Source organism: Vitis vinifera, chromosome 17 (assembly GCF_030704535.1).
Source record: "Vitis vinifera cultivar Pinot Noir 40024 chromosome 17, ASM3070453v1".
In the NCBI taxonomy this organism is placed as follows: Eukaryota; Viridiplantae; Streptophyta; class Magnoliopsida; order Vitales; family Vitaceae; genus Vitis; species Vitis vinifera.
The window spans coordinates 16,702,651-16,846,829 of NC_081821.1; the positions used below are offsets into that span (position 1 = coordinate 16,702,651).

The 144,179-nt window shown below is 35.9% G+C and overlaps 3 protein-coding genes and 1 long non-coding RNA gene across 8 annotated transcripts; 3 read left to right on the forward strand and 1 right to left on the reverse strand.

Moving 5' to 3' along the window:
- Positions 1 to 13,821: 13,821 nt before the first annotated feature.
- Positions 13,822 to 97,589, forward strand: LOC100245056 (putative 3,4-dihydroxy-2-butanone kinase). Of its 3 annotated transcripts, XM_059733937.1 has the most exons (21): positions 13,822 to 13,876; positions 13,987 to 14,153; positions 14,444 to 14,517; positions 14,624 to 14,687; positions 27,682 to 27,794; positions 27,906 to 27,953; positions 28,200 to 28,271; positions 28,373 to 28,462; positions 42,715 to 42,888; positions 43,283 to 43,366; positions 56,490 to 56,545; positions 61,506 to 61,636; positions 61,709 to 61,801; positions 70,320 to 70,384; positions 78,056 to 78,199; positions 78,295 to 78,338; positions 79,682 to 79,765; positions 79,847 to 79,920; positions 79,990 to 80,102; positions 80,186 to 80,281; positions 97,179 to 97,589. In XM_059733937.1, the coding sequence occupies exons 2-21, from the start codon at positions 14,114 to 14,116 to the stop codon at positions 97,302 to 97,304; spliced, it is 1,785 nt and encodes a 594-aa protein (XP_059589920.1). In that variant the 5' UTR covers positions 13,822 to 13,876; positions 13,987 to 14,113; the 3' UTR covers positions 97,305 to 97,589. The 3 variants fall into 3 exon arrangements, with proteins under 3 accessions (XP_059589920.1, XP_010663906.1, XP_059589921.1); XM_010665604.3 differs by lacking the exons at positions 13,822 to 13,876; positions 13,987 to 14,153 and adding an exon at positions 17,082 to 17,153 and having other exon boundaries at positions 14,467 to 14,517; XM_059733938.1 differs by lacking the exons at positions 13,822 to 13,876; positions 13,987 to 14,153; positions 14,444 to 14,517; positions 14,624 to 14,687 and adding exons at positions 15,634 to 16,764; positions 17,082 to 17,153.
- Positions 97,590 to 106,604: 9,015 nt separating this feature from the next.
- LOC104882422 (uncharacterized) lies at positions 106,605 to 108,322 on the reverse strand. 3 transcript variants are annotated; one of them, XR_788130.3, is made up of 3 exons: positions 107,744 to 108,321; positions 107,252 to 107,362; positions 106,605 to 107,180 (listed from the first exon to the last, which is right to left on the reverse strand). XR_788130.3 is itself a non-coding variant. In XM_010665607.3 (3 exons), exons 1-3 carry the CDS (start codon positions 108,112 to 108,114, stop codon positions 107,068 to 107,070), a joined length of 429 nt encoding a protein of 142 aa, XP_010663909.1. In that variant the 5' UTR covers positions 108,115 to 108,322; the 3' UTR covers positions 106,605 to 107,067. The 3 variants fall into 3 exon arrangements, 2 of the variants coding, with proteins under 2 accessions (XP_010663909.1, XP_010663908.1); XM_010665607.3 differs by having other exon boundaries at positions 106,605 to 107,168; positions 107,898 to 108,322; XM_010665606.3 differs by having other exon boundaries at positions 107,898 to 108,316.
- Positions 108,323 to 121,200: 12,878 nt separating this feature from the next.
- LOC104878645 (uncharacterized) lies at positions 121,201 to 122,093 on the forward strand. Its single transcript, XM_059733989.1, has 3 exons — positions 121,201 to 121,449; positions 121,554 to 121,807; positions 121,913 to 122,093. The coding sequence occupies exons 1-3, from the start codon at positions 121,201 to 121,203 to the stop codon at positions 122,091 to 122,093; spliced, it is 684 nt and encodes a 227-aa protein (XP_059589972.1).
- Positions 122,094 to 122,242: 149 nt separating this feature from the next.
- LOC132252757 (uncharacterized) lies at positions 122,243 to 123,893 on the forward strand. Its single transcript, XR_009464533.1, has 3 exons — positions 122,243 to 122,275; positions 122,343 to 122,412; positions 123,801 to 123,893. It is a non-coding gene; the product is annotated as an uncharacterized LOC132252757 (long non-coding RNA).
- The last annotated feature ends 20,286 nt before the right edge of the window (positions 123,894 to 144,179 follow it).

Sequence of the window (144,179 nt, forward strand, 5' to 3'; positions counted from 1 at the left end):
AGCGAACTTGGATTCATCCCCGGTCATGTGCCTTGAGCATCCACTATCCAAGAACCACTTATCCTTCATTGATACCTACAAAATAAAATTCAAGTTGATTTAGGTACCCATACTTTTTGGGTCCTTGAGGGTTAGTGACCTTGGATTTCTCAACCCAAACCTTTTTAGCTTTAGCATTAGAAATCTTTTGAGTACCATTTCTTAAGGGACATGTACTACTAATGTGCCCTCCTCTTCCACAAAAGTTGCAAGTGGTGGAAGGACTTGCACTTGCGGATTCTTTTACAAAGTAGTTTTTAAAATACTTTTGATTTTTTGATGATTTGAATCCTAGCCCTTGTTTGTCAAAGACACGTTTTTGGCTAGCTAAGATCATTTCAAAAGATTTTTGTCCACAAGAGAAAATTGAAAGAGAGGAGGTTAACCATTCATTTTTCTTTTTCAAAATCTCATTTTAACTCCTCAAAATCTCATTTTCCTTTTCAAGATGAGTTTTAGATAATTCATCAATTGAAAACTTTTCTTTCACTTCTTCAAGTTCCTTTTCAAGATCTTGAATTTTATTTTTAAGAGAATTATTTTTCAAACTAAGTTTTTCAAAATCCTCATATAATTCTTCAAAAACATCATGCATATCTTCATCACTAAAGTTAGAGTTTACCTCATCAAGATCATCTATTGCCATGAAGCACATGTTTGCCACTTCCTTCTCATTTTCTTCTTCGGAGGATTCTTCACTTTCACTCCAAGTGGCCATCATTGCCTTCTTCATTCTTCTCTTGGCTTCACTCTTGTAGAGAAGACAATCATATTTGATGTGTCCTGGTTTTTTGCACTTGAAGCATGTCAATTCTCTTTTCTCTTCCCATTTCTCCTTGTCACCATGGGATGAAGATTCCTTTTTAGAAGGATCCTTTTTAGAGGTGAATTTCCTTCCTCTAAACCTTTCACCTCTCATGAATTTATTGAGCTTTCTTGTGATGAGGGCTAGATCATCATCTTCATCACTTGGCTTTTCTTCTTCAACATCTTCTTCTTCCTTGGTTGTAGCTTTAAGGGCCATGCTCTTCTTCTTTTTGTCTTCACCCTCTTGTAGCTTCTTTGTCAAATTGATCTCATATGTCATTAATGACCCTATGAGCTCTTCCATAGGTAGCTTAGTCAAGTCTTTTGCTTCTTGAATTGCAGTGACCTTGGTATGCCACTTTGATGGGAGAGACCTCAATATCTTCATCACCTTCTCTGATCCTTGTAGGTTTTTCCCAAAGATTCAAGACCATTGAAAATGTCGGTGAACCTAGTAATCATCTCAACAATAGTCTCAGTTTCTTTCATTGAAAACAATTCATAATTATGAACAAGTAAATTGGTTTCTGACTCTTTCACTTGATTAGTTCCTTCATGAGTTATTTCAAGCAACCTTCAAATTTCTTTAGCCAATTTGCATTGACATATTCTATTATATTCATTTCTATCCATAGCACATTGCAAAGTAAAAACGACTTTAGCATTTAATTGAAAGTTTCTTCTATCAAGCTCATTCCATTCTTGTTTGGGTTTTGGAACCAAAACACCATCCACTAGTTTAGTGGGAAAAGTTGGGTCATCTTCAATGACATCCCATACATTTAAATTAGTAGATTGCAAATACCAAGTCATTCTAGTTTTCCAATAGGGATAGTCGGTTCCCATAAAGAATGGAGCTCTATGTTTTGAAAAATTTTCAGCTTGGGATGAGCTTGATGGAATAGCCATTTCCTCTTAGACGATTAAGTCTTAAAAGAAGAGGTCTAGCTCTGATACCAATTGAGAAAACAAAGGCTAAGTTTAGTTAAGGAAAACACCCAAAAGGGGGGGGGGGGGGGTGAATTGGGTTTTTAAAATGTTTTCAATCACAACAAAATTAAATAAAATATAAGCACAGTAAAGAGATAGAGTTTAGAGAATTCAAACTCGGGTTTATAGTGGTTCAGCACTTTCTTGCCTACGTCCACTCTCCTCAACCTCCTAACTGAGTAAGGGTTTCACTAATTTGAAGCTTCAACCAAGCTTCCAATCTTCTTACACTTGGATTCCGGCTCCAATGGGCTCTTATACAACCTCTTCAAGATTCAACCCTCTTGAAGGCTTTAACACTCGGATTGTTACAAGATATAATCACTCAACCTAGCTTAAAGATGGCTCAAATACAAGACAAGGCTAGGATGACAAACAAGAGTGCACTAAAGGATATACAAGTGGTGATTTAATGCACAATGAAATAAATGAGAGTTTTTTTTATCAAGAACAGGTAGGTAGGCTTTGAATGCAATTGTTCTCTTATCAATAAATGAAGTGAAGCTCTCAATTTATAGGTTTCTAAGCTCAGGAGTCAAAAACAGCAAAAGGCAACCTCGTTTGGTCAAGCTAGGGGTCGACCGGTTCACTAGTCGTTGGAGCATTTAATGCATGACAGGTTACCGTTGCCTCAACCGGACCTCGACCTGTAAAGGAATCACCTTGACCGGGAAGAGAAGGCTACTGGGAGAGAGAAAAGGTTTTTAACCTTCCTCAACCGGACGACCTTAACCGGTCGACCGGTTCCTCAACCGGTTGACCGATTGGCCATAGTCTCGACCGGTTGAGCCTTTTTGATCTCGAAAAACCTATTTTTTTATTCCTCTCTTTTCTAACACTTAGGCAAGGTCTTTAGGTAAATTATTAAGTCAATTTTGAAACATTTTGCCTAAGGTAAATTAGTTAAAAACTCGGGTTTTAATGAAGTCGACGTTTTAAAGAATAAACCGAGTTTTCTAAGATGTATGAAAACGTATGAAAATCCTAAGTGCACTCATGCATTCATCTTACATTAGTTTCCTATGATCTCAAGTCTTCCAAGCGTCTTGATCTTGTATCCATTTGGTCCTTTGATGAATTTTCGAGTTTATATCTGAGATTCTTACACATTAAACCAATTAGTTACTTAACCATGGTTTGTTATCATCAAAACCCGATTAGGAGAACCCTTGGGCTAACACAACCAAAAAACAAACACCACCTTAGTGGGCTCAAGTCACTTAAGCCTAGTAGAGGAACTTTAGAAATACCCACTTAGGGGTTAGGGTTTCCATCACTTTTTAAGAGATAAACATCTTTCACCTCTATAGAGTGAGAAAGAGAGAGCCAAGTTATTCACCCTTCCAAAGCCCACACTTTGGAGTGCCAAACTCATGGTTCAAGTCATCGAGTAGAAGATACTAGGCGTACGAGACCTTCGAACTATTCAAGCTTTATCTATATATATTTGCTTTTGTTGCATAGTGATTCGTCCCTAGCAGCGGCAGTGGCAATGGCACCATTTGATTCGAGGTTCGATCACCGGCAACGACGCCATTTGATTCGTGCCCAATTGGTGTCTCAGCTGATTCGTGTCCAGCTGGTGCTCCTTGATTGAGGGATTAATCAACAAAATTTATAACCTATTACACCATATACTAGGGTAGCAAAGACAAAGCTACTATAGCATAGTGGCTCTAGGATCGTTCACTGGGATGGGTTTTCACTTCACAAATGATGTTAATTCAAAGTTGAATTGGTGCCTTTTCATTTCAAGGTTAGCTTTAAAAGAAAACATAAAGATGTTTGAATGAAAAAGGATTGGTTTTAAGCTAACCAAAAATAGTAACTGATTTTACTTACAAAGAAAAATGTTTCTTGGAGTTTAGATCACTAGGCTCAGGTTCCTCATACAAAAAAGAGAGTTCCGGTCACTTGTTTCTTTTCCTCGCATTAGAGAATTAACATATAGTTCCTTCTCCAACCGGTATTGTACAGATGCTTCCCATTAATGGGTTCAAACACTAAATCCCTCTCACTGATGCACCTTGCAATGGCTCATACCTCTCACCTAGCACTTGCCATTCAAGGTGATCTTTAACCTTGGATTACCTGTCAAAAGCTCGCAAGAGATAACTAATGGATGTCTCCTTGGAGTCCAAAAGCTTACCAAGTGTTGGCTATTCTAGAAAATCCTACCTTCAAACCACCTCCCAAAGGCTCGCAAGGGGTAAACTAGTGCATCTCCATGGACGGAGATCACTTGCCTTACCAAGTGTTGGCCCAGGTGATTTAAAGGCGTTTTAAGTTAACAAAAAAGATAAAAACCATTAACGGGTCACACTTTCTCTTCATTAAAAACTAAAACAACAAAACTTCCAATTTATGCATGTGGAAACTTACCCGGCTTTCCATACTCCAAGAGACAAAAAGCTTAGCCTCTCATCCTCTGAGGAAAAATCCTCAGAGTTTGGTTGGCTAGAAAGAAAACTAACGAGAAAATAAGAATATATATGAAAAACAGAGCAAGTGCTCTGTTCGTTGATTCTATATATGATATATCTATATATTGATCGATTACATGATTCTATATTACATATCTATTACATATCTGATTACAGTGGATGCAAGGGAGTTTATATAGGAAGGTAATTTACCCTTCCTTGGATACTTCCTAGCTAAGGAATTACATGAGTGGTTGAATATAAGGAGAAAATGGAAATTTAGACACAAAAATCTGAAGAAAAATATCCCAAAGTGTCGGTCACAAATATCGGGAAGCACTAAGGACCATTTCGCAGGTGAAAACGAGGTTTGCGAGATTTCGCAGACATCCAAAAAGGGCTGCGAAATCACTTCGCAGCAAAAGGTTATTCTCGCACCGCTGCGAAGTTGGCTTTCATCTTGTGGTGTTTGGCTTCCATCGCGGCGTGAAACTTCAAGGGAAATCCAAAGCATTGTGCAAAAAGGCTGCGAAATCATTCCGCAACAAAAGGGTGATTTCGCAACACTTTGCTGAATCCTTCCTTCAGCTTGGAGCAGTCATCTTCCAAAGGCTGTAACTTCCTCATTTCAGCTTCAAATCGTACACGGTTTGAAGCATTAGATTCTTGACTTCCTGAGCTTTGAAATGGTATATAGAATGTACAAAATGGACTTCGGGAAGTGCTCCAAAAGTGCGAAAGACGACTGCAGCTGCTGTCCTCTATTTTCTTCACTCTGTTTTTCCTCTCTCCTTGCTTCTCTCCTTGCATACTTTGAACGACTTTGGCAAAGGGCTATGGAGCTCCAAAGCTTGGTTCTTCATGAATTTGAGCTCTTCATTGCTTTTCCATGGATTCCAAATAACTCTCCTCAATCTTGGATTGTTTTGGTGATCAAAAAGCTATCAAAACACCAAAACTTAACACAATTTGATTAGAATTGATTGCAAGGGCCCTTAACATGTTAATTGAGTTAAAAGGCAATAAATACTACTCAAAAGTGTTTAAAAAGATTAATTACAAGCTACAAAATAGCACTTTTTGAGTAGTAATCACATAGGATCTAAAGGCCTAGTGTCAGCACTCGTACCCTCACCCAAACATTAAGGCCATCAAGGGTCGCATGGGTGGGCGCCTTGCACCCATGAGGAAAGCCATAAGGAATGAAACAAGGTGACAAAGGGTTTGTGGCATCGATAAGCAAAAGGGTTACAACACTTAGGTAGGTGCAAGGGACTTCGCACACCGGTTGGGTGCATAACAACCACATACATGAGGTGCATGCATGTGCCACACACACAATAGGTTGGGTGCATGCATGTGGTGCACACATAGCAGGTTGGACACATGTACACGCACAGAAGCAAGATGTTTTTTCTGGAAATTAATGAATTCTTTGAATTTTAAAATAAATCCATTATTCATTCTTAAGAATAGGTGATGTCTCCTTTAAATACTTCTAAAATGACCCAAAATGCTCTTTAAAGGGGGTAGGTGACTCAAGGTGAAACATGGTGGTGGCTTAGATGTGACAACACCAAGGGGCCTTTATGTAAGGTCTCCAACATGAGTAAGAAACATGGAGTAAGCCTTGTTGGCACCCACACATGGGCTTCAAGACATGTGGTGGTGTGCAACCCATGGCCATAATGGCACAAGGCATGACGCAAACTCGTCTCCTGACAATGACACAAGGGCACAATGCCTTATGCAAGGAGGCTTAAAGAGTCATGGGCATAACGCCATGGCCTGTTGCTTAGATGCGACATGGAGATGCAACAACAACGAAGTCGACTAAGGACAAGACGTGGGATGTTACACGTGAGGGCGTAATGCCTCATGCACATATGAAGAGTCATGGGTGCAATGCCATGACTTGTTGTTGCAAGAAAAGAATGAAGGAACGTGGCATGGTGTCATAACAACAACATGAAGAGGTGTAGGCTTCATAAATGAGCAAGGGGTGAGAGTAACCTTTACTAAAGCATGCAGCCATGGGCAAAGAGTTAGGATGCAATGCAACTTATGGGCGCAATGACATAGGGCATGGGCATAGAGATAGATGGTTGCCTTAGCTTGGATAAGACTCAAATATGCTGCCTAAGAAGAAGGTTTGGTTTGCACAAGAGCTGCTCACATAGGTGCATGCAACAACAACACAATGAATGCAAGAGCATGTAGCCTTGACATGGATGTGACTCAGATGTAACTCAAATGTGTGGACCAAAAGAGAGCTTGGAAGGTACATGACCTATATATAGATGCATGTGGTAGCGACATGAAGAGTTGGACTTGAAATGGAATTATGAATTCAGCATGAGTAAGAGTCTTATTCCTATTGTAATTGTAGTCTGAATAGGACCTAGTTCCTAATGGGAATGGTTGGTGCCACAACCTATGAGGAAGAGTCTTAGTAAAACTAGGATGAATAGTCCTAGTCTTACAAGGAGTGGGTGGCAGCCACTCTATAAAAGGGGGATAGAGAAGCCACCTTGACATACACATTCAGAGGGATCTAAAGAGGGAGATTTAGAGAGAGCATGAACTTGTCAATGCCATTTGGGAGTCTTGTTAATCTATGTCTTGTATTCTTATTTAGTATAACAATAAAATATAATCTAGGGTTGGTGCCCCATAATTTGGTGTGTGCTTGTGTGGGTTCTTTAGTCTAATTTAGTGTAGGTTTTAGAAGGTTGGTTTAGAGAGGTGTCTAAGCACCATATAGATGCAAAAAAATTACATAGGGATTGTTGAGATGCACCTATACAATCTAAGGCTTTGGGGATGGAGAAATCCAAGGTTCTTAACACAATGACTGTAATGTTCTAACTTTTGAGTTTGGGTTGTCGCAATAACAATGGGAGACACCTCTTTCAGTCATGGTGACAACCTTTTTTATTTGTCTTGGTTTTTCCATCTTTGAGTTCTTTTGTTGCAATCAAAACTTTTTTATTTATAGAATTAAGTAATATAAAAAATTTTAAAAAATGAAGAAAATGAATGAGAATCATAAATTTATGATAAATGAAAACATTGATGTACTTTTAAATGGATCTCCCCTTTATTTCTCAAAATTAATCTAACTTGAGGAATGGGTCTAGTTAAATCAAAACATTGATATATTTTGTGGATATTATGGTTTTTTTTTAAATATCAATATTACCCTTTTTGGAAATGCTTTTTTCTTCTCTTTTGCCACTAAAGAGAAAAAATCTTATGGTTTTTTCGGTACATTAATCTCTGTGGGACAAATTCCTATAAATGAAAAAATTAATATGCACTTGATTGTTGTATTCTTGTTTTTTGATATATTGACTAGTTAAAAAAAAAAAAAAAAAAAGAATGAGAGGGAAGTGTTGAAATAGTGATAGGGTTGGATTGACTCTGAACAGGAATATTTTTTGAGGTTGATTTAGAAGCTTGAATGAAACTTTTTGAAGGTTGAAGAGGAGGAAAATCTGGACTCAGGACTTGAAAGGAATTTGACGTTTGTATTGGAAAAGTAGGACGAATATTTAGAAAATTTGAAATCATTTCATATGAAGCTTTGGTTTTCTTGGATGATGAAGAAATCTGGGGCCTAACGAGAGTACCCATTAGGATATAGGAGGATCCTTAACCTGCAAAAACTCTCAAGTAAGGAAGTCAGGAAGGGAATTTAACTCTCCTTCAATAAATTCAATTTCAAAATCAAAATTTGAAAGTAAAGCTTACTATTTTGCAAAAATTTGTTTTGAAACTAAATTTTTAACATCCTTTGTAAAATATCTTTTGCAGCTTTTTAATCAATTTTTAAAAGAAATTTTTTGTTTATCAAATCACTTTGAAATTTTGAAATACATAAAACTATAAATAAAACTTCTTTTTTAACAGTTTAATAATTAATTTGAGCGCCCAACCAAATCCCATAATGATATCTAACTATATGCATAAGATTGTGTTTTTTTATGTGACAATGAGTAATATTATAAGGAAATTAAGTAGATCTAGTTCTTCCAGATCTCTTAGGTCTGATGATAATTCTGCACACACTTCACTTACTCAAAACATTGTTAATAGTCAAGAAATAAATATATCACAAATAGAAAATCAATTACATAATTGTTCAATTCCACACATGAAAATTAATACAATATATCAATAAGGAAATTTCGAATTTAGTCAAAATTATTCAATTAAAACTGAAGAATTCTCCTAATCAAAGTTTAGAAAGTCTTCAATTATTAAGTCAAAACACTATTAATCATCATAGAAAGAAATTTAATTATATTCATATTGGATTAGTTCAATTTGCAATAAAACCTTTGTTTCGCTTAGGTTTAGATATTCTTATATATGTTTGTTTAAGAGACGCTAGATCAACAAAATTTACTAATTTTGTTCTTAGCATGATTGATTCAAACCTTGCAAATGGTCTTGTCTATTTTAATTATTTTCCAAACTTTTCCATGAACATAAATGATCAGTGTATTCTCTCAAGTTTAACTTTAAATATTAAAACCAAAAATATGAATTTTGTAGAAGAAGCCCAAACTATAGCAATAATTTATAGGATATATTATAAAGTCATGACTACTCAATTAAATCCTAGAGCTATGTGTCAATCTGTTAAAGATAAAACATTATTATTACAATATAATTCTAACAATACTCAAGCCTTTGTTCCTAAAAAACTAAAATGGAATGAAATTACTCAAGGAGGTCGATGGGAATTAAAAGATTCAACCCAGTTAAAACCAATTAAACCTTTAACAACTCCTTCAAAAATTATACAACATACATATGGTACTGTTCAAATAGAATTTAGTCCAACTTCAAGATATTCATTTAATCAAGATTTTATTTCTACAAGATCTTCCACTTCAAATACAATCTTAAATAGTGTCGATTTTACTCCAAAAATTCCTATTCTTGTATATCAACAACAATAATCTCCTTCTGGTCACTTACTCATTCTGACATGTAACCTAATCAAGTTAACATTATTCATAAGAAAAATTATAAAAAGACTCCTTTTACTCATAATGTAAAATGGATAAAATCAAACTCTTCCTGCTCAAGCTAGAAATGCATTAAGAAAACAATATGAAAAATACATGAATCAAAAGAAAACGACTATTCATTTTTTCTATTGGTTCAAACTTCGAAAACAAAGAAAACAACTCATAACTTTAAGAAATGAGGAAGGACATCAATTAGAAATAAAACACTAAGAAAATATTCAAAAAAGAATTTCAACAATAACTCAGAATTAGGTTCTCAACCACCCTTAAATAATCATCAATTTAATTTTGATAACAATTCAATTTCTGTCTCACCCTTCAAAATTTCAAGAACCAAAGATGAACATAGTCTCATAATTTACAAAAATATTAGACAAGTTCAACAACAATTAAATTATACAAATCATTCTCTTCAGAATTTAACTCAACAAATAACAAAAATTTCTCAATTTTTGTTTTCTTCTGCCCCGAGAAGGAAGATAGGAGAAACATCAAAATCAACTTTTTCTTCAAAATTATCTCAAACTTTATCATTATCATCATCATATTCTGCTAAGCCTCTAGATCAACCTTTTATTATTCTTATAAATGCTACAAAATCAAACATACAACTAGCTACTCCAATAGAGACAATGTTAAAATGAATACAACTTAGATTAGATAAACTTAATATTAATGGTATTAATCAAAATAAGAATCAAATTCAAACTATAACAAATGAAAATCATAAATCAATAAAATAGAATAACAATTCAAAATGTCTTCAGATTCAATAGTTAAAACCCCCTCATCAATTAATGCAATTTCTAATAACTTTGTAAGTAGAAAAAAATTATTATTTAAAACCCTCTTTTCCTAATGTTCAGTTGGAAGAAAGAAATTATCAATTAGTTGCTAGTTATGATGGTTGGTTTTTATGAATGGAATATAGATGGAATGAGTGAACATCAAATAATTAATTTACTTCATGAAATGATGATGGTTGCTAATGCTTATAGAATCAAGACTAGTAATTCTGATTTGTATACTATTGGTACCTTAGTCATAGGATTCACTGGTTTGCTTAAAGGTTGGTGGGATCATTATTTGAGTCAAAATGATAGAGAATATATATTAAATGCAAAAAGGACAATAATAAAAGAAAAAGGAACATCTATCCAAACTTATGAAAAAGACATTGTCAATACTTTAATATTTGCAATAACAAAACATTTTATAGGAGATTTATTTTCAAGAAAGAACTTCTAAAATCCTTAATAATCTTAGATGTCCAAAACTTCAAGATTTTAAGTGGTATAGGGATATGTTTTTAGTCGAAGTTATGTCAAGACCTGATTGTGGAAGTCATTATTGGAAAGAAAAATTTATATCTGGTTTACCAACTTTATTTTATGAAAAGGTTAGACAAAAAATAAGAAATATCCATAATGGAAAAATTCCTTATGAGTCATTAACATATGGAGAACTTATTACTTTCATCAACAATGAAGGTTTAGCTCTTTGTACAAATCTCAAGTTAAAAAGTCAAATGAAAAAAAAAAGATAGTGAGAAAAAATTAGGAAAATTTTGTTCATATTATGGTTATGATACAATAATAGCCCCTTCAAAAAGAAAAAATAAACAAAGTAATATAAAAAGGTAAAAAACCTTCAGTAGAGTCAAAATTCCAAAAGAAATTGGTAAATTTTAATCTTAATAAATCAAAATCCTCAAATAAATCAACTCTAAAAAGGAAAACACCAACATGTTATAAATGTGGAAAAGTAGGTCATTACTCAAAAGATTGCCAATTAGAAAATGAGATCAATTAATTAGAAATAAGTGATAAACTAAAAAAATTTAATGATAAGACTAATGATTGATAAAGAAAATGAAGATTCAAGTGAAGATTATCAATCAGAAGAAGATAATCAAATATTAATAACACAAGAAATATCAAGTGAAGAGTTTAGTCAGGATGAAGAAGAATCGGATAATCAAAAGGATTGTGATGGTATTTGTGCATGTTCTTATAAATCAATAAATTTGATTTCAAAAAATTCAAAAATTCAAAAATTCCTTTAAATATTCTTATTCACAATTATGTGCCCCTCATAAATTCAATATATTTTCAATTTTAGTATAATAAAGATAAGTTCATTAGATATCTTATTCATGCTTCAAAAGGTGTACTAAATTTTGAATTTTCTTTATAGATGGAGCAAGAACGGATTAAGTTTGGGAAATTCACTCTTCTAATGTTTCCTAAAAGTAATATGTCATTTTGGATTCATAAAGATATAGAAGGTTTCGACAGATCACAAAAATGTATCTTAGATAACCTCTGGAATGCAAAAAGTGATATTCAAAAGTTAGAAGCTTTAAATGTTGTCTTTTCATTTTAAACAGTTAAATGATAACTTAAATAATTTTCCTCACCCTTTAAGTTCTGATATGCATTACATCCCAATGGATACAGATCTTGAAAGTTTCAATTGTAAGAAAATTTTCAGAAGAATCTAAAGCTACATTTTCAAAATATTTTCAAAATGATTTTCCAACACTTTCTGATGAAAGCCTAGAATTTCAAAAATCAAGATTTTCATTTTTTAAGAAAAAAATTTTGAATCTTTCTCAAGACCTTAGACAAATAATAAGTCAAAAGGCTCAAGCTAAAGGAAAAGCTAAGCAAGAACATATAATGCAATTTCTTACTTACTGTAGTACTTTTGGAGTTACTATTCAAGGGATGAGTTTCATTTGACATACTCATTATGGCAACATCAATAATGAATGTCCAAAGCTTGATCCCTTGTGTAGGAAAATTCCACTAGAAAGGTATGACTGTAAGTATGCTCTTACTTACGGTATATGCAAAGCTAACATTGACTTAGATAGATATAGACCGGTAGTCATCAAGTTCAACAATGAGTCAATAGAACTAACCCTCGCTCTTCTTATAAACTATGGATTACTTTATCAACTGATTTCTCCTATCCTGACCAAACCGATGGATTTGGAAGAAAATTAGAAGTTTGTGCATTAAATGCCTTCATTCAGGATTTCAAATAAGTTAAACTCATTATCGAAAGTAAGCCTCCTGAATGGTCGAATGATAGAGGAGTTTATCTTGCTCAAGATTTAATCCTTCTCAAATCCAATCATAGAAAACATCAATTGTTTGGTACAGAGGACCCTTAGCCTTGTACTAAAATCAACCTCAAAAAGCAAATCAAACATTGGAGGTCAAAAATGATAGCAAGAGACCTTGATTCTAAGATTTATAGTTCTTTTAACTATAATCTTATCACTGAAGATAATATTCAAAAGATCATCTCTGCAAATGATTTTCCAGAAGTCCCTTTTCTGTTCCGAACTCAATTTTCTTATCTTATTCATAAGTACAAAAAGGATTACATCATTGAAAAAAAAAGCTCAACAAGTTTTTGAGAAATATCTTTTAGAAATGCTCAGTTAAGAGATATCAAAAAATCTTTTGTACATTTGTCTCCTTGTATTTATCCAGTAAAAAAAAAAAAAAAAACTATTCAAATAGTAGTGAATAATATCAAATAGTATAAATACTATTTCAATAGTAAATTTTGCCTACCACTGTAATTTTCAAAAAGGAACGTGGAGAAAGAGAAGAAAGATAGTTTATTATCTTTTGATTTCTTTTAACACCTCTCTAACATAAGAAAAGAAAACTCACATTTTTCGACAGACTTCAAGAATACAACCAGCTGTCCAAGATTTGAGTGCGGATTTCAAAACTTTGAAGCACGCGGATTTCATCAAGACTCAAAGTCCGACATTTTCTCTATAAATAGAGACGCAACCCTCATCACAAAGCAGAGCTCAAGAGCGGAAGAGCAACGAGTGTTTTAAAATTCTCTCTCTAGCTTTTATAATCTCCCTTTTCAAAATCTACTCCTTTGTAATCATCTCCTTGTAGTCATCCCTTTGCTGTCAACAAGTCTGTAATCAACAACTTTTTGTAATCAAGGTATATTTTCAATGCAAAAGTTATTTTCAGAATCAAATCTTTGTATTTTTATGTTTAATTTTCTACAATAAATTAGATAGAATTAGACATTAATTATTTCTGTTTTTATACTTGGAGTTCATAGACATAATTAATTTGTTATGTGCATGAACTAGGGTGTGAATGATTTTTTCGGTATGTTAATCACCGTGGGACAAATTCCTATATAAAAGAAATTAAGATGAAAGTAAAAGACAATCTTTGAATAAAGGAAAATAATTAACATCTTATACCTAGGGGTTTGAAGATGTCGAAGAAGCAAAGGAATGAAGATTTTAGATTAAAAAATTAAGAAAAAATTTGTTGATCTCCTTCCATGTTGTGTTTGGATCATAAATATTTTGATTTGCTATTAACTATGACCTCTCTTTGTTTGGTATCTTTTTTCACTTAATTTTTTCAAAATGTTTTTTCAAAATGCGGGAGGACATGAAATACAATCGTGGAAGAGGTAAGGGTATTTATGTAATTTAATAACATTTCACCTTCCAACAAGACAACCAACTCTCAAGTCCCCTTCCTCTTCAGCACGGCTGCACCCACGCCTCAGGCACCTTCTAATTATTATTATTATCATCTTTATAATTATCGTTATTGTTATAAATTGTTTATTAGTAAGTTTATTAATTTTGTTTTGTTTATATTTATTTATAGATACAGATAGTATAGAAAGCACTCCATTTGGTTTCTGCTTTCTTAAGAAACCACAGATAGGGCTCGCTTGGATTCGCGGAATTTCTGTGGAATTTGATCAAGGAAGAGAGGGTTCATAGGAAGATTCGCAGGCATGGCTTTCCAGGCGAAGAAACTCATCAATGATCCAAATGGTTTGAATTTTTCCTTCTTCTTAGCATTTTCCTTTTAGTTAGGGAAATTATGTTGCAATTCTGATTATTTGTCCTTGATTAGGTTTTGTTTATATTTTCTCGGCAGCCAGACACGTTTGATTTGTGTAAAGGGGTTCTAGTTCTGGTTTATTGTTAGAGTTATGATTCATACGTTGATACACACTTGCTCCATTGACTTCAATATTTTTACTCTTTCAAGGGAACAAACTCGTCGATTATGGGAATGATCCCAATTTAGAAGTAAAATGCTTTTGTTATTGTGGTTGCAGATGTGGTAACGGAGTTCATCGAGGGTCTTGTGGAAACTTATCCTGGATTGCAGTACCTGGATGGTTTTCCTCAGGTCATTGATTTTTTCAATTTTTGTCTCTTTACCGTTCAATATTTCAATTTTTTTTTTGTACATATGTTTTACCATTTAGTGGTGGCATATCCCATGTTGTACGCAGGTTAAAGTGGTCTTACGTGCTGATGTTTCGGGTGCAACGTACAACAAAGTTGCAGTTATATCAGGTTTGAGATGCTGCATAGTGTTTCAAATTTTCGAATTGCTACTTCAATTGGAAATGAAGCATCAGTTACCTAATTGAAATGCATGAATCGTTATATATTTAAATAGTTTCTGCCTTGGAAAAGCGCTATGGATATGGGTAGATTTATTGTAGTTTGCACTTTTATTTCCCATGTTTTGAACAAGAAATGATAAATGATATTTGGAGCTTTTTGTTTAGGTGGTGTTCATTTTATTATTGTTTTTATTATTTCTTAGGCAATTAATGATATATTAAAGTGCCCTAAAGGGGTGAACAAAGGCCAGGCAAAATTAGAGAAATGGAAAGCCCAAAAGAAGGCCTGGCTAGAAAACATGCCAATGCCATCCAATCAATATGATCAAGAAGTGATAAACTCCCTTCTTGAATGCCAGCACCAGGAATGCCATATGATTTGTGGATTCTTAGAACTTCAACCCTGAAAGCTCTGCCAAAAAAGGCCTTGTGCAGCTGTTTACTGGACCTTCCTCCTTTTACACCCAACCAAACTACCTTGCCATGACAAAAGGGTGCCCTTTAAAGCTTCACTTGACAATTGACTTTCCTCTTAAAAATTAGAAGTAACACTTGACCTTTGCTGCAAAAACTTCCAGAACCAGTTTAATAAATTATTAGAATAACTTTGTTAAGTAATGGGAATCTAATTGAATACCAATTTTTAGTTGATCAATTAACACACCGAAGAATGAAGGGCCATTGACTTTTGAGGAAATCCTGTATGATTTGGGAGGTGATTTGTAGGATATTGTGGTAGAAGATTGAGGCCCCAATTAGATCTGATATTTAAGCTAAATGTTTGGTTTGACTTTTATTTTTCCATATTTTGCTCTCTGTGTATATGTTAAATAGGGACCCGATTATGTAAAAAACATACTATTGAATATACAATTTTATTATTCTCAGTTTCTACATGGTATCAGAGCACAAATTGCTCTAAAACCCTAATCAATCCATGGCTGCCCAAAAAGGAGACAACCATGAGTCCAGTCAATTGGCAACCCAGGAAAGAGAGTCGAAGATAAACTCCTCCATGGGCTCGGTCGGTGCATTTGACAACTCCCCACTCCATCTTACCGTTGAAAAATTGAACGGTAAGAATTACAGAGAGTGGGCACAGGCAATCAAGCTTGTTATTGACGGAAAGGGAAAACTAGGGTTTCTTACCGGTGAGACTCGGCGACCACCTTCTACTGATGCAACAGCATCCCATAAATGGCGGTCCTAAAACTCCTTCATCACCTCATGCTTGATCAACTCCATGAAGCTAGCCATTGGCAAAACCTACATGTTCCTCCCGACGACAAAGGATGAGTGGGATGTGATACGGGAAACATACTTCGATGTCGAGAATGCTTCCTAAATCTTTGAACTCAAGACGCGGCTCTGGCAGATGAAGCAAGAAGATCGGGAAGTCACGGAACACTACACCGAGATGTTGGGTTTGTGACAAGAACTCGATGTCAGTTGCAAAGAGGAATGGGAGTGCACGGGTGACAATGTGCGATTCAAGAAGAAGATGAAGAACGAGAGAGTCTTCGAGTTTTTAGCGGGGTTGAATCGCGAGCTTGACGATGTTAGAAGTAGAGTTCTTAGTTGTTGGCTGTTGCCTTCCGTCCGAGAGGTCTTCTCTGAGGTGCAACGTGAGGAGAGTAGAAGGAAAGTGATGTTGCGGGAACATCTCACTTCTGTGCCCGAGGCTTTAGCACTTGTAATCCGTGGGCCTTACGCTGGATCTGACCTAAGATAGTCTAAGAGGACTTATTGTGAGCATTGTAAGAAAACGGGCCACACTAAAGACACTTGTTGGACTTGACATGGCAAGCCCGCAGATTGGAAGCCTAGACAACTCATTAAAGCCCATAGTCATCAAGCCTCCACCGAAACCCAGACAGACAAAACACCTACAGAAAATCATCAATTAGCTTCTAATGTGAGGTTTAATTTTGACCAGCTTGCGAAATTATATGAGCTTTTTTCTAATTTCCAAGCCTCTGGTCAATCTTCTACTACTCTGTCCTCTGGTTCTTTAGCCTATAAAGGTACCTTTCTGACAACACTTAGCACCACGTCTCATATTACTCCTTGGATTATTGACTCTAGTGCATCTGATCATATGATTGATGTTCATCATTTATTTTCTACATTCTCCCCTTGTGCTGGTAATTTAAAAGTAAAAATTGTAGATGATACTTTATCCCCAGTTGCTGGCAAAGGGAGTATTCGTATTTCTGAGTCTATTACTCTCAACCCTGTCCTACATGTTCCTAATTTATCTTGCAATTTGCTGTCTATTAGCCAATTAATCAAACAGTCTAATTGCTTAGCTAAATTCCTACCCTCTCATTGTGTTTTTCAGGACCTATCATCGGGGAAGACGATTAGCAGTGCTAAGGAATGTGAGGGGCTATATTACTTCGATGAAGCTAATGTGCGTGGATAGTGTCCTCTTACTGTTTGTAATTCTACATCTAGTCCTGGGGAAAGTGAACTTTTGTTATGGCACAAAAGGATGGGTCATCCTAGTTTTCAATACTTGCAACATTTATTTCCTTCACTATGTTCAAATAAAACTTCATGGGATTTTTAGTGTAAAGTGTGTGAACTTGCCAAACACCATCGTGCATCTTTTCCTAAATATAAGTATAAACCATCCATACCATTTACTCTAATTCATAGTGATCTATGGGGACGCTCACGTACCCCTAATAGGACTCATAAAAAATGGTTTATTACTTTTATTGATGATCATACTCGCCTGTTTTGGGTATATTTGTTGACTGATAAAACTGAGGTTTGATTAGTCTTCATGAATTTTCACTCTATGATACAAACTCAGTTTCATACCAAAATTCAAATTCTTCGTACTAATAATGGTACCGAGTATTTCAATCACTCCTTGAGCACTTATTTACAAGAAAATGGTATTATTCATCAAAGTTCTTGCGTTGACACCCCTCAGCAAAATGAGGTTGCAGAACAGAAAAATAGACATATTCTTGAAGTTGCTCGTGCCTTGCTGTTTACCTTTCACATGCCCTCACAATTTTGGGGTGACTCCATTTTGACAGCCACATACCTTATTAATCGAATGCCTAGTTGGGTCCTATCTTTTGTCACACCTCTCCAGAAATTCCAAGAGTTTTTTCCCCATTTTAAACTTGTTGCACATCTTCCACTTCATGTCTTTGGGTCCACTGTGTTTGTCCACGCTCACGCACCTAAGCGGAACAAATTGGATCCCAGAGCACTTAAATGTGTCTTTCTTGGCTACTCTTCCACACAAAAGGGCTACAAATGCTATGACCCAATTTCACAGAAGCTATATGTTAGCCTAGATGTCACATTCTTTGAGCATACTCCCTACTACTCGCTTAAGGGGGAGTCCGTGAGTGAAGCTAGACCAACCTTAACCTTAGACTACCTTGATGTTGCTGTGTTCAAATCCACTCTGTTCCTTATATCTACCCCTTCGCCTAATATAGAAGGACACTTGAACTCAAGGGGAGATACGGAAATATAGACAAATAGGGAAACACTCGTCTACTCAAGGAGGCCAAAATCGAAGTCTAATGAGACACTCACCTCTGAAGCACTAAAAGAGTCAGAACCGGTGATAGTTCCAACCCCTCAGGAGTCTGGCTCCAATCCTAATCAGGTAACAAATGACTTACCCATTGCTCTTAGGAAGCAACCTCGTTCATGTACTCTCCATCCTATCTCGAAATTTGTGTTTTATAATGCTCTTTCTGCAAAGTGTCGTGCTTTTACGACTAACCTTGATAGAATCCAGATTCCTAAAAACATTCAAGAATCCTTGGAGATTCCAGAATGGAGAGAGGCAGTGATGGAAGAATTAAGGACATTGGAAAAAAATGGGACTTGGGAAGTGATGACTTTGCCGAGAGGGAAGAAACCAATGGGTTGTAAATGGGTATTTACAGTGAAATATAAGGCGGATGACATAGTAGAACGATACAAAGCCTGCCTGGTTACAAAGGAGTTCACTTAGACCTACGACATCAACTATACTGAGACATTTGCACCAGTGGCAAAGCTGAGCACTATACGAGTTCTCTTATCCTTGGCAGCAAACCTAGACTGACCACTCCATCAGTTTGATACGAAGAATGCCTTTGTGAATGGTGAGCTGGAAGAAGAAGTGTTTATGACGCTACCACCAGGGTTTTGTAAGGAAGAAGAAGAAACCAGGGTATGCAAATTGAAGGAATCTCTGTATGGTCACAAGGAATCTCCGAGAGCATGGTTCAATAGATTTGCAAAGGTGATTAAGAACCAAGGATACCAACAGGGATAGTCGGATCATACTATGTTCTTCAAACAGTCCAACGATGGAAGGATGACCATCCTAATCGTGTATGTTGATGACATTATTCTCGCTGGAGATAATGACAAGAGAAGTGGAGAGGTTGAAGAAGGTCTTAGCCACAGAGTTTGAGGTAAAAGACCTGGGTCAAATGCGGTATTTCCTAGGAATGGAGGTCGCCAAATCAAGGAAGGGAATTAGTATCTCCCAGAGAAAGTATGTACTTGACTTGCTGACTGAGACTGGCATGCTTGGTTGCAAGCCAAGCGATACCCCTATCAAGGCAAGAAAAAGGACGGAAAGCGACGGAAAACCCGTGGATAGAGAGAGATATCAACGACTAGTAGGTAGACCGATCTACCTTTCTCACACTAGACCAGACATTGCTTTCGCCGTAAGCGTGGTTAGCCAATACATGCATTCACCAAAGGAAAGTCACCTGGAAGCGGTGTATAAGATCCTCAGATATTCAAAGGGTTCTCCAAGGAGAGGACTATTCTTTAAGAAGGGTGACAGTAAGAAGGTAGAGATTTATACAGATGCAGATTGGGCGGGATTAACAAAAATCAGAAGTTCTACTATCGGCTACTGTACCTATGTCTGGGGAAATCTAGTAACATGGAGAAGTAAGAAGTAGAGTGTAGTAGTCGGAAGTAGTGTTGAGGGTGAATTCAGAGCAGTTGCACAAGGTATGTGTGAAGGATTATGGTTGCAGAAACTATTGGAAGAATTACACATTACAGTAGAGCTCCCCATCAAACTTTATTGTGACAACAAAGCCGCCATTAGTATTTCTCATAATCCTGTTCAGCACGACAAGGCCAAACATGTAGTAGTGGATAGACACTTTATAAAGGAGAAAATTGAGAAGGGGACTATTTGCATGACTTATATCCCTACAAGGGAACAGTTGACAGATATATTCACTAAGGGGCTAAAGAAATCTAGCTTTGAAGATTTTATTTGCAAGTTGGATATGCTATCTATGATCCTACTTGAGGGGGAGTGTGGAAATCCCATATGATTTGGGGGGTGATTTGTAGGATATTGTGGTAGAAGATTGAGGCCCCAATTAGATCTGATATTTAGGCTAAATGTTTGGTTTGACTTTTATTTTTCCATATTTTGCTCTCTGTGTATATGTCAAATAAGGACCCGATTATGTAAAAAACATATGATTGAATATACAATTTTATTATTCTCAATTTCTACAACTTTATAACACCATTTGTGAGACACATCTCTCCTGGCCTATGAAAAAAAAGGCACATTTCTCTTGATCTTAACAATTTTCAAGAGTGGAGTATTTACCTATCTCTCAAGATGGTTCTAATCGGTGTTGACCTTTGCCTAGATATTTGCTTTATTTTCTTTTTCTCCTCTTTTTCTGTCAGGAAGCTGAAACAATTTGTTTGAATTGGCTTAGGCATTTGTTTAGAATTTGAACGTCCCTAGTGATCCAACTCTTAGTTTTAATCAAATATGTATTATTGTTTTTCTTTATTTATTTTTTGGTACTGTCGACAACAATAAGAACCTTGAAAGATGTTATCATTTTCGACAATCCTGCATTAATGTGTCTTCACTTATGATACAAATTATGAGATGCCATGAAAGAACAAAGCAAATTATTATTTGATCAAATATGTATTATTGTTTTTCTTTATTTATTTTTTGGTACTGTCAACAACAATAAGAACCTTGAAAGATGTTATCATTTTCGACAATCCTGCATTAATGTGTCTTCACTTATGATACAAATTATGAGATGCCATGAAAGAACAAAGCAAATTATTATTAGTGTTATTTTTATTTTGATCAGAAACAAACTATTTGTTTATTGAAGTGCACAAACATATGCAGCAGGAAGATGAGTTATCCTTCCCAGGAAAAAGAAAACATCTGACCAAAAAAAAGAGTGAACCATAGAAAGAAAAACATACAGGTTGAGGTGGAAGGATGCTAAAAAGGGCCTTTTTTTTTTTTTCAGTCAAATCTTTTTATTTGGTATTGAAACCTGGAAGGTTAATCCCCTTTCCAACAAGCATTATTTGGAATCTGTGAGTCCCTTTCAAGGTGAGCTTTTTTTTGTTTGGGAAGCCACTTAGGGAAAAGTTTTGATTTTAAATCAACTTAAAAAAAGAGGGGGATTGCTAGTGATAGACATTTCCATTGTAAACTAGAGGGAGAGGATCATGTTCTATTTCGTTGCACCAAAGTAAGGATTCTATGGCAGATGTTGTTTCCTTATTTAGTGTAGTTTGGGTGATCACTTCTTCGGTGAAAGATAATCTGTTAAGTTGACATGACTCTTTTGTAGGGAAGAAAAGGAAGAAGGTGTGGAGAGCCGCTTCTCTTTGCATTTTTTGGACAATTTGGTGGGAACTAAACCAAAAAGCTTTCAAAAACAAGGAAATTGTTAGATAGTGTACAGTTATTTCAGTTATTTACTTTTCCTTTTCTTTCCTTATTGTATTGTGGGTCCCACTAACATGTATATATATACCCAAGTCCAATGTGTATTATTAACAGTTTTTTAATAACAAAAATTAGGGATTCTCCCTTTTCTCTCTTTTCACATGGTATTAGAGCCTAGGGAGAAAAAAACCTAATTATTTCCGGTTTATCTGTGAATCAATATTGGGAAACCTTTCAGTGATCTTGTTTCATTCCGGTCACCTTTCCCATCTCCTAAAACTTTGTGGTCAACCGTATTGTCGTCAGAAAATCCTCACCGCCGGCGACTTTTCTGGCAACTTTTCTCGGTGAAGTCCTTTTTCGGCACCGACCATACCATCAAGGAGGAGATCTTCAAGTTTTGTCAAAGCACTAGAGGGAGAATCTCAGTCACGCTCCGGCCACGCGCTTTTCTTCTCTGGTGGCCTGAACCTCACGTGCCGGCGCGTGAGGGCGTGTGGAGCACTTTTCGGCCACGTGCTTCCACCTCCAGCCTCGCCTGACGCCGTCTAGCCACTCTCCATCTGTGCTTGTGCCATCCGAGCCCTACAAGTGCATTTTTTTAGGGTTTTTTGTCTCCGTCGGCCCTCTAAACAGCCTTTTCGATGACCTCCGATGACCTCCGGTGACTTCCTCTCCACCCCGAGCCTTGCACGTGTCTTAGGAAGTGTTCTTCTACCCTTCCAGTAGTGCCACATTTATTTTTCTTTACTATTTGGTCTCTCACAGTCGCGGAATCCGGTTTTTCTTCTTTCAGTCGCGATCTGAAGCCGTATTAGGGCTCTCTTCAATCCAAACATATTTTGTTCTCTAGATAAGTAGATATGACTACTAAAAGTTCCATTTTTTCCTCTATTATATTTGGATCTCCTATGATTACTTCAGAGAAATTGGTTGGCAGTGAAAATTATTTGTCCTGGTCTGCCTTTGTGGAGCTTTGGTTTATGGGTCAAGGTTATGAGGATCACCTTGTTACGCAAGAGGCGGATATCCTTGAGGTTGACATAGTACAATGGAGGAAGATAGATGCATAGTTATGTAGTGTGTTATGGCAATCAGTTGATCCTAAGATTCTGCTTCATCTTCGGGCCTACAAAACATGCTTTCAATTTTGGAATCAGGCGAAAGGGTTATACACGAATGATATCCAACGTCTTTATAAGGTGGCTTCTTCTATTGTCAATGTCAGACAACAAGACATGAATTTATCTACTTATATTGGCTAGATTGCCTCTCTTAAGGAGGAATTCTTGACCGTGATGCCTCTTACTACTGATGTTGGGGATCAACGAACACAGATTGACAAGTTCTTCATGGTTCTTACGCTTATTGGCCTCCGTCTAGATCTTGAGACCGTCCGCAATCAGATTTTTGGCAGTTCCTCTGTTCCATCCTTGGATGATGTGTTTGCTCGCCTCCTCCGTATCTCCTCCACTCAGACTTTGCCATCTGATAACACTTCAGATTCTTTTGTGTTAGTTTCTCAAACTAACTCTCGAGGAGGACGTAGTGGTAACCGAGGTAGAGGTCAACATCCTCATTGCACCTATTGCAATAAGCTTGGCCACACTCGTGATTGGTGTTATCAGTTATATGGGCTGCCTCCCCGCACTACCCACGTGGCCCAGTCATCTGATCCTCAGCCGCCTCAGCTTTTGAGTTCCTCCACATCTCAGGGTATTTCCCTCACTGACAGTGAGTATGATGACTATCTCCGCTCTCAGGTCACCAAGTCAGTTTCTATTGATTTTGTTGCCCAGATTGGTAATGCTTCTGCTTGTCTTACCCACACATCTTCTCTTGGACCTTGGATTCTAGATTCTGGTGCTTCTGATCACATATCTGGTCATAAATATCTTTTCTCTTCTATTACTACTACCTTTGCCTTACCTACAGTTATCTTAGCTAATGGTTCTCAAACTATGGCTAAAGGCATTGGTTTGGCACATCCTCTCCCTTCTCTGCCTCTCACTTTTGTCCTTTATACTCCTGAGTGTTCCTTTAATCTTATCTCCATCAGCAAAATAACTCATACTCTTAACCGCTCTATTACTTTTTCTGATAAATTTGTGACCTTGCAGAACCGGAGTACGGGGAAGACGATTGGCATAGGACATGAGTCTCAAGGCCTCTATCACCTCACCTCGCCTTCAACTTCTACAGTTTGCATTTCCATTGATGCTCCCCTCCTTATCCACAGTTGCCTGGGCCACCCTAGTCTATCCAAGTTCCAGAAAATGGTCCCTAGTTTTTCATCTTTGTCGTCGCTTGCGTGTGAGTCCAGTCAGCTTAGGAAACATACTCGTGTCTCGTTCCCAAAGCATTTGAATAATCGGGCAAAGTCTCCTTTTGAACTTGTCCACACTGATGTTTGGGGTCCTTGTCGGACCGCTTCTACTTTAGGATTTCAGTATTTTGTCACTTTCATTGATGACTATTCTCGATGTATTTGGTTATTTTTAATGAAAAATCGAGCTGAGTTATTCTCTATTTTCCAGAAATTTTATGCTGAAATCCAAACCTAGTTCAATATTTTTATTCGTGTGTTACACAGTGATAATGTTAGGGAATATTTTTCTGCATCATTTACTTCATTTATGTCCCAACATGAGATTCTTCATCAGTCTTCTTGTGCTCATACTCCTCAACAAAATGGGGTAGCTGAACGTAAGAATCGACATCTTGTTGAGATAGCTCGTACTCTCCTTCTCCATAGTAATGTTCCTTTTCGTTTTTGGGGGGACGCTGTTCTTATAGCATGTTATTTGATTAATCGTATGCCCTCATCTGTATTACACGATCAAATTCCTCATTCCCTTCTTTTCCCTGACCAACGACTTTATATCCTTCCTCGTGTTTTTGGTTGTACTTGCTTTGTTCATATTCTCACTCCTGGATAGGTTCTGGATAGGACAAACTTTCTGTCAAAGCCACAAAATGCATCTTCTTGGGATACTCTAGACTTTAAAAGGATTATCGTTGTTATTCTTTTGAGATTCATTGCTACTTTCTCTCCGCTGATGTCACCTTCTTTGAGGACTCACCATTCTTCTCCACCTTTGAGTCTTTTCCTGTTTCTGAAGTCTTAACCCTTCTCATTATTTCCCCACCTGATGCAGTGCATTCTCGCCCACTTCAGGCTTATCATCGCCGTCATCGTGTCGCTGTTCCTCCTTCTTTGGCCGAGGTACCTGCTAACTCACTTCCTATCCCTTCGGCTTCTCCTGCCCCGGCTCTACCTCCTTCTGCTGACTTACCAATTGCTCTTCGGAAAGGTAATCGATCTATTCGTAATCCTCATCCCATTTACAATTTTTTGAGTTACCATCGATTATCTTCACCTTATTCTGCATTTGTTTCTGCTATATCTTCTGTTTCTCTTCCCAAGAGCACCCCTGAGGCTCTTTCACATCCAGGCTAGCGACAGGCAATGGTAGATGAAATGACTGCTTTACACTCCAATGGAACTTGAGATGTTGTTGTTTTACCCTTTGGTAAATCTACAGTTGGTTGTCGTTGAGTCTACACAGTTAAGGTTGGCCTTGATGGTCAGGTTGATTGCCTTAAGGCCCGCTTAGTTGCTAAAGGTTATACTCAGGTTTATGGTTTTGATTATGGTGACACTTTCTCTCCTGTTGCCAAGATAGCTTCTGTTCGTCTATTCCTCTCCATGGCTGCTATGCGTTCTTGGCCTCTTTATCAGTTAGATATTAAAAATGCTTTCCTTCATGGGGATCTTGCTGAGGAAGTTTATATGGAGCAACCACCTGGTTTTGTTGCTCAAGGGTTTCTCGTTTAGTGTGCAGGTTACGTCGTTCTCTATACGACTTGAAACAATCTCTTCAAGCATGGTTTAGCCGCTTTAGTTGTATTGTTCAGGAGTTTGGCATGTTTCGCAGTACAGCAGACCATTCCGTTTTCTATCATCATAACTCTTCAGGGCAGTGTATTTATCTGGTAGTTTATGTGGACGACATCGTCATTACAGGTAGTGATCAGAATGGTATTCAGAAACTAAAGCAACACCTTTTCACCCACTTTCAGACTAAAGACTTGGGGAAACTCAAGTATTTCTTAGGGATTGAGATAGCTTAATCCAATTCCGGTGTGGTTCTTTCCCAAAGGAAGTATGCTTTAGACATCTTGAAAGAAACCGGTATGTTAGACTGTAAACCGGTAGACACTCCTATGGATCCAAATGTCAAACTTATATCAGGATAGGGGGAGCCTTTAGGAGATCCTGGGAGATATCGGCGACTTGTAGGTAAACTGAATTACCTCACCATTACTCGTCCAAACATTTCTTTTCCTGTAAGTGTTGTTAGTCAATTCCTACAGTCACCATGTGATAGCCATTGGGATGCTGTAATCCGCATTCTTCGATATATCAAAAGCACACTAGGCCAAGGTGTGTTGTACGAGAACAGAGGTTATACCCAGGTTGTTGGTTACACAGATGCAAATTGGGTTGACTCACTCACAGATAGACATTCCACTTCTGGGTATTGTGTTTTTATTGGAGGTAACCTAATATCCTGGAAGAGCAAGAAACAAGATGTAGTGGCCAGATCTAGTGCTGAAGCCGAGTATCAAGCTATGGCTCTGGCAACATGTGAACTCATATGGCTGAAACATCTTCTTCGGGAGTTAAGATTTGGAAGGGATGAACAGATGAAGCTCATCTGTGACAACCAAGCCACTTTGCATATTGCATCTGATCCAGTCTTCCATGAAAGGACCAAACACATTGAAGTTGACTATCACTTCATTAGAGAGAAAATCGCATCAGGATGTGTGACGACTAGTTTTGTCAATTCAAATGATCAACCAGCAGATATTTTTACTAAATCTCTTAGAGATCCTAGAATTAAATACATTTGTAACAAGCTTGGTGCATATAACATATATGCTCCAGGTTGAGGGGGAGTGTTAGATAGTGTACAGTTATTTCAGTTATTTACTTTTCCTTTTCTTTCCTTATTGTATTGTGGGTCCCACTAACATGTATATATATACCCAAGTCCAATGTGTATTATTAACAGTTTTTTAATAACAAAAATTAGGGATTCTTCCTTTTCTCTCTTTTCACAGAAATGATTGACCAAAATTTAAAACATTCTTTTCTTTGTAATCTTTCAACTTGGGTATGTACATAAGAGAAGGCTCAATGCCATTGATTGATTTTCAGATTGGGTTAGGTCTTTTTTGATTGATTTTGTTAAGGGTGGTTTTTTGTGTCTTTTCTTTCAAGGCCTTTCTTTTTGGTGCTCCTCGTTTATGTGCTGTGTACTTTGGTGTACTTTTCTTCATTATTAATCTACACGTATGTATCTTTACCTATCAAAAACAAAAAGAAAGGGTTCGAACAATAATTGCAAAAACACTCGATAATGAGGAACTCCAAAGCATACACTAGAACTACTGCTCAAGGAGGTAAAAATTCTCCACAAACTCAATGGAGATAGAAACTTGGAGACTTGGTTTTGTTTTGGGTCATTATTTGTTTTATTAGTCAAATATTAGTAATCATATATATAAGATTCCATTATAGATTGGTTGAGCTCCAAGTAGGGAGAGTGAAATTGTTTTTTGTTTTCTCTCTTCCTTTTTGCTTGCCTCATGGTGCTTCTTGTATACATCATGCTTACCTTGGTGCGCCATTTTTTAGACTTTTTTAATATATTTTCTCCTTTTGCCTTCAAAGAAAAAAGAGAGATTCTATAGAGAATTTATCAAGTACCCGGAATATGTGTTCAATTTTCAATCTGAAATCTAAATAAATGAAGTATCTAGACGAGTAATTAATTTTGTGAGTCCTAAGTATGCGTGAGTTCATTAAGTAGTTGAACTCTTTAATCTTCCACTTTTAAAGTGTTGAGAGTTCCCATGATTCTACAAAAGAGCTTCATGTAGGAGTTTGAGAGGAATGAATGCAGATGAATAAGAGTGCAGCAGAGATTTATAATTCTTGTGAGTGATTCACAGATTCAGAGGGTATGGAGCCTTCTCTATGTGTGATACCTAGGCCCTATAAGTGTGATTGTAGTTGGTAATGTTACCCTAGCAGGTAGTACTCTCATGTGTTTCTTCTTTTAGATAGACAGCATGGAATCTGATGTCCTCTTGCAAATGAATTGGGTCTGTCTTAGTTATACAGATGTGTTGCATGATACAGGAGGAGGAAGTGGTCATGAACCTGCCCATGCTGGTTTTGTGGGGGAAGGGATGCTGACAGCAGCTATATGTGGAGATGTTTTTGCCTCCCCATCAGTTGATTCAATTCTAGCTGTATGGTTTCTTGCTTTTTAATCTTATAAATCGAAGAAACATGCATATTATGTACCATTTGGAATATCATCTTTCTTTAGGTGACTACTGAATGATATTATTCAACTTTAGGGTATTCGAGCTGTTACTGGTCCCATGGGTGCTCTTCTGATTGTCAAGGTATCTTATCTTCTAAACTGGTTAGACAGCTGGAAATTCACTGAGTCAGGGTGTTTAGCGATGTTTGTATTTGTGAAATGACATCTAGACCAGCAGACAGCCCATCCCTGTGAAATAGTTTATCAGCTTTGCTATTTATTTATTTTTGTAAGAAATTTGGTTGATTCAATTAATATCAGCACGGATTATATGAGGCATTCAGCTAATGTTTCTTGACTACTAGTGTCGTCTTCTGGATTTTGACAGAATTATACTGGCGATCGGTTAAATTTTGGTTTGGCCGCCGAGGAAGCAAAATCTGAGGGATACAAAGTTGAGGTATGTGAAGTCAACTTGAATTTTTTTTCTTTGAAAATCATTTAACAAATAATCAGAAAGGATAAAATCAATGGGAAGAAAATGATCTTTGCCCATTGCAGATTGTCATTGTTGGTGATGATTGTGCCTTACCACCACCTCGAGGCATAGCAGGACGAAGAGGCTTGGCTGGGACTATTCTTGTTCATAAGGTTCTTTCTCTCTCTCTCTCTATGTGTGTGTGTGTGTGTGTTTACATATGTATACATATATGCATATATTTATTTGTGTCTATGTCAATAACTGTATATTTATATGTGTATGTATACATATATGCACACACACACACTCGAAGATTTTCTAGTATGGTCACAATGGTCATAAAAAATGAGGAAAAAGTTGTTGTCCTTTTGAAATCCTATGCATGATATTTTAATACTATTGGCCTAGTCACATTTTAAATGTTATGAGAGAAAATGTAATCATTTTGAAGCTCCATCTTCTGTTTTTAATTTTATTTATTCATTTATTATGGATAGGCTAAAAAGCAGAATGTATTTAAAAAACGTGTCTAAAAAAAAATAGGATGCAAACCCATGTACACACTATGTATACAAGCAAATCTCAGAAAAGTAGATTAACAACTTTGCTAAACTTTTTTGATAGGCAAAGGATAAGATTTTATAAACAAGCACCAAAGGAATGGTATACCAAAGTACATAGGAAGCATACAATGTGTGTCAAAAGGCACAGCTGAAAAAATATGAAACACAAAAAAACAACTCCTTTTAGCAAGAACTCAACCAACAAAAAAAAGAAGATAAGAAATCCAAAAATCCAATTTAGCCTCTGTTTGCTAAACAACTCCCTTTATTGTCACACTACCCATAAAACCAAAAGAGGACAAGAAAGGAAAACATTGGTATATTTGGAAACTGTTCTCAGGAGCAGTTTTTTTTTTTTTTTTTTTTGTTTTTGAGAACAAAAAAACGTAAAAACATGTTTGGTCGTTAGTTGTTCCCAAAACAAGTTTTTGAGAATTATTCTAAAAACAAGGTGTTTTCTAAGAAGATATTTTAATTGTTTTCACTTGTTTTCTAGGGGCATTTTAAAAAATAATTGTACGAATATGAAGAATGATTGAAAATATAGCATTGCAGATAAAAGTTATTTTTAAGAAATTTTTGGAAACATAGAAAACAGGTTGAGAACATTTCAAGTTCCAAAATTATAAAACATTAGAGATCTGTTTTCAAAACCGTTCTAAAAAACTGTTGTTTAAGAACTATTTTAAAAAATGTTCCCAAATAAGCCCTTAGTTTCCCACCTAATCACAAGAATAGTCTTGAGAAGAACATCTTTCAACTCCACGCAAGACTGCTCTAATCATTCATGTGTTATTCTATTATGCCCTCACCAAGTGATCTAAAAGATACATAACACATGTAGCCTCTAAATAAATAGCTTTGCTTTGGCTCCAACAAAAGTGTTGGGGCGACTATGAAGAATATCTCTAATTGAGTAGGGAAGTGCCCAAGATGCGATAATGAAGGCATCATTGGCCACAAATTAGAAGTCCATTTGCAGTGGATGGGGGCTATAGGAAATAAGGTCGACCCCTAGAGGATGGTTTGAAGAAGATATCCTTCATGGGCATTGGAGGCAATGTTTGGTTTGGGATTGAGTCAAAATCTTTTGAAATTTCGGTTGAGTTTCTCAAAGGAAAGATTTCTGGTGTTATCACTGAGAGGGGGTGGAGTTTCTTGTTGTGGATTAGGTTTGGAGACGGGGGTCTTTCTCTTTTCCTAGAAGGGGTGGAGTTTTGTTGTCAGAAAGAGAACTTGAAGGTGTTCAGCAAGTCTTGGTTAGAGGGAGGGAGGAGCTACAGGCTCCAACTTCGAATTAATGAGGTAGGAAGGTTTCTCTTGTGCTCAATTTTTTCTGTGGAGGGTAAGAGGTTTGTTTTGATTTTTCCTAAAGGTAAGGGACTGCCAGGAGGGTGGGCAGTGTTTGCTCAGAAGCTGAGAAGTTGTGGGGTGGTGCTTCCTCATGAAGTTGCTGAAGTTCTTTTGGCTGGGGATACCTCCATGCAGAGGAAAGCGGCTATGGGGTTGAAGGACTTGTTGCCTTTGGCGGAAGCGATGGGTGTGCCTCGGAGGGGGACGAGTGATATCATTTGGCTGCAATTTGGGGGTATTAACTCTTTTAACAAATTGCAGTCCCTCAACTGGTGCTTGGTGGGGCGTTGGGGTGATTTTAGCAACGATGCCCCACTCTTACCTCCATTAGAAGAATGGGTGAGGTTTCAGTGGAGTTTAAAAGGGAACTTAAAGCTGTCCTTGTTGGGCGGTTCTTTGATCTTATTTGATTTTGAGCTGGCAGGGGAAGTGGAAAGGGTCTTGCTTGAAGGAGTGCGTGTCTTCAATGGAAAAGATCTGATGCTTGATAGGTGGAGCCCAGAGACAGGCCTCTTCAAGGAAGGTGTTCAAGCTAGAAGTGCTTGGGTGAGATTAGTGGGTCTCCTGCTTTTCCTTGGGACAAAGCGTTCTTTAAACAGGTGGGTGATGCCTGTGGGGGTTTTTAAGGAGTAGATGAGGAGACTGCAGGGGGGCAGAATTTGCAGTGGGCAAGGGTCTTAGTCAAGACTAATGGGAGAAATATGGTGAGAAAGTTTGCAGGTTCTGGTAGGGAAGCTGTGTTTCTTAGTCCATTTCTGGTGGGAACTCTCTCTTGGATTTCTCAGGTGGCTTCCAGTAAGGATTGGTTGGAGGCAAGGGAGAAGATGATGGGGGCTCCATGTGTCCCTAGGAGAGTGGAGTCTTTAGCTTTGAAGCTAAGGTCAAAGAGGGGAGAGATGGCGAGTGGTGACAGGCTGGAAGCTGTTGATGGTACGGACTCAACAATATTCTCTGCAGAAAAGCTGCAATTCGTGGCTCAGGAGACTGATGGGGTTGAGGCAGAAGAGAACAAATCTCTTTCAGCAGTTGGGCAGCTTTAAAGGAGGGTATAGGGCCCTCTGGTAGCCTAGTTAGGGAAGTGGGGTGGAAACTACAATAGAAGGGTCTACTAATGGTTTTAAAGATGTTTGGCTGTGGCTGGCGAAAAGGCCCAATGTTTAAACCCCCTTGTGATCTAAGTGGAAGTTGTGGGCTCCTCTTCTTTGGGCCTAGAGGAGGGAGGTTTTAAGGCCTCGTTGGACACCTTCCCTTTTGATGAGGGAGTTTGGTGCCCTAAGTCTAATGGTTTGTCTCTCAACTCTTGGGTTGCTGGGAGATTTGAGTCTTCATTGGTGCAGAATAGGGGTTACGCATCCTCTAGTGGACGAAGCATTGGAGGCGGAAGCGGCTCGGTTCCAAGGTACGATATCTAACACTTCTTCGTTGGTGGGGTGCAGGACTTCTTCTACTTCTCTCCTACTGGGTTCGGATTGGGATGGAAGACGCTTTGAGGGGTTGATTTGCTGGAGGGATTTGGAGAAGCATGTCAGTGAGCCTTTCATAGGTGAAGAGGAAGTGAGGGGAGGTCTGCTCAAGATGATTTTGAAGGATGGTTCTAAGGTGGATTTCTTGGTGAGTGGCATGAACCTTGATGTTGACGCTAAGGAAGGGGAGGAAGCGAGGCCTATGGAGGTCAATGGTCTTACCCTATAGGGGTAGACAAGGAGATCCCTTATGTTAGAAGATGGTTTCAATATGCTAACCTCTTTTAGCAAATTTGTGGGGCTACCAGTTGATTGTTTTGAGGAGGAAATCTTGGTGCTTTTAAGAAGCTTGGAGCTTTGTAAGAAAGGGAAGGCTATGAGGTAGGGGTTAAAGAAAAGCCTCTCAGTTGGCTTGAAGTTCGAGAGGGAGCTTTGAATGCTGGAATACTTTGTTAATTGTAAGTTCGATACTGCTAATGAGAGGAGAGGGGGGAAAAGGAATTGATATATAGCCAAAGTTTGTCAATGAAGCTTTGCATTCTATTGTGGAACGTTAGAGGGATAAGCATAGAATCATTAAGTTTATGATTCGTACGCATTCGGCTGATCTTGTTTGCCTTCAAGAAATGAAGGTAAACTAGATGTTTGTGTCTTTGGTCAGGAGCTTGGGTATGGCTAGGCGTCTATAATGGGGGGCAGTGGATTCTAGGGGTCAAGCTAGGGGATTTTGGTTTTTTGGGATAACAAGGTACTACAACTCATTGAGATGGAGGTTGGGGCCTTTTTAGTTTCATGTCATTTGAAGAACTGTGAGGATAATTTTGTTTGGATGTTTACAGGCGTTTACGGTCCAGCTTTAAATGAGGAGAGGGAGTGGTTCTAGAATGAGTTGAGTGCTATTAGAGGTCTCTAGAATGACCCTTGGTGCATGGGAGAGGATTTCAATGTTGTGAGATTCTTGGGGGAAAGGAGGAATTGCTTTAGAAGTTTGGGTTCTATGAGGTGCTTCTAAGAGGTTAACCGCTTCCAAGAGGTTATTGAAGATCTGGAGCAAAAAGACCTCCCTTTATCTGGTGGTTCTTTTACTTGGTGTGGTGGTTTAAATAATAGGTTGGCTTCCAGGTTGGACCATTTTTTGGTTTCTAATGATCGGGAGGATCATTTTAACGACTTGTTCCAAAGCATTCTACCAAAACCAGTCTTAGATCATGTGCCAATCTTGCTTGATGGAGTGGGGATAAGGACAAGGAAAACTCTTTTCAGATTTGAAAAGATGTGGTTGAAAGTTGATGGATTCGAAGTCTGATAAAAAAAAAAAAAAAAGTTGATGGATTCAAAGAGCTGATAAGAAATTGGTGGGAGGGAGGGCGACAGTGCTCAGGGCTCCTTTAGTCATATTTTAGCTGTTAAGTTAAAAGCTTTAAAGCAGGATCTTAAAGTTTGGAATAAGGAGGTTTTTGGCAATGCCTCTACTCAGAAGCTAATTGCTTTGTCTCAATTGGGACAGTGGGATGGAAAAGAAAGGGAAAGGCTTCTCATTGAAGAGGAAAGGGAGGTGAGAATGTGGGTGTTGGAGGTTTTTAAAAAGTGGGCAGATCTGAAGCAGATCTCTTGGAGACAAAAATCAAGAGAGCTTTGGCTAAAAGAGGGTGATAAAAACACTAATTTTTTCCACAAAATGACCAATGCTCGGCGAAGGAGAAATTTTATTGCTAAGATTAGGGTGAACGATGACCTGTTAACTGAGGAAGATGGGATTAAAGAGGGGGTGGCTAGCGCTTTTTGCAGGATCCTTTCTGAGTCGGGGGAATAGAGACTGACTATTGGGATCCCGACTTTTGATTCTCTGCCAAGTGATGATGCTGAAGGCTTGGAGACCCCTTTCTCCGAGGAGGAGGTCCTCGTTGGTTTATTTGATCTATGTGGGGATAAAGCACTTGGCATGGATGGTTTTATCATGGCCTTTTGGAAGTTTTGTTGGGATTTTGTGAAAAGGGAGGTGATGGGGTTTTTTGCAGAATTCCATGACGTAGGGTCTTTTGAGAGGAGTTTAAATACCATGTTTATAGTCTTGGTTCCTAAGAAAGGGGGTGCATATGACTTAAAGGATTTTAGACCAATTAGCTTGGTAGGAGGCCTTTACAAGCTCCTAGCAAAGGTCTTAGCCAATAAACTTAAAAAAGTGGTGGGTAAGTTTGTTTCAAACTTTCAACATGCTTTTGTGGTGGGGAGACAAATATTGGATGCATTTTCGATTGAAAATGAGGCCATTGATTCTAGAATTAAAGGCAAGTTGAAAGAGGTTATTTGTAAGCTTGATATCAAAAAGGCCTATGATCATGTAAATTGGAACTTTGTCTTAGCATTATTGGAAAAAATGGGGTTTGGCTTCAAGGGGATTGGTTGGATCAGATGGTGTATTTTCACAGTTCGTTCCTCTATTTTGGGTTCTTCCAAAGTTCTAGAGGTTTGAGACAAGGTGATCCTATGTCCCCTTATAAATATCTTGGCAATGGAGGCCTTCTCTTGTATCCTTATTAGAGCGAAGGAGGAGGGGTTTTTTGAAGGCTTCTTAGATGAGGTGGAGGCTTTATTTATGAGGTTGCAAGTTCAGACAAGTAATAGAGATATTGAGGATAAAATGATTTGGCTAAACTCAAAGAGTTACATCTTTCTTAGTTAAATCTTTCGATTTCTTTTCATCAAATGGAAAAAAGGAGGCGTTCCTGTTGGAAAATATGCAGAACCTGTATGAAGACTTTTCAATTGGGAAATATTTTTGAATTAATTTTTTCCTTATTAGTTTAGGTGAATGATTCTTTTTTGTGAATAGAGATATCCTCGGCTAGAAATGTATTGGTGGAAAATTTTAATTTTGTGGATGGTTCTGCATTGTCTTTCTCTTAGTCAAATGTTAATGAAGGAGTCATGACTACCACTATTGTTACTGCTAATGCTATGAATTCAGGAAAGAAGGAAGGCCGAAAACCAAGTGAAAAGTGTCAAAATATTGTGTGAATGGTCGAATACTTTGGCCTTGAGTTTTGTATATTATATATAGACTTTACAAGGATGCTATACATGGAAAGCAAATAAAAGCAAATAAATTCCCGCATGATTCTAGCCCTATACATGTAAACTATAATCTGTCAAATAATGTATGTTAACTGTACAGAATAATAAATGGAGAAATAAGGAAACAATTGTGGGCTAAAATAAGGAAAGAAGTGTGGACAACAAAGCTGTCCTTTGACAATAAGGACTCACTTTGGTGCAACTCTTGCCACAAGAATCGTCCCTCCAATGAAAACTGTTGGAAGCTACATGGCAAGCCTTCAAATTTATTTGGAAAAAATAATGGCCGCAGAAGAGGAAATTCAGGTTACAAATCCCAGAGTTATGTTGCTGATATAGAAGCGAAACAGCTAGAAAATACTATTACAAGAGAAATTTTCAACAAGCAGGAGATTGATAAGCTGAAGCAATTTCCTTGTCTTATTTTTTTATAGCGCTTCCATTTCTTCTTTTATCACTTGAGCCCACTTCAGATTTGTTAAGGCTTTTTGTATTCTGTTGGGAACATTGCATGAAGACAAGTTGTGTACAAACGCCTTGAGAGGTTTTGATAATCTCCAAGTTGATACATGGTTGGCAGTTGGGTATGTTGATCTTCTTTCCTCAAAATCTTGTGAGTATTGATTTGGGGGCTTTCCACGATTATGTCTGAAAGGTAAGTTTCAGCCATGGTTTGAAGAGCTCGGCTATTAGGTCGCTTTTTTAGTTGCTATAGCTACCCATGAATTTTCCGGCAAGTTTCCTTGGTATGCGATGGTTTCTTACAGTGATCACACCAAGGCTTTTTTCTCGTCTCCTTTCGATTAAGGGCCTTGTGAAACAAGGGCTGAGCTTCTAGGTTCTGTTTTGAGACTTGGTTCAGGACTGCTAAGCATAATTCTCTTCCAGCATTCTTCCTGCCTCACTGATGAGAAAACCTCATGGATTGATGGGAGAGGCTTTTGATCAAGAATCCATCCTTTCACCTCTTCCAAGCAGCCGTTTACACCTGTGAGAAACACATAAACCCGATTGTTTTCTTCATGCTTCATATGCCTTGCATAATCATTGGGATTCTCCTAGACATCATCGTAGCAGTGGTCCAATTACTGCCACAAAGTTACCATCTAGTTGTAGTAGACAATAACCTCATGATCTCCTTGTTTCAATTCAAAAATTTGGGAGGAATTCTCCGAATCAGAGTAACTCTCCCGTATAGAATCCCATATGGCTTTTGTTATAGGCATGAACATATTGGGCTTAGCAATAGACAACTCCATAGAGTTGAGAAGCCATGCCATTACTAAAGAGTTTTTTGATCTCCAAGTTCTAAAATTTAGGTCCCTTTCTACAGGCTTCATCACTTCACTTGTCAGATATCCTAATACATATATTATATTTACATTTATATTTATTATTTATTATTTATTATTATTTTTGATAACAAGGAGGCTTCCATGGTTAAGCCCTTAGGACTCTCCATGGGGACCCAAACCTTGGGTTGCTAACCGCCCCGCAACAACTAGTATCGGATAAATTCAGGGTATTATAAATGACAATATATATATATATGTTGAAAGAGAGAGAGAGAAAACCTTAATTCTCATTCATATGTTTAACTTCTTACAATAGAGAAATATATATACAAGGCTAGGTTGAACTAACTACCATATATGACCTATATTAAGAAAGGAAAGAAAGATTGTACACTATAAATACATTATATTCAACACTCCCCCTCAAGCTGGAGCATATATGTCATATGCAGCAAGCTTGTTACAAATGTATTTAATCCTAGGACCTCTGAGAGATTTAGTGAAGATGTCTGCTAGTTGATTATTTGAATTAACAAAACTTGTAGCAACACACCTTGATGCGATCTTCTCTCTAATGAAGTGACAGTCAACTTCAATATGCTTGGTCCTTTCATGGAAGACTGGATTGGATGCAATATGTAATGCGGCCTGATTGTCACATATTAGCTTTATCTGTTCATCCTTTCCAAATCTCAATTCCTGAAGGAGTTGCCTCAACCATATGAGTTCACATGTTGCCAAAGCCATAGCTCGATACTCAGTTTCGGCGCTTGATCTGGCCACTACATCTTGTTTTTTACTCTTCCAGGATATTAAGTTACCTCTAATAAAAACACAATACCCTGAGGTGGAACGCCTATCTGAGGGTGAACCAGCCCAGTCTGCATCTGTGTAACCAACAATTTGGGTATGGCCCCTGTCTTCATACAACATACCTTGGCCTGGTGTTCCTTTAATATATCGAAGAATGCGGATCACAACATCCCAATGGTTGTTACATGGTGACTGTAGAAATTGACTAACCACACTCACATGAAAATAGATGTTTGGCCGAGTGATGGTGCGGTAGTTCAGTTTGCTTACAAGTCGTCGATATCTCCCAGGATCTCTTAGAGGCTCCCCTTGTCCTGGTACAAGTTTGACATTTGGATCCATAGGAGTGTCAACAGGTTTACATTCTAACATACCTGTTTCTTCCAAGATGTCTAAGACATACTTCCTTTGTGACATAACCATACCTAAACTAGATTGAGCTATTTCAAGTCCCAGAAAGTACTTGAGTTTGCCCAAATCTTTGGTTTGAAAGTGATTCAAAAGGTGTTGCTTTAGTCTTTGGATACCCTCCTGATCACTGCCTGTAATGACAATGTCATCCACATAAACTACCAAATAGATGCACTGGCTCGAAGAGTTATGATGATAGAAAATTGAATGATCTGCTTCACTTCGAAGCATTCCAAACTTTTGAACAACTGAACTAAAATGCCCAAACCATGCCCAAGGAGACTGTTTCAAGCCATATAGAGAGCGGTGTAACTTGCACACTAAACCAGACTCCCCCTGAGCAACAAAACCAGATGGTTGCTCCATGTACACTTCCTCGAGAAGTTCACCATGAAGGAAAGTATTCTTAATATTCAACTGATAAAGAGGCCAATGACACATATTGCCATAGAGAGAAATAAGCAAACAGAAGCAATCTTGGTAACAGGAGAGAAGGTGTCACCATAGTCACAACCATAAATCTGAGTATAACCTTTAGCAACCAAGCGTGCCTTAAGGCGATCAACCTGACCATCAGGACCAACTTTAACAGTGTAGACCCAACGACATTCAACTGTAGATTTACTAGGAGGTAAAGAAACAAGATCCCATGTACCATTGGAGTGCAGAGCAGCCATTTCATCAACCATTGCCTGTCGCCACCCAGGATGAGAAAGTGCCTCACTAGTGCTCTTAGGAAGAGAAACAGAGGATAAAGTAGAGACAAAGGCAGAATAGGATGAAGATAATCGATGGTAGCTCAAAAAATTATAAATAGGATGAGGATTACGAGTATATCGATTACCTTTCCGAAGAGTAATAGGCAAATGGTCAGTAGATGACAGGGCCGGGGTAGGGGAAATCGGTGGGATAGGATGTGAGTCATCAGGTACCTTAGCTGAAGAGAGAGGAGGAGCAACAACACAATGTCGACGATGATAAACCTGAAGAGGACGAGAGAGCGCATCTGAAGGGGGGGATATATAGGGAAGTGGTAATACTTCAGAAATGGGAAGAGATTCAGAGGATGAGAAGAATGGAGAGTCCTCAAAGAAGGTGACATCAACGGAGAGAAAATAACGATGAGTGTCAAGGGAATAACAACGATAACCCTTCTGAAGTCGAGAGTATCCCAAGAAGATGCATTTCGTAGCCTTGGCGGAGAGCTTGTCCTGTCCAGGTGTGATAGTATGAACAAAACAAGTACAACCAAAGACATGAGGAGGAAGGAAATAAAGAGGTTGGGTAGGAAAAATGAGGGAATGAGGGATTTGGTTATGTAATATAGATGAGGGCCTACGATTAATCAAGTAACAGGCGGTAAGAATAGCATCCCCCCAAAAACGAAAAGGAACATGACTATGGAGAAGGAGGGTACGAGCTGTCTCAACAAGATGTCGATTTTTACGTTCAACAATCCCATTTTGTTGAGGAGTATGAGCACAAGATGACTGATGGAGGATCCCATGTTGGGACATAAAAGAAGTAAAGGGTGTAGAAAAATATTCCCGAGCATTGTCACTACGTAACACTCGAATAGAAACATTGAATTGTGTTTGGATTTTAGCATAAAATTTCTGGAAAATGGGGAATAACTCAGCTTGATTTTTCATTAAAAATAACTAAGTACATTTTGAATAGTCATCAATGAAAGTGACAAAATATTGAAATCCTAAAATAGACGCGGTTTGACACGGACCCCAAACATCAGTGTGGACAAGTTCAAAAGGAGACTTTGCCAGGTTATTCAAACGCTTTGGGAACGAGACACGAGTATGTTTCCCAAGTTGACAGGACTCACACGCAAGCGACGACAAAGTGGAAAAATGAGGAACCATCTTCTGGAACTTGGAGAGACTAGGATGACCCAGACAACTGTGAATGAGAAGAGGAGCATCGGTGGAAATGCAAACTGCAGGAGATGAAGGTGATGTGAGGTGATGGAGGCCTTGAGACTCATGCCCTATACCAATCGTCTTCCCTGTACTCCGGTCCTGTAAGATCATAGATTTATCAGAAAAAGTGATAGAATAGTTAAGAGTGCGAGTTATTTTGCTGATGGAAATAAGATTAAAAGGACACTCAGGGGCATAAAGAACAGAATGGAGAGGTAGGGAAGGGAGAGGATGAGCCAAACCAATACCTTTAGCCATAGTTTGGGAACCATTAGCTAAAGTAACAGTAGGTAAGGTAGAGGTAGTAGTAATAGAGGAGAAAATGTGTTTATTACCAGAGATATGATCAGATGCTCCAGAATCTAGAATCCACGGGCCAAGAGAAGGAGACTGAGTAAAGCAGACAGAGGCATTACCGGTATGGGCAACAAAAGCAACAAAAGCTGATGTGGCTGCTTGATATCGGAGATAGACATCATAATCACTACCAGTAAGGGTGATACTCTGAGATGTGGAGCTCGCAGCGGAGTCAGGTCGAGATAGCAGAGGATCAGATGACTGAGCAATGTGGGCAGTGCGAGGAGGCCGTCCATGTAACTGATAGCAACGATCTCGAGTGTGACCAAGCTTATTACAATAGGTGCACTGAGGACGTTGTCCTTGACCCTGATTGCCACTACGTCCTCCTCGAGAGTTAGTCTAAGAGGCTAACACAGATGAATTTGAAGGACCATCAGTCGACAAGGTCTGAGTAGAGGAGAGGCGTAAGAGACGAGCGAACACATCATCCAATGTCGGGACCCAAACAAAGGAGAAAAGTGACTGGAGATGAAGAAGAGGCCTTTCCAAGGCACACACAGGTCTCGGCCAAGGAAGGGAGCTGCCGTCGGAGGAGGCTGAAATGCCAAAAAAAATGGAGAAGCAGGGTTCGGAGAGGACCGACGGAGGCTTAGAAGTGCAAGACGGCATCGGACGAGCCTGCTAGTAGAAGCTCGACACCGGAAAGTGGGCCATGTGCCCTCACGCGCCGGCGCGTGGGATTCAGGCCGCTGGAGAATAATGGTGTGGAGGCGCATGGATCGGTGTTTGGCTCCGGTGCTTTGAGAAAAGTTGCAGATCTCCTCTTTGTGCTCCGGATGATGTGGTCGGTGTCGGAAAATATCGTCGGGGAAAAGTCGCCGGAAAATATCACCGGAAAATGTTGACGGTGATGAGGGTTTTTTGATCACGATATGGCTGATCGGAAAGCTTTGGGAGATGGAAAAGGTGACCAGAATGAAACACGGTCACTGGACGGATTCTCGGAATTAATTACACGGGTAAACCAGAAAGAATAAAGTTTTCTCCCTTGGCTCTGATACCATGTTGAAAGAGAGAGAGAAAACTTAATTCTCATTCATATGTTTAACTTCTTACAATAGAGAAATATATGTACAAGGCTAGGTTGAACTAACTACCATATATGTGACCTATATTAAGAAATGAAAGAAAGATTGTATACTATAAATACATTATATTCAACAATATATATATATATTGCGACTGTTTTAAGTAATTCTTACCATTCAATTCATGAATGGTTATCTGCGGAGAGGAATTTGCAGATGAATGGTCCACGCCATTGGTTGTTTGGGTGGCTTCAGATGTAGCCTCAAATTCTGTTGATGTCCTATTGATTTTGGTCATCGCCATTTTAACCATTGAAAGATTGATCTAAGAGCCATAGCTCTGATATCATAAAGATTTTTAGAAGATAATATGATTTCTTTGTAATAATAAATCAGAATACACAACAACAAATAAATTAGACTCATAGCACCATAAGATCCTAACTTGTGGGAGATAACAAAAAGAAAAAATATTATAACTAATCCAATTTTGTTACTTGGATTTTATTGAACGAAAAGGCATAAAAATCTTAACTTTCCTAACTATATTTGACAATTACCAATAAGACTTGAGTTTGGTTATCCCATTTTTGTTTTGGTCATCCATCTTTTTATTTGTTAAAAAGGATGTTTCCTCTTATGTTTGGAAGACTAGATATTCAAGGTTTTCATTGTGTTGTGTGTTAATTTGCTAAACACCATTGTGTGTCACTCCCTTCAGGGAGTAATTAAAGTTCCATTCTATTCAATCTAATCCACGCTGAGGTTTGGGGGCTTACTCAAATTCAAAGTATTTCTGGGGCAAAATGGTTTGTCTTTTATTGATGATTGCACAAGGGTCACATGGGTATATCTTATAAACACAAATTTGATGTTACTACTATCCACCACCCACCCACCTTTTCAGTGAGGATGAGCCTAGGACAAAGTCAAAGCTCCCCCCACCGACCCACTATGCAATGATGAATGTCCTCAGAAAAGCCCATTGCTTCCCCTTTCCTTACCTCAATCTACACCACCTCTTCGACTGCCAGATGAGTTTCATCGATTGCCACCTGGTGAACTCTGACAGTGTCAACAAATGATTTTTCCTTCTTCAAAGCCAATGCTTTACCCATTGAGGATGGGAAGGTCACAAGAGGGGCAGTAGAGGCACTTGAGGAAGGGGCAACACCAAAGTTTCTTAACTTCCTCACCAATGTAATCTAACCTCCCAGGTGCCCCTTTCCCTTCATGGAAGACCAAGGTAAACCTCTTAGATTCCACAAAGCAAATGGAACACAAAATAAAGTGACCTGCAACATTACTCTGAAGCTCCGACCTATAACTCGTCTCCCCATTCTTCCATTCCTTGAAAGGCTTCCCTGCAACCTTTTAGGCAGCAACCCTCCACCCCTACAAGCAGGGCTACCAAGCTTCTTTCTCCAAATCTAATCCATCTTTAAAAGTCTTGACTCCTTTCCCATACCAGACCAACAAACTTCCCTTTCACCAACTCAACATAAATCTCCAAGGATTTTGACTCCACTGCAAACCACCCTTTACCTTCCTTCATGGTTGGGTGATGATAATTAAGGTTATGGTTGCATAGTATGAGAATTTCAGAAAGTCAATTTGTTAATACTGTTTTCTCCTTTCCTATCTTATGAATACTTAAAACTTTCTACATCAATTTAAAACATTGTTTAACTTTGAACACACTTATGCACACAAAAAAAGACCTATTAGCTCATAAACTCATTATGCATCATAAGAAAAACATCGTCATTGGTTCCACATCAATTTGTGTCATCCAAACATGCTTAACCTAAACTCTTGCAATGAGAATACCAAGTCTCCCAACTATTGTAAAAAGCTTTTGAAAGCCCTTGGTTAACATGTACTAGATACAGGGGACTGAAACCCAATCTGGTTATTGCTTTTCATTTTGAAATAATACTTGTTCTTTCTCCTTCAGGTGCTGCTGTAGATTCACTTGTTTTTATTGCTAGCTTGACAAAGTGACTAAAATTAGTTTCTATTTCAACTGCATATTTTGTTCTCAGAAAGAACAATTCATTTATATGTCAATCATAATTTCGATGAGTTCCTCAAATATTTTTTCTTTTTATAATTTATAAAAAATAGGTTGCTGGAGCTGCTGCTGCTGCTGGCCTTTCGCTTGCTGATGTTGCTGCAGAAGCAAGACATGCATCTGAAATGGTTGGAACGATGGGTGTTGCATTAACTGTATGCACACTGCCAGGTCAGGTCACATCTGATCGTCTGGGCCCAGGAAAGATGGAACTTGGTCTTGGGATTGTAAGTTAATCTCAATAAGTCCCCTTATTCTCATTATTTCTGATCATTAATGCAGTTTGCATTAATTACTTAGCATGTATTTTGAATTGACTTTGACATGGAGTTTACTCTATATTTTCAAATTGTTGAGTTACAACTTTTGTTGGCTACTCTTGATGCTATGCACTTTACTTAGTGGCTAATTATTGATTATTATTATGTTTTTGGTAGTGGCGAATTATTGATTATTATTATGTTTTTTGCAGTCTCCACTGATAAACTGGTGCTTTTTATCGATTTTACATTGTTTTTGTTGGCATTATTTACTAAATAATTGGTTCTTCTATTTACCTCTTAATTTAACTCTGATCCTACTTTTGAATATCCAGTTAGCTAAACATGCATTTCTTTTCAGCACGGGGAACCTGGCGCAGCTGTTGCTGACCTTCAGCCTGTGGATGTTGTGGTTTCTCATGTTCTTAAGCAGATTTTATTACCGGTATGTTCTGACATATATTCTGCCTTATTGTTTGGATAATTAAAGATGGTCATCTTTTTGTCAGGATTTCTGCTTTTAATAGTAAATTGTATTGCAAAAATAATGTTCTAGGTTAGTCTAAGTTGACTCACACATGCTAAATTTGAAATGACAAACCTTTGAGGGGTTTTACAGCATTTGTGTGTCCTTGAAGATTTTTTGAGCACAAGATTTCTGAGTAATTTGATGTGCTAATTTCTTTGACCTTAGGATGTTAGGTAATCACATTAATCCTTAATTCATTTTGTTAGAATTTGATGAATCAATTTGGAGCAACTTAAGTTGGATTGATTGAGCATTCCATGTGCTAGTGAGAAATTGGGCATCAAGAATCAGTAACTATGAAATACTATTGATGAAAGAAAAAGATGTCTACTAGGAAGGATGAGAAATTGTTCACAAGGAAAAGTTCCTGCAAAGTAAGGCCTTAGTATAGTCCCACTACACCCAAACAAATATCTCTTGGTGAATAGTGTTTTTTTAGGAATGAACAACTAGTCCATGCTGTATTTTTTTTGAGCATTACTTTGTAAGTAATCTAATTTTTTTTCATGCTCACTAAGTCATGGCAACATCATAAGCCTCATTTTTGGAGCTACTCTTCTCTTCCTTGCAAACTCATTGTCATCTCTTCTTGAATATGAAGCTACTAGGCAGCAAATTTGTGTTCATGCAATTTAACAAGAAGTAGTTCAATTTTGAGCAGTTTGCTTTGCCTTTACTTCTTCTGTATGAATGCTTCGAAGCTAGTGTAATATAATAAACTTGTGTGTGTGTGTGTATGTTTAAGTTGACTGTATGAACCATTGGATTTCAAATAATGAATTTGTAATATAATAAACTTATTTCCTTGCTTCTCTTTGGGCTTTCTGTTCCAAGGTTTTTAAGGGGACTCCCCTTAATGTGTTACAACTTGACTGGTTAGCGGTGTGTAATTCCAAAGGATTGGTCTAATCTAGAGAGTTTGTTTGTTTTTACTGTGTACTTTCTTGTTTTTGTATTCTTGTAGTTTAGTTTTCTTTGGTGAGAGGATTTCTCATCCTTCTCTTGTACTTCTTTTTTTCTATCAATATATCCCTTTGTCGTTTCCTATCAAAAAAAAAAAAATGAATTTGTACAATCTTGACCCCAGCACATTGATATTAGTGTATGCTTGCAAACTCAACTCTATACTTCTTTCAAACAGAATACCTTTCCAAGAGTGAATTTCAAGTATCAGAGATTATATAGTCTACCCCAAGATGACTTTGTTTTGGTGAATGCATAGACCAACTTATAATGCTCGAGGCATAGGCTATATCCCGGTCTAGTATGGGATAAGTATATCGACTTTCCAACTAACCTTTGATGCATATGTCGGTCTACAACTGCCTCCTCCTTAACATCATCAAGTTTGTGATTCTATCCACTAGGAGTGTCAACCGACTTACATCCTAGCATCCTAGTTTCCCTTAGCAGATCAGAAACATATTTTTGTTGTGATATAAAAATACCACTCCTTGAGTGAGCCACTTATATATATGCAAGAAATGCTTCAGTTTTCCAAGATCTTTTATTTCAACTTTGCAGCTAGAATTTTTTTAAGCCACTCTATTTCCTCTAAATCATTTCTAGTAACAATTATGTCATTTTCATAGACAATTGGAGCAGTAACCATTCCTAAAGTTGAGTGCTTAAGAAAGAAAGTATGATCTCCTTGACTTTTTTGATACTTCACCCCCACTATAGCATTAGTGAATCTACCAAAACCATACTCTAGGATATTGCTTGAGTGCATATGGAGCCTTTTTTTAGCCTGCACACATGGTTGTTATTGAAATTCTTATTAAATCTTGTTGGAGCTTCCATATAGACTCTCTTTCAAGTTACTATGTAAAAATGCATTTTTGACAACAAATTCCTACTAGGACTAACCAAGATTGGTAGTCAAATACAACTAGATACACATAATATTCATCTTTGCCCTTGGGGCAAAGGTCTCTTGATAATCAACTCCATAGGTCTTAGCTACTAATATAGCTTTGTGTCACTCTAGAGTCCCATGTGCATTGTATTTCATGCCAAATACCCATTTACACCCATTTGGCATATGTCCCTTTAAGAAGTTATACATTTTCCCATGTTTGACCCTTCTTAAGTGCTCTTACAATCTTATTTCCTTACTTATGGCTTTTCTCTAATTCTCATTCCTAAATGTTTTGTGGAAAAATGTAATTTGTATGTAGGTTGGCAAATTGGCTAAATTAGGGAAGTTATAACTATATATTTCTGTAATTAAGGAGAGAATTAGGACAATCTTGTAATCAAGGGGATCTAATATAATTAGGTTAGGAAGGTTCTTATTTTTGGTGCTAGGAATAATTGTATAAATATGTGAGTCTGTGTAGATTGAAATTAAGGAAAAATTTATTCTCTTTCTTCCTTCCAATTCCTTAGATTCTTCATGGTATCAAAGCTTTAGGCTCATAAATCTGGGAATCAAGAAGAGAAGTGTTTTCGGCCTTCATTATCAAGTTCGAAGATCATTGTCAACCTTCATTATTGACCTTTAAGGGTTTCCTACTCATTTGAATTGCGCCATTGCTGCAAACACGGTTTGTATAGTCACTCTTGTCTTAGCCTCACACTAAGCTGCAAACACAGATCGTGAACTCATCACCAAAGCAACAGGAGACCAACAACCACCTTTGTCCTTGCGCCATTGGTACAATAGGAGATTGAGAGCTTAGGACCTCTGATGCAACTACCTTGATTGTCGTTATCCTAGATTGCCACTAGCTAGGGCTTTAACACAATTCTGAGCTCTACGTGTTGTCTTCAACATGTTCTTTAACTTTCAAAAACCTTTGGAGTTTTTATATTTGAACCACAAAAAAAAAAAAAAATGTTAATGACGTATTAGAAACTCCCACTATAACCACTCAGTCTGAGGAAGTTATAACCAGTCACACCATGGGAGAATTATAGAATATTCAAGCGCCTACAAATTTAATGGGAACAATTATTTAAAATGGTCACGACTTGTTTGTACCTTTCTGAACGAAAAAAAGGAAATTAAGTCATTTCTTAGGAATTGGACCAAAGAGAGGAGATCCTCAGTTTGATACCTGGGACAAACATGACTCAATGATTATTTATTTATCTTATTTTGTGTATTGTTTGATACCGAGCCAAGACACCAAGACCGATATGCCTCAGGGCCCTCTAAGTCGATGATTGCGATCGCGACTTTGAACCATGGTATAATTTTGTAATTAAGGAGAGAATTAGGACAATCCCATAATCAAGGGTATCTGATGTGATTAGGTTAGGAAGGTTCCTATTTTTGGTGCTAAGAATGTGGGTTTGTGCAAATTGAAATTAAGGAAAAATTTATTCTCTTTATTCCTTCCAATTATTTAGATTCTTCATGTTTCTTGGATTGTTTACGAAATTTCGATGAGATTTAGGTGACAAAAGAATGCTTTGTGTGAAGATATCAATTTATCGGTTGAGACAATGGAAATAGGTTGTTGAGTGTGCTTTTGTGTTCCTTTTTTAGTAGCAATAGCCCTTAGGTATCCTCAAAATCAGGTTCATCATGAGAATCATCAACATTTTCCAACCTATTTTTATTTTGTTCTGGTCATGGTTGTTACCTTCTTTGATAGACCTGCAATGTGGCGACACTAGGGCCTCCACAAGCCTGTTTGAGATTTGTGTTTAGAAACAGTTTTCTATTATGAAAATGGGAAAGCTGTTTTCCAGACTTGAAAAAATGTTTGGTAATTTTTTGATAGGAAACAATGTTTTGAAAACTTGTTCTGAAAATAGTGATTTTAATTTTTTTTTTCAGTTGTTTTCATTTATTTTCTAGGGGTTGTTTCAAAAAATAATTCTAGAAATATGGGAAATGATTGAAAATAAATCATTGTAGATTTTTATTATTTTTAAGTAATATTTGAAAACATAGAAAACAGGTTGAGAACATTCCAAGTTCTTAAACAACCTTTTGATTTAGGAAACATCAAAGAACTACTTTTGAAAACTATCATCCAAAATTATTTTTTGGTAAATGTTTTTGAAAATGTTCCCAAACAGGCCCATGTCTCTCACCTTTCATCTGTAATTTCAGAGATGCAGTAGGTGGAATCAAGGGAGACATAGATTGTTCAAGATAAGAAAAAAGATGGTTTATTTTCCACTAAAGGCTCCCCTCTGAAGGTAAGTCTTGGGATAGAATGATCGGTTTTCCACAAAATGACACCCATGGTTGTGAAGAACTTTTTGGAAGATGGTTGTTGCGTTTGTAACCCTTTTTTTGTTTCAGAATATCCTATAATTTGTTCTTCTTTTAAGAATGGATATGAACATAGGGGAAACAACCAAACACTTGAGAAGGGAGTTAGCAAAAACCATTAACATCAAGGAAAAACTATGAGAAATCAATCTTTGGAGATTGATGATTTGAGACTGTAAAAGCATTTTGGTTAGGTGCTCAACCTTTAAAACTACTTCCCCCTAGTAGAACTCAAGCACATTTTTTGAAATATTAGGGTTGTTATAACTTCTGAAGATGCCTATTTTTTCTCTTTGCAAACCCTTTTTTTATTATTTTATTTTATTTTTATTTTTATTTTTATTTTTTGTTTTTGTGAAGAATCATTACAAGAACATTGATGAAATGATGCATGTTTCTTGGAAAAATGGTGCTAAAATTGGATTCAAGTATCCCCTCTCATTATTGTTTTTTGACAGGTAAATTTTTTTGTCATCATGGGCCTTGAACTTGGAACCTTCCACAAACCCTTCCCAACCCTTTTATCACATGAGCCAAGCCTCAAAGTATTCCCTCTTATTATCAGAATGAGAAAGGAAAAATGTTACCTTGCAATTTAAATCTTTGTTCATTTGATAGATTAATAAAAGATTAACAAATAGTTTTGGCACATGAATATTGACTTCAAGGATAAAGATGGTGACCAATTACTATTGCTAAAGTACCATAAACTATGTTAATATTTTTATTTCCAGGATATGAACTGTATGTAGAGAAAAAATGTGCATAATTTGTCATATGTGTGGAAGAATTAAATTAGGAAAGTCGTGATTTTGTAGAGAGAATTAGGTAATCTTGTGATCAAAGGGATTTTTTGTAATTAAGTTAGGAAAGTTTTCCATTTAGGTGCTAGGATTTTTTGTATATATATGAGTCTTTGTACAGGCAAAAGATTAAGGAAAAGAATTTTTACCTTGCATTCTTTCCAGCTCTCTTCTACAATATGTTCAGTAATGCCTGACTCATTGATCTTGGAGTTTGAGAAACAGTCTTTTGTGATGGTAAGAGCATGAGAATGAAAATAATTACTTGAGTGTAAAGAGCACAAACCATTTGGGTTTTCTAGTGATTAGAGGAGATTTCTAAGTTACTCAATTTTCTTTTTGTTGAACTCTCCAATTTCAGTATTGTTGGTTGCATTCTCTTGGAAAACTTCTTCAGAATGATCAACACATGCTTGTCTTCCTCGCTTTCCAGTTTGTGCTCCTTGATTGTCATTGTTTTCGCTTACTGACTGAAGTTTTCCATGAAGCTTCCAATAGTTCTCCTTGGTGTGCCTTGGCTTTTTATTGTAGTTCTACCCTAAACCATCTTTATTAATAGTTGATTTGCTAGCTTCTATTTTCACGGATTGTAGAAAGTTTGCTGTTGTTATTCTGCAACCCTTAATTCATAACTAGGACTCCATTGTTCGGTTTGGCTGTAACAAGTGTTGAGCCTTTGATGGATTGATTATCAAACATTATTGTCTGATGTCCTTCTTTAGTCTTTGTTATTGAGACTAGCCAGGAACTCAAAGATTCTCTTTTTTTTTTTTTTTTTTTGCATGATTCTGTAACATAGTAGCATCTTCACTATACTTCATTTTAAATTTTTGGTAATGGTCCAACTCATAGCGCCTTCATTGTATTATAATACTCTATGACAAACATGATTCCTTGTTTGGTGGTTGTGATTTTTGTCTTGATTTCATTGATTTAGGCAGCATCTTTGACCTTGGAGTACGTTTGTCGCATTGCTTCCTAGATTTCCTTTGCTGTGGTTAGGAGTTTACAAGTGCCACTGATCTCAGGTTGCATAGAACTTTAGAGCTAGGATAATCATCAAATTTTGTTCATCCCAAACATCAAATTTGGAATCATCACGAATAGGCTTTGGTCCAATTAGATGATTTAGCTTTCCTTTACCTTTCAAGAAAGTTGAAACAAGTTCTAACCAAAGGAGATAATTCTTTCTATTCAATTGATAAGATGCTTGAAGATTCTAATACTCGACTGTAACCTGTTGAGAAGCAACAACTTGGTTGTTTGCCTCAGATATTTGAAACATGGTGTGTTGAGTAAAGGCTAAATTTGTAACCGCATAGAATGGTATGAAAAAAGAGATGAAAATGGTTCTTTGTTCCAATAGTTGAAACTGTGAAATAACTAAAGAATGAAAGAGACAAAAGCTTTGATACCATGAAGTTGAATGTATGATTGATTATATTTCGAATAATGAATCTGTATAGTTTTATAGGTGTCTATATATAACTATTAAAAGAAAAAACTAACTTTCCTAAAATATCTGTCCTAAAATCAAGGAACCAAAAAGCCTTTGGCTTCCATATCCTATGAGGATTCTTAACTGATTCATCAACGTTTTTGATATTATTTCTGTTGAAATTTGGCATTCAAAGTTAGGGTTCTTAATTTAGGAAAGTTGTTTTAGGAATAAAAAAGGAGAGATCATTTAGGATGATTCAGTTTCCTAATTTTAGGAGAGATTCAGTTTCCTAATTTTAGGAGAGAATCAAGCCAGATTGATATCTTCTTATTCGGTCATTTGTGTATATATATGTGTATGGTGTGTACCTAAAAAATTAATAAAAAGGAATTCAAAAATTCTTCATGGTATCAGAGCCAGTTTTCTGAAACCCTAATCCCTTCTGGCCATCTCTTATTCAGGCCATCATTCATTCCGGCCAAATCTCTCTGGCCATCTCTCAATCCGACCATCTCTCTCTGGCCATCTCTCATTTCGGTCATCAGTCCCTGTTCTCAGAGCCAAGGGAGAAAACGCTTTCTGGTCGATCGAATCATCGTCAGAAAACATTCACTATTGGCAACTTTTCCGGCGACGGTTTTTTCTACACCGCAAGGACCGCCTGGAGGAAATCTCCAATTTTTCCCAAAGCACCGGAGCCAGAAAACCATCCACGCGCGTTTTTCCGGCCGACGCGTGAGGGCGCGTGAGCCACTTTCCGGCGACGCGCTTCCTCCTCCAGGATCGCCTGACGCCGACCAGCCACCCTTCTTACCTGTTTCTGCCATCCGAGCCCTGCACGTGCCTCTTTTGGGGTTCTTTTGCCTCCGTGGGCCCTGCGATCAGCTTTTTCGACGTCCTCCGGCTATTTTTTCTCAACTTCAATCCCTGCACGTGCCTTGGGAAGTGTTCTTCTACCTTTCCGGTCCATGACAAAATACAGAATGGCATCATCACACGTATCCAGCGTCACGTCACCAGAATCAGGGGGCAGATCTGAAATTCCAAACCTTGGTGGCAGTGATTCCTTTCCTATTCTCGTCACAGGACACAAATTAAATGGCCATAACTATTTACAGTGGTCACAATCTATGTTGCTGTTCATTTGCGGTAAAGGAAAGGATGAGTACCTCACTGGAGAAGCAGCTATGCCAGAAACTACAGAACCGGGTTTCAGGAAGTGGAAGATTGAAAATAGCATGATCATGTCATGGCTTATCAATTCCATGAACAATGACATAGGTGAAAATTTTTTGTTGTTTAAGACTGCAAAGGACATCTGGGATGCAGCCAAAGAAACTTACTCAAGTTCTGAAAATACTTCAGAACTTTTTCAGGTTGAATCAGCCTTACATGACTTCCGTCAAGGAGAGCAATCAGTTACTCAGTATTACAACACAATCACAAGGTATTGGCAGCAACTTGACTTATTCGAGACTCACTCATGGAAATGTTCGGATGATGCAGCAACATACAGGAAAATTGTGGAACAAAAGAGACTGTTCAAGTTTTTCCTAGGACTAAACAGGGAATTGGATGATGTTAGAGGCCGAATCATGGGCATTAAACCCCTTCCAAGTCTCAGGGAGTCTTTTTCAGAGGTTAGGCGTGAAGAAAGTAGAAAGAAAGTGATGATGGGATCCAAAGAGCAACCTGCCCCAACATTGGATGCCTCTGCCCTTGCTGCTCGGTCATTTAATAGTAGTGGTGGAGATCGTCAGAAACGGGATAGGCCTTGGTGTGATTATTGTAAGAAACCAGGCCATTATAAGGAGGCTTGCTGGAAGCTTCATGGCAAACCGGCTGATTGGAAACCAAAGCCACGGTCTGACAGAGATGGTAGAGCACATGTGGCTACCAACTCTGAGAGCACATCTGTTCCCGAGCCGAGTCCATTCAACAAAGAGCAGATGGAGATGCTACAGAAACTATTAAGCCAAGTTGGCAGTGGCAGTACTACCGGGATAGCCCTCACTGCTAATCAAGGAGGAATGAAGCCGTGGATAGTGGACACAGGTGCTTCTGATCACATGACAGGAGATGCTGCCATTCTTCAAAATTACAAGCCAAGTAATGGTCATTCATCCGTCCATATTGCTGATGGTTCAAAGTCAAAAATTGCCGGGACAGGTTCTATAAAACTTACTAAAGACTTATATCTTGACTCTGTCCTCCATGTTCCAAACTTGGATTGTAATCTTTTGTCTATTAGCAAATTGGCCCGTGATCTCCAATGTGTTACTAAATTCTATCCAAACTCGTGTGTTTTTCAGGACTAGAAATCGGGGAAGATGATTGGCAGTGCTGAACTGTGTTCCGGGCTCTACCTCCTCTCATGTGGCCAATTCTCAAACCAAGTCTCTTAAGCAAGTTGCGTACAGTCTCATAGTATGTTAGAGTCTTTCAATTCTGTGTCAAATTCTAAGGTCAATAAAGATAGTGAGATTATAATGTTACACTATCGCCTTGGTCATCCTAGCTTTGTTTACCTTGCAAAATTGTTTCCCAAATTATTTATCAATAAAAATCCAGCATCTTATCACTGTGAAATTTGTCAGTTTGCAAAGCATACTCGAATAGTATATCCTCAAATCCCATACAAACCTTTGACTGTTTTCTCTCTAGTACATAGTGATGTGTGGGGTCCCTCTCGGATAAAAAATATTTCTGGCACTCGATGGTTTGTGACATTCGTTGATGATCATACACGGGTAACATGGGTTTTCCTTATGAAAGAAAAGTCAGAGGTCGGGCACATTTTTCAAACCTTCAATCTTATGGTTCAAAATCAATTCAATTCCAAAATTCAAGTCCTCAAGTCAAATAATGCAAAGGAATACTTTACTAGTAGTCTCAGTACTTATCTTCAAAATCACGGCATTATCCATATAAGTTCTTGCGTTGACACCCCACAACAAAATGGGGTGGCTGAACGCAAGAATAGACATCTCTTGGAAGTTGCCCGATGCCTTATGTTTTCCTCTAATGTTCCAAACTATTTCTGGGGGGAAGCTATTCTCACAGCTACCTATTTGATTAACCGTATGCCATCCAGGGTGCTTACCTTTCAATCCCCACGTCAACTTTTCTTAAAACAATTTCCTCACACCCGTGCAGCCTCTTCTAATTTACCACTCAAAGTATTTGGTTGCACGACATTCGTTCATGTGTATCCTCAAAATCGTAGCAAATTTGCTCCTCGAGCCAATAAGTGCATTTTCCTAGGGTATTCTCTAACCCAAAAAGGGTATAAATGCTATTCTCCAACCAACAAAAGATTTTACACCACCATGGACGTCTCTTTCTTTGAACATGTCTTCTTCTATCCCAAATCTCATGTTCAGGGGGAGAGCATGAATGAACATCAAGTTTGGGAGTCTCTTCTTGAGGGTGTACCTTCTTTTCACTCAGAGTCACCAAATCCTTCCCAATTTGCGCCCACTGAGTTGTCCACACCCATGCCTTCATTAGTCCAGCCAGCCCAGCACACAGATGTTCCTTCTCCCGTGACCATCCAGTCTCCCATGCCTATTCAACCTATAGCCCCACAACTTGCTAATGAGAACTTACAAGTTTACATCAGGAGGAGGAAAAGACAGGAATTAGAGCACGGATCACAGTCAACATGTGGCCAATATATTGACTCCAATTCAAGTCTTCCTGAAGAGAACATAGGTGAGGATAGGGTTGGAGAGGTGTTAATTCCCAGCATTGATGATTCTACTCTGCCGATTGCATTGAGGAAGGGTGTTAGGAGATGTACAGATCATCCAATTGGGAATTATGTTACGTATGAAGGGCTATCACCATCTTACAGAGCATTTGCTACTTCTCTTGATGATACTCAGGTTCCCAACACAATACAAGAGGCACTCAAAATTTCAGAATGGAAGAAGGCAGTACAAGATGAGATTGATGCACTTGAGAAGAATGGGACGTGGACTATCACAGATTTGCCGGTTGGGAAGAGGCCCGTGGGGTGCAAGTGGATTTTCACCATAAAATACAAAGCAGATGGATCAGTCGAGAGATTCAAGGCTCGTTTGGTAGCTAGAGGGTTTACACAATCCTATGGGATAGACTATCAGGAAACTTTTGCTCCTGTTGCAAAACTGAACACTATCAGGATTCTTCTCTCATTGGCTGTCAATCAAGATTGGTGCTTGCAACAACTGGACATAAAAAATGCGTTTCTAAATGGTGACCTAGAAGAGGAAGTCTACATGGAAATACCACCTGGTTTGGAAGAAAGTATGGCAAAGAATCAGGTTTGCAAACTCCAAAAATCCTTGTACGGCCTTAAACAATCTCCCCGAGCCTGGTTTGATAGATTCACAAAAGCAATCCTAAAGCTGGGTTACAAACAAGGTCAGGCTGATCATACTCTATTTGTCAAGAAGTCTCATGCCGGGAAAATGGCCATATTGATAGTCTATGTCGATGATATTATTCTATCTGGGAATGATATGGAGGAATTACAGAAGTTGAAGAAGTATTTGTCAGAAGAGTTTGAAGTTAAAGACCTTGGAAATTTGAAATATTTCCTTGGTATGGAAGTGGCTAGATCAAGGAAGGGAATTGTAGTCTCTCAAAGAAAATATATACTCGATCTTCTTAAGGAGACCGGTATGCTGGGATGCAAACCAATTGATACTCCTATGGATAGTCAGAAGAAACTTGGTATCGAGAAAGAAAGTACACCGGTAGACAGGGGGAGATATCAGCGGCTTGTCGGGCGCTTGATTTATCTCTCACACACTAGGCCAGATATTGGCTTTGCAGTGAGTGCTGTAAGTCAATTCATGCACAGCCCCACTGTGGAACACATGGAAGCAGTCTACAGGATTCTTAGATATTTAAAAATGACACCAGGGAAAGGTTTATTCTTCAGAAAGACAGAGAACCATGACATTGAAGTATACTCAGATGCGGATTGGGCAGGAAACATCATTGACAGGCGGTCCACTTCAGGATATTGTTCTTTTGTCTGGGGAAATCTTGTTACCTGGAGGAGTAAGAAGCAAACAGTTGTAGCCAGAAGTAGTGCAGAAGCTGAGTACAGAGCTCTTGCACAGGGAATCTGTGAAGGGATTTGGATAAAAAGGGTTCTTAGTGAATTGGGACAAACGAGTTCATCTCCAATTCTGATGATGTGTGATAATCAGGCAGCTATAAGCATAGCAAAGAACCCCGTGCATCATGATAGGACCAAGCATGTTGAGATTGACAGACACTTCATCACAGAGAAGGTGACTAGTGAGACGGTTAAATTGAACTATGTTCCTTCCAAGCACCAAACCGCAGACATCCTCACCAAAGCTTTACTTAGGCCTAACTTCGAAGACTTAACTTGCAAGCTGGGATTATATGATATATATTCTCCAGCTTGAGGGGGAGTGTTGAAATTTGGCATTCAAAGTTAGGGTTCTTAATTTAGGAAAGTTGTTTTAGGAATAAAAAAGGAGAGATCATTTAGGATGATTCAGTTTCCTAATTTTAGGAGAGATTCAGTTTCCTAATTTTAGGAGAGAATCAAGCCAGATTGATATCTTTTTATTCGGTCATTTGTGTATATATATGTGTATGGTGTGTACCTAAAAAATTAATAAAAAGAATTCAGAAATTCTTCAATTTCATTTGACACCTTAATTTGATGTTCCTTGTTTTTCTTATTCTTTAATCTGTTTTGCTTTAAATAATATAAAAGAAGTTTCTTATGGAGATGACTAAAAATTGCATTTATGCTTTAAATTATTCACTGGAATGACAGCTCATTGACATGAAACTTTCTCTTTGGACATCCAACTTGGTATTATTAGATGAATCAAGTATCACCGAGATAGCCTTAGGATTAATACCTTTTTATTTTATTTTATAAAATTTTAAAATGATGAAAAACTAAGAAATATTTATTAATGAACTTTTGCTATTAGAAACTGAGAAATATTATTAATGAAACAAAAATAAGGGTGTTAGGAAGGATGAGAATCCTTCACAAGGAAAAAGACCGAGCTAAATAAGACCCCCTCAATGTAGTCTCAATAAGACCAAGCACATGTAACTAGAATTTTTTGGGAATGAATGACAATGGTCATGCTCTATTTTTGCTTTCGTAGTACCTTGTAGGTAATCTGATCTTGATTAACTCTTACAAAGTCATGGCAATATCATGAGTCTCACATATTATGAAACTATTATTCTCTTCCTTGCAAGCTCCATGTGTCATCTCTTCTTGAATATGAAGTTACTAGGCAGCTAATTTTGTGGGTTAAAGTATTGCAATTTAACAAGAAAATAATTCCATTCTATGAGTAGTTTGCTTTGCTTTTTGCTGCTCTTATATGAATGCTTTTTAGCTAGTCTATTTCTTTATCCCTTTAATAGGATTAAACTTAATTTCTTTTATTTTCTTTTATGTTATATCTCTTGTATTGTTACAAAAAACATATAATATCTTTTATATTTAACTTTACACCTGATTTGATATTCTATTGTTTTTCTCATTTCTTTTTATATTTGTAGGAAACTAACTATGTTCCGATCACTCGAGGAAACAGAGTGGTGCTCCTCATCAATGGGTATATTCATGGATTTTCTTTTATGCTTTCTAATCAAGTTAGGATTACTCCAACAATATAAAGGAAAATAAGCGCACCCTAATGTGAATGACTTGAATACTCGAAGTATATGCTTACCAATTGAGTAGAATAAATTTCTTGTTGTTTCCCTTGACTAGAAGAAAATGGTGGATGAGCAATGAGACTCAAAAGGGAATTACAAATCAACATATGGTTTATTGACTCTTTTATTCTACCCTAAAAAAAATCTTGTCATCAGTACAATGAGAATTGATTTCAACTTGAAGCTTCATGTCAACAATTATAGGTTGTCTTCATGAATCTTATTTTAGCATTCTTTCCATCTAGGTAAGAAAAATATGGAACATTTTCTTTTCTTTTCTTTTCTTTTTTCTTTTTTTTTTGTCTCCCATTTATAGGGGAATAGCTCATGTCTTAGTGATTTTTCATGTCAATCATACTATGGCTATAAGAAGTAAATACCAATGACATACTACAGTTGAGAAGGCCATTCAAAGCCCTTAGCCCTGATTGGTGCACCCTTTGTAGGAGGAGTGGAGAGACGGTTGATCATCTTTTCCTACATTGTCCGATTACTTTAGGGTTATGACACAAGATATTCCCACAAGCTGGGATGGTGTGGGTTCAGCCATATAGTATTTGTGATATGATGGTTATCTCCTTTAAGTGTTTTGGGAACTCTACTAGAGGCAAAACTTGTTGGAAGATTGCTTGTCTCACTTTGTTGTGGGTTGTGTGGAGAGGGAGGAAGGCTAAGATTTTTGGGGATACTTGGAAGACGCTTGAGATGATGTGGGACTTACTTCATTTCCATGTTTCTTTTTGGGCCCACTATACTGGCATTTTTAAACCATTTCCATTGAGAGTAATTTAGCTTAATTGGCTTTTGGTATGTACACCCTAGGTTTAGGCCTACTTGGTGAGGTCCCTAGATGAGCGTAAGGAGATGTTATACTTGTATAGGGCTTTTTTTTTGTTTCTTTTGTATAGTCCTCCTTGTAAAGCGGAGGTTTCTTTGGGTCTTTTGATCAGGTTTGTATTTCATGGGAAAAAGTTCTCATCCTTCTCATGTTTTTATTCACTTTAATTAATACATCTTTTGTTTATGATAAAAAAAAAAAAAAATACTATAGCTTTATTTCTATCACAAAGAAAATATACATTAGATTTGCTGAAGGATTACAAGAATGTTGGGATGCAAACTGATTGACACTCCAATCGATGCAAATCATAAATTGGGAATGAATATTGAGAACAAGGCTGTAAATAAGGAGAACTATCAAAAACTGGTTGGCAAATTAATCTATTTGTCTCAGACAAGGCCCAATATAGCCTTTGTAGTAGGAGTTGTCAGTCAATTCATGCATAACCCTAATGAAGATCATATGAATGCAATATTTAGAATTTTGAAGTATCTGAAAGGGACTCTAGGAAGGGGACTTCTATTCTCAAAAAATGACATGCTAGATATTGAGGCCTACACTGATGCAGATTGAGCAGGTTCAATTAGGGACCATAGGTCTACATCTGACTACTGTACATTCCTTGGAGGCAACTTGGTAACATGGAGAAGTAAGAAACAATCGATTGTGGTAAGGTCAAGTACTGAAACAGAATTTTGGTCTCTAGCTTTGGGAAAATGTGAACTAATCTGGCTCAAATCCTTAATGCAAGAGTTGAAGCTAGTTAACAACCATCCTATGATACTTATTGTGATAATAAAGCATCTTTTGACATAACTCACAATCCAATTCAATATGACAGAACCAAGCATGTGGAGGTAGATAGACATTTCATCAAAGAGAAACTTGAGAATGGCCTCGTTTGCATGGCCTATATTTCCTTTGATAAGCAACTAGCTGATCTTTTTACGAAAGGACTATTGAAAAAAAAATTCCAGGAAAAATTGGGTTTGAATCATATTTCTGAAAATTTTGAACACTTGGCATGTCTTTGATTTTTCTTAGAGAAGATAAACCCATGTAATTCGTGTATGATCATTGGTGAATGTAATGAACCATTTTTTACCATTTGAGGTTGTGACTTTGGACAGTCCCCAGATGTCATTGTGTATCAATGAGAATGGTGTAGATGGTGTATATGGTCTTGGATGAAATGACACTTGGATATGTTTAGCAAGCTGACATATCTCACATTGAAAAGAAATCGAAGCTTTATTATCAAATAATGAAGGTAACAAACGTTTCAAAGATGAAAAATTAGGGTGGCCAAGTCTATGGTGCCACAATATTATTTCCTTAGTACTAGAAATCGAAACAGATGCAACAGCAGACACAAGACCTTGTTGACTCTCTTGATTTTCATCATCAAAGAAATAAGGTTCATCATGAACCCTAGCACTGCCAATTGTCCTCCTCGATGATCGCTCCTGAAATTGACATGATGAAGACATAATTTAGCAACACAATAATTGTCATGAGTAATTTTGCTAATAGATGTCAAATTGCATTTTTATGAGGGAACATGAAGCACAATTTTAAGGTTAAGATCCTTAGAGATTTTAATTGTTCCTACTCTTGCAACAGAAGACGAGGACCCGTCTGCAATTTTAACAGTGGTGTTACTAGAACAAGGAACATAAGAATGAAAGAGATCATAACCACCTGTCATATGATTGGAAGTGCTTGAATCAATGATCCAAGGTTCCTTAGAATAAATTGAAGATTTCAAGGCTGAGTGATGGTTATCGGATTGAGCAACTGAGCATGACCCTAGATTTGAACCTGCTTGAGAATAGAGATGAGGTGGATGAGGGTTGATTGAGAAGGCGATATAGATGTTCCACTTGTTCTTTACTAAATTGGATTGAAGTCCCAATTTTTTTTTTTTTTGCATTTCCATCCTTGTCACTGCTTGATTTAGTTTGATTGGCTCTTCCTTCTACTTGTCTTCGAGGTGCTCGATTGGATGGTTTATTGTGAATTTTCTAGCATATTTCTCTAGTATGGCTGTGGCGATTATAGTGATCGTACCACATTCTTTCTCCTTTGCATGGAGTCTTTGGTTTGTTTTTGGCTTGCCCGGTTGGTGGAATATTTTTGGAAAGAAGTGTTGATCCATTTGGAGTTGTTTGACTTGGTGGTCCGTCATTTGGCAACATTACTCTCTGCTGACATTCTTCTTGTCAAACCTCAATGAAGGCTTTTTCAGTGTTTGGGAATGGGATTCTGCTCGACACCTGATCCCTGACTTCGTCGAGGTTTCTATTAAGTTTGACAAGGAAATCGTAAACACACTCCTTTTCGAGATTCCGTTGCTGTTTTACATTGCACTCGGCACATGTAGAATCGTCTTTGAGAAATAAATTGAGCTCCTGCCACAGGTCTTGCAAATTAGAGAAATACTGGGTGACAGATTGAAATTCTTGTTTCATCTCTTTCAATTTCAATTGAAGTTCAAAGACTTGTGAAGTGTTCCCGAGATCGGAGTACATTCTTCGAGCCGTGTCCTTGACTTCCTTTTCCATTTAAGGAACAAATTTTTTTTTTTTTTGATAAATCGTTTTAAGGAACAAATATTGACGGCTATTTTTTGGCTCCATCGAGTTAATGAGCCAAGCGAGTATGATGGAGTTTTTAGCCAACCGTGTTTTGTACATTGGGCCGGTTGGTGCAGGAGCTTTAATTTCTTCGGTAATGTATCCTAGCTTTCCTTTGCCACAAATGACAAACTTGACAGATTGGGCCCATTGCAAGTAATTCTTGTCGTCAAATTTATGAGTTGTAATTTGGAGTGAACCTGTCTATCCTTCGTGAAACGTCGCTACGAAATGATCGATTCAAGTCTGGCAGCTGGAATTTGCAAACTTGACGATTTCTCCTTTTGAAGATCCTGTCATGGCAGTTTTAGCCATGTCGATGTAGCCCTTAGGTTCTGATACCATGAATACAGTTTGAATACTAATGTTGCGTTATTTTATTCAATTGAAGGTAATACATTTAAATAGACCATGGACGATCAAGGACTAACAACAAATCCCTAAACACACTCTTGGGATCACTGGAAATTGATATAGACCACAATATGACTTTATTTGAAATTAAAAGCAATTTAAAACCAAATCCTAACAACCGGAAATAACAACCAAATCTAAAATAAATAACATTGACTAATTCAAACCTCCTAATCAAATCAAATCTGATTTGATTTGATCTGCCAACAGGAATGCTAGAATTTTTGAGGACAAAATAAATCTATGGACAACCAATTAGAGGTTTTTTTTTTTTTTTGGATGCTTGCCACTAAGGAGTTTTGTCTTGTGATCTTGCTCGACTGTAGATCAATTTGTTTCCCCAGAGAGGCAGTCAGACAGTCACCTGGAAGGAAGCTTTCACACATGTTCCGTAGGTGATCAAAGTTGAATGGGTATTGTTGGGCTATTTAGACATAGAGGGCTGATTATCATATTTCTCAAATCAAGAAGGTTGTTTCTTGGGTGACTTGGGATAGGAAGGGACCTTGGAGATATGACCATCGGTTGTGGAGAATGGCACGCATTCCAACATGGTGGGATGCTCACCAGAGGAGCTAGTCCCATTCTGCTTTCTTTGGGACTATCTACTCTCTTGAGAGTTTCAGGATATGTTTTGGTCAGGGGCTTTGTATAGGATGCTCTTAATTTTATCTTCCGTCTTCTCCTTTGTTTTCTTTTCTCGTTCTCTTTGTATCACATGTTTTTTTAGAGGATTTCTCATCCTCATAAATTCTTCACTATATGTAGAAACTGTTCTTGTTTCTTATCACGAAAATATTTATACATATTGTTGACTGTCTTCTCCATCTTTCATATGCATCATCCAGCCTTTTACCTGCTTTTTACCTGCTTTTTACCTGTTTTTCCAAAGTCATCATCAGTCTAAAAGTATTGTTGTTTCTGAGGAAAGACTTGGCCACTTATTTTTGGTTCTTTTAATTGCAGCTTAGGTGCCACCCCTGCAATGGAACTGATGATTGCAGCAGGAAAAGCAGTCCCTAGATTGCAGCTGGAACATGGACTAGCTGTTGATAGAGTGTATACAGGATCATTTATGACTTCTCTTGATATGGCAGGTTTGTTATTGTTGGAAAGAGCTTTCTTTTTTGTCAGATAAATAGATGTTCTCAGTTCTGTGTTTTTGGCAGGATTTTCAATTTCTGTCATGAAGGCAGATCAATCAATTTTGCAACGTTTGGATGCTGCAACTAAGGCTCCACATTGGCCTGTTGGTGTTGATGGTCAGTGATTGTGTTGGAACATGTGGTTTTCTCTCTAATATCACTTTGTTTCAGTAAAGCTTCTCAGTAGAATCATGCAGTGATGGTCTATAGTATTCTTGTATCAAAATACTTATCAACTTTTTAGAGTAATGACCGGCCATCTTTACATCTTAATACAGTGATAGAAATGAAGTTTGTAAATAGAGGCTAGAAAATAAATGAAATACCTCCTTTAATTTATTTGAATGACCAACCAATACATTTATATAGGAAAACCTAACAACTAGATAGGAACTGAAAAAGCTTCCTAATCACCTACAACAACTATATTTTAAATTTTAGAAAAAGAATATTAATAAAACTAATATAACAAACTTGATCCTAATCAATATTCTCTCCACTCCCCCTCAAGTTGGGAAAAAATGTCTAGTATTCCCAACTTGTATGTTAGATCCTCAAAGCTTTGTCTTGGGAAGCCTTCTGTCAACATGTCTGCAGTCTGTTGCTTCATAGGAATGGTGATGCATATTAGCTCTTCTTCTATTTCCTCTTTGATAAAATGACGATCAATTTCCACGTGCTTTGTTCTATAGTGATGGATTGGGTTGTAAGCTATACTTATGGTAGTTTTGTTGCTGCAATTGAGGTTCATAGGATTGTGTGAGGGCATCCTCAACTCCTTTAGTAGTAACTTCAACCAAATCATTTCACAAATCCTTAGCCATAGACCTTAACTTGGCCTTAACGCTGCTTTTAGCAACTACTCTTTGCTTTTTTACTTCACCAGATCACTGAATTTCCCTAAAGAAATGTGCAATATCTTGAGGTAGGCCTCCTATCTTCTACTAAGTTAGCCCAATTAGGATCGGTGAAAGCTTAAATCTTCTTCTCTACTCTCTTCCCTAAAAACAATCCCTTTCTTGGAGTACCTCAATATTCTATTCATTGCCTATAAATATTCCTCACATGGTGCATGCATATACTGAATTGCCACACTTAAAATGAATGCTAAGTCGGGTCTAGTTTGTGCTAAGTAGATAAGCTTACCAACTAGCCTTTGGTACCTGCCCTTATTCACGGGTGTCCCTCCTTTATTCTATCCAAATATATACACCTCTTCATCCAATTCTCCATTTAAAAAAGCATTCTTGACATCTAACTGGTGTAGTGGCCATTCTAGATTTGCTGTAAGAGATAGTAGAACCCTTAAAGGATTGAGTTTTGCAATAGGAGCAAAGGTCTTATGATAATCTACTCCATAAGTTTGAGTAAATCCCTTTGCCACCAGCCTCACCTTGTATCACTCAATTATGTCCTGTAAATTGTACTTTATAGTGAATACCAACTTGTAGCCCACTATGCTCTTCCCTATGGGCAAACTCATCAACTCCTAAGTGCCATTCTTTTCTAATGTACTCATTTCCTCTTGAGCAACCTTCTTTTGCTCCAAAATAGCTAGTCTTTTGTATGGACCTTAGGATTTCTACATTAGAGAGATTAGTAGTAAAAGCATGAATGGAAGGTGATAGTTTTTTCATAAGACACGACCTAAGAGATGGGATGAAGTGTACATGACGTGACTCCCTTACAAAGGGCAATGGGCAAATTTAACACTGTAAGATCATGTTCAATAGATGAAATTGAGATGGGAATGGAATTGAGATTACATGAATTATTCTAGTTTGCCACTTCTGGTTCAAATTCTTGACCATGAGGAGACATGAGGTGTTGTCCACTTTGAGGTTTGAATCTCCTTAAATAGACATGAGGCCCTGGTTGGTTTTGCCTTTGAAAATCTCTCCTTGCTTCTAAGTTTTCTTGATTTGGTGATTACATAGTAGGTTCGACCATGACATAAGGAGAAGAAACAAAAGGGATTGAAGCAGGATTGAGCAATGATAATTCCCAAAAACAATCTTCACTTGGTATAAGGAGAAGAAATAGGAGGGGTTGAAGCAGGATCGAGCAATGATAATTCCTAAAAACAATCTTCACTTGGTTATGTCTCCCCTTGAAGTGGCTAGTAAATTGGGTTGAGACTCAGAGAAGGTAACATCTTTGGACGTTAAGAATTTTTTTTTTTGTAATTGTACAATAGCATCTATAACCCTTTTGATTAGGTGAATAACCAAGAAAGACACATTTAGTGGCTCGAGGCTCAAGCTTACTTTGGTTAGCTGAATGATTCTGAACAAACTTTGGACAACTAAAGATTCAAAGGTGTAGAGAATTAACAAACTTGAAATGATGATAGGATTTAATGAGGGTTGAAATTAGAGTTTGGTAGTTTAGGATCCTAGATGGCATTCTCTTTATCAAGTAAGAGGTAGTAAGGACGACCTCTTCCCATAGGCACTTGGGAATATGCATAGTGAACATTAAAGCCCTTGCAACCTCTAGTAAATGTCTATTTTTTCTTTCAAAAGCCCCATTCTATTGTGGAGTGTCCACACATGAACTCTAGTGAATTATCCCTTGTTTTGCTAGCTACTCTCCCAAGATATAATGGAAATATTCTCAACCATCATCTATTCTTAGAACTTGAATTAGTGTTTGGAACTGATTTTGGACTATGGAATGAGAGTTTTGAAAGATATGGCAAGTTTCAAAATTTTCCTTTAAGAGATAAACCCAACATACTTGTGTATGTCCATCTGTAAATGTTAAAAACCATTTTTACTAGAGATCTTTGTTACTCTAGAAGGCCCTCAAATGTCACTATGAATTACAAAAAATGGCTTTGAAGATTTTTAAGGTTGAGCAAGAAACATTGCACAATTGTGTTCGGCAAGTTTGACATACTTCACATTGGAATAAACATGGATTTTAATTTCTGAATAACAATGGAAATAGTTTTTTCAAACAAATAAAGTTAGGATGGCCTAACCTACGAAACCATGACATTATTTCTTGATCACTAAAAACAGAAATAGATTTACAACTAGAAACTAGATTTTGTTCACTCTCGGGTTCTTCCTCTTTAAAGTAGTATAACCCTCATGTTCTCTACCATTGCCAATCGTCCTCCCCCAAAAGTGGTTCCTGAATTCATAGTAAGATGGAGAGAATGTAGCAACACATTTTTGCTAATCGAGAAAAGTTTGCAAGACAACTTTGGAACATGGAGAATTGAATGAAATGTTAAGTTTTTTGAGATTTTTATTGAACCTTTTCAAGCAACAATGAAAAGTAACCCATCGACTATCTTAACCTTGTAGTTATGAGAGCATGGAGAATGAGAAACAAAGGATTGTGGACTACAGGTCATGTGATTTGAAGCTCCCAAATTAATGATCCAAGTCTCCCTTTTATTTTGACCAGCATGAAGAGCAGTAACAAATGTACTTGTTTAGGCTAGAGTGCATGAGGAAATATGGACCATTGGCTGTGATTAAGATTGGGACTGATTTGGGAGCTTATACAGGTTGTCTGGCTGCTCTTTAATTTGTTCCCTGTTGAGTGAATTCTCCCTTGTAGTACTCTCAGATTTGGTGGCAGCATGATCATCTACTATTGCTTGGAAACCTCTTGCATTAGTTGGTTTACTTGGTTTCTAGTTTGGTGGCTTGCCATGCAGCTTCCAACCGGTTTCCTTGGTGTGGTGAAGCCTATGACAATGGTCACACAAGATGGTCGCCCTTTTGTAGAATACTACAATGCGTTAAACTTGATATTCATGGAGCTTGATTATTGGAGACCCAATTATATGACGTGTATAGCTGATATTGAGAAACGAAGGAAGCGTATTGCTGAGGATCGGGTTTATATATTTTTTGTAGGTCTTGATCATAGTTTGGATCAAGTTAATGATAGTGTTTTGGCACCTCTCCTTTACCAAGTCTAGATGAAGCCTATTCACTAGTCAATTGTGAAGCGCAGAGGTAGGTCACCATGGGAACAAAAGATTACTTGAAACTTTTGCAATGGTTGTCTATAAGAATAACACATGACCAACATCTTTTATTCCTATTGACTGTTCTTCTCGCTTCTGCACTCACTGCAATAGCATCAAACATACGACAAATGTTTGTTGGAAGAAGCATGGTTATCCAGAGTGGTACAAGCTTAAACAAGCTAAAAGGAAGTAGAAGAAATCAACTCAGGTTGCTCTTACTGATGTTACTTCTCTAGCTTTTGGTTCTCAGGTTTCTTGATTATCTTCTCAAGAAGGTAATTTTGGTTTAGCCTTTATTTCTATTGCCTCTAATACTTGGGTTATTGATTCAAGTATGACTAGGCATTCTTCCTTACTTTACTTTCTAATGCCCTCACTTGTTAAGTCTGCTCAAGTTGCTAATGAGACTCCTATACTGATTTCAGGAGCCAAGAATGTCTCACTTTCCCCCACACTCTCCATGTCCTTTGTCTTACTTGCGCCAAGTCTCTCTAATAGTGTTCTTTCTATTAGCAAGATTACCAAACATCTAAGCTGTTTTGTAACCTTCCATTCTACTCATTGTGTATTTCGTGACAGTTTTATGAAGATGACGATTGGCATTGGTAAGGAGACGGGAGGTCTTTACTACTTAGAGGGGGTAATAGAGTTACAATCTGAATTTGATCATATTTTTCAAGTAGCTAGAGAAACGTTTGATAGAGAAAAGATTCTTTTGTGGCATTGCTAATTAGGTCACTGATCTTTTTCTTATTTGGAACGTTTATATCCTTGGTTGTTTCGAAATATTTCAATTTCTAGTTTAAGGTGTGAACAATGCATTTATGCTAAAAATCATTGTGCGCTGTTTAAAATAAGTCTCAATAAAAGCCCGGTTCTTTTTACTCATGTTTTTACAAATGTTTAAGGTCCTTTTTTTATTCCTTCTGCTTTGAGTCATATATACTTTGTGTCTTTTATTGATGACTGTACTAGGGTGAGGTGGGTATATTTGCTTTAGTCTAAGAATGATGTTTTACATGTCAATCCTCAATTTTTTAAAATGACTGCCACACAATTTAATACTCAGGTTAGGGTTTTTCACTCTAACAATGGTTGTGAGTTTGTGAATTAGTTTTTGTTGATTTATTCAAAGAAAATGGAATCCTCCATCAAACAATGTGTACATACACACCACAATAGAATGACATAGTAGAGCGTAAAAATTTAGGTGGCCTAAGCTTTAGGCTTGAAGCTTTACCATGTGTGTTCCAAAACGTTTTTAGGCTAAGCCTGTCATGAGTATTGTCTTTCTCATCAACCGAATGGCTGCTTGTGCCATTGATTATCAAACTCCTTTGCAAATGTTATCACAGTTTCACTTTATTCGTTCTACTTTGAATATTTGTCCTAAAGTTTTTGGTTGTGTATGTTATATTCATCTACACTCTCATTAAATGGATAAGCTTGGTCCTCATGCTTTTAACTGTGTCTTTCTTGGTTACTTTAATTCCAAAAAGGGTTATAAATGCTTTCATCCTCCTACAAGCAAATACTATGTCTCCATTGATGTTCAATTCTACGAAGGGGAGTCTTATTTTTCTAGGAATGTGTCTTTGGTTCCTCTTCAAAGAGAGATTAGTAGTAAGGAAGAGGAAAGGTTATGGTTAGAAGAGAAGAGGTTATGGATTTCAGGTCGAGAAGGATTCAATTGATTTGGGAAAGGGGGAGTCTTTAGATACTCCCAACCCTATGACAATTGAGTTTGAATTTGAGGAAAGAAGGGATGGAAGACCAGCCAAATTATTTCAACAAAGTCATACAAGGAAGAACAAAGATTCTATTGTTATGCCCCCTTCAAGCTCTAATACTCCTCTTGATGGTACTACCATGCGACCGGATGACTCTTTTGAGACAAACTGAGGTACGTGTTCCTTCACCTTTAACTTCTGAAAATGCTACCTTGAATCCACAAGTTGGTGAACAAGGTAAGGGATATCCTCTTCATGATCGTAAAGAACTTGATAGGTTAGGTTTCTCAAAATCATCCTCTAATGTTGTCTATCCCATTTCTGATTTTGTCTCTTATCATCACCTATATACGACTCACCTTGCTTTTGCTCTTCAGTTATCCTCTGCGTCTATTTCAAGTCATCACCTATCTAAGTGGAAGTTTGTTATGGTAGAAGAGATGAAGACTCTTTAGAAGAAGTCTACTTGGGAGATGGTTGAGCTCCCTTAGGAAAAGAAGATAGTGGGATGTAAGTGAGTGTTTTTAGTAAAGTAGAAGTTAGATGGGACAATTGTAGATACAAAGTTAGATTGGTTGCTAAGGGATATACCTAGACTTACAGAATTGACTATCAAGAGACTTTTGCCCATGTGGCCAAGATGAACACAGTTAAGAGTCATACTCTCTCTTAGGGTCAATCTGAATTGGCCATTAAGATAGTTTGATGTAAAGAATGCCTTTCTCCATGGTGATTTGTTAGAGGAGGTGTACATGATCCCCCTTTAGGGTTTACACCAAAAAGAAGCAAGGTATGCAAACTAAAAAGGCTTTGTATGGATTGAAGCAGTCGTCCAGGGTATGGTTTGATAGGTTGAGTTAGTCGATGGAGTATGGTTTTAAGCAAGTGATGACATATCAAACTTTGTTTTATAAGAGAGATGGTGATGACATTACTTTGCTTATTGTTTATGTTGATGACATGATTGTTATAGGTAGTGATTTTACAAAAATAGAGAAGCTTCAGAGCTATTTGGTCAAGGAATTTGAAATGAAGGACTTGGGTGCTCTAAAATACCTCTTAGGCATTGAGATGTCTCGGTCCAAGCAAGGACTCTTCCTCTCATTACAGAAGTATACATTAGATGTCTTGGTTGAAACTGGTAACTCTGCTTGCGAACCTATAAATACTCCAATTGAGATAAATCATAGCTTGTTCATTTGCCCTGATCAGATTCCAATGAACAAAGAAATATATCAAGGACTAGTGGGAAAATCAATCTATTTGACCCACATTAGACTTGACTTGTCATATGTAGTTAGTGTTTTAATGCATAATTCAAGTGATTGACATATGAAGTAAATCGTATCCTGACCTATCTAAAGCATTCTCTAGGCAAAGGCATTATGTTCTCCAAACATGGATAACTAGATGTTGAGGGCTACATAAGCTCTTAACTTTATTGGATCCCATATTGGATAGAAAGTCTACTTCAGGGTATGTGTCATTTGTAGGAGGGAATTTGGTAATCGGAGGAGTAAGAAACAAAATGTGGTCTCGTTATCTAGTATAGAAATTAAATATTGTGCGTTCCATCATACGACTATGGAACTTTCTTGGCTAAGAATTCCCTTAAGCTAGCTTGGGTTTAGTCCTAAGAAACCTATGGTGCTCTTTTGTGATGATACAACAACTATTGAGATTGCTAATAATATGGTACAACATGATCGAACTAAGCATATTGAACTTGACAGGAACTACATCAAGGATAACCTAGATTCTATCATGATAAAGTTTCCTTACATCAAGAGTGCAAATCAATTGGCGGATATGATGACTCATGCTGTTACTAGTGGTCCATTCTATGCATTATTATCCAAGTTGGACATGTACAATATCTATGCACCAACTTGAGGGGGAGAGTTAACATATACAATTGTGATGTATAGTTGTGTATAATTGTGTACAACTGTGTATATAACCATAATTGATTGCGTAGTTGTGCTTTATACAACAGTTCATTATTCTGTATAATTGTCTATTATTTTGTATAGTTGGCTATCCTAAAATAGCCTTGTGTACCTTATATAAATACCCTTGAGATATATGAAAATATTCATTCAACAATTTACCAAGTAACCTCATAAAATAAATCAAGCTCTTGCCATAAGTTCTTCAATGCATTATAGTATTGAGTCACAGATTGACTACCTTGTTTTATATCCCATAGCTTTGATTTGATGTCAAATACTTGTGTAGAATTCCCCAAATTTGAGTAAGTCATTTTTATAGCTTCCCTAACATCCTTTGCAGTTCGCAAAAAAAGGTATGTTTGGCCAATTTTAGTCTCCATAAAATTAATCAGCCACACAATTACTATTCAATTTTCTACATCCCATCCTTAAAAAGTAGGATCATTCGCCTTTGGTTGATCTAGTCAAGTGTCTGAATTTTCCTCGCTCTCGAATAACCAATTTGACCCACTACGACCATTGCAAGTAATTTTTGTTGTTCAACTTGTGGGCTGTGATTTGGAGAGACGTGTTGTCTCCTCCTTGCAATATGCTTGTCCCAACCATGATGATTGTTTTAGCCATTAAACTCTTAGACTAGGGGTACAATTCTGATACCATGTAAATAGAGATTAGAAAATAAATGAAATAACTATCTTAATTTATTTAAATGAACAACCGATACATTTATAGAGAAAAACCTAACAACCGGATAGAATCTAGGCTAAGCAAAATCCCTAGAAAATAGGAATTGAAACTTCAGAGAGATAAACTTTCCTAGTCACCTACAACTTTATTTTAAATTTTTAAAAATAATATTAATAAAACTAACATAACAAATTTGATCCTAATCAATATTCTCTACAAGGTTGAACATGCATTTCACTTTTCCTGGATTCGGGGATTATTGTTACTTGCAGGTAATCGCCCAGCTGCCAAGATTCCTGTTCCAATGCCACCTTGTCGTTCAACAAAGAGTGATGAGGTATGTCTTCAAATTTCTTATCGCCTTCTAATGGATTTTGTCACGGAAAAACAAGTTTATTCTATGAGAAGTTATTTACTTGCTTTGAATTTAAAATCATACTAGCTTTTGTTGTATAAAATAGTAGTTTCATGAGGTTAAAGCCTGCTAAAATAAGATGGCGCCTTCATTTTAAATCCATATTACGTATTAAACATTTGATGAAACTGATTGGAAAATATGATATTATCAAAATGTGAGGGGGTATCCTATAGTGATGATTGAAGAAATATTGCATTCTTTTAACCCAGATGTTCTGGAACTTATATTTTATTTTCATTTTTTTCCTTATGTTCTCAAAGCTTTATCTGTGGCAACTTGGTACTTATTGAAAAATCAGAGTTTAATTCTTTTTACCAAAGCTATGGGATACCCCATATTAGTACCAAAAAATAGTTTAATTTGAACAATGATGGAAGTATTAGTATATGATTTGCTTATTATAAACAAGATTCAATAGAAAATAGTATAGATAATGACTTGGATTCAGAATTAGAGACTGGAGAAACATTTAAGATGGATTCATTTACCAGTGAAGATATGTTAAAATTGATTGATGATAGATGGAATGTTATCTTAGAAGAACTCAAAACTAAAAATGGACATTTAGAAAAAGAGGCTGTAGAACACTTAGTGTTGGAGAGTATGATATACATCATGAACCTAAATCCTACGAGCTTAAGATTTTAAGAAAATTGGTAGTTTAATATAGTATCAGAATAAGTCAGTGATTGACTTGTATTCTGTCTTTTTGTGGCCTTCATTGCGCAAAAACCCTTTCTGTTTTCAGTGGCCTTCATTGCCAAATATTTTCCTTTCTCTTGTAATCTTTCATACCCATAACTTCATTCCTTTTTGGCCTAAATTGCCATTGTGAAACATTACCCTGTCCTATCTTTCCTATATCTGCATTCGTAACTCAGCAAAGAGGTTGTGGAAAAGGAGGAGGCCAATGAGCAAGCCTAGGCAAGATCATCAAGAGGAGATCATGGAGAACAATTCAAAAACAACATTTTTTAGCAATGTTGAACTGGAAAGGCTGAGAAAATTACTGAATCAGTGGGATAATGTGGGTCTGAACTCCACTCAGGTTACAGATACTTGTTCCATGGCCCACCCAGGTAATAGCTATACCTTAAATGGCTCTTTTGAAAATCATTCCAACACTTGGATCATTAATTCAGGTGCTTTTGAACATATGACAAGTTATTCAAATTTTTTCTCAACATATTCTACTTGTTCGGGAAAACAAAATATAAAAGTGGCAGATGGATCTTTCTCTGCTATTGCAGGCCAAGGACCAACACCAATAAAATAAATCCTTCTTTAACCCTAAAATCAATTCTCCATGTCCATTGAAAAACTCACTAAGGATCTGAATTGTATTGTTATATTTACATTCACTGGCTGCATCCTTCAGGACTAGGCAACTGGGAAGATGATTGGGCATGTTGAAATGAAAGAGGGGTTGTACTGCCTGGATACCACCAAAGGGATGGCATTGTAAAGCCTCAAGGTTTAGTTTCTACTTCTTCCCAAATAGTGGAAAATATGTCTTTGGCATGGACGTTTAGGCCATCTTCCTTTTCCTTTGTGAAAGAAGTTATTCCCTTCTTTGCTTGAAAATAGAAATTTTGGTAGCTTTCATTGTGATTCTTGTGAACTTGCACAACATTGTTGTGTTTTATTTCCCGTAAGAGGTCCAAAAATTATTTCAACATTTAGTTTGATTACATAGATGTTTGGGGATGGCCTATTCTCTATCTGGGTCTCCCTTTGGGCGGAAACCCTAAGGCGTGTGGCTTTTGGGATCCAGTGATTTGAGAGAATCTCAAGTAGATTAGATAGGTGGCAAAAGGCCTACTTATCCTTCGGGGGGAGGATAACTCTTATCCAATCTTGTCTTACCCATTTGCCAAGTTACTTCCTTTCCTTATTTAAAATTCCCGCTTCAGTGGCTGCAAAAATCGAGAGGTTGCGAAGGGATTTTTTATGGTCAGGGGTTGGGGAAGGCAAAAGGGATCATTTAGTGAGGTGGGATGTTGTGTGCAAACCGAAGACAATAGGGGGTTTGGGTTTGGGGAATATTTCTTGGAGGAATCTCGCTCTTCTAGGGAAATGGTTATGGAGGTATCCTAGAGAGGGTTCAGCTCTTTGGCATCAGGTCATTTTAAGCATTTATGGTTCACACTCTAATGGTTGGGATGCTAACACTTTAGTCAGATGGTCACATCGCTGTCCTTGGAAGGCTATTGCTCAAGTCTTTCAGGGGTTTTCTTTGATTACTCGGTATGTGGTAGGAAACGGGGAAAGAATTCGGTTCTGGGAAGATTTGTGGTCGGGGGACCAACCTTTGGGAACCCAATATCCCAGACTATTTAGAGTAGTCGTGGATAAAAACATTTCTATTTCTTTAGTTCTCGGTCCATCTCGGCCTTTCTCGTGGAATTTGAATTTCCGCCGTAACCTATCAGATTCTGAGATTGAGGACTTAGAAGGCCTCATGCGGTCTCTTGATAATTTGTATCTCTCTCCTTCGGTCCCAGATGCCAGATTATGGCCATTATCCTCTTCAGGGCTTTTTTCAGTCAAATCCTTTTTTCTAGCATTATCTCAATCTTCTGGATCTCCTCAGAACTTTCCTTCAAAGTTCGTGTGGAATTCTCAAGTTCATTTCAAAGTGAAGTCCTTTGTTTGGTTAGTGGCACACAAGAAGGTGAATACTAATGATATGTTACAAGTGAGAAGACCCTACAAAGCCCTTAGTCCTGATATTTGTATCCTGTGCATGAAGCACGGGGAATTAACAGATCATCTTTTTCTTCATTGTTCCTTGACGATTGGGTTGTGGTACAGGTTATTTCAGTTAGCTAAGATGGATTGGGTTCCCCCAAGGAGCATATATGACATGATGTCCATCAAATTTAAAGGCTTCGGTAATTCTAAGAGAGGGATAGTTTTGTGGCAAGCTGCGAGCATAGCTCTAATTCGGGTTGTGGTGGGAAAGAAACGCAAGGATTTTCGAGGATAAAGCAAGGAATTCAAAGTTCCTTTGGGACTCTATTGTTTTCCTTGCTTCCCTTTGGGCTTTCTGTTCCAAGACATTTAAGGGGATTCCCCTTAATGTGATTCAACTGGATTGGATAGCGGTGTGTACTCCATAGGGATTGGTCCTTAGTGGGAGTTCGTTTGTTTTATGTGTATTTTCCTGTAATTTAGTTGTCTTTGGTGGGAGGATTTCTCATCTTTCTTCTTGTACTTCTTTTTTATATTAATATATCTTTGTGGCGTTTCCAATCAAAAAAAAAATGATGTTTGGGGTCCTTCTCGTATCCCAAATATTTTAGGTGCTAGATGGTTTGTTACATTTATTGATGAGTGCACTAGCATTATTTAGGTTTACCTTATGAAATATATATTAGAGGTTACATGCACTTTTCTTATTTTCCATGAACTTGTTTCTACTCAATCTGGGGCAAAAATATTTACTCTTCAATCTGATAATGATAGGCAATATTTCAACCAAACGATGATAAAATGCCTAGAAAATGAAGGGATTGTATATCACTCATCATGTGTGGATACACCCTAACAAAATGGGGTTGTTGAGAGAAAAAACTGACACTTATTAGAAGCGGCTTGATCACTTCTATTACAAATGAAAGTTCTGAAGCACTATTGAGGAGATGCCATATTAACAACTGCCTATTTGATGAACAATCTACCATCCTGAATTCCAAATGGGGTTTCATATCTCCTATATAAAAGCTTACCACTTTATTTCCAAATTTTCAGGGAGTTGAGAACCTTCCACCAAAGATATTTGGTTGCGCCTCATATGTCCACATTCATAACCATTTGAGACGTAAATTTGATCCTATGTCTCTTCAATGTATGTTTCTAGTTTATTCTTCCACAGAAAAAGGTATAAGTGCTATCATCCACTCATTAGAAAACACACATGTTACCATGGATGTAGCTTGTGTTGAACATCAACCTTATTTTGGGAACATGTATCTTCAAGGGAGAATCATAATAGTGAGGACGATAAGTTATTTTATAACTATGGGAATGAGAGTAGTAATCTGAATGTTGCTCAAAACCAAATTGTTCCTAGTCTTCCTGATCTAAACTAGGTCCCACCAATGTCCCCAAACAATTTCAATACAAAAGAGTCCCAAACCATACTTCCATCAAACCATTCTCTAGAAAAAACACCTGCTCAAAATTAAAAAATGCAAACCTCTCCCATTCCTATGGAAACTAAGAACTTGAGGTCCAACATGCCTAATATGAAGGTGTATTCTAGGAAAAAATAGCTCTTTGTCATTCCACAGGTCATAAATTTGACTTGGTATTAGGTAATGAGAATGTAATCATGATGTTAATATTAACAATGATTTGGATTTGCTCATTGCTCTTAGGACGGGGACTCGGTCATGCACTCAAAATCCAATCTCTCACTTTGTGTCATTTAAGAGACTGTCACCACCACAATATCGTGCTTTTACTTCCAAAATATCAACCCATAAAATTTCTACAATAGTTTATGAAACATTGTACATGAAATAGTAGAAGGAGGCCATGGATGATGAGATGCGAGCCTTGAAAAAAAAAAAAATAAGACAGGAAATTGTAGACTTACCCAAGGGGAAGAAAACAATTGGATGTAAATGGATCTATACCATCAAATACATAGTAATGGGGCCATTGAACGATACAAGTAAGATTGGTTGCTAAGAGGTACACTCAAATATATGAGGTGGATTACCGAGATACATTTGCACTAGTAGCAAAGATGAACACCATCAGGATTCCATTGTCTTTAGGAACTATTCTAGACTGACCACTGCAACAATTTGATGTAAAGAATACCTTCTTTCATGGCGATCTAGAAAATGATTTGTACATGGATGTCCCACCTGGATATGTTCACAAAGTATTGATGAAGAAAGTGTGTAGATTTAGAAATCTCTTTGTGGACTCAAATAGTCCCTACATGCATGGTTTGGGAGGTTTGCAAAATCCATGGTAAAAAGAGGGTACCTCCAACATCTAGGTGAGCACACCTTGTTTATAAAGCATTCACCCCAAAAGAAGGTAATTTCTTTAATTTTCTATGTGGATGACATTATAGTCACTGGAGATGATCAACGGGAGAACTTGGCAAACAAGCTTGAAATTAAAGATTTGGGAAGTAAACAATATTTCTTGGGTATAGAACTTGCTCAATCTAAACAAGGGATTTTAATCTTGCAACAAAAATATATGCAAGATTGGCTAAATGATGTTGCTAAACTGGAGTGGGGTTCAAGTAGGAAAAAAATGGAACAAAGCTTGGCTAGCTGCCCCTTTGTCCTTTTGTAGGTCATTTAGTGTGAAAGAAATTGAAGGGCTTTTGAAGACGTGGAAACTTCATATCAAGCGCTTAAATCTGCTCTTTTGTCTTCCTTACGGCACCATGTTAGGATTCATTTAGAAGGAATTCCTATGTCTTTGACCGATTTTGTATATTGACTAGGAGCTAAGTAGTTGTGGGCAAGTGGTTTTGTTCTTTGCCTTTCTTTTTCTTTGTTCTTCCCTCTTGGCTCCCTTTGTCTACTCTTGGTGTATGTTGGCCAGTTTCAGCCTTTCTTACTATCTATAATATTTTCTGCTTCCTTATTAAAAGAAAAGAAAAAAGAGTTTTGTTAAGTATTGCTAGTCCCTATTTGATTTTGCTTTATATGGCAGGAAAGAAATGTGAGAATCTTTTAGGATGTTGGGAAGATACTACAGCATTTTGGGACTGGTTTCACTGTTCTTCCACCCTATGCTAATGAAGCCTTCACATGTACTTCTTTGAGTGTTTTTTATTAGATTGGAAACTTGTATGCAGGTCTAAGAGGTTGGATTTTCATGTAGCTCGCCACCTTAAGGTTTATGTTAAGTTGAACTTTGATGAATGTTCTTTGGGCATGTCAGGGCAACTTTGAATTGGGGGAGTGCTTACACATTATTGGGTATAATGATAAAAGCATACACTAAAAGTTTAGGTGAAGGTGTCACTGTTAAGTCTGAGATTCTGGCTCTTCTAGAGGGCCTTCTGTAGGCCAAAGCTTTGGGGCTTTCCATCCAATCTTGTAGTTGAGGGATTCTATTGTTGTGGCTAAGAAGCAAAGCAGCTCATGGAGTTGAGGTGTGCTCTTTGCTTAATTCCTTAGCCAATCAAGTGGTGGACCTTCAAGCCAAAAAAAAAAGGTCTCTTTAGTTGGTGATTTTTTGCCTCTCTAGGTTGCTATTAGTTTTTGTTTTTGGTTTGCTTTTAGATTTTGTTATCTTCCTCAGTTGTGCAGCTTGCACTACTTCTCTTCAACTGAGGCTAACATGAAGAATTGCTTAAGATGGTTTGAGCATTTGCAATGGAGATCAATGGATGTGCTATTCTGGAGGGTTTTTTTATTCAGGTTGAAGTTGCTGCAAGGATAAGGGAATAGACTAAAGGGAACTTGGTCAAGGTGATGAGAAAAGACACAGTTGTCTTAATTAGTCCAATGCAGAATCTAGACACAGCTGAATTGGCAGTGGAGAAGTCATGTAACAGATCCCAAATAATTCAGAATTAAGGCTTCATTAGATTGGTATTGTTGTGAATCTTGTTCAATCAGTAGAAGCCATTGGCCATTATTGAATATTTGTGTAATGTGACTATTAATTTTGCACTTTTGATGTTCTAAATGGAAGGGTATAAATAATGGATTAAGTTACCAGGAGAAATTACTCTTATGAGGCTATGGGCACATGCTGACACAAATAATCCATACTTAGTAAGTGAATGGATCCTGAAATGAAGGGGGCATTCATTAGTCTAAGGTGAATGCTACACACTCTGGCTCCTCTTGCTGCATCAGTTATAGATAGTTCATTGTAGATTCTAATGTAGGATACTTGTGTTTGATTGCTAGAAGGCTCTGAACCTTCCAAGAAATCTTCAAATGGAGGCTGGTTCTTGGGTCTTGAAGGAAGTGTTTCTTTGTATGGTTGTATGGACTCTTTTTGAAAGAAGCAATTATAACTGAATAATAAATATAATGCACAATAATATATATATATATATATATTTTAAATTAAACATAAGAATCACTATTCTAGAGCTGTTAACACATGAGAGTTTTGATAAGACTTGGAAGGTGTGCTTTTGAATTTCTTTTGAAATTTGAACTTATGCTTATATGCATGGGGAAAATTAAATTCCAATAAAGTAGAGACCAAGAGATGTCAAACAGTGATAGCTCTTGATGACAGTTGGAGCATCTTGTTCATAATGTTTTTCTTCATATTTGAATAATGGTTTTTATCATTTACAAGGACAGTGCAAAAAATTATTTCCAATAAGCAGAAGATTTTCAAGACTGCTTAGTGTATATTGGCTGACAACCCTTCCATAGTCTAAGTTATTCTTGTGCTGAATATGGAGCACAATGACAAATGGTGTGATGAGCTGTAGTATAAAAATGCTGTGTTGGTGCTACAACATCTCCCCTCCTCTCCCTCCCCCCCCCCCCCCCACAAAATTCACTTCTCCCTTTTAACATTTTTCCTATTTTACTATTACCTTTTCAAAACCTGACCACCATGTCTTCTTTTGTTCAGTCACTAAGCCGGCCTCAACTGCTGAATGAACAAGGCTGTATTCTTGAGGTGGCTATTGAAGCAGCAGCAAACTCAGTTATCAATCTTAAGGACTGGTTAAATGAATGGGATAGCAAAGCAGGTGATGGCGACTGTGGGTCTACCGTGAGTCCTCTCTAACCCTATTTTCATCTGCCATGCACTGCACTTCTTGGTGCACATCATTGACATACTGGATATGATTCCTTTTATGATTGCAGATGTTTAGAGGTGCAACAGCTATTTTGGAGGACATGAAAAAATTGTAAGTTTCCTTCTCAGTTATTTTATATTGTTCTTCTTTGTTTTATTAAGAAAATATATGACATCATAGTTCTGGTTTCTAGTAAATCTTTAACAGTACATGCATATGATAATGTAATATGTTCAATGGATTATTCAGAGTGGTAGGCTGAAATTTGAGAATGGTTGATGGATGTGGTCACATTTGATTTGTATTTGAAACACTTTGAGAAAGTGCCAGTGTCTTAGAGGGGTAGTGCCGAACACAGTGCTATTGTGTTTGATGATACTTGGACTCTCCATCTTCAGCCATCAGACTAATGTAGACATGGTTTGGGTGTGGGTGTGAGATCCTTGTCAGATACTCCTATTTTGCTTTGATGATTTCCTTTTTTTCTTCTTTGTCTTTTTCAACTTCCTTTTCATCTAGGTATTAAAAAAAAAAAAAAGAGGGAGTTTGTTGGAAAGGGAATTTTTGTAGGCATATTTTGCGATAAGAAAGAAAAGATAGGAATAAAAGAGGGGGAATTTCTATCAAGAATACCTTTACTTTTGATTGATTTCCAGCAGGTTTTTCTTTTACTATTTGCCCAGGTATTCATACCTATTATTACAGATATTTTTTACCTAAGTTCTGTGGCCTAAATTTGCAGGCATGAAGGATGAAATGCCTAGACACATAGCAGCACCTGAGTCCATACAATATAGTGCTTAATAAATATTTTAGGTCATTTGTATAATTTTATTTCATCCTATGTTGCTTCCTTGGTAGCATGTGCAATTCAAAAAGGAGTCATGTCTGTTTTGACACGGGTGGCCATGTGATTGACATGTCCTGAAGAGGTTTAAAAATTGAATATTTTTTCTATTTTTTTTTTAAATTCAAGAAATGAATCTGTGCTTTAAGTTTCCTGCAATGTATCTCATCTCCTAGATGCAGAAGTTCCAAAGAGAATTTCCTAGCCTAATTGGTGCAGTTGCTTTGAAGTTTTTAAAAAGGCTATTTCTTCTTGTTCTCTGTCTCTCTTCTGTTTTCTATGCAATAGAGCTGTTTCTATTTTTGTTTTTCCTTTTTTCTTATTTCCAAATTTGTTTGTGCCCTTTGGCTAGAGTGGAAAGGCCCTCCTCCACTTTGTTTCTGATAGCTATACCATTCAAACTTGCCTGGTGGCTTAGAAATTTTCATATTATTCAATTGTGCTCATTCCAATGTTGTGAATATGAAATAGATGCTTTTGAATTTCTGAACTGTGTTCTGAAGTTTTTAATTCTTATAGAATGATGCAAAATGAACTTTTTCCATTGGTTCCGAATGTTCGCAATTTCATATTAACTTTTTATTGATGGAAACTTGTTTCCTGTCAGTTATCCTCTGAATGACCCTGCAGAAACAGTAAATGAAATTGGATCTTCTATCAGAAGAGCTATGGGCGGAACGAGTGGGATCATGTATTGTGTTTTGTCTTCCTTCTTCAAGCTAAGTCCATTCAAGTTGCATTAGTCATAATCTCACATCTCTCTTTGGAACAGATATGATATATTCTGTAAGGCGGCATATGCACAGCTAAAAGCAAACACCAAAACAGTTGTTACAGCAAAACAATGTGAGATAATGATCTTAATGTGATAATTTTCAGTCTCAATACGACTTGATTTAATGACTAATGGTTCAGGGAAAGATGCACTTGAAGCTTCCATTGCTGCTGTCAGTAAATATGGAGGGGCTAGTGCAGGCTATCGCACAATGTTGGATGCTCTTATTCCAGCATTAACCGTTCTTCAAGAGGTCATCATAAATGGTCACCTTGTTTTGCATTCTTTTAGTTGATATGGCTTCATATCCAGCTATTGATGCATCTATCTCAACAGAGGTTAGATGCTGAAGATGACCCTGTCACTGCTTTTGTTCTTTCATCCGAAGCAGCATTGGATGGGGCTGAGTCCACCAAACACATGCAAGCACAAGTAAAATTCTAATTTATCCTTCTCCCTTTTTTCTTTTGCATTATTAACTCTACGGTTTTAATTTTTCCTATTGTTGTGTGAATTTCATTTCTTTGATGAAAACCACATGTGCAAGTTTCCTTTGAATTGCTACAGCTATGGTGACGCATATTCATCTTTTCATGCTGCACAACAAAGTTGGAAACAATTTCCATAATTTTTTCTTCTTTATTTCATTTTTATTTTCTTTTTCTGATGAGAAACAAAGATAATTGATGCCTATAACCCCTTTTTCAGCCTTTAGTGGGAAGAGTTATCAAGAATGTTGGGTACAAGGGGAATGGCGTCTACAGTCCCTTTTTGGGCCTTTAAAGGGTTGTTCTTTGTGGACTCCATTGAAAGAGTAGTTTGGCTTCAAAAGTGAGATGGTCGTATTAGTGAGCGGAGGCCATAGCATAACATTAAGGAGATGGTCAACAAGTGCTTGGAAAATTTAGGTAAGGATGGATCGAACTAAGAGGCTTTCCTTTCCATCTGTGGTTTTGATTTAGCCGGAGGTGGCTTCTTCTCAAGGCAACATCAGGTGTTGCGAACATGTGGCAGCACCAGGGAGAAGATAAGAAACAACTGTCCCTCATTTCCTCTCTTTTCAATTTCAAATTAAAATATAAAAGCCAAATGGTGGCTTAAAAAAGAGGACAACCCATTCTCAGGGGATGAGAGGCCCAGCAGACGAGGATAGCGGCCCACTTAGTTGAGGAAAAGGTTTAAGAGAAAGCAGGCCCAGTTCTCCTTTAATATACAAGGCCCAATTTGGTGGGAGCTCAAATCATGCAATAAACTCCGGACCCTCTGTCTTAGCAATAGGGAGGCAAGCCCATTTAAACAAAGGGAGCCCAAGTAATATATTGGGCCATAATCAAATTTGAACTGTGTTGAAACCTAATTTTTTGAGGAAAATAAAGCATGGTTACAGAGTAAGGAGGGGCCCGTACTGCAAGTTGGGTCAACCATCGTTGATTTTAGATGTTGGCTCATTTGCTTCCAATCTTCCAAAGGCCTATAATAAATTATAGGTTTCTTTTTTTTTAATAGTTCATTAAGCCTTCTGGGTTTTCTAAAGCTTATAAGTAAGACAATTTGATATAACCAAGAGATTAATGAATGAATGAATGAATGAATGATACATTATACCAAAACTTCAGCATACCTTGTAACTTCCAATGGTGAGAGCCCATTGTCTCTTCTAGCTGTGACTCTTAGAGGCCCTTAGTGAAAACTCTAGGTTTTTCTATCTCTTCATTTTTTTCCTGTTTTTATTTTCTTTTCCCTGCTGTCCTAACAGTTCCTTGTTCATCTTCTTAAATTCTAAATTAGTGAATGCCCACCATGTTTGATTGTAGACAACTGCCCCTGGGTTGTTCTACATCATTTCAGGTAGAGAAATATATGAGGAATCCTTCCAAGTTGAAAAAAAAATAATTAAAATTTAAATGAAAGGAGAAAAAAAAGAAGCAAGAATAAGGCCATCAAACCCCAACAACTGGTCACAAGGAAATGATTTCAAGTGGGAATATGATCTCCACAAATCCAGAAACAGAATTGGTCCTCTTTTAACTGGTTGCCTTCCTGATTTAATATCTTCCTCAAATTCAGAGAAAAAAAAAAATCTCCATTTACCTGGCTAGAAAGAAAATTTGACAGAAGACTTAAAATGAAGGTGTAAGGCTGCTAATCATGTGATCATCCATGTTGTTTGATGAGAGACAACTGAAATACAGGACAACTGTTGGTAATTGACCTTCCTACTAATCACTAACCAATGGACACTTCATAAACTATTCTAGCAAATTAAAAGTGGAAGACTTCAATAGTGCAATCATTTTCTTTTCTTTTCCTTTTTTTTATTATTATTATAAAGACTATATGCCATAACAGACATTGAAATGTAAAATGTGTACTAGAAAGAGTTAAGATTTAAGAAATGGTTTTTGATGCCTAGCTCAAGTGGTAAAGGGTTGGGGTGATGTTGTGGGAGGTTCCAGGTTAGAGTCCCACCAGGGACAAAAAATAAAGTGCTTTAGGTATTGAGAGAGAGAGAGAGAGAGAGAGATGAAAAGTACAATGTGTAGGAAGAACTTAAGGTGGGAAAAGGAAAAGATTTCTTTAAGAAATAGAAGTGGGGAGATGTGGGAAAAAGGGAAATATTACTTTCAGAAATAGAAGTGGGGAGATGAGGACTAGTTTTCTTGTCTTTTCATGAGATGATGCAAATTGTTTTCCTCATCTGCTCAAAGCATAAACCACAAAGTTGAAACATAATGCTTTCTTTAGTGACAACACATGATCATCATTAGTTTCTATTTTAAGTTGAAGTTCATCATTAGTTTCCTATTTTAAGTTTATTTGCTTTAGTATTTTGTTTTAAGATTGATTTCCTAGTTTCCCTAGTTTCCAATTATTTTTAGTTTCCTATTTTAGTTATTTCCTTTAGCATTGCAAACATTATTTAAAGGCTTATTGTAATTGTTAGAATCAGTTCAATATAATTTATTTGAATTATTCTCTAATTTTCAGATCCTATTGTGATCTTTGTGTTTGTTTTTGAGTGTTTTTTCATTTTGTTTTGAAACAAACCTTCCGTTGCACCAAAATTGGTATTAGAGTAAGGATTTTTACTTCAATCTGATGGTTGACAATGGTTCTAGTGGGAAATGAACCATCGACAATGAACAATGGTTTGAAAAAATTGAGCAATGGCTCAACGGGATCAATGACACTCTTTGCAACCTCACGTAGATGATGGCTGTGTTGACTGTCGAAGGGAAACATGGACCCATGGAGTGACTACCAGACCAGTGTGGTGACCTATAGGAGGGTGGCTATGATGATTGATGCCGGCCACAAATCTGGTCAAGAATCAACGGCGAAGGTGCGATTCGCGCGGGTCTAGCCGTGAATTGCGATTTTCGTGAGCCCCTTCCATTATGGGTGTATGAGTGTCGAAATCAAGGAGCTCCTAGGCGGTGTGACGACAACTACCTTTGGTGAGGGGTTTCGATTGGCGGCAATGGTGAGTTCAAAGCTGGTAGTGGCTTTCCACGAGTGGCTGCAAGGGTTTTTGATGAGCAAGATGAGTTTTTTTCCACCTTTTTGAGATGGTGATGATTTTCGACTTCCATAGTGAAGGAATATTCAACAAAGGCAGCAATGGAGGCTGGATTATTCATCTGGAGAAGAAGATGATTTCCCTTTTCAATTATCAAGCTAACGATTAGGGTCAAAATAACAAAAAATTTAAGATGAAAATGGATTTACCGAGTTTCAACAACCGATTACACATTGAAGATTTTCTTGATTGGTCCATATCGTCGAAAACTTTTTCGACTATTTGAATACTTCAGAAGAAAATCAAGTAAAGCTTTTGGCGTATGAGTTGAAAGGCGGAGCTTTTGCATGGTGGGAACAACTTCAATATAATTGTCAACGGCAAGGAAAACAACGTGTTTGTACTTGGCCCAAGATGAAACAGTTGTTACAAAGGCGATTTCTCCCTCTGGATTATGAACAATTTTTGTACCAACAATATAAAAATTATCTGCGAGTCAATTGCACTGTGAACGAATACACAGAGGAATTTTATCAATTAAATGCTCAAGTTAATTTATCTGAGACGGAGGTGTAGACATCAAAATTTTTAGTGAAATAAACTCTCACTAAATTGGTCTTAAAAAAAAATGTGGCCACCCAATTCAACAAAATTTAGGATCGACAAATGATATAGGTCTTACACACATTTGACACGTGACATATATTAAAAAAGTGACAAGTGGCGAAATTTGGAAGACGACAAAATTTAGTTTTGGAAATAAAATCGAATCTTTCAATTGTTGTGTCAAAAGAGAATTAAAAATAAATAAATACTCTCATTGACAAATTTCCAAAGGAAATAAATATTCCCACTAAAATCAAAAGAGACTAAAAAAAATAAATAAATATTCTTTTGTTGACAAATTTTCTTAATGAAAAAGACAAGTTGCTAAAATCAAGGAACCAAATTCTTTGAATTCAGTAACTAAATCTTGGGGAATTCCAAAATTTACTTCCCTAATTTCACTTATAAATAGGGGTGACTTCCTTCAATTAGGGGATTTCCTTCAATGAGGGGACTTCTTCGGATTGATAAAAATGACTCCACATGGGAAACAAGACTTCATGAAGAAGAAAAGGCTTCACAAAATCTCCTTATAAGTTCAAGAAATTGTAGAAGAACTACATACGTGTTCTTTGCCTTTTTGACAAAGTTATTCAGGAATAAGCCACTACAGGCCTTCGATCGACTTTGAAAATAAAGAAAACATCTTCGTCATCTACATACGCAATCTTTGCCATTCATTGAGTTCATTTGGGAACAAGCTACTTGTGGCCCTCGATTGATCTTTGAAATCAAGAAAACGTTTTTGTTGTCTCCTAAATTGTGATCAAGGTGAAAGAATAAAAGGAATTTGTTTTTTTGTAGAATAATATTACCACGAAGATTGTACCCTATAATTTATTAATTTTAATAAAAAAAATTGTTTCGCATTATTTTTCTTATTGTTATGCTTACATTGCAAGACCTTTACAAAATTTGTGCACGTACAAATTTTAGGCACGCTTGGTGGGACATCTTTGCCTCATTTCTTTCGCTAAAAAATTGATCATTATTAAGATGATATCTAAAAAAACTCAAGCTACGCATGTCAAAAAGGGTGATGACAAGATTGTCATTACTCAAGCAACACGTAGTACCTCTTCGGGCCCCATGACTAGTAACAAAGGGAAATTTGAAGCAACGTGTTGGCCATTTCGTCGAAACTTGTAGCCAAGTAGGTATAGAGTGTGACCTCTTGGTCAAACAATTTGTTCAATCCCTTCAAGGGAATGCCTTTGATTGGTATATCGACCTTACACCCAAGTGCATTGACAACTAGGACCAAATGGAGTGTGAATTCCTCAATTGCCTCTATAACACTTGACAAACTGTAAGTATGATTGAGCTAACCAATACCAAGCAAATGAAAGACAAGTCGGTTGTTGACTAGGTTAATCGTTGGCGTTCCTTAAACCTTGACTGTAAGGATAGGTTATATGAGGTGTTAGCTATGGAGATGTGCATACAAGGCATGCATTAGGGTCTTTTGTACATTCTCCAAGGGATACGATCCCACACCTTCGAAGAGTTGGCTACACGAACACATGACATAGAGTATGTTATAAAAATAAATGAAAGTAAAAGCATGTCTATGGAAGAAATTGAAGATGATAGCACTAGAGACAAAAACATCACTAATGAGGATGAAAAGAGTGTGACATCAAATTTCACTACAATTGTTTTTAAACCTTAACACTCCAGTGTTGCTCTTTAATGCATGAGCCTAAACTGCTTATTGCTCCTATCCTATATGATCTTACATTGTAGTAACAAAAAAAAAAAAAAATCAAACTTATGCTAAAGGAAAAATAAAATCTTGGCAAACTTCTTAAATCGAGGAACAAGCTCTTTGCATTAAAGAAGTCAAATTTGGAGATCCTAAACTAAAATCTCCAACTTCTCTAAATGTAAGTGTTTTTTTCTTCAAAATAAGGCATTCTCAAAAGGAAAATGCAACCTAGAAGCTAAATCCAAAAATGAAGCTTCAAGAGCATGTTATAAAAACAAATGAAAGTGAAAGCAAGTCTATGGAAGAAATTTAAGATGATAGCACTGGAGGCAAAAACATCACTGAAGAGGATGAAAAGAGTGTGACACATGAAATTTCACTACAATTGTTTTGTAACCTTAACACTCCAGAGTTGCTCCTTAATCCATGAGCTTAAATTGTATATTACTCCTAGCCTACAAGAGCTTAAACTATAGTAAAAAAAAATAAAAAAAATAAAAAAAAATCAAACTTATGCTTAAGGAAGAACAAAAAAAAAAAAAAATTCTTGGCAAACTTCTTAAATCAAGGAACAAGCTCTTTGCATTAAAGAAGTCAAATTCGGAGATCCTAACTAAAATCTCCAACTTGTCTAAATGTAAGTGGTTTTTTTCTTCTATAATAAGGCGTTTTCAAAAGGAAAAGGCAACCCATAAGCTAAATAAAAAAAATGAAGCTTCAAAAGACAGGATCAAATTCCAAACATTCTTCAACAAGCTCATAGAAGAATATTAAACATGATACAGAAGTATCATTCATCCACCTTCAAAGCCAAAGAAGAAAAAGTCAGGTTCTTCAAAACACTCGAGGAAATTATTGATAAGTTTACTTGAGATCAAATGAACATTGGCCCTCCATTAAACTTTGCTCTAAGAACACGTGTTTATTACTCTTGGATTAAAGTCAAGTCTAAGCTTGACACATTCTTCAACAAGCCTATGGTATATTAAACATAATACAAAAGTGTTATTCATCTATTTTCAAGGCTGAAAATTAAGATGAATTCAAAGGACCTTCATTGTAATATCTCACATCGGATAAGGAAGAAAGTTTTTGGCATTATATAAGTATGAGCTTGTTTTAATCATGTAGATGCGTTTTAAAGTTGTGAGGGCCCTTTAGGCCTAAAGCTAATAATATCTGCACGGTTGGGTGTAGGTCATTACAAAATACTTAAGAAAGATCTTCACAACTTTAGTTGTGAATGAGTCATCTTTGACCTCAATTAAACTTTGTTCTAAGCACATGCATTTATTGCCCTTAGATCAAACTCAAGACAAGTGATGCTCTTGAAAGCATGAGCCCTGAATTGCATGACACTTTTGGCCTACATGAGCTTAAACTGTGTACGACACAAAAAAAAAAAAAACTACGTTTGGCTTGATTCCCTCTCTTTGAAGGGTACGTAGGCAACTTAGGGAAACTACCCGAGTTCAATAACCATCATAAGAAGAAAAAAAATGTGTTGAGTACAGCCTTAATTTTAATTTAGTGTTAAAAGTTGTACACTATGCGTGTCAAAGTTATGAATTGCCTACATAGGCATTAAGTATAGTTCCAATTTTAATCAAGTTTTGAGAAATTGGACATCACTATGTGCCTAAGTCAAGCGAATTTGCATGAGTGAGGACCTTAGCACTTAAACTGCATCAAGTGCCGAAAGTACTACACCGTGGAACATCAAGGCCATGACTTGCCTACGTAGGTGTTAAGTGTAGTTCTAATTTTAATTAAGTTTTGAAAAATTGGGCATCACTACACAGCTAAGTCAAACCAATTCGCACGAGTGAAGACCTTAGCACTTAAGTAGCATTAAGTGTTGAAAGTACAACACCACTGCATCAAGGTTATGACATGCCTACATAGATGTTAAGTGTAGTTACAATTTGAATTAAGTTTTGAGAAGTTGAACATCACTACACATCCAAGGCAAACCAATTCGCATGAGTGAAGACCTTAGTATTAAGTTGCAGTAAGTGCCAAAAGTTCAAAATCGTGTGACATCAAGGTTATGATTTGCCTACATAGATGTTAAATGTAGTTTTGATTTTAATTAAGTTTTGAGAAGTTGGACATCACTATGCATCCAAGTCAAACTAATTTACATGAGTGAAGACCTTAACACTTAAGTCGCATTAAGTGTCGAAAGTACAACATCGTGTAGTGTTGAAGCCATGACTTGTTTGCATAAGTTTTAAATATAATTTTGGTTTTAATTAAATGTCAAGTCAAACCAATTTGCATGAGGGAAGACTTTAGCATATAAGTGTCAAAAATACGACACCGCTTCATGTCAGAGCTACAACTTGATCATATGAGGGTCAAACTTTAAATATTCATTTTTTTTTTTATGAATGTTTAAGTTTATTAAAAAAAAAATTCCTCCTCAAGTGTTAAGGTGATTTTTTTTTCTTCTAAAAAAAATATACCTGAAAGTAAATTCATCTCTGCAAACGATGAAGATTGACATGTGTTCAAGAGGGTGAGGATCCATTGTGCAACTCCATATAACATATATTTATATATGTTAAGGAGTCATCCATACCGTCATCCTCATGGTGAGTCGTCCATACAAAGTTGTCTTCATTGTGTGCCATCCACGTGTCATGGTGTGGCTCCATTATTTGAAGGTGTTGTGGTGTTTACCAAACTTGATTTATAAAGTGACTATCACCAAATTCGCATTCGACCAGGCGATGAGTGAAAGAAAGCTTTCAAGACTAAAGATGACCTTTATGAGTGACTAGTGATGCCATTTGGGTTATCAAATGTGCCAAGCACATTCATGTGGTTGATGAACCAGGTTCTTCGTCCATTTATTAGAAAATTTGTGGTGGTTTATTTTGATGATATTCTCATCTATAGTAAGAATGAGGAGCACTTATCACACATCTTAGGGAAGTTCTCTTATTCTTACGAGCTAATAAATTGTATATCAATCTTAAGAAGTGTAGCTTTATGAGTAGCCATCTTTTATTCCTTTGATTTATAGTGGGAAAGGATGGTATTCAAGTTGATGAGACAAAGGTGAAGGCAGTTCGAGAATGGCCAGCTCCTAAAACTGTGCATGAAGTGCAAAGTTTCCACTATTTAGCCACCTTTTATAGTTGTTTTATTCAAGGATTTAGTACAATCATGGTGCCTATTACTGATTGTTTGAAGAAAGGCTAGTTCCAATGGGGCAAAGCGTAAGAAGACAGTTTTGAATTGATAAAAGCAAAGTTGTGCATTGCACCAGTGTTAGCACTCAATTTTGAGAAAGTGTTTAAGGTTGAATGTAATGCATCAGTTCAAAGAAATTGGGGTTATCTTATCCCAAGAGGGTCGCCTCGTGAAATTTATCAGTGAAAAGGTTAGTTAACCTCGACAAAAGTGGTCTACTTATGAGCTTGAATTTTATGTAGTTGCTTGAGCCTTAAAGCATTGGGAGCATTATTTGTTTCAACGAGAGTTTGTGTTATTTATGGATCATCAAGCTTTAAAGTTCATCAATTCCCAAAAGATGGTGAATCGAATGCACGCACGATGGATTGCCTTTTTACAAAGTTCACTTTTGTTATCAAACATAAGTCTAGCCAATATAATGAAGTAGTTAATGCATTGAATCGACGAGCTTCTTTACTAGCTACAATTAGCACTGAGGTGGTGGGGTTTGATTATTTGAAGGATACTTATGTTGATGATGAGGATTTTGGTGCCATATGGGCGTGATGCAACAATAACGAGTTTGTTATTGACTTCCTTATTCAAGATGGATTTTTATTTTGAGGTATACAATTATGTATCCCTCGTTCTTTCTTTGTGTGAACATTTGATTAGAGAATTGCATGTTGGTAGACTAAGAGGACATGTTGGTTAGGATAAAACAATTAGCTTGGTAGAAGGGAGATTTAATTGGTCCCATCTCAAATGGGATGTTGGGCGTTTTATTCAGCGTTGCCCAGTGTATCAAAAAGCCAATGGACAAGTTCAAAATGCTAGTCTTTACACTCCTTTACCTGTTCTAGAGATGATTTGGCAAGATTTAACTATGGATTTTGTTCTTGGCCTCCCAAGAACTCAACGTGGAGTTGATTTTATTTTGGTTGTAGTTAATTGATTTTCTAAGATGGTTCACTTCCTTCCTTATAAAAAGGACTTCAGATGCTTCTTATGTGGCAAATTTATTTCTTTGTGAAATTGTTTGTTTGCATGGCGTTCCTTGTTTAATAACTTTTGATAGGGATGTGAAATTCCTTAGTCATTTTTGGAGAACTCTAGAAATTATTTGATACTTCGTTGTAGTATAGTAGCACGAGCCATCCCCAGACTGATGGGCTAACTGAAGTGGCTAATCGCATTCTTAGCAATATGATACAATCAGTTAGTGGAGATAAACCGAACAATGGGATGCTGCTCTTCTATAGATTGAGTTTTCTTTTAATAGTAGGCCTAATTGTTCTACCAAGAAGACTCCTTTTGAAGTTGTCTACACTAGTGTTCCAAGGCATACAGTGGATTTGATTCGTTTTCCTCCTTCTCATGATGTTAATCCTAATGTTGAGGAGTTTGCAGGGCACATTCAACAGATTTATCAAAAAGTGAAAAAGAATTTAGAAGAAGCTAATTTTCATTACAAGATTGTTGTAGACTGACACCGGTGCCTTAAGTTGCTCAATGAAGGTGATTTGGTGATGGTCCATCTCCCTAAAAATCATTTTCCTGTTGGCACGTACAATAAGCTTAAAGACAAGAAAATTGGTCCTTTCCCTGTCCTTCAGAAGATTGGTGATAATGCTTACCAGATTGATCTTCCAGCTGATATGAACATTTCTAATATTTTCAACGTTGCTGATATCTTTGAATGCTTTTCCCTAGATGAGTTTTCTTTGCAACCACAAAATTCTAGAACGAGTTTTCTTCAAGTGGAGGGGATTGATGCAACACATGATCATCATTAGTTTTTATTTTAAGTTCATCATTAGTTTCTATTTTAAGTTCATTATTAGCTTCCTATTTTAAGTTTATTTGCTTTACTATTTTGTTTAAGATTGATTTCCTAGTTTCCAATTATTTCTAGTTTCTTATTTCAATTATCTCCTTTATTTTTTTATTACAAACATTATTGGAAGGTTTATTGTAATTGTTAGAATCTGTTCAATATGATTTATCAGAATTATTCCTTAATTTTCAGATCTTATTGTGATCTTTGTGTTTGTTCTTGAATGTTTTTCCGTTTCGTTTCGAAACAAACCTTTCCCTAGAAGGCTAAGAAAGGAGGGGAAATAAAACATTCAAAACTGGAAATAAAGGGCTTTTTTTGTAGCGGAAATGAAAATAGCTGTCTTTTTGGCTAGAACTTTGTCATTCTACAAAATGAGATTTTATATTTTTTTTAAGGACTATTATTCTTTAAAAATTTTGTGGTTTCAAAAAGCCTCATGTTTTCTAAAGTGTTTTTTTTTTTTGTTATGCTTTAATTTTAGTTTTTGGAAGATTTAGGAGTTCTATGAAAAGAATTAGAATCTCTAATATAGGTTCAGTTTCTCTTTTTCTTCTTTTTTTTCTTCCTATTTTTTTAAATAGTTTCTTTGAGTCTTTTAAGTTAGTATGAGGAATCCTAGTAATAATTTGCATCCTTTGCATCTTTTTATGTTGAAAATACGGTATTTTTCCTTGGAGGTGAGACTCTTAGAAGGCCTTATTGAGAATTTTAAGATTTTTTTCATTCCTTTTTTTTTTCTCTTTTAAATGAGAATTCTAAAAGGCCTTGGTGAGATTTTAAAGTTGCTCTTCTTTCTCTTCTATCCATTCTTTATTTTTCTTAGTTTTATTTTTTGCCTACTGTGATAACCTTAAGTATTTGTTCCCTTGAACCCTAAAAAATGATGCTACCTCAACCTTATTTGATTGTTGGCAACCGCCTTAGGATTCTTGTTCCATTGTGAGCCATGATGCTTGGTCTTGTACAAAATCAAAATTATTGTAGCCCAATTAGCATTTATAAGGCCTCAACTTGCCTTTGTCATGAATGCATATACCAATGGATAATATTAATAGTGGAAACAATGCTTGGTTTTGTGGGGAACAAATGAAGGAAACTTTCTACAAGTCTCTAATACATAGCTTAATTTGTTAAGAAGAGCCCACCTCATCACATAGCCATGGCTCTCAAGAATTGGAGCTTCTCCCATCACTTTGGCCTTTCAGGTTTACTTATCAAATCCAAAAACATATTACCTTTTTTTCCAAACAAAGCTCAAGCAAATTTAAGATAGCTATAACCCTTAGTCTTGAACTCCATTCCTAGGTATCGATTCAACAAGGAGAGCTTTGTGGCATCATTACCTGCTAATACAATGTCATCTAATTTGACAATCAAGCTCTAAGGAATCCCAGTCTTAGTCGAAGCTCCATTGAATTACTCAGAGCACACTCTAGGTGATTGTCTCATGCCATACATCAAGTTTCTTTGGGAGGTATGATTCATCTTCACTCCCTAAAGCCATGGATATGTTTTTTTTTTCCTTAAGATTTCTAAGCAAGAAACATTTTTCACATTTAATTGGGAATAGAGTCTAATTTTGATTTGCAACCAAGAGCAAACAAGAGGTGGAGTTCATCTTAGTGATGTGAGGATAGGTCTCCTAATGGTGGCTATCATTTGTATGGATAAACTCTTCAATTATAAGTTAAGAAGATGTTATTTTTGAGTCATATCTAAGTATTATTCAAGATTATTATTTAGCCAAGTCCTAATATCCTAAAATTTGAGATGTGAAGGTCCAACACCTAGACATGCAACCACACCCACCCATACCTGAACCCATGTCATGTAGCTCTTCACACATCCTATCCTACATAAATTGCTTCTTTTTACCAAGGGTTATCCTCTCATGAGTTAGTATATTGTTAAAATATTCAAGCTTAGGGTAGACAAAATTATGAAGGACCTCACAAGGAAATACCCCTTCACATCCTTTAGGACCTAGCCTCTAACAAATTGAATGTCCTCCAAAAATTGACCCCCTAGCCCTAATTTCTAATCCTTAAAAGACTTTCAAAAGCAAGGCCTCTAATGACCCTAGGTTGCCTTTCATTGCCATAGCTCTACCAACTCTTGCATTATGCAGTAGCAAGATCATAGAGACAAGGAAAAACGTCTTTCAGTGGGTTCTCCTTATAACTCATCTATCCAACCAAAACTTGATCCTGAGTCCATTTTAAATTGAAATTGAGGTCTTGTGCTTGAACTCTTTCCATTCCCTTTCAATAACTTCACACGAACCCACCCCAAAAAGCCTCTAACAAATTGAATGTGCTTCAAAAATTGACCCTCTAGCCTCCTTTCAATAACTTCACACGAACCCACCCCAAAAAGCCTCTAATAAATTGAATGTGCTTCAAAAATTGACCCTCTAGCCTTAATTTCTAATCCTTAAAAGACTTTCAAAAGCAAGGGCTCTGATTACCCTAGCCGCCCTTCATTGCCATAAATCTACCAACTCTTGCATTATGCAGTATAGCAAGATCATGGAGACAAGGAAAAACTTCTTTCGATGAGTTCTTATAACCCATCTACCCAACCAAAACTTGGTCCTAAGTCCATTTTAATTTGAAATCAAGGTCTTGTGCTTGAACTCTTTTCGTTCCCTTTCAATAACTTCCCACGAACCCACCTCAAAGCTTCTCTGACCTCTCTTATGCTCCAACCTCCACTCCCTAAACTTTCCTTGAATGACCCTCCTCCACAAGCTTTCCATCTTATTTGTGCATCTCTACAACCACTTCCCCATAATGGCTCTATTTAAAGTGGAAAGCCTTTGATTCCCAATCCCCTCCAACCAAGTCCCTCTATAAGAATTCTCCTTGGTTTTTATTTCAATTTGATTCTAAGCACCATAGGTTTGACAAACAATGAAATGAACTAAATCAGCAAACTTGTGATGGGAGTCAATTTACCCACTTAGACAAGTACTAGTTTCAAGAAGCTAGCCTCTTTTGAAATTGATCCTCCACATGAATCCCATAGTAAGAGTTAAAATAAGCTTCCAATGGAAGTCCTATATAGATGGAAGGAAAGCCACCTATGCTATAACCTAACAAAGAGGCTAATCTTTCTAGTCCCTCCACTCACCTACCAAAATCATCTCCCTTTGTAAATTGATCTTCAATGCAAGGTAAGCTCAATGCAAATAAGTATTCATCAAAGGTACCTTGTCTTCTCCTTGCAAGCCTTAAGAAACAGGGTATCATCTGTAAAAAAAGGAGACAAGGAACCTTCACCTTTACTCCTCCCTTACCTCCAAGCTTGAAGCCAGTGATAGAACCCCTTTGCAATGCTTTGAAATAAAACAAGAGCTTCCATGACCAACATAAATAAAGAGAGAATGTGTCATCTTGCCTCAAGTCCTTGGAAATTTTTATGGGAGTGCCATTCACCAACACTAGAAAACTTGGCTATACAAATGTTTGTAGTTGTTCCAGCCCATCCATTGCTGCCTTGATCTTGATTTCTCCATAACTGGTTGCAAAATAGAATAAAATTGGATATTGATCCAACCTTTGGTTTACTGGTTTTTTCTTTATCCAACTTGCATATTGATCCTACTCTTGAAAAATGGAATAAAATTGGAATAGGATAATAAAAGAGAAATTATTTATTGGAACTTTTCTTTTATTTATTTATTTTTATTTTAAAATTTTCTTTCCCTTTTCTGTCGTTTCCTTTCTCTTTCTTGCTTCCTTAATAAACTTTCTAAGCTACGGTCAAAGCAGAAGTATACTGAAAAACTTGAGAGGGTGCTGTTAGTAAAGGTTAGTGCTGAGAATGAATCTCCCAGATCTACTCAAGGGAAGGAAAGGAATAACTAAACTTTACGTAGGATTAGTGTTAGTTGGAATTAAGTTAGGATTAGTATTTGTTGGAGCCAAATTAAGAGTTGTGAAGAGAGAGAGAAAAGGGAGAATCCCTAATTATTGTTATTGAAAAACTGTAAAGAATGCACATTGGACTTGGGTATATATATACATGTTAGTGGGACCCACAATACAATAAGGAAAGAAAAGAAAAAGGAAAAGTAAATAACCTAAATAACTATACACTATCTAACAAGAGTAGCTAATTAGGTTATAGGAGAAATTAGAATTAAATTCATGATAGGTTATTATAATACTAGTGGAATTTGGATTTCTAAAGAAGCCCATAAATAACGGCTAAATGATGTAAATCAAAGTATAAATTGTTAATAATATTGTGTTTTCTTGTATGCTTTGCAATTCTCAATAGCAATACTCCATTAATTTTCTTTTTGGTGAAATTCCTAGAAGGCCTTAATGCTACTCTAAGGTTTCCATTCCTTCTTCTCCTTATCTTCTTTCGTTATATTTTTTTTTTTTTTTTTTATTTCGCTGCCATAAACTTTATCCGTTAGTCCATTCCTTAAACCCTGAAAGATAAAAACCCTAGGGTTGCCCTACATTAGTTAGCCTACCTAGTTGGTTTAGATATTAACTTTAAAAAATGCAAGTTTCCTCTCAAAAATTCCTCCACCAAATTCTGTACTACATTATATTTGAAGAAAGCACCCAATAACAAATCCATATTGGAAGACAAGGAACTAAGCCGCTCTACACACATATATGAAGCACAAACAGTCACATTCTCCATATTCCCTTCACCCCACCTTCTCCATATTCCCCACTGGAATAATTTCTTTCTTATGTAGGTCTACTTTTAAATTGCTTCAGAGATAGCAAGATACACTTGAGATGCAGCAACTGCTCACCAGCCATGTCACACCATAACAGTGTCATCAGCAAAAGGAAGAACAAATGATATATCACCACCCCGTAGCTGCCTGCTCTTCCCGCTCTACCAACCAGAATAAAGCAGCCTTGACCAAGACGAATAGATAAGGGAAGAGCAGATCTCCTTATCTCAGACCACAGAAAATCTAGAAAATAATAATAATAGTCATAATCTGCAGGAACTCCATTCACCAAAACTAAATTCTAACAATAGATACTGAAATTCTATACGAGCAACTGCCCATAGCAACCCTTTCTCTACTTCAATCCAACTTGGTGGTCCAGCTTTTTCTATTTCCAACTTACAATCTCATTTGGAACTCTGTAATTTAGAATATAGAGTTCCAATGGAAATGAGAATAGCATCTAGGTTTTGTCTATGCTCAGCAAACACATTATTGACCTCCAAACCACATGCCTTAGCCTGTTCGCAAGAGTGTCAGCCGGAAGTTCATATAAAACTCCCATGAGCTTAATATGCCTAAATTCCTAATATCCTCTACTCCACCTTTTTGAGGAACCAAAACTAAAATGTGGCTTTTAAATTTTTCTTTGTGAAAACAGAAACCTAGAACTTCCTCAAAAACCCCAAAGCATTCTCTTTCATAGTCTCCCATTTTGTTTCCTAAATGCCAAAATAGAGTTGTCAGAGCCAAGGACCTTATCCTCATGCAAATCATGAAGCACCACCTGCAATTATTCCTCATCAAAAAACTTCTCAAGAGTAGTCCTGTCATCCTCACCTATAGATTGATAGTTAGCCCACTCCATAACAGCCTTCTAACAATCTGATCTTAATATAAGAACAGGAAAAATGGCAACACTCCTTAATGTTATAAGCTTCTAATAACAAAAATCAGCTACCCATGCCCCCCCAAGCCTTGTATGTAGGGAGAGCAAATTGACAACTGCTAAAATATTCTGATTTAATTAATAGTGTAAACTCCCAGCATGACTCACCACCACTTATCATGAAACCGATTGTAATAAACCATTCAACAAGATTCAAGAGCATTCATTTAAAAAAAAAAGAAAAAGAAAAAGAAAAAGAAACGATGACATGTTATCATTGTCTTATGCCAAGGTCTTTAATGTTCCCAATATTTTTTTGTCATTATCAAGAATGTCTTACTGTTTTATCCCGTGTTTATCTTTTATGGATCAAGTTATATACTTACAATGCTATTGCCTATGTGAAGTTTTAAAAGCCTTTCCAAAGAAAGAGATGTTCAGAATAAAATCCCAAATTCGTGATGAGAACCCCATATACTGCTTTATTATAAGAGGTGCATACCGCAGGCATTGATAGACCTTGATGCTTGCTGAGGTATTTCTTTTGAGAGCCTCAGACTTAAAAGGCCTGTTGAAATTTTGAGGGCCATTGTTATTCAGATAGCTATGTCTAACATGGTGCCGTATGGGATCAAGATCCATTATTGGGCCCAACCTAAGCTAGGTTGAGATTTATCAGCCCTAGCGTGTGTTTTTTGTGCTTGGTTTGGGGTGGTTTGTCACCCTACACGAGATGAATTATATGTCATTTATATAGAATTCCACTCGCTCCTGTGTACCTTATGTGCACTTTATTACTATATGTAATGCCTGAGCTCCAAAATTTTCATATCGGTTTACTTGTAAATGGAACTCTGACCAGTTATCTAATGTAGGCTGGCCGCTCAAGCTATATCTCCGGAGAGATACTAGCATCAGTTCCAGACCCGGGTGCCATGGCTGCAGCGTCTTGGTACCGAGCAGCGGCCTTAGCTGTCAAGGACAAATGCATGGCTTCATGAGGAGCTCTACTCCTTTTTGGTTGCGTATTTTAACCAAGTAAAATTTTTGCTCATCTCATGACTTTACATCACCATGTAACAAAATTAGGGCTTCCGCTGTCAGCTCTCCGCTTATGCAATGTATGCAAAACGCTGAGAGAGTAATGCCGAGAAAGTTTCATCCATTCGATCAGGCAATGTAAATCTGGAGATTGTTACCCGTCAGTTGAGAACAATGCCCGTCAAACTCTGAGCAAATGTTTCCAGATCTTTATAGCTTAATATTTGATCTTTCATTTATTATCACTGTTGGAGAATGCCAAATCTTGCCGGAAACTTCCAACCAGTGATTGAAAATCTACAAGGAGAAATATTTCCATCCTTTCAAAATAATATTGTAGTTTTGATGAACCCATCAACAACATCAACTCCTGAAAATTTCAAAGTTTTTATTGCAAAAAACAAAAAAAAAAATTTATAATTTTTATCCATTTAAAAATATTTTCAAATATATGAGCTTTTATAATTATTTCCCTTTTACTTGATAATATTAAATAAAATTATCAAAAAATTAATTTATCATTTTAATTTGATAAAAGTATCTTACATATAAATTATAAATTTTTTATTTATATCATATGAGATACAAATCATTATGAAAAAATTCTCTAGATTCCCCACTAATAAATAAAATATTTCTCATTCGCTAATAAATAATAATTTTATATCTTATATTATATAAATCTACTCATTTTCTCATTTTTTTAAATAAAATTAAATAAAAATTTTGTTCGTTGACATCAACAATAAAATAAGAAATTTTAAAAATTAAATACAATTTTTAAAAATAAATAAAATTAAATACAATTAAAACCGAAAACTTAAATTGACTCCCATTGTATTTCCAACTCTCTCTTGAATCTATATTTTCTACTAGAGTGATTTAGCAAAATGATAGTTAATATTTTATTTTTATATTTTTAGTTTTAAAGTTTTTCAAATAAGTTCTCATGACATATATATATTGTCAATTGGTGTCATTAATTGGACAAGTAAAAGGTGAAACAAGTGCATGTATTTTAAAATATTTTTAAATGGATGGAGATAAAATTGATTTATAAAAGTCAAAGTTCATTTTTCTATGTTCTTTCAAATTAGTGAGTCAAAATCCACTTTTCCCTAAAATAATTTTGTAATAGTTAATGTAATATTTAATGAAATAATTTGTTGGAGATTTTGTGCTGTAATTGTTGGCTTATATGACTTGTATGGGTTGAAATTTAATTTGGGATTGTATGTTTTTCTGGTATAAATATTTATTTTCTATAATTAATGGCTGATTTAGTGGCTAATTTATATCTTCTAATTCATGGTTGATTTAGTATAGTAATTGTTGGGTTGGAATAGTTAATATTGTAGATATTATAAATAGATTATAAATATATTTAGTGAATACGTTGTATGCAGAAATCATTCTCTATTTTGAAGGTATCATAGCCTTGAATGAGGTAGAGATTTTTTTTTCTTTCATTGAATAGTCCAATTTGTTGGCATCAAGGATGAAGATATTGTTTTTACTGATATATCAAGAAATATCGGTGGATATTTAAAAAAAATATATATCGATAAAAAGGAAATTAATTAAAACTTCAGAAGGATAGAAAAAACAATAATATATACATTGAAAATGTTTTAAGGAAGAAAAGAAAGTTATTTTAAGGAAGAAATTTTTATATGTATGATAAATTTATAATATTAGACAATAACATATTGAATTTTAAAACACATTAATATTAAAATGAAAATATATTTAATTTTTTTATATTATGAAATGTTGAAAGTTTTATTTATAGATTTATATTTGTCTTGTATTTAATTTATTATATAAAAATACAAAATAATATAATTAAAATTAACTTATTTCTATATATATATATATATATATTAATTCATTTTCAATCTATAATATACATATATATATATATATATATATATATATATATATATATATATATAGAGTGCATTTCTAATATTTATAGCACATTTAGTTTGGTTGGTAAAGGCCCATTTGTTTCGCACTAAAGACTCAAGTTCAAACCTTGATCTTGGAGATTTTTGTGTGTTCAACTCTTAAGAAGAATCCCACATTGAATTCTCAAAGATAAATAATGTTGTATTTAATGAAACAGAGCTTAGGTTGACATCACAAGCCACCACTAGGGTTGAGATTGCACAAGTTGGCTATTTTTCTGTTGGATTAGGTTGTGATCTACATCCAGGCCCAAATAATTTTGCCATTAAATTGGATAAGTGGGTGGGCATGGCCAAAAAAATTGGCGATAATGTCGAAATATCGCTAAAATATGAAAAATTGAGACATTTTTATCCATGATTGGCATTAGTCACAATTTTTTCTAGCCTTGATTGTTGGAATTGTTTATGTATCCTTTTGGCTTACATTTGTTGTTATCTTAGATCTAAGCAATGGAAGCAATACCAAATTTATATAATAAAAAATGATTTTTATGGTTATAGTATTAATCTTTAGGTTTGGATGTTCCCAAACCTTAAATTCCAAGTGTTGAAAAATTAAATCAATATCCTTGGAAGTCTTGTAAACCCATGATCTTTCGTCTTATGGCTTTTTCTTAATCTTGGCACACTTCTAGTGGGGGAAAGAGAGGGTGTAGGCTACAACTCTCTTTTTCTTTGGAGGTGGAAGACAACTCTATGAAAACCCTAACCCCTAAGAGAGTATTTATAGGGTTCCCCTATGGGCTTAAGTGACTTGAGCTCACTAAGGGCTTGAGCCACTTAATCTAGCCTAAAATGAGTCTTGATTGATTAATTAACCCAAAAGTCCTATTAATTAATCAATTAACCTAATCTAAACACCTTAGAAAGAAAAAAAGGAGAAGAGAAAAAGTGAATGTATGTTTGTGTATATTGACATTTGAGAGTTGTTTGTTGGATTTGTCTATTGTCGAGGGTTTGTGTGAGAGTTCTATGAGATGAGTGACCTTTGCCTAGGGACTTCGGATTATTATCCATTCCCATCATTCCATCTATTAGTGATGTGATCTTTTCTCATGTTTTGTATATGAGTTGATCAACATTCTTTTGTCTCTATATTTGCCTCCTTTTACCCTCATTATTTCTCCTATTCTATTTCTTTTGGTTTGCTTTCTTGTTTTACTCTTACACTGATCCACATTTCAGATTTGATACCTTCTTCGCATCACTCTTACATATCTTGTTGATCATTTAACATTTCTTTATTTCATTCTTCTTGCTAGTATATTCATATTAGACATCTTTAGGTCCATGGTTCATGAGATTTTCTATCAATATTGCATTTTATGCATAAGGGTATAGGATTTTACCATTAGGTTTATTGAGCCTAGTTTCCTTTCATTTCTTCACCCTATTACCCTAGCCTATGTTATATCCCGGGTCTTAAGTCCAACCTTAGGCTACAACATCACATATCATGTTTGATATCTCACACATGGGTGATATTCAAGATTGGTTGGAGATCACTTGGATTATCATGGAGCAAGAGTTGTGGTAGGACCTTATATTGGGGCATAGCCACCTTGGAGAGCCATTATTGGATATGCAGGCACTCTGCTTGATATCCTACATTGGGGCACCCCTCCTAATTAGTGGTTGATTTTTGAGATGACAATTTACATCAGGGCATCTTAGCAGTGATTGATTTGGAGACATTGCCCTACACTAAGGCATAACCCTATCATCGGTGATGGTTGATTTTTTTGAGATGTCCTATATTGGGGCATACCCCTCTTAGTCAGTGGTAGATTTTCGAGATGACGGTTTACATCACGGCATAGCCATCCTTTGGTGATGATTAGATTCATTCTTTTTATTGGAGCATGGCGAGTAGTATGTAGATTATTGGGTAACTTTATATTATCATTCTTTTACACAAGGGCATATTCTTCTCAGTTGATGATGGATTTTTTATGTATAACAGTTGATTTGGAGGAAATCAAATTTTCTTTTCATATTGGAGTGTGAAATGTAGTTGGGAGATTTCCTTTAATGTGATTATACATAGATATAACTCTCTCATTAATGTTGATAGATTTTTGAGATGATTTGATAAGGATATAGCCACTTCGGAGTGCTTATAGTGGAGCATAGTCATTTAAGAGATTGTTTTACATTGCGCCATAACCCTTTCATCAGTGATTAATCTTAGGGATACCAGCTTACAATGAGACATAACCATGTAAGAGAGTGTTTTTGTTAAGACATAACACTTTGCTTGATTTCCCACAATGGGGCTTACTCATTCTTAGGAGGAGATAAGATACTCCATTCATGTTACAGTATAAGGAGACTTTGAGGAGCGTAGTTTCATTTTGATCACTTGATGTAAAGGAAGTGTGTTAAAGTAAACTAAGACCATAGTAGTTTCTTAAGTAGAAATTAACATAAGCTCTTTATGAGTTAAAATATGTCAATTGATCACACAATAGGAGGATTTGTAACTCAAGGATGGTATAGATAATCTTAAGAGGTTTATAGTGGTCACCTTGTTAGATTACAAACATTAGTTCATGGAGAGACTATATATAATGGATTGTAGTCACAAACTCAATCACTTTGTACCTTGTTTTTATTTACATAAGGTATTGGAGTGTTGTTGAGTCTCTATAATAAGATGTTGAGTTAAGTTCATAATTGGATTATAAAGGAGCCGGTATTGTCCTATGGGTTCCAATGGTCCTCGTTTGAGCTCATATACCTTGATGGAATGATTTATGAGGGTTAGATTGGTTCTTGGTTCACTTATGTGCATAAGGGAATTTTGGTAAATAGGTAAGCTTGCACAAGAGTTAGTGAATAGTATTTTTGTTGGGTTTGAGCCCCTAAAAGTAAGACATGATATGACAAAGTCATATTTGATTGTTCCCTTGCTAACCCTTTTATACATTGGCATTGATTTGAGAATTCAACCCATATATTTTATATTGTATATGACTTGAGTGCATTAGGAGTTGCATAGAGGATACAAGTCATAGGTTCCTTGTAAGTAGATAAGTTATCCATAGTTAGTTCATCGATTTAGGCAATCTAGTAGAGACTATAGTGTACTACCTCTTAATTAGAGGGATGACTTGTCTTGTCCATTAGAATCAATTTCCCATGGCAAGTGCACTTGTGGACCCTCTCCTGATCCATCGACCGGCGTGACTCGCGATTAAAAATATGTGGACAAAAAGTGTTTTTCGAGTTTTGGAAAATTTGTCCCCGATGAGGAACGATTTTGTTTGGAGTCTCCACTTACTTTTTATTTTTATTTTTGAAATGAGGAAAATTAAGTAAGAACAAAAACCCCTTAATGACTCCAATTAAGAAAAAGCGGTCCGCGAAACTCGATTTCTGGGTCCGGGGATCAGGTTACCTATTAGGAAGGTACCTCATGCGAGGTAGCACCCCTATAGGCCTGGGGTTGGGTCTCTACTAGTGAATTGGGTACATTGGAGCATATGGGTCAAAGATCAGTCAATCCCCTCTAGGCTATATATGTAACCTCTAATCTCCACCAAACGGCCACCAAAATGCAGCCATGAAACTATGTTACGTGGCTGAAATTTAGCAATTCCAATTCCATTGACTTTCAGCTGGGAATTAACATCTTTTCCACTTGAATTTCATCCACTAACAGCCACAAATTCCATAATTCTCCATAAAAAAATTCAGTTTCCAAAGATCAATTATAGGCCACCGAATTCATGAAAGTCACATGCATTTTTTCATTGAAAAAAAGATTCATCAATTCAAATATTTAATAGCCACCACTTTCACTCATTCTTACTATTAAAATAACAATTCAAGCCTCCAAAGGTCTCACCATGTTGCTGCCACCTTTTCCATTAAATTTAACAATGCGGCATGAACTTCTACCCCAAATCTCCATGTCCAACCTTGAATTTTAACCAATTACATCATTTAGAACCTTAGCAAATCTATACTTGAAATTTCAGCCATGATTTTCATTAAAAATTTCAGCAAATAATCACTTGAATTTCAGTCATGGTTTTCATTAAAATTTCAGCATTTCTCTCACTACAAGAAAAAGAGTCATTGTTGACATATATTATCTTTACTTAAAGTAGTATATGTCAATATTTTTTATTTAAATGGGCAACTATGACATATAAAACTTAGTTAAAAGAAATAATGACATATATGAATTCCAGTTATTATTCCATGACTTATAACGATGCAACCTTGACAGAGAATTTATAAGTCAATATAAAATTAATATATTTGTATGTCAAGGTAGCTAAATAAAGGCAATAATGACATATATGGAATTTACTAAAATTTTCTTTAATTTATAGTAATACAATCTTGATAGAAAAATTATAAGTCAATATATATAGTTAAAATATTCGTATGTCAAGGTTGGTAAAAGCTATCTTGACAAATAATTTATAAGTCAATGTAATTTCATTTATAAATCTATTAAGGTTATATTAGTAAATATTGAAAATCTCACTTCTCATTTTTTTTTTTCTTTTAATTCTATCTAGACCCATTCCCATCTAGAAGCAACTTGAAAGAAAATCCTAAGAGGCCACCATTAAAAATTTTGTGAAAAGTTAAAATATTTTTCATGAAAATTTATTGGATTAGATATTTATTCTCCTTGCAAATATATATCCTTTATAAGGTTTAAATTTTTGTTTTTTTTTTTGTTTTTTTTTTTTTTTGCATTTTTTATGACATTTATTAAATGATGTAACATGACTTCCTTTTATTTGGTTTATTATTGCAACCATAATAATTATGAAAAAATTCATTATAGTTTTTTAGGAAAATTTGGAACTTAAAAAAAAGTGGTCCTTAATTATTTTAGGAAACTATGGTACTGTTTAGAAGTACCATTATATAATTCATTTGGACAACAAGAGAAGACATAAAAATTGTATATCAAATTTCATTAATTATAATTTTAAAATAATGAAATTGTTTTATATTTATGCATAAAAAGTTGGAAATAAAATATGTAATATTTTTAATTCTCTCTTATCTAAGTCCTAAGGATGCTTTGATCTCATAATATGATATAGACCACTGGCATGAGGTTGTCCATAATCTAACCTTAAATATGAATGAAAATTTCTTTGATCTTGAGCTCGGGTTGTGCAAGGAATGCTTACTCAAGGTTCAAGAACATTAATCAAAGGAACATGAAATTAAAGCCAAGTGAAAGGCCCATGAAATCTCCGTCTTTGATCTTGCAGCAATTCAGCTGCGCACTCTCTGTTTTTGCTCCTCATGGCATGTTCTGCTGGTACACACCCCATTGGTCCAGTGCCCGTCACAAAAACCCTTCGTGCTCCAAGCTTATATAGCCTTTGCAACTATAAGTTTAGACCATACATATAAGTCACTAAAATATATAACATTAATACATTGTATTTTGTTAGAAAATGGGACAACCCAACGCACAAAATAGTAATAGTGCTTATTTATAAAGTTTACATGCATTGGAAAAGGCTCTAATGTAACAAGTGTCTCTACCTACCAAAACAAGTCTCTTGTGATAGACTATCATATATGCAATACCATAATGCATTTGCCCTCAACTCATCCCCAATTCCTCATTAGATTCAATAGTGAATATTTTATGCAGATTAGGCCAAAATGTAACACATGCTGGGGAGAATTACCATTAGATTTTTTCGGCACTTGGAGATGAGATAGCAAACATAATTGGGAAGAGTAAATTGGCGAGATCTTGTAGAGTTGGGCACCAAGTAGTAGTTGTTGACAAAGTCGTTTCTGCCTAGAGTGATGAGGACGAGTGCTTTAAACAAAAGGAAACAAGACATGTTGGCCACATATTATTAAAGAACACCTGGGAGAAGTGGAATGTACAAGTTGCACCATGTATGGAAGGCTAATAAAAAGTTATTTCTAAATCGTAATTATTTTTTTAGATTTTAAACAAAAGGAAACAATACATGTTGACCACAGATTATTGAAGAACACATGGGAGAAGTGGAATATAAGGATGCAGCACATACCAAAGGCTACTGCCTGAAAATGATGACAGACCAAGCTTGAAAAAGAAAGTGAAGCACAGGGTTGTCTCTGAAGAAATTATTAGTTGGAAAAACGAACTCAAAATCTCGTTAGTAATAGGATATCACCCTTGAGATTGTGGACCAAAAGCGAGATGGATGGACTCTCCCTATGTCCTCATCTTCCCTTTTCCGGTTCAAGGTGGCCACCTCAACGCCATGCTTAAACTCACCCAAATACTGCGTGTTGAGCCTCCAGCTCAAATACCATTGCCACAGTTTTTTTAATCCATACAACTTACAAGAAAAACAGAAGCATTCCAAATTCTAGTAAATGACATGCAAAAAATAAGTAAAGAAAACAACATAAAATCACAAACGCATAAACAAAATGATTCAAATGGTTCACCCAATAAAGCTGTATTGATAGGCAAGGGCAGTGAACAAACTTCACCAATTATATAAAAAAAATTTCCCAACCACAAAAAAAATTATGTCTAATATAATAACTTAATATTATAAATTAAAATAAAATTAATTTTGATAAATCAAATTAATGACTTAAAGCTTAAACATAATTTAACTTAATATTAAGTTTTAACAAATATAGTTTTAATTAAAAAAAAAAAGAAGTTTCATTTGAAATGATTTTACTATATCTTGGGTTTTTTTTTTTTTGGAAATTTTCATTAGGATTGCAATATGAGTAGGCCCAAGCCATCCAATCTAGAGCCCAGGTTGACCTAGAAAAAAATTAAAGAGCCTCGTCATTGTCATTCTACTGTATATCATCCTAATCCTTGACTGACTTAAATTTAGAAAAAGGAATGAGAAAATCAAAACCACACACACAAAAACAAAAGGGAAGAAAGACTATGCATTGAGCGAGTGGGAGGAGATGTATTCTATCGTGGGAAAAGAATCTGAGTCCACGTCTCTCAAAGTCCACTCTCCACAGCGTGGTCTCTGGTGTAAGAAAAGGGAGACGAGGACCAAGGAAAAAGCCGAAGGAAAATTGCAGCTGGGTTTGATGCCAACCCAACAACACGGACTCGGCCCACACCTAATCCCACAGTCCTCACTCCTCACCCCCGAAACGGCTGATTCCACCGCTATTCTCGCCGTCTAACTTCCTTGCAATTTCTACATCCTCTATCATACAAATATGCTCATCTTATAAAAGAAGTATGCACCATACTGTGATATTTCACGTCACATTTTGATGATTATATTCCAAGGGCAATACACATACTACTGCATAAACAAAGGGGCAAATTTCAAGGAACAATTTTTAGTTTCACAACAAACATTTTCTTGACCATACAAAAAATAAGGGGAAATTATTGAAAGCTAAAATGGTACTGGTAGAAGAGAGGAAACAAAGAGATGTAAGCAGGGCAACTCTCTTTTGTTAACATCTCTAACATTATTACAAGCGCTTTTCCAAAAGGCCAATCCCCGCCCCCCACCAACCACTAATCGTACCTAAATCATCATCATTCCTAATGATAACCCTTATAGACTCTCTACTTTTCCCTCCCAGACAACTTTTATTCCTTTCCTTTTTCCAAATTCTCACCCTTGAAATCCTGAAAAACCAAAGAAGAAAAATCTCAGCAATATTTTGCTTTTGATCATTGTCTATCATTTTTTTCCTTTTCCTTTTTTCTATGTGACTTGAGCATTTCATCATAAGATTAGAGGGGCTTCATCAAGTGTCAGTGAGTCCATCCCCGAGGAACATCCATCTCCTGGTGCTTCATTGCAGGAGGCGCCGGCCAGTGCTGCTTCTGCGGTGGATACAGGCTGTTCCTTCGCCCTGGTGCCGCATCTACAGTGATCATTAACAAGATGTTTATTGAAAAAAAAAGATCAATTATCAAAGGGAAGTTTGTATAGTACCATGTTGCAGAGAGAAACGGCCACCCAGTGATGGTGATACAACACCCATTTCATCAAAGTTGAGTTTCAGGGCCTGGGCTACTCTGGCTGCTATAAGGGCAGTGGAGCATCCTGATTAAACCACAGGACACAACAATTAGAACAACTCCCAAGTGCCCATTAGAAAAAGGAAAAATGAGAACATGGGAAAGCAAACGGCAAAGATGCAAGAAGAAAATCTGTGAAAAGACCCGGCAAGTGGTCCCAAAAGAACTATTCCGGTTCACATTGTCAGGTTATATCCAAGAAATAAAAAAAATAAAAACCAGAAGATTAATCAGAATCTTTGAAATCAAACCATGCCATGAAAAGAATCAAAATTCAAAGCAAGTTGTGGATATTTAATGCAGTGGAGGTGTATTTTAAAATGAATAGTAACAGATCAGACAGAGAGAGAAGACAATAAGCAGGTTAAGAAAAGGCTCAAACGACCCAAATGGGCGAAAATGGTACCCTGTTTCTTGCGTGAATCTAAAGGGTTGCCGGTTCCACGAGGGAAGAAAACACCGGTGCCACAAGACCCACTTCTGGAATCAGACCCAGGAAGGAAAATGGCCCTCACACCATAAAGCTTGAAACAAAAACTGTTTTAATTCAATTGATTTACCCCAAAGTCCACAAAAATTAATATCTAAAACAAGAGCTGAACACTTGTTGCATGTCGGATTCCCCACGGTGAGTTCCGATGGAGTTGACAACTGAGTTCTACATGATGAGCTTAAAAAACGTTTGGGTCGAGCCATCCCCTCCACCTCTTCACGAATCATTTGCTGCATATTGAAACTGCTATGGTGTTTAGTTTGAAGGAAAGAAGAAGACGACATCACAGTGAGAGTAGGTGCTGCTGATCTAAATGTGCATGCGTGGAGGGATAAAGAGGGAGAATTAATGGACAGGAAGCATGGATATCATTATGACAAATGGGTTTTGGGCAGCCCAAAGCATGGGCTGTGTCAGAAGAAAGAGGCGTGATGTCTGATGAAGGTGGTAGGGATAGGCTTTTTTTGATTGCCTAAAGAATAGGTTGTTGCAGGGTATGGCATGGTCTAAAGCACTTGTCTTGAGCAACTAAAAATAAGCTTTAAAGAGAGAGTGGTATGGCAGATACGTTTTAAGCCATCTGAAATATGAGCAGTAACAAGTAGCAACAAAGCACAATTGATGGGTGAGAGAAATGGGAAGCTAGGCTACTATTGATGGACGGAGCACAATTGATGGGTGAGAGAAATGGGAAGCTAGGCTATGGACGGTTGATGCATGGGTTAGTTTAAGGTGTGTTTGGTATGTTTTAAATTAGATGAAATCTAAGTATAAATATTTCATAAAATCATACAAGTTGCATATTTGTTTTTGATTTAGAAAATTAATTTATTTTATGTTTTGATATGTGAATTTTAATATCATATAAACTTTACTTATGATTCATGATATCTAAAAATAATAACTATTTTGGCATGTTTATTATAAAAAAAAAATAACACATTTTGTTTTATATTTTAAGACATGAATTAAATAACCATAATAAACTCAAATTTTAATTTTGTTTTTGGTTCATAAAGTATTAAAAAGAGAATTGCTTTGATATATTAATAAACTAAAATCTTTATTTTGATTTAGGATTCCTGTGATGTTAAAAAAATTAAATTATTTTATCATAAAATAAAGCTTTGAATATATATTTAATAACCTTAACATATTATTTCTCAATTTAATCATTCAATATATTGATTAATACCTCAATTTCTATAATTTATAAGATAAAGTTAACAAAAAAACTTGAATCTTATTAAATCATTCTTAAAAAAGAAAAAAAAGAAAAAAAAAAGAAGAAAAAACTCATTCCAATTCATTATCAAAACCTTATTGTATTTTATATTTTTAAAGAATATGATATCAATTATTATATTATTTTAAAACATGAATTTATTTGTAAGAATTAAGGTTTTAGAATTCTAAACAAACCTAAATATGCTGTAAATCAATAATAATAATATAAAAAAAAAAACAAAGTCTTAAACTAATAACTAAGAGTCACTACACACAAAATAGGGATCCACTTAGGTGGTGTTTGTTTTTTTGGCTTTTTGCTGAAAACCATTTAGTTTTAGAATTTAGGTTGTTTGTTTTTTTACTTTTTCATGACTTATTATAAACTTTTTACTAAATAGAAAAAGCTAGAATATGTGGCTTTTTCAAAATAGAAAAAATAACACAATGATTTTTTTTTACTTTTTAATACTTAATAGAAATAAAATACTACAAAAAACAAACAACCTAATATTTAATACTATTAAGTATTAAGGTTCTATTTAGAATTAAGTAAAAAAATAAACACCACCTTAGTCTCCCCAAAATATCTAATTGAAAATCTAAAACTAGTGATCAATATAGTCTTAGTGGACCATCAATTAATAAGAGCTAAACACAACTTAAAAAATGACCACTATTGGACACTAAAGCATCAAAGGATGTAGGAGGACAATCCTATATGGAATGTGTCAAGAGAACAAAATACAAGGTTTATAATATTCTAAGAAAAAAAAAAAACACATTACCATATACATAATTACTTTGTAAAAAATGTTTTCATTAGGATTATAATTGAAATGTTGATATAGAAATTAAATAAGATGTAGAAATTCATTATGTATCTTATATATTATTGTATTTGGATGCCATATTAAATTATAAATAAGAATTCATTGGAAAACAAATATAAATCTTGTTTAACTAACTATCAAATGAAAACTAGATGAAGCAAAATATAATTTTAAAGTATTGTGTTTTCCTTTATTTGTATTTTATAATTTTTAATTTATTTAATCTTTTCAATTTTTTTTTTTAAAAAGGCAAAAAAATTGCTCTTAAGAAGCTCCCTATATTGTTAATGAAAAAACAATTATTTGATAATGTTGTTAATTTTTAAAAATAATATTTAGTTTTTAAAAATGAAACTATATTTTGAATGGTACGGTGGAACTATTACAAAATATTGTTATGATTGACTAAGTTTTCTTACCTCATAAAACAAAAGGTTCTCTCTTCAACTACAAAATGTTTGTTTTGAGATTATTTTATTTTATTTTTTTCTTATTTTCTGTCCTTCTAAGCTTTCTTTTTATTTTATAATTCTCTAATATGTGTTTGTCTTTATATTTATTATAATAATTATAAGAGATGGATGAATACACCTCCCTATTTCAATTTTAATTTTGGATTATTGGTCAAGTTGTAATACCATTATATATATATTATTTCAATTCTTCAAAGTACAGTGATCTTTCTCATTAGCCATTTAAAAAATATATATATTAATACAATAAGCTTTAAAATTTCATTTCCATCTTGAATTTTTTGAATAAAAGATTCTATTAAGAAAATTAGAGGAGAGAATGTATTAAGAAAATTAGGGGAGAGAAAATTGATGAATGTGAGATTTGAAAAAAAAAATGTTATATTAAAACTTCATAAGTCCTTTTCTAATATGTTATGTAATCTAGATTATAATATATGTTATATTAAAAAATATTATTATTTTTTAAATATCCCATTATTCCAACTGGTGGTCTTGGTAGTGAGATACTAAATGAGTATACGTTTACTCAATTCCAAAATTGCAAGAAGCATGACAAAGAGGCTATTGAAAAATATATTGGACATGTTATCCTAGCATCCTGCAAGTGTAAAGGCAATGTTGGAAAAGTTTAGAGTAGAGCCTTGGAGGTGGTGGAGTCACGTCATCAGCATCCTAACTATCAAGTGCTTACATGCTGCATGCTAGATGGGAAGTGGAAGACTACTTATAGGCTATAGGATAGTGGAGAAAATGTCATCTCTCCAATCATCATCCCTAAATTGTTAGCTACTTATAGCTTGTCAAAATATTGAACATTGGTCCCAATCGGTGGAGAAAAAAATAAGTAAAAAATGGGAAAAAAAATCCATAAAAAAGGTGTTGAGTGGGAAAAAAATCCATAAAAAGTTGTTGCTATATATTTAAACGTTTTTTATATATATAATTAGAATCAAGAATAAAAATATCAATAATTATAAATATATTGGTACTTCAATTTTAGGGATATATCGAAAATATCAGAAAAATATGAATGAATATTTTTTCACAAATATGGGTGGAGCAAAAATTATTTAACATTCATAGGAATGCTCAAAAAAACTGTAAAAATGATAAAATAAGCAACAATACACATTTTGAAATTATTTTGTAAGTATAATTGACATAGATGTGATAAAAAGAAAAAAACATAGATAAACAAACATATATCGGTAGATTTAATATTTCAATTTTAAGAATAATAAATATGCATTTTGGAAATGTATAAAGTTAGAATAGAGTTAAAAAAATATTTGTTTTTATTGAATAAAAATAATTTATACATATGACATTGCAATAGGACTTAGTATCAAAATGAAGATCGATATGGTTTTATCATATTGTTAGATGAAGGGAGCCTATTTTGTTGAAGACAATATTTATTTTCAAAATTTTAAAATACTTTTATCATAACATGTTTTATTACATTTTAAATGAAAAATGAAATTAATTTATATCAAATATTTCATTTGAGATTTATTAAAATTATTAATAAATTATCTTATGAAATTAATTTTAATTTCTAAAATATGGCCTTTAGAAAGCAAAATTGCTGATTTCATCAAGCGAAATTTCTCATAATTTGTTTCATTGTTTTTTTTTTTTTTTTTTTGTACTAAATCTAAAAATAAAAAAGGCACCCACTTCCTTTGACTCGGCCATGAAAAAGCCATTTTTGAAGTTGCCTTCCACAAGAGAGAATCCCTAAAAAGGCCATTGTTTCCTCTGCCACTCTCATTGAAGTTGCCTTCCACAAGAGAGAATCCCCAAAAAGGCCATTGTTTCCTCTGCCACTCTCATTCAACGCAGGTACTATTCTAATAAGTTTATTATTACTATTATTATTATTGCAATCTCCATTTGATTCCCATGAAAATCCATCACCCATTCCATTTCCAGGAAGATTCTTCATTTGTTGATTTCGGAGACAATCCATGCAAAACCCCCATGGAAAACCATTAAAAAAAAAAAATGCTTTTTTCTTTGCTTTGTGTGGTTTCTGGATGTGTTGTAAGGGTCTCTTAGCTTTTGTATCATTGGATTTAAATATTATGAACCCTAACTCCACGATTTTTTAGGCAGGCTAAAAAACTCAACATTTACTTGCAAATCATGGTCATATTATTGAATAGCATGTTATGTCTTTTTTTTTTTTTTAAAAAAAAAACAGACAGATTTTGTATCCTGTGCGTGGCTTGGACTAGTAGGAAATATCGGTAAATTTTCCAAAAAATCGATAAAAATACCGATTAATATCGAAATATCAGATAGATTTTGGAAAATTTACCAAAATTTCTGTGGACCAATAATTGGTTACGAATTTTGTGTTGGAGCCGGCTGATCAATGATATTTCTCTCTGAAATAGTATTTTATTTATAATTATTATGAAAGCAATGATAAACAATTTATTAAAAAACATGACAAATTTTATGGTAAAATTATTTATTAATAAAAAATTGTTTATATGAAAAAGATAAACATTAAATATGAAAATTCTAAAATTATTGAAAGAAAAATATTATAAAATAAATATCATAAATAAATTAAAATGGATATTTTATAATTCTAATTTATTTATTACAAAATTCATTATAAAATATTTTATTGCTATGTAATAATGGTCCACAATTACCAACCCATTGTAGAAATAAGCTAAGCTTTCTCAAACTACATGGGTACGTAATGATGATCCTATCTTTTTATCCAAAAAGTAAAACAAGAAACATGAAACCTGGATAAGAAAAAAGGAAACAAACAAGGGGAAAAAGAACTAAGAGTTTTAATGGATATTGATGTTCTATTTGTTGTTTAAAAGCTCATATCCTTGTACCAAAAATGCAGGTCCTCCTAATCATGGGTTAGTTTTTTAATTTCTCAATCACTAGAGGACAATTTCAAGGGACAAGTCTTGTTAAGGTAATTCTTTACTATCTCCTATTTCTCTCTCTCTATACTTTCCCATGAAACTCTAACTTGTCAATACTTCATTTTTTTTTTTAAGGAAATTGAACATATATAATCAAACTTGTAGTTGAGTTATTTGATGGTTAGTAGATTTGGTCTAGTGGGTGGGTTTACTTTTGATTTAATTTGATTCCATTGACTGTGACGTTGATGACTTTATATTTTGAGTATTAACTTTTGTTTGTTTGTGGCCAAGTGTAATTAAATTTCTCTACTCATGAGTTTTCAAGTAAATATATTTCTTTTTTCCGCTACTAGGCAAATAACAAATATATTAAAGGAATTAAATGTATTTCATTTTAATGTGTTAAGGATACTTAGATAGAATTTAAATAAGTTCATGCATGAAACATTAGACTTCCCGTTCTAGCATCCTTGTATGACAAAAATTTCTCTTATTACATGCTAAGGACATTTAAGTTGTCAAAGAATGCAAATGGTTCATTGATGAACTAGTTTGAAGTTGACAACTTGTAACTTAGTCTAGCATGTGAATAAGACTTTTTTTTCTACAAATGATGCTTGAATTGTCCAATTGGACAATATAAGGAAAACATAATATCTTTGAAGTTACGCTCTTATGCTTCATTCATTTTTTAGAAATTTCGACATTCGTTCCTTTTGTTCTCTAGGTGCATATTTGGACAAGGCTGAATAATATGCCTTCTCCATTTTGTGTAATTGGAGAACTATAGGGAAATGCTGTCGAAATTTTTCTAAAATGAAACAAAACATAATAGTAGTTGACATGTAGGGATTATGTTTTCCTATATGGGATAGGAACCACCACCTAAACTAGGAAGTTGGAGATGTTAGAATGCATAAGACATGTAGTTTAAGTTGATTTTAGTTTAACAAGATAGAATCATGAGAGTTAATTATGTTTCTTGGTTTAATATTTTGATATATAAATTTATTTTAATTTTACAGAAATATGCATAATAAATGATCTTCGACGATTCGCTATTGAATAAAGACTTGAAAAAGTGTAACATATATTTATTTCTCATTTGTATGGTAGTGCATAAACTAGATAGGATCATAATTCTATAAAAGAACCACATTTTTTACTTTGGTTCAATACCTAATGAAATTAAATGTATTTAATAAGATGAAATATCATGAACTAATAGGAATTTTAAATGGATAATTTGTGGCATTACCTACAATGACATGAATTGAATATGACAATTTTTATAATTAACTATCTCACTTTGATATACTTGTAGACAACATGGCTATATTACATGATGAATCCTTTTGATATATGACACAACACTAATGTTAAAAGTCCTCATGATTAATTCATTGTGTATTTCAATCATAGAATGGATCGAAGTTGGATGTCTAAAGATAGAATGTCACGGGAGTATGAGGAAGGAGTTGAGTACTTCATTAATTTTGCATTAGAACATTGTCCGAATCAAAGTGGAATTCGTTGTCCTTGTATGCGATGTGGAAACTTAATACATCATACACCTAACAAGATTCGGGAACATATGTTTTTCAATGGTATTGACCAAAGTTATCATACATGGTATTGGCATGGAGAAGCAGGTCCTACTAGTAGACAACCAACTGAAATGGCACAATGTTATGACACGATGGATTGTGGTGACGTTGCTAGTACAGTACAAATGGTTCATGTTATAGATGATGAGTTCATGACTGACCCAATGTCATTTAAAAAATTGCTTGAAGATGCTGAAAAACCTTTGTATCCTGGTTGTATAAAGTTCACAAAGCTTTCTGCATTAGTTAAATTGTACAATGTGAAGGCACGGTATGGGTGGTCAGATAAAAGTTTTTCAGATTTACTCCAAATATTAGGGGATATGCTACCGGTCAACAATGAGATGCCCTTATCCATGTATGAGGCAAAGAAAACATTGAATGCATTAGGGATGGAATACAAAAAGATACATGCATGCCCAAATGATTGCATACTATACAGGAATGAGTTAAATGATGCATCTTTATGTCCTACTTGTGGAGCGTCAAGGTGGAAGGTAAACAAAGTTGGGGCAAGAAACACTAAGAGGATTCCTGCAAAAGTGTTGTGGTATTTCCCACCCATCCCTAGGTTTAAGAGGATGTTTCAATCTCCCAAAATAGCCAAAGACCTAAAATGTCATGCAAAAGGTAGAGAAAATGATGGTAAGCTTCGACACCCAGTGGATTCCCCAACATGGCAACTAGTGAACCAAATGTGGCCTGAATTTGCTTTAGATTGTAGGAACCTTAGACTTGCTATTTCAGCAGATGGTATCAATCCTCATAGCTCCATGACCAGTAGGTATAGTTGTTGGCCTGTTCTCACAATAACTTACAACCTTCCCCCTTGGTTATGTATGAAGAGGAAATTCATGATGTTATCTTTGCTAATATCAGGACCACGACAGCCTGGTAAGGATATTGATGTTTATTTGGCACCATTAGTCGATGATTTGAAAGCATTGTGGGAGGTAGGGGTGAAAGCCTATGATGCACATCAACGAGAGTTCTTCACATTAAAGGCTATTTTGTTATGGACGATTAATGATTTCCCTGCATATGGGAACTTGTCTGGTTGCACTGTTAAGGGATATCATGCTTGTCCAATATGTGGTGAAGAAACAAATTCACATTGGCTAAAACATGGGAATAAGAACTCATATACCGGCCATAGAAGGTTTCTTCCATGCAACCATCCATTTAGAAAGCAAAAAAAGGCATTTAATGGTGAACAAGAGTTTAGGTTACCTCCAAAAGAACTTACCGGAGAGGAAATATTTACAAAGGTTGATATGATTCATAACTCATGGGGAAAGAAAAAGAAGGTTAAACAATGTGAATCCTTTGCTAATCCTACAAGTTGCTGGAAAAAGAAGTCTATATTTTTTGAACTTGAATACTGGAAATATTTTTATATCCGACACAACTTGGATGTCATGCATATAGAGAAGAATGTTTGCGAGAGCATCATCGGAACCGTGCTTAACATTCCAGGTAAAACAAAGGATGGAGTAAAGTCTCGACTTGATCTTCTCGAAATGGGCTTAAGGCCTGACTTAGCACCAACCTTTGGGTTGAAGCGAACTTATCTTCCCCCTGCATGTTATACTCTAAGTAGAAAGGAAAAAAAAATAGTATTGCAGACTTTGGCTGATTTAAAGGTTCTTGAAGGTTATTGTTCAAACTTTAGAAACCTTGTGTCCATGGAAGAGCTAAAGCTTAATGGTCTTAAGTCCCATGATTATCATGCACTTATGCAACAACTACTACCAGTAGCAATAAGATCTGTGTTGCCTAAGCATGTCAGATATGCCATTACAAGATTGTGTTTTTTCTTTAATGCACTTTGTGCAAAAGTGGTGGATGTGTCAAGATTGAATGATTTACAACAGGACATAGTGGTGATTTTGTGCTTGCTAGAGAAGTATTTTCCACCTTCCATCTTTGACATCATGCTTCATTTAACAGTGCATTTGGTAAGAGAGGTTAGATTATGTGGACTAGTGTATATGAGATGGATGTACCCATTTGAAAGGTACATGAAAGTCCTGAAGGGTTATGTTCGAAATCATAATCGTCCAGAAGGGTGTATTGCTGAGTGCTATATCGCTGAGGAAGCCTTAGAGTTTTGTACAGAGTATTTATCGGGCATGGATGCAATTGGAATTCCTTCTAGTATGAAAGATGAATGGAAATGTGGGAAACCATTACTTGGTGGTCGTGCAATAACTATTCATGATAATAAATTGGTGGAGCAAGCACATCATTATGTTCTACAAAATACAACCATTGTACAACCGTTTATTAAGTGTCATATATATGAATATATGATTTTAAAACTCTAACTAATGTTTATACAAACCATGACTTGCCTATTTTTGCTTGATAGTGAACATATGAAATATTTGAAGACAAAATATCATCGTCAATCAAAAAGAGTGAAGTGGCTAGAGGATGAACATGTGCGCACATTTAGTCATTGGCTTAGAAAAAAGGTATGAAACTATTCATACTCCCCTTAAAATTTAATGCTTACAAAATTTAAATTACATTAACTTACATATCATCAATAAACCTTATAGGTTTCAGATGACATAAGCAAGAAAGAACCTATTGAAAAGGAACTTAAGTGGCTTGCACAAGGACCAAGACAACAAGTTCTTACGTACCCTGGATATATCATTCATGGTTGTCGTTACCACATCAAGAACCGTGATGAGGCACGAGTCAACCAAAATAGTGGTGTTAGTATTGTGGCATCGACCATGCAAATTGCAAGTTCCAAAGATAAGAATCCTGTGCTTGGTGACATGTGTTTTTATGGGATTATCACAAAGATTTGGGACCTTGATTATAACATGTTTAACATTTATGTTTTTAAGTGTGATTGGGTTGATAGCAAGAATGGTGTCAAAGTTGATGAGCTTGGTTTTACATTAGTTGATTTGAGCAAGATAGGACATAAATCAGATCCTTTCATTTTGGCAACGCAAGCCCAACAAGTTTTTTATGTAGAAGATCAAGTTGATCCAAGATGGTCTATTGTATTATCAAGGCCAAAAATGGAGTTGTTTGACATAGAAGGTGATGACAACATAGCCGACAATTGTATGGAGCATCACCCATTTGCGAATGGGATGCCTAATATTAAGTCTTTTGATGAAGTTGAAGATTATGATGAAATTTGTATGCGTACTGATTGTGAGGGGATTTGGATTGAAAATTAAGCTTAATACTTTTTTTTTGGTTGTGATTGTGATTACTAAGTGTATTATGTGATTTTTGAGTTATTGTTAATATACAATATGATGCTCAACAATGTTATGTTTTTATTTTATTCTTGTCAAATATATTTTTATTATTATATACTTGCTAAGCTATTCTAAATAAATGTAGTTAGCATCATATTTATATATTTTGAATAGTTTGAACTTTCATTTGAGCTTAATTGATATGTAGTTAAATAAATGTTGCTTATATGTTGATATTGTATGTTTAATTTAAGATTAGACAAGATAAAGCCATTACTCACACTTATTTCATATTGATTCAACTTTTAAATAATTTAAGGGGTAATTGCATTGAAGGTTTCTATAGATTTGAATTAAAAACTTTAAATCAAAGTGTTAAACTACGTACTATGCAAAACAAAGCAAAAGGTTTTATGGGAAGATAGATTGAATCCACCAACCCATAATGAACCGGTTTGAAACATTAATAAATAACATATATGAATTAACTGTAAACATAATAACAACCTACATTATATGAAGTTGATCTTCGTTAGGAGTCATCTAACAATGGAAAAATATGTTTTAATTGATAGTTGAATATTCTTATTTCCAACTGAAACGGTGTATGAATACCATAAATTTTATTTTCTTGCTCCTTCCTTTGTTTTAGGTCACTTGTTTATGCTAGAGAACAAAACTTTTGAGAGATAATTGATCAAGTTGCAATTTTTGTGTAATTGAATAACATTAGTTTTAAAAAATTCAAATAAAGTTTCATTAATGTGAATTTGGTGGATTTTTGACTTTATGTGAATTTAGAGAAAATCTTCTTCAATTTATTTTACTTCAACGAATGTAGTCTTTGGCTTGTTATTGTTAACTATTAGTGACATTACTCCATCCTCAATATTGTGTAAGTGAAGCCATGTATCCTAGAATCATTAAAGTTAAGGCAACCACATCTCATTACATATGATTAATACTTATATGCTTAATAGTAGGAAAATCAAACACCTTGCAATGCATCCTCAACCCACACTCTTAAGCTTCATTTTATGAGTATTGCATCCTAACTAGAAACATGCATTCCAATTAGGACCTTATAACAGTAGTGACTAAAATGGATGTAATTTAACTAAGCTATAATGGTAGAATGTGTGTGTGTGTGTGTGTGTGTGTGTGTGTTTATAAGATAAGTCATGGTAATTTTCTTTAAACTTGATGATATGTTGTTGTTGAGGTTTAGCAATAGATTAGCCTATTAATTTTATGCATATTTCATAATCAACATTTAAGATTAATTTTCATGTATTGCAAAGTTTGTACAACAATTATTTATTCATACTTATGAAATCATTTCGTAACTAATTTCTTTAGATTTAGTTGAGATACATTTTCAAGTGTTGTTTATTATTGCCTAATTCTGAATTATTTGGGAACTTGGGAGAAAAGTGCTACATTTTTATGGATGGCTCCACCAATAAGACATAAAAAGCAGGTAACTATTAAAATATCATGTTTTACTTTTGAATGTAAGATATATATATATATATATATATATATGTATGTATGTATGTATTATGAGATTAATCATATGCTTTTGATTGTCATGTAGATGGATGAAAAGGAAGGAAAACAGAAGATTACCTCACCAAAAAGGTTAAGAGGCCCAACTTTAAAACCTGAAATTGCTAAAAAGAGAAGTGAAGGACTGAAAATTGACATTCAATGTAATGATGATGGTGAGGGAGTGGGTGAGGGATATGTACAACTTGTATCATACATGGGTGTGTTAGCACGAACCATGGTGCCAGTTTATCATACTGATTGGAGAGTAGTGCCTATGGAATTGAAGAAGAAATTATGGGATTGCGTTAAGGTATATAGAAATCTATTGAAATTATTTTTCTATATTTTGTGTAGACTGACATGATTATTAAATAATCAATTTTTTATCAAGTATGTAGTAATCTAATGAAATTATTTTTCCTTTATTTTGTGTAAATAATCAAGATCTTATATTTTAGGGTGCATTCTTGGTTGATGAGAATAGCAAAAACAACGTCATATCATCCATTGGGACTAGCTTTAGGTCATTCAGGCACAGATTGACAAAAGAGTATATCCTACCTTATAAGGATAAGCCCGAGTATCTTTTGCAGCCACCAACTCAAAATATAATGACATTCCAATTGAAGACTGGAGAAAGTTAGTGGCTAATAGGTTGTCAAAAGAGTTTCAAGTTAAATCAAAAAAAGGAAAAGAAAGGAGGGCAAAATACGTTTATATTCATCGAGTGAGTAGGAAAGGATATGCAGGACTTCAAGAAGAATTGGTAAGTTGAATTAGTATATTTTATTTTGTTGGATATTTACTTTTGTAAAGTTTAATTACTTCACTTTTTTGTTTTTTGATAGATGCAAAAGACAGGTTCGAGGAAACCTATTGATAGATGGGTCTTGTGGAAGCTAGCAAGATTGAAAAAAGGTGAATATGATGAAGTTACGAGGCCTGTAGTGGAAAAGATTGTAAGTTGTCAAACCTATACTTAGTTTTAGTCAATTTCATTTGTTTTTATTTATTTATTTAATATGACTTTTGAAGTATCTCATATTTTTTTGGAGGATGAGTTGACAAAGGCTGTTGAGGAAGGGAAGATCACATGTGTTGGCCAAAAGGATATCCTCACTTTAGCATTGGGTACATTAGAGCATCCTGGACGGGTTAGAGGAAAAGGTGGAAAAAAAAAGCCCAAACAATTCTTCAACACACCAAAACCCACAAAAACTCTTGAAGAGGAGGAATGTCAAAGGATGTTAATGGAGAAAGTCAAGAGCTTGGAAGAGGAGATCATTGCTTTGAAAGCTGGAAAAAAAGAACCCCTCACACCCCGCTCTGAAGTGAGCAGCACAAACATAAGGAAACAATTGTTGCAACATGAAGAAATAGAAGGGAAGACTCATGATAGTGCTCATGTGGAGAACCTATCAGCATAAGGGACTCGAAAAGCTTCTCCACTAACTCAGGTATATATGCCTTTTTCTAAGTTAAATTTATAAAAACAATATATAAAATAACTATAATGAAAGACTAAGGATTACAAAATATGTTTTTACAGGTTTATAAATGCAAATTAGCTCTTGAAACTGAAGATAACATTGTTGCATATGGAACTTATTTACGAGATTCACAGATTTCCATTGATGGTGCTGATATATTAGTGGTCATCCTTTACCCTCTTCAACCTAATGCACTTCTTCCATTCCCACTTTCTGAAAACATTAGGACAATAAGGGAGGGTGTTGGATATGAGGTTTTGTGGCCTATTGCATTTGTGATAAATGATGATGATGAGGTGAATAACGTTATACCCAAACTTTCAAAGTTGAGTTATATTTTCCTACACTCTTGGTTTCTTTATTTTTCATTTTAATGTCATGCATCTATTTATGTGTTTAGGATGTTGGCAAGAGGAAGAATAAAATGAAGAAGATACAAGCATCCCCAAAGAAAATCAAATATGAGAATCCTAGAGATGTACAACTGTTTTCTAAAACAGTTTCAGCAATGTTGGAGGGTAAACCGGCACCCAAAGTTGACTTTCCAATCAATGTTTTTGGGATGAAATTTCAAACTTTCCTCTTGACAAGTGAAATGAATGATGTAATTTCTGCAAAAGAGTTGACTATGAATTGCATATGTTTCTATATTTGGTGAGATTTTTTTGTAAATCTTTATGTTACATTCATGATATAAATAAGTAGAAGCTGTATTTTTTTTTTTGTTAAGTAATTCTAAATTGGGTGATATTTCATTAGGCGGTTGCATGAACATCTGGATGAGACACTACAAGAGAAAATTATATTTATTCATCCAGGAATGGTGTCCAAGGCTGGAACAATAGCCCCACAAATTGAAAAAAGAGCAAGGTTCATTGCTGATCGCCTAATTGACTCTAAATTGGCAGACTTGGTTTTTCTTCCATATAACCCAAGGTAAGTTGTTAATCATAATTGTTTTTAATTTTTTAGCCTTATAAATGCTATTTATCTAAATTATATGTTAATATATTGTAGGTTTCATTGGGTTTTGGCTGTAATTGACCTCAAATCACAAATAGTCTACTATTTAAACTCGCAATTGCAACAGCCATACCAAGATATAAAAGATATTGTGAACATGTAAGCCTACCATAATTTTAGTTTTCATATCTCAAAACGAACACTAATGTAATCTTATTTTTTGTAGGGGGTTTCGAATTTTTGTATCTCAAAAGAAGAAAGGATCTAAAAAAGAGCTCAAGTGGATGGTTGTTGAGGTTACATTTTTTTTTTCTCCTAAACTTTTTAAAGACTTACCTACATTTAAGTTGCTTTCTTGAATGAAAATTTACTTGATTTTTGAAATGTAAAGATTCTATATGGCTTTCTCTCACATGAATATATACCTATATATATATATATATATATGAATTTTCTTAGTTTATAATTGTTTTTGTTATTATTTCCTATTTCTAACTTGAGTTGAGAAGGATACCATATATGTTTGTTTCACTACCTTACAAAAATATAATCTAAAATGCTATGAATACAATGTACTCATATGTCCATTATTCCACTATTAATTAATGAAGTAGTACTAAAAAAAACAAACCCATTTTTTCATGTGATTGAAAGATTTATGATCCATTTTTTACCTTTTACAATTAATATTTCAAGAAATAGTAATAGAAACTAGAAGAAAAATAGTAAAATTTTTGTTAAATTAAAATGCATGACTAGAAGACTTTTTTCAATTGTATTATGATGTGGAAGATCAAATCTTAGAAAATTCAAGCATAAAAAAATTAATATATACATAATTAGTCAATTTGAAATGTTGGTCATAGGAAGAACAATTATTAAATTTTGATCACTATATCCATAGCATTTACAATCCTTTAGAACAATTTAGATGTGTGTGTGGGTAAGGAAGCAATGGGGATCCTTTAGATTGCTTTGATCATGTTACTTAGGTGTGAGTTGTTCTTTATATCTTTCTTTTAACCTTAGCATGTCTTATATACATCCTATATTTAGTTTAGATGTTTCTTGTAAGGCACAACCTCTCTCTCTCTCTCTTTAATCAAAACTCTTTACTCTTTTATCCATCTTCAATCAAATTGTTCATATGTAAAACATTTATTCCTTATAATTACTAATTGCATTTCTCTTCTATAATGTCAATCTATGAGATGTAAAATGAGGTTAATACTACATATTTCGAAATATATTATCGATAATTGCTCTTGAAGCTTGATTGATTTACCTTAATGAAGTCTTCAAAGTCATGATCTTTTCTAAGGGATATTCTCACATAGACAAAAGTTAACTATTATATTTTTTTAAAGTTAATCACTATTCTTAATAAATATAATTAATCATTACCTTTATCTATTCATTTTTTTTTTCTCCATATTTCACATAGACATGTTATTGTACATTCTTATATTTTACCTAATTTAACCCTCCAAGTTGTAAACATGGGAGCTTAAGGTATTATGCTAGACATGTATTGAGTATAATTTAGGTGCAAATTTTACTTGAAACTAACATTATGTCATTCATTCTTTTTTTAAATTTAAAATGTGAATGATGAAAAAATTGACCAAATTTATATGATGTCATATTTGATTGTGAAATTTTGTTGCTATAATTTTGCTCATAGGGGCCCAAACAGTTGGATGGTGTCATGTGCGGATATTTTGTCATGCGATACATGCGAGACATAATTGCAAATAGAAGTCTCTTAACATCTCAGGTTTATCTACCTATGTATTTTCATAAGTACATGAGAACTTATACATATATTTAATGTTTCACAATAACATATTTTCTCGTCATATATTTTAGTTTGAAGGAAAAAAAACCTATTCACGAGCTGAGTTAGATGAAGTGAGATCTGAATGGGTCTCATTTTTGAGTACTCTTATCTTAGACCAAGTATAGTGGGTATGTTAATTTATAATTTTTTAATAAAATTTCAGACATAAATTTCAATTAATGTTGCATCTTTTCTCTTTGCAAGGTTTCGGGTGACATTTGCAGTTGTTGCAATTTTGAGATGACAAGATCATATGTAAGATCTTATTGTCATGCATAGATGCTGAAGTTTTGGATACTTTTGGGTACATACCTATATCTTTTAAAAGATACATTTGATGAAAGTACTAATTCATGTTTTTTTTTTATTATGTATATTTGTTGGATTCTTTTCGTATAAATTTTGGTACATGTTAATATCATTTTAGTAAAATTTCAAATATAGACTTAAAGTAATGTTTTTTTTTTTTTTTTTTACTTGCAAGAGGTTGGGTGGCATTTGTAGCACTTGCAATTTTTAGAGTATAAAATCATGTATAAATTCTTGTTATCATGCATAATTATTTAATTTTTGGTTCTTTTTTAGTAAACATCTTATATATATATATATATATATATATATATATATATTTGATAATAGTATAAGATCGTGTATACTTGTTAGGTTGTTTGTGGATACATTTTGATATATTTAGGATACATATTTATATCTTTTTAATGAACTTTCAAACACAAATTTAAAATAATGTTGTTTTTTTTCATACTTGCAAAAGATTAGGTGACATGTTTAATATACATTGGATGTAGATTTTATGAATAAAAAATGATACATAATCTATCTAAAGCAGATTTTACTTGGCTGTCTTAGTAATGCTACAAAATGAGTTTAACCTTGCCTTTTGTTAATCTTGCAGGTTCATAGAAATGTTATCCAACATAAAGGAAAGTGCCACTCTTCCTCTCCATTGAAATGGTGTTCACCATGGAAGGAAAGCTCCTCTCATCAATTAGTTTTTGGTTTGCCAATGCCATAACAAGTTAAGGTTAGCTCTTTGCTAGTGATTAAATTTGAGATTTCAAAATTTTCAAAGATCGTATCAACCTGAATTTGGTTTAGGAGTTGAATGTCTTAGTCCTACATGGTATGCATTTTAAATAACACATCTTGTCTTTCATTTCACATCCATGGATTTGAGGTTGTAAACATGTTATCAAAATCTAAAGCTGCAGTCCTAGAAGTTGTCCCAAACAACAAAGGGCACTCACAACCAAGTAAGTTGAAGAATAATCTTTCAATGCATTTCTCTTTGGTTATTAATGTGTTGTAGTACAAATTAAGGTCATAAGATAAGTACATTGTGAATTTTGTATATACAAACAATGGTCTTTGCTGATCTGATAAGATGTCTTATTTGTTGCACACCATCATGTTATTACTACAGATCATTCTTCTTCTCTGTTATAATAAAATAGGATCTCTTTCAAAGATGGAAAGGTCAATTCACCTCAAAACTTTCTTGCTAGTACCCACTTTGAGGTTGTTCATAAAAATCAAATGACTCTCTTCAATCCCCCATTTGTATATGGTTTTCTCACCTTTTGGATTTCAACTGCTTCTCAAGTGCAATCTTCTAAGTCATATATCAAGCAATCTAAATCAGGAACATACCTTGATTCCTTCATATGCCCAATCAAATTTTCCAGAACTTGATATATCCCCTCTATTTTGGGGCCCACCTCATCCCCAACAATAAAACTATAGACATGATTTCCTACCTCGACCCAGCTCCTACCAGTCTCCTTCTTATTTCCCATTCTTTTCATCAACTTTCTTAGTCTTACAAACTCCCCCACTTACCATCAGCTGCATATATATTTGATAGCATCAGATAAGTCCCTGCCATATTAGGCCTCAGATCCAATATCCTATGAGCAGCTAATTTTCTGGAATTGGGAAACCTGTGTGCTTTACAAGCTCCAAGAAATGGCCCCCAAACGCACTCATCAGGCTTGAATGGCATGCTCTCTATGAGTTCATAAGCTTCCTCAACTTTCCCAGCACGTCCTAGCAAATCCACTTCACACCCATAAATCTCCTGGTCTGGACTAATGTTATAATCACCCACCATTAATTTAAAATATCTCAAGCCTTCATCTACAAGTCCAGCATGACTGCAAGCACTAAGAATGCCCATAAACAAGACTCAGTCAGGCTTAATATCTGACCTGACCATTTGGTCAAACAATTCAACAACCTCTTCTCCATACCCATGAGTCTCATACCCAATCATCATGGTAGTCCAAGAAACCAAATCTCTACGAGACATACCCCCAAAAACTTGGTGCGAATTAGCAATATTTCCACATTTGGAATACATGTCTATAAGGGCATTAGACAAGGCCAAATTCCCATCAAGGCCTCTTTGAATAATCCTCCCATGAATCTGTTGTCCACAATTCAAAAATGCTAAGGTCATGCAGGCAGCCATAATGCTAGTAAATGTGAAGCTAACTAAGATAAGAAGAAATAACATGTAGGTTAAATCACTCAAAAAGGGTATATCTGAAGTCTCAGAAGAATTTGACACTGGTCGGATAAATTTTATACTTAAACTGAATATAGAATGTCTACCCACCTGGTTTGAGTGAAGATCTAATGTCCCTAAAAGAGAAAGTGCCCCAATCTCTGCGGGTAGCAAAGACTATGTTTTGGACTATTTGATAATAGTATAAGATCATGTATACTTGCTTGGTTGTTTGTGGATACATTTTGATATATTTAGGATACATATTTATATCTTTTTAATGAACTTTCAAACACAAATATAAAATAATGTTGTTTTTTTTTCATACTTGCAAAAGATTAGGTGGCATGTTTAATATACATTGGATGTAGATTTTTTTTCATTGAATTTTTAATAAACTTTAAAAAATAAATATAAAATAATGTTACTTTTTTCTTTCTTGCCAAAGGTTAGGTGACATACGCATAAATTTTTGTTATCATGTACAACTACTTGATATTTGGTTATTTTTGGGTAAATATCTATTCTTTTTTCATATATATTTGACAAGATAACAAGATTTTATATAGTTGTTAGGTTGTTTGGGAATATATTTGGATACATGTTTATATCCTTTTATTAATCTTTCAAATATAAACATATACTGATTTTTTTTTCTTACTTGCAGAAGATTTGGTGGCATTTGCAGTAATTACAGCACTTTTGAAGGCACAAGATCATGGCTACATTATATTTATCATGTATAACTATTGGATTTTTGGGTACATATTTGCCTTTTTTTGGATGTATGTGAGATAATATAAGATTATGCAAGGATATTAAGGTTTTTTTTTTTTTTTTGTCAATATATTTGCCTACATGTTCATATTTTTTTTAAAGTATATTTTATACATTCATGCACTTTATATATATATATATATATATATATATTATATAAGATTATGCAAGGATATTAAGGTTTTTTTTTTGTCAATATATTTGCCTACATGTTCATATTTTTTTTAAAGTATATTTTATACATTCATGTACTTTATATATATATATATATATATAGACACACACACAACAGGTTCAATTTTGATGCAGATTATTTGGGCAACAGGTTAGGTTGTTGACATGTTCCATATGCAACCTTGATATGAAATAAAACAATTTCCTTTATATGAATAAAGAAATCTTGACATAAAAGAAATTGTATTCCTTGACATAAGAATAAAAGAACCTTAACATATTAAAATTTCAACTTTGAAAAAAAAAAATAACAAAAAACATCCTTGACATATGTGTAAATTAAATTTAAAAGCATATAAAACAATATTGACATATATCATACTTAAGCTTAACATATATTGAATATAATCTTGACAAAACAATGAGTTAACCTTCCCATATGTTTAACCTAACCTTGACTAAAGCGGAAGAAACGTTTTAACATATGTCATATTAATAAGATTCCTACATTGATAGAAATAAGGTTTACTTAACATATGCATATGTCAAACTAGCTTTTATCATTTCTTGACACTGGCATAGACGACATATGTGAATACTGATCTACCTTAACAGATATACCTTATCTTGACGATGAAAAACTGTCAATGAAGACCTTTTTTCTTGTAGTGTCTACTTAAACTTCCATAAAATTCAGCCGCTTTATTTAGCAAACACAACCATTAAAATTCAGCTATGAATATCCATTAATGTGACCACTTTTCTCCATTTTTTTCTCTAAAAAAATTATCCATAGAAATTCAAACACACAAGGCCACTATTTCCATAATTTTCCACAAAAATTCAATCATGATAATTCACCCATTTATGGCCACTAAAATCATATTTTCAATTGCTGAAAATGCTCGCTACTAGCTTTCCATGTTTCTGATTCAAGCATAAAAAAAAAAAAAAAAAAGATAGCAGGTTACAAAGAAAACAATCAAGAACAGAGAGCTAATGATCCCCTCTCAGATCTGATAATTTGTGATCATCCACTGCCTAAAATCAGCAAGACTAAAAAAAAAACGAGGATCAACAAGAGGTTTCGAGGCTTTGAGTCTACTTCAAGTGAAGATGAATCAAATAAGGGGCTACCCAAGTATGACCCAATCTTAAATAGCAAAGAAAAAATACACAAAATTAAACACCCTTCAAAAGAACCAACACAACCCAACCTAACAATAAACAGAAAACCAAACAGAGATGAAAAGGTAGTAGAAACAGAGAAAAGAGTGAGTTGTTGAGAGAGTAGTCATATTTAGATAAAAAGAAATATATATATATATATATATATGAGAGAAGAGTATTACAACACCATGTCCACACAAACAATTGAACAATGCCTAGAAAATTAAAGATAACTAGAGAGAATGAAAGAAACGCACCTGGAAATGCTCATTCCAACGAGAACAGTTGGGCTCCAAGCTGTTTTTTTTTTTTATTTTTTTTTTTTATAAAAAAAACCCTAGTAAACCACACCAAAATCAGCTTTCCTTTCTCAAACCTCTCCCCTTCTTCTTTCTCTTCTCTTGCTCCCTTATCTCTTTGGACGTAGAGCCCTCAGAGATGCTAAGAATCCCCCCCCCCCCCCCCCCCCCCACTTTCAATTGCCCTCCCAACATAATTTCTCCACCCAAAATTTCAAAAACCTCATCTCATTCTCTCTTTGAAATGCCTTTTATGCCAGCTTCCCCCCTCAACATCTACACCATCAGCCTCGGAACTCCAGCTTATTCAACTCCTCCTTCAGTCATGAGGTGGGCAGTTGCCCCTCATAAATCCACCATTGCTCACCTGTTAAGAATCCATATGGATTCAGGGTGGGTTGCAATCAACTCGAAAACCGGTTGAGAAAAATTCTCAAATTTTGATAGAATATTCCTTGAAGAGTAAGGAATCCAACAAAAAATGGTGCCTAATTTTGAGCTCGAATGAGGGAGAAATGACTAAAACAAGCCAAAGTGCTCCAGATTAGAATGGGCTTCAGCGAGCTACCTCAACGAATTGGCTGAGCTGATTGAGAAAAATTCATAATTTTGATAGAATATTCCTTGAAGGAATCCAAAAAAAAAAAAAAACGGTGTGCAATTCTGAGCTTGGATGAGGGAGAAATGACTAAAACAAGCAAGAGTGCTCCATATTTGGATGGCCTTCAGCGAGCTCCAATTGAACTGAAGTTTTTATGGAGACCTTAACCTCTATCTTATAGCATGATATGAACCAAGGAATTGGCCATGATGACATTTCATAATGGGCCAAACACTCGCACTAAATTGAACCATAGGTGAACTCATGTGAGGTCCGAAAACCGATTAAGCCCAATAAGGGATCCATGGCCGTGACATACAAAAAATTAGGTGCGGGCGACACCCCCAAGATACATGCAAGTGTCAAGGGACAAAATTGAGGGTCTACAAATATGCCCTTCTTCAGTAGAGTGAATGAACGAGTGGTTCACGAGCACAAAGCGCAAACGATGAATGAGTAGAAATGAACTATAGTGAAGAAATCAAAGGCCAAAGGAGTCGGGCCACAATGATTAAGGACTAAGTGATTCGGGCACAATGTCGGAGAGCCGTTGAAATAATAGGGGATCCGGACATGATGCCAGAGAGCTGCTGAAATGATAGGGGATCCGGACATGATGCCAGAGAGTTGCTGAAAAGATAGGGAATCCGGACATGATGCCGGAGAGCTGCTGAAAAGATAAAGGGATCCAGAAATGATGTCAGAGAGCCGTTGAAAAGATAAAGGGATTCAGACACAATGTCGGAGAGCTGTCAAAACGATAGGGGATCCGGGCACGATACCGGAGAACCGTCGAAAAAAAAAAGGGATCCAGACACAATGTTAGAGAGCCGTCGAAAAGATAGGAGATTCGAACACAATGCCGGAGAGCCGCTAAAAAGATAGGGGATCTTGACACGATGCCAGAGAATTGCCGAAAAGACAAGGGATCCAGACACGAGGTTGGAGAACCACCAAAAAAATAGGGGATCCAGACACGATGTTGGAAAGCCACCGAAAAGATGGAGGATCCGAACACGATGCTGGAGAGTCCCCGAAATGATAGGGGATTCGGACATGATGCTGGAAAGCTATCAAAAAAATAAGGGATCCGGACACGATGCCAGAGAGTGGCCGAAAAGATAGGGGATCTGGAGGCTCTCCAAAACAATAGGGGATCCAGACACAATGCATGAGAGCTGTTAAAAAGATAGGGGATCCGAACACGATGACGGAGAGCCGCCGAAACTATAGGGGATCCAAACACGATGCCGGAGAATCGCTGAAAAGATCAAGGGGATCCGGACACGATGCCGAAGAGCCGTCGAAAAGATAGGGGATCCAAACAAGATGTCGGGGAGCCATCGAAAAGATAAGGGATTTGGACACGATACAGGAGAGCCATAAAAAATATAGGGGATCTGGGCATGATGCTGGAGAGCCGCCGAAAAGATAGGAGATCCGAACACAATGTTAGAAAGCCACTGAAAAGATAGGGGATTCGGACACGATGCCAAAGAGCCGCCGAAAAGTAGGGGATCTAGACACGATGCTGGAGAGTCGTCGAAAAGAAAGGGGATTCGGACACGATGCCGGAGAGCCGCCGAAAAGATAAGGGATCCAAAATGATGTCGTAGAGCCGCTAAAAAGATAGGGGATCCAAACACGATGTCGGAGAGCCACTAAAAAGAAAGAAGATCCAGACACGATGTCGGAGAGCCACCGAAAAGAAAAGAGATTTGGACACGATGTTGGAGAGCCCCGAAAAAGATAGGGGATCCGATGAAAAGATAGGAGATTTGGACACAATGCTAGAGAGCTGTCAAAAAGAAAATAGGATCTGAACATAATGCTAGAGAGTCGCTAATGGACTTGGGGAGCAAACAACTCAAATGGAGAGGGGTATGCCCTAGTATGGCATTTAGGAAATGCCAATAAATGACTCGAATAAGCAAGAAAATCAAACACCTAAATCAAGATGAAATGAGGGGGTATGCCCCTACAGGACGATATGAAAACATCAATGATCGACGGGAGGCAGAAAGAAATGGGGGATGCCCCAGTCTAGGATATTAGTACCACATCAGAATCTCTTAACTGCACATGCGATTTAAATCAAAAAGCTAAAAACATCACACATAATCATCCATAACAAATCATGCACTATTTTTCACAACATCTAGTGTCCACAGAGCTATTAAGGGGGATGCTCTTGGATGTATGATCGCTCGGATTTTTGTTGTTTATCGGATCAAAACAAAATTTATAACCTAATTCACTATTCTATAGCAGTTTGTACCCGATTAAAAAGTGGTTTTAGTACAAACTATTGTAGTATAGTGGTTTTTAGGTATCGTTCACAAGGATGAATTATTCTTGGTAATCAAGGCTTGAATGAGAGGAGAAGAAATGGTTGAGATCAAGTGAAAACGATTTGACAATTCATGATAAAAAATCAAAATGACAAAGATTCCAATTTGAGAGGAAAATGAAATATAAAATAGAAGAAGATTAATAGAAAATGAAATTCTCAGAGTTAGGATTTTCTAGAAAATAATTTTCATCAAGTTAGATTGAAAACCTAAATTTTCATCTAAACTGATTTTTTATTTAGCTTTAAGTCTAGATCTAATTTCTCTTCAAATTAGGTCATTTAATTCAAGAGATCAATTCAAATAATGTATTAAGCTCATCTTAAATTATCTTCTAATGATTCATACAATGCAACTATTCAATTTCATCAAATCTAGCATTAAGAATTTGATGAATCTACCTAGCTTGCATTGTAGTAATCATCCAAGACAATTTGAAGAGAAAAATCCCCAAATTTCAATTAATTAATCAATTGGATCAAATTACCTTTGCAATTCAAGCTCATTTATCTAATTCACCATAGATCTTGCCTCTAGATCCTCCCCCCTCCGAGAAAAACGAGATTTAGCCACTCATGTTTGGAGATTTGATCTCACAAGGCATGTTTAGCTAGTGAGAAAATGAGAGAAAATGAAGGAAAGTAGAAAATTATATAGAGAGAAAATATGGAAAGTTTTACAATTAGAAAAATGTAAAAAAAATCCCCCAAAATGAGTAAATCAAGTTTCTATTTATAGGCCAAGGTCAAGTGGACACTTGGCATCATCTAAGAGGTATTCTAGAGGCTTTTTCTCCAAGAAATCTGGAAAAAAATGCAATTTTGCACAAGCTCCAACAATTTCGCATGATTGTGCGAAGTGGAAAATTCATCAACACCATTTTTGCCTTCTTGGAGCATTTTGCATGGTCATGCCAAAATCAGTTTTCGCTTTTCTCCTTTGAGTTGCAGCCAAAATCCTTTCTGTTCCATTTCACATGATTGTGCAAATTTTTTGCATGTTCATGTGAGATGGAAAAACATAGTTTTTAACTCCTTTTTGTCATTTCTTCCATTTCTTTCTTTTGATTCCACTTCATCTGCCTCCAAATCCCAATCCAAACCGATTGCATTACTTCTTTCATTATGCGTTTGGATCCTCATCAACTTTATTTGTTTTCTTCAATTAGATTCATCTCTTTTGTCACCAATTTATCAAAATCATACCTTGAAATGACTCTAAAACTTCATAAAACTTGTTAGTAACTCTTGCAAGGGCAAAAACATGTTAATTAAGTATTTTAGGCATATAATTACTATTCAAAAGATGTGAAACTCATGAGAATTATTATCTAAAATATTCTATTTTTTTAGTAGTAATCAATGTACATCTGACATATGTATTCTCTGGCGAACCAATTATGAAAACGCATCCCCAAACACCATCATCCGTCTGAACACGCAAACATGGCAATGCATGGGATATGCCTTAGTGTACAGTCCTACTGGGTTAATGAATATGGATGAATCTGATCTCGAGCAAGCCCTAGAAGCACTCTATTGTATGAAGAATCCAAGCTGAATGTGGAGTATGTCTAAGCATTAATGCCAAACATCTCCAAGTGAAATGGACTGCATGTGTACATGTAAGAACTAATGTCATCATGCAAGGATAGGGGGTATGCCCCAGTATGAACATGTCAAAGAAGCAAGCAAAGGTGTCCTCGATAATCCCAACTCTCTACATAATCTGTCTCTAATCGTGGACCAGAGGCGAGGAGATTGAATGGAGAAAGCATAATACAATTCCTCAATATCCTTAAGAAACAGAGATTGGCTGACATCTTGTACTTCAACCAGTGGATGTAGCTTGTCCAAATGCAATATGTCGAAGCAAACATGAGATCTCATGTCCTCAAGGTGGTCTTATGACTCGAACCGTAATGAAGGCTAGGGGTAAAAGGTGAATGAAACGACGGGAAACAAAGCCCAAATACCCAAAAGATAATACCAAGCCTCTGAGTGGGTAATGTAAAATATCAGAGAATCGTGTGAGCCCAATGACTCAACCTACATACAAATGAACAATGCCAAATGACAGGTTATAAGCGCTAGAGGACATACCATTCAAGAAGCAAAACGACGATCAATGAGGGTAGAAGAAAATGAAAAGGGATGAGACAAATGATGAAGGAGTGTAGAAGAAAATAGTGAAAACAAACGGGATAGAAAACGTGGCAACATGTGATAACGACGAACAACTCACCCCAATAATGACAGGTCGAAGCAGGCCACTATAGGATGGGAATGGTAATGTAGATAATGATCTAGGGGACCCAGCGCTAAGGAAACCCAATCCTTACTCCTGATGTATCTCCCAGATCCATGCAGAAATGGATCATACAATGCTCTCACCCACTCTCAGAAGAAAAATAAAATCCCTTATATGAAAAATGACATTTGATGATTGAGTCGTGATACTGACGGCTAACAAGGCTAACCCAAACATCAATGAAATGAAAATCAAACGAGTTTGCCTTTTTTTTTTTTTTTTTGCAATGACGCCACAAACCAAGTAAGTTGAAGGCTACACTAGCACAATCTAACAAGTGACTCTCAAACCCCAAGCCCAAATGGTTCCCCTAAACTAAGACTCCTAGATCAAAACCTAGGATGAGAGCTCTTCATCATCACACTAGGGAAAAAAAAGAAGGACGAGACGACACGATAAAAACAAAACTCAAAGACAATCAGAGCGATGATGCTAAATGGAGAAAAGAAAAACCATGAACAACCTACAAAAGGAACAAACAAACAATGACACAATGTTCTCACAATACTCTCCGATCAAGAAAATAACTACAAAGTGCACAATAAGAGGCCCCCAACCTAGGCGCGAAAAGGTATGCAAGGCTAAGTGAACAGTAATGTACCATATGAGGCTCAATGGGCTAGCAATTGGATATATCAATGTATGGATACACAAAAGGGATATGGCTACTTGAAACGGTGGTCACCCATCCTTCGACCATGATCTCACGCGTAAAACTTCTTCAGCTGATCCACGTTGACTGGCCTCGAAAACTAATTTTTGTCTAGATCTGTCAATTAGGCGGCTCCCTCTAGAGTCAACTCTCGGATAACATAAGGCCCGCTCCTACTTGGTTTAAACTTACCCCTAGGGTCACTGATCAATTCCCTAAGGACCCTTAAGACTAGGTCACATTTCTGAAATTTCCTAGGCTTAACCCTCTTCCTGAATGAACGAACCATTTTCTTCTGATAAGCATGCATGTGATCCGTGGCCCTCAATCTCTTTTCATCAATTAAATTCAACTGGCCGTATCTAGCTCGCAACCAATCTATTTCAGTAATCTGATGCTCCAAATCTATTCTCAATGAACCCACCTCTATCTCAATAGGCAGGGCAACTTCCATGCCATACACCAACAAAAAGGGAGTTGCCCCTATGGATGTGCGAAATGATGTGTGATATGCCCATAATGCAAAAGAAAGCTTCTCTGATCAATTTCGAGATATCACGACCATCTTTTGTAGAATTCTCTTGATATTCTTGTTTGTAGCCTCAACTGCCTTATTAGTCTCCAACCTGTACGCGGACGATTGATAGTGCTGAATACCATATTCCTGAACTAGTGTATTCACCTCACCTTTGAAACGTACCCCTCTGTTTGAGATCAACTCATGAGGAATCCCGTATTGACAAATAATATGTGATATGATGAACTTGGCCACCTTAGCCACTGTCAAGCTGGCATAAGAAGTAACCTTCACCCATTTGGTGAAATATTCAATTGCTACTAGAATGTACTCATGTCCATTGGAGGATTTCAGAGAGACTTTTCTGATCATATCAACACCCTATACTGAAAATGGCCAAGGGGATGTAAGTGCATGTAGCTCAGATGGAGGTACGTGTATCAAGTCTCCATGCATCTGACATTCTGGACATCTCTGTACAAACTGGTAGCAATCTATCTCCATAGTCAACCAAAAGTAGCCAGTCCTCATGATTTTAAGTGACAACATGTGACCTCCCATGTGTGGTCTGTAGACTCCTGCATGGACCTCTCTTATCACCCTATTTGTTGTGGCTTGGTCTATACATAACAACAACATGCTATCTGATGACCTCCTGTAAAGCACATTCCCACAAATAATAAATCTAGTGGCCAACTGTCTCAATGCTCTCCTATCCTTAGCCATGGCTGACTTAGGGTAAACACCATATGCCAGAAACTGATACCATGGTAGCTCAACTTGATCCTCAATATTCCCAATCAAACAATAGTTAGCTGGTGCGGATCTGGTCTCAATCAACAATGGTTGCATAGTCATCTCTACAGGAATCTCAATCATAGAAGCTAAGGTGGCTAATGCATCAACGAACTGATTCTATACCCTAGGCAGATGTCTATACCTCAACTCATCAAATCTATCAATCAACAAATCCAAGTAAACATGGTAGGGTTTCAACTTCTCATTTCAAGTCCTCTAAATACCCTGAGTCTGTTGTATAACCAAGTTGGAATCCCCGTGGGTCTCCAACTGTCTGACCCCAAGATCAAGTGTAGTCACTAGACCTATGATGCATGCCTCATATTCCACAACATTATTTGTCAACCGGTGATGATCGAAAAATGCTAATCGAACAGACTTGGGGATATGGTTACCCTAGGGTGATATCAACAAGATGCTAATGCCAAATCCCGATTGATTGACGACACCATCAAAGTACAAGTGCCATCTTACAATACTAGCAACTGAAACAAACTGCTCATTAGGGAAATCGTCATCAATCAGCCTGTCATCGACTACCGATAATGAAGCTAAGTGATTTGTGATAATGCTACCCTTCACTGATTTTTGCGTAACGTACTGAATATCAAACTCTGTTAACAGTACCAAGCATCTCATGAGCCTACTAGTTAGAACAGGCCTGTTGAACATATATCTCAACGGATCAAATCACAAGACCAAGCGTATGGAGTACTCTGTCACGTAGTGCCTTAGTCTCCTGGTGGCCCAAACCAGTGCCAAGCAAAGATGCTAAATCATAATGTATCTGCACTCATACTCAAGCATTCTCTTACTCAAGTAGTAAATGGCTCGCTCCTTCTTTAAATCATCGAGCTGAGTTAACATGCACCCTAAGGCCATGTCTGAAACTGACAAATATAGAAGCAAAGGGTGCCTCGGTGTGGGAGGCACTAAAACTGGAGGAGAAATGAGACATTCCTTAATCTTCTAAAAAACGTGCAAGCAGTCATCATTCCAAACTGTAGGTTGGTTCTTCCTTAGAAGACGGAAAATAGGCTTGCATATGTCTATCAATCTAGAAATAAAACAACTGATATACTGTAATCTGCCTAGAAAGCCTCTTACATCTCTCTCAGTCCTTGGAGCAGGCATGTCAAGTATGACTCTGATATTCTCCGGATCAACCTCTATACCATGCTCGTTGACGATATGCCCCAGAAACTTCCCAGAAGTTACCCCAAATGTGCATTTCTTGGGATTTAATCACAATCTAAGATGTCTGATCCTCTCAAAGAATCTCTGTAAGGCTACTAGGTGATCTTCCCTGTCTCGGGATTTCACTATCATGTCATCCACGTATACCTCAACATCTTTGTGCATCATGTCATGGAATAGAGTAGTAGCAACTTTCTGATAAGTGGCTCCTGCATTCTTTAACCCAAATGGCTTGACCTTGTAGCAATAAGTACCCTACTCAATGATGAAAAATGTCTTCTCTATATCCTCTGGAGCCATCAAAATCTAATTATACCTAGAAAACCCATCCATAAATGATAACATAGAATGCCTTGCAATGCTATCAACCAACATATCGATGTGTGGAAAGGAAAAATCATCTTTAGGACCGGCCTTGTTAAGATCCCTGAAATTGACACAAACCCTAACCTTGTTGTCCTTTTTAGGAACGAAAACAACATTAGCCAGCCACTTAGGATACTCGACAATAGATAAGAAATCAACACTGAGTTATTTCTGAATCTCTTCCTTAACCTGTAAACTCCATTGAGGGTGCAATCTTCTCAATTTCTACTTAACTGGTCTAGCATGTGGCGGAATGGGCAGGTGATGCTGAACTATAGACGGGTCAAGGCCTGGCATGTCCTCATATGACCATGCAAATACATCCAAGTATGACCTAAGCAGGTTAATCAGTCTGCTGCTCTCGTTAAGAGATAAGGAAGAGCCAATCTTAAGCTCCCTGGGTTGATCAGAGGTCCCGAAATCCACTGACTTGGTGTTACCAGAAACAAGTGTAACTTTCCTTTCTTCTGAGTCTGAATCACAATCTAATTGACCACTCGGTGGGCCATTTGGGTTTCCCACATCATCAATATCATGTATTTGTGCTGTGGATGCCTAAGGTGCAATCAAAGGGAAATGCTGTGACATAGGTAAGTACTCGAAAATGCTCATATCATTATTATTTCCATCAGACATAACATCATAGCGGGTGACAAACCTAGACATAGAGTCAAAATAAAAAAGTGGGTCCACAGGATTGGACACTCCCTCAATAGAAGTAAAATCATGAGTAGCAACATTAGTAATAAAGTCATCTCCATCCGACTCAAGCATAGAAACTCCAAACAGATCAAAAGCAAAATGAAGCCCGTGTGGAGCTGCGTCAAGAATACAACCTATGCCTATCATGTCCATCTCGTCAGTGTAGGCATCATCAAGGGTCACTCCATCAGTTCCACCTCTAGAATCCATGAGCAATCCATAATCAAAGACCTCATTTGGGAAACATATAGAGAACATGTTGGCCCAGTCCGATGACGAGGGTGTAACTATCACAACATCGAATCCCTCGGTGATCCCATAACTCAAATGCATCTAACACAATGCCTGCTGGATATCCTGAATCTCCATTGTCTCCAAAATATGGTCAATCCCCTCCATGCGGGGTACATGCTCTGAACCTCTACTAAAGTAGTCAGCCAAGCCGAAGGTATATGGGCAAAGGGGATAATCAAATGAAATTCCAGACAAACAAGCCCTCACCCTGTCCATGCGCAGTCGCACCATATGATGTGCATCTTTCTCTATAGGAGTGTAACCCAAAATGTAAGGCGTGTCATGATTAATTGTGAATGCAAACTCATGTGGCCTCTACTGGCGATGACCCAATCCCAAGCCAAGTAAATAGGACATGCCTCTCATCATGCTAAGTACCAAGGTGTTGTTGTACTGATCAAACGACATAGGCACCATGTCTCTATTGTCATCCTCTAAGTTGACTACCTGAACCTCACCAAATTTGAACCCAGTCAAATGCAAGTCATCATCACTGTGGCTAATCCGCAACATAAGCTTAGAGGAAGTGATGACATCTCTGTCAGATTATATCGAGATGTCTCGTCCACTTTACCTTTTGGTGAAGGGAATATAGTATGGTGCCAACCTCATGAATCCAAGGCGACCGAGAAGCAGGTTGAAGGATGATTGGATCCTGAAAACCTGGAATAGTACGAAGTATCTGACTAACCCAATCATAACGTGTGCAGTAAGTGTACCCATAACAGTCCTCTGAGTCCCATCATAAGCTCTAATAGTCTGTGTAGAAGGTCCAAAATCATATGGGAAAAAGCTAAGAGCAATGGTTGTAGCCAAAGGATAGACATTTAGGGCAAAGTCGTTGTCTAGTAAGACTGATGGCACTCGATGGCTTGAACATGCAACATTGATATACAAGGGACGAACGTGATCTGATCCCTTTAAGGGCAAGTTGTCATTAGACAACATAATACATGTGGCTCTGTTAGTTGTCAAAATGTGTATGAGCCCCTTTAGGGTAGTAGAGGCGTCAATCTTGATCAGGTTGAGGGCTCTGACTAATGCATCTTTGTGCATACTAGATGAGGCCAAAATGCTCTATATGGATATACAAGCCTGCGTAGTGCGCAGCTGACGCAAAATCTCATCATACTCTCTCTAAAGCTTCTCTTTGGTCGTTGTACCAGCAAATGACCTGTCAACGGGTAGAGGCTAGGTTACTCTCCCACTCCGTGTAACTATTTGAACATCTCTGTGAGTGGGCCTGTACCCCTCAGGAAATAGAATGAAAGGTGTCATGGGTGGCATATGCTGCAAATACACTAGTGATATTGAAGGTTGTCTGGGAATCCCATCTGGGGTCAATCTGAATGGCCTGGGAATATGCTGGTCAGAGGTATATCCAATGAAGTCTAAATCAACATACAAATTGATCAGCTGAGGAGCCTCTCCATCCCATCCCATCATAAATATCTCATCCCCTACGCACTCAATCAAATGTACCCCTTTTGGGGATGGAGGTACGACTCTAGTATCGTGAGTGGGGAACGAGTCTATGGTCACACTAGGTCGTCCCAAGTCAGCTAGGCCCTGATCAATTAGATCCTGAATAGCATGTCTCAAAGCTGCACAATTGTCTATGTCATGACCTGCCATCTGGTGGTAGGCACAATGAAGATCTGCTCGATATCCTGGTGGGGTTGGCTACGACGGTGGTTTGGGCAATAATGGAGCAATCAGTCCCCCTTCAACTAACCTTTGAAAGGCTTGGCTCAAGGGCATCCCAAGCTATGAGAACTGTCTAACGGATCTCGATAGAGGCGGTGCTCTATACTGATGATGGAACTGCATAGGTGGCCTCTGAGTCGTCTGAGTGGCGTATATTGGTTGCGGCGGCAAGTGTAGATAAGTAGGCCCTATTGGCCTGGTGGGGACAACTGGTCTATACTAATCATGTTGTATTGTTGGATAAGGAGTATCTAAAAACCGTCTTTGAGTTTGATGGCACCATGAAGACTTGTGGTCCATCATGCCAATAGTACCAACATCTTATGGTCTGGGGCCTGACCCGGGTTTCTTTCCCTTTGAGTTTGAAGGGGAAAAGTCTTCCCATAATTCCCTGGCTATATCGTCCTTAATGCCATAGAGGGCCTATACCAATGAGCCAAAATCAATTTGAGAAAAACCCATGAGATGCCTAGCAAATCAGGATTGAAGGTTGCGCGTAATCATACTGATCTGATCTCGCTCTAAAGGTCTATCAATAATCTGTGATATCTTGTCCCTTTAGTGAGATATGAATGAGGTAACTGACTCATTTGGCCGCTGTCTAAGGGCCTTAAACTCTCTTCCTGATACATCCTTTACTGTGTTAAAGGAGTATTGTTTGAGGAATTCCTGTGCTAAATCACTCCAGGTCCTACGCCATGAGGGGTCTAGTGAAGCAAACCAATGTTGCGCGACACCACTCAGTGACAGGGGAAACAACATAATCATCTATGCCTCATCTAGTCTGTGCCCATGCATAACAGTGTTGTACAACTACAAATGGATACGGGGGCACCTAATCCCCGTGTATCTCTCAATATCTGACATGCGGAACTCAATAGGCAATGGTGCAACTGGCAAATCATCATACCCATCCCAATTCATAACTACATCTGAAACATGCAACAACCTCATCCTCTTCTCAATTCTATTAATGCGGGCCTGAGTATCATTTGTAACTTGTGCAGGTGCCACAATAGAATGTGGCATAGTCTCAGTCTGCCCATGTAGAACAAATGCCCCAACCTATGGAGCTGACTGAATTGGTAGTGGTGAAGGCAGAGGAACCGTGTGGTCCTATTGTATGGTATGGCCAGATGGTGGTGGTGGTGGTATATTAGAGTCATGTGAGGTGCTCCCCTGAATCGACATTGGTTAGGCCTAGTGCCTATCAATCCTTTGTCCCAATCCTAAGATAGCGTCTCTGAGCAACACCATAGTGTCTGTGATCTTGACTAGCTGGTCAATAGTAGCATATTGGGGGTCCATATCTCTATGAATTGATAGTTGTCCTATCTAGCTATACTGGTCTAATCCTCTCACAAGTCTACCTCCGACCTTGATCCAAGCTCCCTAACCCAGGTCGTATTCTCAATTAACAATCTTGTAATGAAAATGAGGGTATCAACCCCCATGACTATCAAACTTGACATAAATAAAATAATAAAATCTGGTTTTTAATAAGTAAAATAGTATAATTAGAAAAAAAAAAAAACTTGAAAACTTCTCTTAAAGCTACCAAATCATCTTTCTAATAAAAATATAAAACTTTCTTTTTTTAGAAAATAAAATTGAATTTTTTAATAAAATTGAGAAGTCTTTTTTTTTTTAAAAAAAAAATTTGAAGTATTTTTAAAAAAATTATAATTTATTTTATTTTTTTTAGCAAAATAAGGATAAAATCTTCTCTATTTAAATAAAATAAAAACTTTTTTTAAATAATAAATTCTTAATTTTCACAAATTTGAAATAAATTTTATGGAATAAAATTGTGGAGCTCTTTTTGAAATTAGGAAACTTGCTAATAAAATAAAGATAAAATCACTTGGTAGTATATATTTTCTAATAAAATTAAATAAAAACCACTTTTTTTAATATATATATATATATATTAATTAGATTTGGAAATATTTTTATAAAGACTTCTTTTCTAAAATAAAGTTTGTTTGAAAATAATTTTCATGAATAGAAGTGGTAAAAAAAATCTTTTTTCTAGAATTGTTTGGAAAATAATTTTCATAACTAAAAGTTGTAAAAATCATTGTTAATAAAATCATTGGATTGGAATCTCTTTTTTGTAAATATCTTGTACAAGTATTTTTCAATAATTTGTAAAAATTTTATTTAAACAAAAATTGAATCAAAATGTTTCTTAAAAATAAATTTGTAAAAATTCATTCTTTCCTAGTAAAAAAAATCATTTCTTGTAAATAAAATCATATTAAAACCCCTTTTTTTAGGGAAATTGTATTCATAAATTCTTTATAATAAAAATAAGGGAAATTATTTGGAAATAAATTTGAATGTGAATAAGAATCAATTTTTTTTGTAAATAAATTGGAATCAATAATTTAAAATTGCTTTTAGTGTAAATAAATTCTTTCAAAAGTTCTTTAAAGTATGTTATAATATTTGGGATAACAAAACTTTTTTTTTTTTTCCAATTAATCCAAAAAATCATTTTGTGCAAATTCTCTCATTATTTGAGTAGTATATTCTTACAACTTGTCTTTATTTTATTTTGTTGTATATTATTGTATTTTGTATTCCATCTTATATTATTATATATATTTGCATTGTATTTTCTATTATCCATTATTAATTAGTCAATTATCATAATTCCTTCTGTATGTTTAATACAGACGGTAACTATATATGTTTAGAAGGGTGTTTTGACTTACTACTATACTTTTTCTATAGATAATTAATCTGATTATTTAATCTTTTTTTTTTTTTTTCTGTATAAACTTGCCATTTTTTCAAATAAGCAATTATAAAAGTTTTTTATTTTTATTTTGTTTTCCTTTTAAAAATAAGTTAAAATATGTGATGATTTCAATTTTTCAAAAATCATTATTTTACTAATAAAAAATAAGTATTGCTATCAAATGGGAATGCATGTGAAAAATAAAGGTTCACAATATTATTTTATTTTATTTTTATAATTTTTATTTTGTTATTTCTTCATATTTTTCTGTTATTTTTATAAATTATTGAAAATAATTTATACTTGTTCTTTAAAATTTATTTTTTATTTTTATCTTGTTTTTTAAAAGCAGTTTTTTCTAGGATAAAGGCCAAAAAAATACTATGAAATTTTAAAAACGATATTTTACTTTTAAAATGGGAAAAATGTTTTTAATTCACACGTAGAAATATGATGTAAAAATTTGTCAATGTTTCTATTCATAGCTTTTTCTAGTTAGCCGAGGGTTGTGCAAAAACCAAGGCAGCCGTGCTTCAAATAACAAAAGATATAAAATACCTGTCATTCTTCTTCCAGAAAGGAGGGAGTATTGCAATTATTATTTTTCCGAGCTTCTTTCTTGTTGCCTAACTTGAGCTTCCAACTTCCAACCACATGAAGGAGTATTATTTTTTACACAAACAAATTATCTTTTTCATCAATAACCGCTCACCACTCTTAATAATCTAAAGTCTTTCATTGTTTTTATTCTATAATTTAGAATTGCAAGAATTTAGAGTTTGTTAGTTTTCGTAAGAAGAATATTTATTTTTGGATTTTTTTATTATTATTAGTGCATTCTTAAATATGAATGAATAAATAAATATTTTGTTAACATTTTGGAAATTACTCGCTTTACAAAATATCTTCAAAATTGTTATGAAATAATGAGAATTGACAATAAGAAAAACAGAATCAGAACATATCGATTTACGTGAAAAATCATAAGCCCAAAAAAATCCTAAGCAAACGAAAAGAAGATCTATTATATAAAAAATT

Excerpts from the sequence above, each read along its gene's own strand:
- LOC100245056 (XM_059733937.1), top strand. The coding sequence starts at position 14,114 with ATGGCTTTCCAGGCGAAGAAACTCATCAATGATCCAAATG. Across the intron at positions 27,954-28,199 it reads GTGCTCTTCTGATTGTCAAG|AATTATACTGGCGATCGGTT; the intron begins GTATCTTATCTT and ends GGATTTTGACAG. Across the intron at positions 79,766-79,846 it reads GGCGGAACGAGTGGGATCAT|ATATGATATATTCTGTAAGG; the intron begins GTATTGTGTTTT and ends TCTTTGGAACAG.
- LOC104882422 (XM_010665606.3), bottom strand. The coding sequence starts at position 108,114 with ATGTCGTCTTCTTCTTTCCTTCAAACTAAACACCATAGCAGTTTCAAT. Across the intron at positions 107,363-107,897 it reads TAATTTTTGTGGACTTTGGG|GATGCTCCACTGCCCTTATA; the intron begins GTAAATCAATTG and ends TGGTTTAATCAG. Across the intron at positions 107,181-107,251 it reads CCGTTTCTCTCTGCAACATG|ATGCGGCACCAGGGCGAAGG; the intron begins GTACTATACAAA and ends TGATCACTGTAG.
- LOC104878645 (XM_059733989.1), top strand. The coding sequence starts at position 121,201 with ATGTTTTTACAGGTTTATAAATGCAAATTAGCTCTTGAAACTGAAGAT. Across the intron at positions 121,450-121,553 it reads TGATAAATGATGATGATGAG|GATGTTGGCAAGAGGAAGAA; the intron begins GTGAATAACGTT and ends TTATGTGTTTAG. Across the intron at positions 121,808-121,912 it reads TGCATATGTTTCTATATTTG|GCGGTTGCATGAACATCTGG; the intron begins GTGAGATTTTTT and ends ATATTTCATTAG.